Source organism: Myzus persicae, unplaced genomic scaffold, assembly GCF_001856785.1.
Source record: "Myzus persicae strain clone G006 unplaced genomic scaffold, MPER_G0061.0, whole genome shotgun sequence".
In the NCBI taxonomy this organism is placed as follows: Eukaryota; Metazoa; Arthropoda; class Insecta; order Hemiptera; family Aphididae; genus Myzus; species Myzus persicae.
The window spans coordinates 1100972-1238721 of NW_019101568.1; the positions used below are offsets into that span (position 1 = coordinate 1100972).

At 28.5% G+C, this 137750-nt stretch overlaps 12 protein-coding genes and 1 long non-coding RNA gene across 27 annotated transcripts in view; 4 read left to right on the forward strand and 9 right to left on the reverse strand.

Moving 5' to 3' along the window:
• Positions 1–2252: 2252 nt before the first annotated feature.
• Positions 2253–6020, reverse strand: LOC111029598 (RING finger and transmembrane domain-containing protein 2-like). 2 transcript variants are annotated; one of them, XM_022308660.1, is made up of 8 exons: positions 5708–6020; positions 5331–5642; positions 5069–5263; positions 3943–4062; positions 3655–3874; positions 3407–3560; positions 3106–3321; positions 2253–2486 (listed from the first exon to the last, which is right to left on the reverse strand). In XM_022308660.1, the coding sequence occupies exons 1-8, from the start codon at positions 5751–5753 to the stop codon at positions 2253–2255; spliced, it is 1497 nt and encodes a 498-aa protein (XP_022164352.1). In that variant the 5' UTR covers positions 5754–6020. The 2 variants fall into 2 exon arrangements, with proteins under 2 accessions (XP_022164352.1, XP_022164353.1); XM_022308661.1 differs by having other exon boundaries at positions 3655–3832; positions 5708–6019.
• Positions 6021–19402: 13382 nt separating this feature from the next.
• LOC111029615 lies at positions 19403–20723 on the forward strand. Its single transcript, XR_002604031.1, has 3 exons — positions 19403–19763; positions 19948–20079; positions 20485–20723. It is a non-coding gene; the product is annotated as an uncharacterized LOC111029615 (long non-coding RNA).
• Positions 20724–22580: 1857 nt separating this feature from the next.
• On the forward strand, positions 22581–25642 carry LOC111029595 (RNA-binding protein squid-like). The gene is made up of 3 exons (XM_022308656.1): positions 22581–22842; positions 23021–23308; positions 24490–25642. The coding sequence occupies exons 2-3, from the start codon at positions 23027–23029 to the stop codon at positions 25072–25074; spliced, it is 867 nt and encodes a 288-aa protein (XP_022164348.1). The 5' UTR covers positions 22581–22842; positions 23021–23026; the 3' UTR covers positions 25075–25642.
• Positions 25643–32647: 7005 nt separating this feature from the next.
• LOC111029618 (ADP-ribosylation factor-like protein 4A) lies at positions 32648–41755 on the reverse strand. Of its 4 annotated transcripts, XM_022308688.1 has the most exons (7): positions 41605–41748; positions 40708–40801; positions 40481–40575; positions 39266–39476; positions 36934–38904; positions 34158–34461; positions 32648–34078 (listed from the first exon to the last, which is right to left on the reverse strand). In XM_022308688.1, exons 6-7 carry the CDS (start codon positions 34433–34435, stop codon positions 33751–33753), a joined length of 606 nt encoding a protein of 201 aa, XP_022164380.1. In that variant the 5' UTR covers positions 34436–34461; positions 36934–38904; positions 39266–39476; positions 40481–40575; positions 40708–40801; positions 41605–41748; the 3' UTR covers positions 32648–33750. The 4 variants fall into 4 exon arrangements, with proteins under 4 accessions (XP_022164380.1, XP_022164383.1, XP_022164382.1 ...); XM_022308691.1 differs by lacking the exon at positions 39266–39476 and having other exon boundaries at positions 41605–41755; XM_022308690.1 differs by lacking the exons at positions 40481–40575; positions 40708–40801.
• Positions 41756–45071: 3316 nt separating this feature from the next.
• On the forward strand, positions 45072–50174 carry LOC111029617 (N(4)-(Beta-N-acetylglucosaminyl)-L-asparaginase-like). 5 transcript variants are annotated; one of them, XM_022308686.1, is made up of 7 exons: positions 45072–45255; positions 45323–45415; positions 47676–47829; positions 47897–48122; positions 48203–48387; positions 49623–49730; positions 49835–50174. In XM_022308686.1, the coding sequence occupies exons 3-7, from the start codon at positions 47693–47695 to the stop codon at positions 50139–50141; spliced, it is 963 nt and encodes a 320-aa protein (XP_022164378.1). In that variant the 5' UTR covers positions 45072–45255; positions 45323–45415; positions 47676–47692; the 3' UTR covers positions 50142–50174. The 5 variants fall into 5 exon arrangements, with proteins under 5 accessions (XP_022164378.1, XP_022164379.1, XP_022164377.1 ...); XM_022308687.1 differs by having other exon boundaries at positions 45072–45226; XM_022308685.1 differs by lacking the exon at positions 45072–45255 and having other exon boundaries at positions 45262–45415.
• An 8796-nt stretch (positions 50175–58970) lies between these two features.
• On the reverse strand, positions 58971–73548 carry LOC111029569 (zinc transporter 1). Of its 4 annotated transcripts, XM_022308616.1 has the most exons (10): positions 73210–73548; positions 61867–62036; positions 61353–61551; positions 61077–61199; positions 60766–61006; positions 60099–60230; positions 59912–60037; positions 59621–59799; positions 59275–59511; positions 58971–59195 (listed from the first exon to the last, which is right to left on the reverse strand). In XM_022308616.1, exons 3-9 carry the CDS (start codon positions 61539–61541, stop codon positions 59296–59298), a joined length of 1206 nt encoding a protein of 401 aa, XP_022164308.1. In that variant the 5' UTR covers positions 61542–61551; positions 61867–62036; positions 73210–73548; the 3' UTR covers positions 58971–59195; positions 59275–59295. The 4 variants fall into 4 exon arrangements, with proteins under 4 accessions (XP_022164308.1, XP_022164307.1, XP_022164306.1 ...); XM_022308615.1 differs by lacking the exon at positions 61867–62036 and having other exon boundaries at positions 73210–73547; XM_022308614.1 differs by lacking the exons at positions 61867–62036; positions 73210–73548 and adding an exon at positions 65311–65609.
• Positions 73549–81792: 8244 nt separating this feature from the next.
• LOC111029572 (isoleucine--tRNA ligase, cytoplasmic) lies at positions 81793–90374 on the reverse strand. Its single transcript, XM_022308622.1, has 20 exons — positions 90256–90374; positions 89267–89423; positions 88832–88982; positions 88580–88768; positions 88213–88487; positions 87916–88131; positions 87664–87854; positions 87400–87600; positions 86910–87107; positions 86689–86827; positions 85068–85241; positions 84592–84983; positions 84404–84506; positions 84116–84331; positions 83845–84042; positions 83503–83766; positions 83076–83146; positions 82886–83006; positions 82499–82668; positions 81793–81964 (listed from the first exon to the last, which is right to left on the reverse strand). Exons 1-20 carry the CDS (start codon positions 90372–90374, stop codon positions 81793–81795), a joined length of 3717 nt encoding a protein of 1238 aa, XP_022164314.1.
• A 920-nt stretch (positions 90375–91294) lies between these two features.
• Positions 91295–98939, reverse strand: LOC111029546 (UDP-glucuronosyltransferase 2C1-like). 3 transcript variants are annotated; one of them, XM_022308574.1, is made up of 4 exons: positions 98017–98938; positions 91997–92216; positions 91706–91925; positions 91295–91644 (listed from the first exon to the last, which is right to left on the reverse strand). In XM_022308574.1, the coding sequence occupies exons 1-4, from the start codon at positions 98854–98856 to the stop codon at positions 91359–91361; spliced, it is 1566 nt and encodes a 521-aa protein (XP_022164266.1). In that variant the 5' UTR covers positions 98857–98938; the 3' UTR covers positions 91295–91358. The 3 variants fall into 3 exon arrangements, with proteins under 3 accessions (XP_022164266.1, XP_022164267.1, XP_022164265.1); XM_022308575.1 differs by lacking the exon at positions 98017–98938 and adding an exon at positions 94563–95571; XM_022308573.1 differs by lacking the exons at positions 91295–91644; positions 91706–91925; positions 91997–92216 and adding exons at positions 96246–96896; positions 96975–97194; positions 97267–97486 and having other exon boundaries at positions 98017–98939.
• Positions 98940–104819: 5880 nt separating this feature from the next.
• On the reverse strand, positions 104820–108815 carry LOC111029548 (UDP-glucuronosyltransferase 2B17-like). Its single transcript, XM_022308576.1, has 4 exons — positions 107895–108815; positions 105330–105549; positions 105039–105258; positions 104820–104960 (listed from the first exon to the last, which is right to left on the reverse strand). Exons 1-4 carry the CDS (start codon positions 108735–108737, stop codon positions 104930–104932), a joined length of 1314 nt encoding a protein of 437 aa, XP_022164268.1. The 5' UTR covers positions 108738–108815; the 3' UTR covers positions 104820–104929.
• Positions 108816–110507: 1692 nt separating this feature from the next.
• Positions 110508–112950, reverse strand: LOC111029545 (UDP-glucuronosyltransferase 2C1-like). Of its 2 annotated transcripts, XM_022308572.1 has the most exons (5): positions 112499–112950; positions 112038–112435; positions 111288–111507; positions 110997–111216; positions 110508–110918 (listed from the first exon to the last, which is right to left on the reverse strand). In XM_022308572.1, the coding sequence occupies exons 1-5, from the start codon at positions 112875–112877 to the stop codon at positions 110633–110635; spliced, it is 1503 nt and encodes a 500-aa protein (XP_022164264.1). In that variant the 5' UTR covers positions 112878–112950; the 3' UTR covers positions 110508–110632. The 2 variants fall into 2 exon arrangements, with proteins under 2 accessions (XP_022164264.1, XP_022164263.1); XM_022308571.1 differs by having other exon boundaries at positions 112038–112950.
• A 2562-nt stretch (positions 112951–115512) lies between these two features.
• Positions 115513–118638, reverse strand: LOC111029609 (UDP-glucuronosyltransferase 2B2-like). Its single transcript, XM_022308674.1, has 4 exons — positions 117599–118638; positions 116761–116980; positions 116471–116690; positions 115513–116392 (listed from the first exon to the last, which is right to left on the reverse strand). The coding sequence occupies exons 1-4, from the start codon at positions 118436–118438 to the stop codon at positions 116107–116109; spliced, it is 1566 nt and encodes a 521-aa protein (XP_022164366.1). The 5' UTR covers positions 118439–118638; the 3' UTR covers positions 115513–116106.
• Positions 118639–125022: 6384 nt separating this feature from the next.
• LOC111029610 (UDP-glucuronosyltransferase 2B2-like) lies at positions 125023–127621 on the reverse strand. Its single transcript, XM_022308675.1, has 4 exons — positions 126700–127621; positions 125851–126070; positions 125561–125780; positions 125023–125482 (listed from the first exon to the last, which is right to left on the reverse strand). The coding sequence occupies exons 1-4, from the start codon at positions 127537–127539 to the stop codon at positions 125197–125199; spliced, it is 1566 nt and encodes a 521-aa protein (XP_022164367.1). The 5' UTR covers positions 127540–127621; the 3' UTR covers positions 125023–125196.
• A 3881-nt stretch (positions 127622–131502) lies between these two features.
• The window catches only part of LOC111029616, a 7924-nt gene continuing 1676 nt past the window's right edge, over positions 131503–137750 (forward strand). The window contains exons 1-7 of the mRNA XM_022308681.1: positions 131503–131726; positions 132204–132292; positions 133383–133580; positions 133661–133771; positions 134928–135165; positions 136268–136511; positions 137076–137278. Of these exons, the coding sequence (XP_022164373.1) occupies positions 131639–131726; positions 132204–132292; positions 133383–133580; positions 133661–133771; positions 134928–135165; positions 136268–136511; positions 137076–137278 (1171 nt within the window). The 5' untranslated portion in view covers positions 131503–131638. The remainder of the gene's footprint in view (positions 131727–132203; positions 132293–133382; positions 133581–133660; positions 133772–134927; positions 135166–136267; positions 136512–137075; positions 137279–137750) is intronic.

Genomic DNA, 137750 nt, shown 5'->3' on the forward strand with positions numbered 1-137750 from the left:
GGCCTTGTTGGGCCTGTGGTGACTACGTATATTATACATTTATCTACTAAACCTATGATCTACTTAACTACTGCACATTTTTTTCATACAATGGTAAAATCCGGGGCATGGAGTACAGGGGGCGAAATTAAATACATTTGAATTTCAACTCATCTATAATTAAAAATATTTTTGATTTGTAAAATATTTGGATTTTTGTCGGAAGTATATGTATTTAGGAGATGCATTAGTGCATTACTGCATCATAACTACACGTAATGTCAGAACACGATTCTTGTACATCAGATATTTTCTGGTGGACATTATTAACAGAGATAACTGAAAATTACTTTCGTAAATCGTAAGATATCTACTCGTTTCCGATAGGTACTCATGATTTTAATGTTAGTACAGACAATTTTAAAACCGTCTAAATCCCCTCCCTCTTCCAAAGCAAATGAAAAAGGAGAAAAATGTCGGCTTCGCAAAGAGGGGTGAAGGTGTTTATCAATAACTGCCATTAAATCTGTTGGATGTTATTAAAATACCTATAATATCAAAATATGCAGATGAGCATATGACATAATTCAGATACTCACTAAAGTTTGGAGAAACGATATAAAAAAATACCAGCAAACAAATACAAAAATGGACCAGGCCCAATTCACTAATTGACGTAGCCACGTAGGTACTTGGATAAGCCTTCTGCCTCCTTAAACTATACAATCTAAAAAAATTAAACACCATCATAAGCAGCTCGAAATAAAAATAAAAACATGGAACAATATACGGCAACGCCATCTATCGACAAAAGTGAACGTCATGCGTGCATCTTAAAATTCAAAAAGACGACGATAACGACGACAGTTAATAATGAATAAGTAATAAGCAGTGGCGGCTTGAACTTTTTCCTTGACTCTTATTCAATATTTATATACCACCTACCATAAACATTTTTTCACCACCCTTCGACAGATGAATTAATAGATTTTTAGTGATAGAATAATAGTTAAAAAAACCTTCAGAAATTATTTAAACTACCTTTTTCAACCATTGGACAACCACCCATTAATATTTTTGTGAATCACATGATTCAAATATACCTCCTAGGAGCCTGCTAATAAGTGTGTACAAAAGTTCAGCTTTTGGTCGATTACTTCCAAACTTTCCCCAATCTTATTGGACTATTAAGTATTTTAAAATTGTAAATTTGTACAACTTAAAATATTCATAACTCTCTTTAAAATTAAAATATAATAAAACGCCAGTGAGAAGCCCTCCGTAATAATCTTGCTTTTAATTTGAATAAGAAGTCAATTCACTCTAATTTTTAAGCTAACAGAGCTAAGCGTGATCTGCTGAACATAAAATTTAATTTGTAACGCTCTTGTAAGACGCAGACAACACATGCGGGTATAACGCTCTCTTAATGAGTAGATGTCACATGTTATCATCGCCTTACCACAACCACCACCAACAATAACAAAAAATGGTTGAAATTAAGTAGAATATTTTGTGTTGATTACTTATATCATTAAATAATATAACAATAACACAACGACAAAGCAAATCTATGAAAAATTTCTAAAAACTTAATAGTAGGCGGCCCCATAACATAATAGATAATTAATGTACTGTCCACAATCTTTAGTTATATTAATCTCCTGAGTTGTATATTATACAGCATTTATTTACATTAAGAAAATTACCAAAATTAAAACATTTTTATTTATCCGAATTCTTAACAACGAATAACACAATAATATTAAATAAAGGATACATTTTGTTTTTAACAAACATAAACTGTAGTGTTTTGTTGTTATTTGAGACCAATACTATATGTTTAGTTTTTGAAGCATATTATTTTGCAACAAGCTCATACCACAAAAACAAAAAATACACAATATTAAATATATATGAACTGGTAATCATTGCCTAACCACCAAAAATGTTTCACATTTTCAATTTTTTTCAAACATAATTATAGCTATGATAAATTAGTTGATAAAATTAACAAATATTTCTATAATGATATATAAATAGCTTAACAAATACACATTTATATCTTTAAATCATAATGGACATCTATCACAGACAAATATTTTAATGCGTTAAAAATAAAATAAAGTAGAAAAATGTAATGACTAAATTATCTCCTATAAAGTATAAACAATTGGTAGGTATTGAGAAAATTAATTATAAAACAATTAACAAGAGGAAAAATATCAACAAAAAAAGCGGTTTAATTGGTTATAGGGTATCGCATTTAAATGTTAAAATAGTTGTATAAAATTAGTCGTAGAACCGTCTCGCCATGCAGGGTCATCGACGAGTTTTGCCCGACATAGTGGACATGTTTGCTCGCGATCAAACCATTTGGCTACACAAGCTTCACAAAATATATGTTGGCATTGCAACAAAACAGGTGTAGCGTACTCGTCATGACATATTGGACAGTTGTTTCCAGCTATTGTTAGCTGCTCTTTACTCGGTGCTGTACCCAATGCCTAAAATGTTCAATAAAGTTTTGTTAGATAAGTAAACTTAAGAGGATGTTTATTTTCTCTCTCAGACCCATGCACAACATAAGCAAAATATTTTTTTTGTGTCTGAATTATCTTATAGAGAATAATATTTTCGAGGGTATAAGATAATGATTTGTCTAAATATTGTCTTAAGCAATTAAATATCTGTTTAAATTTATTTCAATAAAATATTTTAACTATTATGTATTTTCTTCCTACCACCCTACAAAGTACAACAAATTCTCAAAATTGCTATTTTCCAATAACATTCTAACAGATTACTCAACAAAAATTAATTATTTTTAATAACGATAAGTACTAGATAGTATTAACAGAAAAATAAAAAGTAATTGATACTTTTTATTTCTATAATATTCATAAGATTATGCATTATAAAAATATTAAAAATTTGAGTTGACTTTATATGACTGAATGAGGCATTTATAATTTGAGAATATATTGTCTTTATAATAATTTGTAAGTGCTTGATTTCAGTATAAATAATAATAAATTATCTAGAATGCGATCAGTGAATTTGTTGAAAACTTAATACTATAATAATGATACAACCATATTAAGTTATAAATTATAATGAACTTACAACATTCTGTAGTAATTTGTATGATGCCGTCCACCATAGTTTCACACAACCCATTAAATCAGTACCTTTTGACACCATGTAAGCGGCAGATAAAAAGACTCCAATCACCTTTTTAGGACCCTGATAAGATTCTAACATGTAATACAACCATGGTTGGATAGGCACACAACACCGATATAATTGAGATGTAGCTTCAATGAACAGGTATACTTTTCCCTAAACAAAAATATAAGAATGCATTTATTTATTTTAATTAGTAATAAATTACCTATTATTACTAATAATATAAAAATGAACGTACTCGCTTAATTATTGGTAAAACCTTTATTGGCATCATGATAATTATTATTTTAAAAATGATTGTTATTAATTTTAAAATGTAATCATCCACTGCTATTGACCATAATAGATTGCTAATTGTCAAGGACTGTGTGAAAGGAGGAATAAATATTAACCTGAAATTATAAACATAATGTATACATTTTACTATAAATACTATAATTTGGATATAACTAATTTAAATTTAGTTTTTATATTAATTATAATTACCCAAAGTGTAAATTCATGTCATTGTAGAAGAAGTAGAATAGAAATACAGACATGGCCATATGACAAATAGCAAACAGCAAAAAGCCAATACTGCGCTGTGATTGTTTGGCCACTTCACGCTTTACCACATTGTTGAAGTAACGAAATGAAATAAAGAGCACCAAAAAGAGCAGAATAGCTGTAATCACAAGATACATACAAGCACGTTCGTTAGTCGAACCTTCAGGCCATATATCTTTTTTAGTCATGCTTACACAAACAGTTGAACAGAGTAGCTGTTTAATTTACCTGGAATATGGTCGAATACAGCTTTTGACAAAAGTATCAATAAGAATGGAATGTACTTAAGAGCTACACTCAGCATTTGAGCGATTTCTGGGTTGTGTCGAAGAACATCGTCTTCGCTTTCTGGAAAACAATACAATTCAATGTTAATGAAATATAAGTGGGTACTAAAATTATGTTACAACTATATCTAATTTTTTTTTTTCATTTGGATTAAGGTTTTGACTTCTAAGGTCAATAGCCTGAAATTAAAATTTTTTTAGACAAATTAGCGTTAAAACTAAATAATTTTGAATAGAATGTTATTTAGGGTAACTAATAAGTTCAATAGTATGAAAAGAAAATCTACTGGAAATACTTAAATCGTGTTTACAATTAATTTACACATAACATTTTTAATGAAGCAAGTAATGTATTGCAATAGTTATGATAATATTAATTTTTAATTTTGACTAAAAATAAAATCAAATTATAAGTATAAAATAATAATAACTGAGCATACAACTGTTACAATATAATCTTTACAACATAATGTATAGATACATTGTTACAATACTAATAAATTATTAGTTTCAATAAAGATGCTTACAAATACATTTTATACTCTTATTTCAATAATGACAGTAATATTCACTAAATCTGAATGCATGTATTGTACAATTTCATACTTAAAAATTTTGCATTTCTAAATATCTATTATTTCCCATTTTATTTAAATATTTATCTAAATATTCTATAAACAATTTGGAAATATTTAAATGCTTAAAAATTTAATAAATATTGTTCAAACAAAATAAAAAAAAAAAAAATGTACGATGAGTACAAAAATTAAATATTTTTATAATCATATATTTAGTTTAATTATAAATTAACTAAATGTCAGTGACATATATAAAATAAATATTATTTACAGTAGTAATTAATATACCAACGTTATTGATATTACTACTAGCTATAAAACAAATACAAAATAATCAGGGAGAGTAATTATGAAAAATTATACCTGCGGGTCGATTTGTTATTAAAAATAAACAAAACAAGACACTAATATTAAGTAGATATATCACTTAAAATTTAAATAACTTTATTAAGGTAATATTAGAATAAATGTATAATCCAAATAACTTACGGTTTTCATTGTTATTATTATTAGATCCATTAAGTGAAGATCCTCCAGGACTTTGAGGCAACTGTTCTACGTTTAAATCTGAACTCGATAAATTCATATCTATAGCTACATCATTGTTTGGTTCAGTAAGCGATCTTTGAGTTGTCAAAGGCAGTCTTTGTGATACTGGAGTGGTTGCAACCGGTCTAACCTCTCCTATATTAATTTACGGGTCTACTTTTAGAAGATAATTTTTAACAAGTCAATATTATACTGACGATACCTGTGGTTATGAAGTTTTGGTCTTCTGTTTCTGTTAGACTGGGTGGAGATAGAGGTAAGTGAGCATTGTTAGTGTTCAAATTCAACCAGGTAGGCAAGCTCAGACGTACAGATGAACTGGGTCCAAGCGGTTGTGGTGACCCAGGATCAGGGTGCCGAGCCACTGTAATTATTGGTCGTAGTTCTTCAACTACATTGTGCACGTTGCTTCGAAACATGGCTGAACCTTCAGCTGCTCTACGCTCTATGTGCATCATAAGATCGGCCGCAAGGCTCATACGACGACCAGCAACTGGCACTGCCGCTCTACTATCTGTTTCCGATTTGTGAACGTAAAGACATTTGACAATATATACAGACAAACTTATTGACGATTACCATTATCAGACGCTGCAGTTCCAGATTCATCATTTAAATTGGACATTGTTAAAAGTTAAAACATAAGCAATAATTGTACAATATAGTTAAAATATTATTTAATCTAATTTATGAGCCTCATTATATTATTTGTTACACCACAGAAAAAAAGAATGACGTATCACCCAATTCATACATATTCGGGGTTATGAGATTGTAAACTGAACGTCAGAACGTCTGAATAAAATTAAATAACATAATAGAAAGACTTTAAAATACGTTTACTCGTCAATAGCATTATAGCAATGAGTTTATGACATCATTATTACAATATTTTTCTTATCAATTATATTAGTCATGTTTACTCGTACACATATGTTTTTTCTTAGATTTTAATCAATCAAGGTTATCAAAAAAAAAAAAAACAAAAACACACGAATCCTAATATCAAATGGCTTTCACATACTTTAGTCATAGGTGTAACTAGAACTTAAAGTTAGGGGGGGCTTCAGCCCTAGCATTTTTGTAATTAGTAAAAAAAGTGGGGGGGCTCTGCCCCCACCAATATATTAATTGTTACTAAATGTAAATGTAATTCAATTAATATTTCATTTGATTATTATTATAGTGTGTATGCAGTGTATACGAACCATAAAAAAGTGAAATGAGGTAAACATTAAATTATTAAAATATATTATTTTAGCTACAAATTCAAATTTTTATTTTCTTGTAACATAAGTGAAAGTAAAATAATTGATGTGGGTAACATAATAATAATACACTATTACAGTTTAAGCCTCCATTCAGTATTAGTTTTTTTTTTTTTTAATTATCTTCATTCAGAACATTTGATAAATCTCTTGCAATAGCTATAATAGATAACTTAAAGAATCGATTTAGTAACATTAGTTGACCCTGAATAAGTTTGACGCATTGCTGAAACTGTTTACTGCTCTTTCACTAGACGTGTATCTTGTTGGAACAGAAAGTGATAAATCATTAATGTAGCATTTTATTCAAATTTGGGTAAACAGATTTTTGAATACTCTTTAACTTCTTTGAATTCCCCGGATGATTGTTTCAGTGGTTTCATTTATTTTATATTTAGCCTATTTACACAAGAAAACAAAATTTGATTAATTTATTATTATAATAATATAATGACGTTGGCCAGAATATGAACTATCAGACACAAGCACACAATATGTACTTATGAAGATTAAAACGACAATAAATGATACTATACGGCGAATACCGTAAAAAAATTTACCCAATTTTGAACACGAAACTTTAAGCACTCAAAAAATTTTACCCGGTTTTAAACACGAAACCCGAAATATTTTAACTTGTTTTGACTCCCAGAATATACCTAATAAAATAGTATAAAATCATATTTTGTTTTTACCATATTACCCCTATAAGCAGCCGATTGGAGCAGCGATCGTCTTAGGGTCATTGTTACTCGTTAGTCGTTATTACCGTTTGCACATTAATGTTACAAAATTAAAAAACGTGAGTCTATTCTTCTGAGTGAAGACTATTTTTGTGTTTACTTAAATTTACTTTATTGACAGCTACACAGACTCATCACAAAGAAATTATATTTAATAGTTTAAATGAAAAAAATAAAACTAAATTTAAAATTAAAGTGCATTAATGTAGCTAACTTACGCCTATGACTTAAGTGTTAAGAGACTAGAGAGTTACAGTTAAGTTAGGTACCCACTTCAAATACGAAAAATTACAGTTTAAAAAACCGCGGTAGTCAGTAGTCACTCAACTGTATAGTAGATGTCAATATAGTAGAGTACTTGAGAATACTTCCGACTACTAACTCGTCATTGTGTAGGTCAATGTAATCATAACTAATGGATGTGATACATTTGAATTCAATGATGAATCATAAGTTATCATTACGACATTTTTAATTCATTATTATATACTTACAATGATTCTGACATTCTGAGCGAAGGCGGTCAACCTAAATTATTTTAAGATGTTGTGTTCGGAGTAGTATACAAGTTGGGGGGAGGGGGGGTTATGTGTGGGTCAGATCTTCCCTATGTCCTTTTTTTTCAAGTACAAAAAAAATGGAAAAAACTCTATCAAATTTAAATAGAGTTCCAAGAAATTGCATAGAAAAAAATTTCAATTACAATTGTTGATACTGGGTGAGGAGTGAAACGGGGAAAACATTTCTAGTTTCTACAACCTCTTGATACAAACATAATGTGAAGTCCTGTAAGATCTAGGAATGTCGAACAAATTCTACAAACTTATTAAAAAAATAACAAATAATAAAATATGTAAGTGATCAGAAATTCCAAATGGTGGTGTTTGCAGCTTATACTGAAATAATAAAATAATGTTTTTTTGAAAAACCTTGAAAATATTATACTCTGTGTGTAATTTGTATTCATAAAACAAATAAGTTATATTTATTTATAGGTAATGCATACTTCATATATTATATACAAATATATAATAATATGAACATTGCACACAGCAACAACATAGGTGTGCTCGCCGAGGCAGCAGATACAGCATAAATTGTCCCTAAAATTTTTTTCGGACAGCCCCAGCCACCAAACATTGAATCATTTTACATTTAAATTATTTTTGCGCAAATTATATATTCAACTATTTCAATGTACATTATACATAATAATTCATAAAAACAATTTTTATCTATTAGAAAAATCTGAGCAGTAGTATTTCTACAGCCCCCTCTCCCTCACCCCCAGATTGTAAATAACTTAATTTTGTAATTTTTTTTCTAATTCATAATTAGCATGTAGTATTATATAGTGTATTAAATAGTGAATGACCTTCACCGACAATTTACACCAAAAGCTCTATTTTTTAAATATACTATTGGAAAATGGGCTGGATTTTCCCCCTGAAACCATACTCGTATGCATATTTTTGTGATTTTAAAATTAAATCTTCAAACCTTCATAAAAATTTATCTGGCTACATAATTTTTAGGTACAAAATAATTTACAATTGTACAATTTTGACAAATTTCGTAAATATTTGAACTTTTGAAGATGTCAATAAAAAATTTGTCATTATATATTTTCAATATATTTTTATTTTCAATAAAAACAAAATATAACTATAGGTACCTAGATTCTAAGTCAATAAGACGTAAATTACTATACAAAATACGCATTAGTATCACACCACATAGTCACAAATGGAGTAGGTATTAAGCCATTAGGTATACAAGGGAATAACAAGGAAAATTAGTCGCGATTGCTTATGAGGTCAAAGCCCCATAGATAAGCCAAATTTATGATCGTATATTAAAATGTAACCTACATTAAAAAAAGATATCATAAGGTATTGTAATTATTTCAACCCAATCTCTATCGATGGACTTTCAACTATGTTGAAGTGCAGTAACAAATTTAACTTGACAAACTATAATAATAATTTTTCTCTCTCTCTCTTTTAGAAATTAATATAAAACTGTACATAGCTTAAAACTATACTCTGTGGCTGATAGAATAAAAATATTAATATACACGGATAACTTTAAAAGTAATTAAGTAGTTAGGAAAAAAACTTCAAACGACTAAAAAGAATATTATAATACTGTCGTTTTTTTGTAATTCATTGATATTCTTCCATCTTTTATATTTTCGGCTTCGTTTAACTAAATATAAATAGAATGCATATGTCTTAACTCTTAAGCTAAATAAATATTAAGATTTGGACATTTTGAACAATTGCAAGATCAACAAACCATAACTCGTATTTTATACTTAATATGGGCAACAGTTATTTGCTAATAGCTTAAATAGAGGCACCTATAATAACTACTCAAAAACTACCCATGCAAACAACAACTTATGTAAATTTGCGTTACCTGTATTAGAAAGTTTTATAATAATTAGTACCTAGGTATTGACTATTTACTTATCAATCAATCAATAACTAGCTACCTACATCGATTAACGTATAACCATAAACAGGAATAATGTTATACTATTTATTTTATGATGGACTATTCTAGAATATAATTTTTATGATTTTACGGTTAAACCTTCTGCAGCAGTAAACCATGTTGCATATAATGTTAATGTATTTATTACAATAATGTATGGGTTTAATCACTTCACAATATATCGAGTCATATCCTGATATACATATAATAAGTATAAGTGTATTGTGTATAACTATATAAGTATATAATATAGTATTATAGTCATATAGACACTAAAACAGAAGGAAACACGAAAAACAACAATATTCCGCTTTTAAGGTATTTTTGTATAACTGTATTATTCTATAATATAAATCATAATACATAAGCATTGCATCATATATAAGAGTAACTACATATTATATTTATACACAGGTACCTATAATCAAATAAAATAATAAATATTGAACTATGGTACTGTAAGCCTGCAGTACCTAACAAAATATCGATTAAATATGTAATAATAAGTATAAAAATACAACGGCCGCAATAATAATTAGTAATTACACACATATATCATACTTTAAATGTATATAGTACACAATACCATATGAAATATAAATCTATTTACCTGTATAGTATATAATATTAAATATAAGCATAGAATGTTCGCAGGAAATTTAATAAAACAACATTTTAAATAAACACCTAAGAAGGTATATATACATTACATGTTATGTGCCGGGTGGCGTGTATAAATAGTATATATAATATATACTACATCTTAATATAGTAAATAGTAATTATTGTCAAAACCTTGTACAAACACAAATTTGCTCCAACAACATTAATATATACTTACTATTACATCATGTGTTTTAACTTTTAGTTTATCGACGAGACTCATTGAAGGTTAAACACTTATTGTACCTATAGGCAATATGATAATTGATAGTTCAAACCATTTACGTAGATAGTAGGTACCTATTCAACATTTTCTATCATAATATGTACTTATACGTAGGTAAAGTATTTAGTATGTGGCAGGGCATACAATTACTCAAAATGGCAAAGGGTACCGTGATCTCTATTGCCTCAATACTGTTTATGTAAGCTTAAATAATTCTATTAATAGTTAGACATTTTGCATTTATTACGTACGTTGTCGCAAACTCGCAAATGACGGTGGACAATGTGTTAATTATTAATTAGGTACTTACTTAATACTTCTAATCTTTAAATTAATACCCCATATTATCAATTCAATGTACATTCAAATTTCTCATATTCGTCCTTATTTTTTTAATCCTATAAGAAATCTTATGAAATCTCTTGAACTCTACCGACTATCACCCACGTCTCCAGAATTTAAATGGTGTAATATTAGGTACCTATCTATAAGGTATGATATTAAATCATGATTCATGAGTAATAATTAGTTATGCTTTAAAAATCATACATATTGTTTACGGTGTATATAACAATTAGGTTCTATAGTTTAGTTTGGTCGTTTATGATTAAAAATTATATTTATTTTATAATTGTTGTATGGACTGAAATTCGACAATAAATACCATTACTTTAATCTATATTCTATAATATGGCTATATTAATACACTACTGTTATCTCCTCATAATATCTTAATTCTTAACTATTATAGGACGTAAGTAATGGAGAATTCCACTTTCAAAAAATCTATTCTTATTACATTTAACAATTTTCGTCATTGTATGAAAAACAGAAATTTAGGATCTTTGAGTACACGTTTAAATCTCTGTAGTACCTACATCGGCTACATCACACAAAGCAAAATCATTGTAATTGTAATCAATTAAAAATCAGAATTATCCATTACCATAAACTACCTTATATAGTATATTAATAATTGTAAATCGAGCAAATGCGAACAGTAATATTAAAGACGTTATTTTTCGGGTTTTGTAAATTGTAACAGTTACAGTTACAGTGGTGTTTTTTCGGATAGGGCCATATACTACTATAAGCGTTACCTACTAAAAAAACGCCACTGACGGCGGTACAACTGCTGCTCACTTTTCACCTCGTGTACTATAGTGTAAAAATAAAACTGTAGCAAGACTTAAAAGCCGTGAAAAACCAGAAAAAAAACTATGCATGTTTTTTTTTAAAACAAACAAATATTTAAAAAAAAAAACAAAACATTAAAAAAAAACTGCGTAACACTTGTGAGCAAACATTACAAAAACATAAAAAACTACAGTAACTGGTGGTTAGGTACCTGCAACTAGCCTACATAACAACGGATCGATTGTTTATTATATAGGTATAGAATTTTACCTATAGCGTGATAGTTTTATTTTTTTTTTACGGTAGAGAACGACTCCGCAAATTTGCTTGAAAGATTGACAAGGTGTTAAGGTGTAGATTTAAATCACCATTTGTATATTATACTAACACGAATCTGAAAATACCATAACCAGTAATCACCCGGTTAACCGATTACAAGTGATTTTAAAATTTAAACGCAACGTAGGCATATTCGACATTATACTCGTTCGCTTTCGTAATTATAAACTCATAATTATGATAGTTATGTTTAAATGTCAGAACTAATTAATTGTATGCGTGACTGATCATTTTTTTTTTTGGAAAGAACTTATTGGTATCATTGTTTCACTATATCAGTACCTACGGGCTACGGTCTACGGCCTATGACACTTAGGTAGTAAAAGCAGTTAACCCCTAAAGCTGTAAATGTTAGGACTTGTGAACATTTATTTGGTTAAATAATAATGTTACGGTAGTACAGTAGAACATTGTAAAATCAATTTATAGTTATAAAGGAATATTTGTATGGTGGTAATTAACAATATTATATTATATTTTTATACTTTATCTACAATATTAAATTTATCAACTTTTGACAGTTGATAATGCTAGCTGAAAAAACACGTGATGTTTTGGTATCAAATTAATGCTTATGAAATTTTCTACAAAATCGGTTATTACGATAACTTCAAAATATAAATCTAATCATAAATCATAACTCGCATAAGGATAAAAACCATAACTTACTCAAAGTCGTAATATTAAATACGATAACTCTAACAATATCGATAAGTGTAAACTAAAATCATCTATTTTCTTATGAATTTTTTTATATGAAAGTAGAATATCTTATTACACTAAATAGTCTAAATACTAATCGTTACAGCAATATAGGTATTTGTTTATAGGTAGATAAACAAATATATTTATAGTGCCTACCTATATACTTTCATGTTGTGCGATATGGCGAAGTAGCATATAAAACCATGCTGGATCCGAGTATGTGAACATTATATAAATGGCTATACAAAATACAAATCTACTCGATTCGCCAAATTTGAGTTATAATTTATTGGTTATTGCAGGTATGGATATGAATTTATAATTGTATGAACTAGGGTACCTATTGTAACTTGTGGAATACAGTTTAGAAATATTTTAATGTTATATAATGTATTACCAAAAAATTATAATGTAAATTGTATTATAAATTAAAATCAAATAAGAAAAATTCAATTTTTTATTTAAAATTATATAAACGCTCAATGTACGCTTAGTACTCGCTAATTAATTATTTCATTGTGTCTATTTTAACGTTTATTTCCATTTTGCAATGAACCAGATAAATTGTTCTTATCATTTTTGTTAGCATAATATTTGTAATATCTATGTTGTGGAATGTCAGACCATTTACGTAGATCTATCTATTTGTTTGTTACAGTATGGTTTGAAAATATAGCGATATTTAACCATAATGGCTATTGGCTAATATTTTATTTAATGCGGTTTTAATTTTCATAAAAATTACAGAAGTTTGATAATACTTTTGATGTAGATGTTGCCATTTAATTTATTCTACAGTTAATGAGGTAAAGTAGGTACCTAATTTAAAATTCTTATTCTTATTTGTTTTTATTTTCACAATCTATAGCCTATAGGTGATGAAATGCACCTCTTGCATATGTGCTGCGATTGATAATTTCGATTATGGCCAAGAGTGTAGATAAATAGAAAATAAAACAGGAAAAATAACACTAATATTCAATTATTTGAGTGGTTTGAATTGTTTTAATAAAATCATGGCTCACGTGAGCGCGATATGTCGATGCCAATAATTTGTGTGAGCGTTATTCTATGCTCGACATAGTAATTTAATAACCTAAATTATAGGTAGGTAGTTTTTATATTCAGGTAGATAAGTTGCACAGCCCAAATAAGCCCGATTACTAAATATTTCTAATCAAACTATATTTATATCCTTTAATTTTCAGTATTCCTGGTGTGATCCCAGCAGAAGGCGCCTAAAGCAAATGTGGTGCATACTCTGTCCGGGTGATTGTAAACTCTCTCGATGGTAAACTCTCCCCGGTCCACTCCAATACTATCCAACGGGAACATGTAAACTCTCCCGGGTCTACAGTACTTCATTAAGTACTACTAAGCTAGGCAAACATGGGCAAGCATTATTCGTTTTACGCAGTTGGTAAAGTTGAAAAACTTGGTTGATCCATTATAGTCAATATCGTTTAAAATATTTAAATTAAAAATAGGTTGACGGTAATAAAATATTTAAATATTTAAATCACAAATGCAGGTTAACAGTAATACAATTGATAATAAATATTTAAAATGATAATCACAATCTCTGCAGTGAAACCAATTCATAGTGTAGCAATAACATTTAAAACAACTCTGTAGGAGAGTTCACACTTTTCCTTCAGGTAAACATAATATTGACCTACCATCGGGAGAGTATTGGCACGTATCGTGAGTAGAGCTTGGTAATAGTACGCAACAGGTACGTATACAGATTATGGACAGGATGGGAGAGACAAACAGGTGTTGCCTGACTGAAGAAAATTAGTGTAACTACGTTTCTTAACTTGAACAAAGTTAACACAGGCCCTCGTCTTAAATGTTGTAAATTTTATTTATTTTATTTTTTTCTAATATTTCTTATAGATCCACAACATCACTTTGTCCTTACTATACAAATTATTCCTTTACAGATTAATAGATTATACAATTACTAGAAAAAAAATAAGATATTTTAAATAAGATTTTTTTTCTGTAAACTTTATTAATTATTGTACATTGTACAGGTAGATACGTATAATTCGTTTTGGATAATGTTCAAATTTCTTGCAAGCTTGTTGTATCCAATTAATTTCCGGTGATTCATTTTTTTTTAGTTTAGGGTGAGAATAATAGGAGCAACATCAAAACTTTAAATACAAATAAATACTTACCTACTAATCTTCTTTAATCGAGCCAAAATCGTAGCGATGTTAATGCAAAGCCAACTGCAACATTAAAAACAAATAACAGTGATCAATGTATAATATCTAAAAGTACATACATAGAGAATAGAGTATGCACCAAACATAATAAATAAATAATATAACAATGACGAAAAATTAAAACTAAATGTAAAAACACTAGTATTGCAAGACCCAGATAGAAGATATAGTAGAATAACCCACTAAAATAATTTGCAATATTTGTTACAACTAGATCTGGGATTTTTAAACTCTAAAAAATCAGAAAAAATCCTTTATTAATTAAAGGTAAAAATGTTTTAAAAATCCAAAACAAATGCACTATAAGAATGTATTTAAAAATGTATTTCTTATAGTTAAATAAATATATTTTAAAATCATATTTCAATTTTAATATGTGTCTTCTGCAGGGACTGGAACCTTTATGATTTAATCGGTTTGGCTTTAGGTTTTGGTTCTCAAAAACCCAAAATTTTGGTTTCCGATAATAGCAGTTTATATTTGACTTGCTTTTTATTTTATTTTTATCAATTAAGTACTGTATAACAAAATTAACCTCTATTTAATGACAGGAATTTGTAATTAAGTGTACCTATTTCAGAATCTAGGTAATATATCACTATGATATAATATGAACAGTAAAACTATAAAAAATATACTTTTGTATTCAATAATTTTCTGACTAAGAAAGTTTCACAATACAGTAGTAGCGTAGTACCAATTTCAAGATTTTTATGTGGAGAGGAAACTTGAAAAAATTTTAATATAAAATTCAACATGACCTATATTATGTATTATGAAATAATTTAAGAGGACGTAATACCCGCATGGGTTGTCTCCGTCTTACAAGTGCGTAACATACCAAATTGTACACTCAGCAGAACACGTGTAGCTCCGTTAATTTAAAAATTAAAATGAACTGACCTCTTATAAAATCTAAAGGTAAGATTATTATCTAGGCAACCTCATAGGCTTTTTATTAGATTTTTATTTTAACGCGAGTTATAAGTATTTTAAGATGTATAAAAAATTTACAATTTTAAAATACTCATAACTCGTGTTAAAATTAAAATATAATAAAAAACCTTTGAGGTTGCCTGGATAATAATCTTACCTTTATATTTTATAAGAGATCAACTCACTTTAATTTTTAAATTAATGGAGCTATACGTGTTCTGCTGAGCATAAAATTTGCTTTGTTACGCACTTGTAAGACAGAGACAACACATGCAGGTATCACGTCCTCTTAAGATCCATGCTTGAGTTTGATATTATAACTTATGAATTTTGACAATATTAACAGTAGGTAACAGAGACGGGAGAACAGTTCAGTAGTACAGTCATAGAGAATATAGAGTAAAGAGTTAATGATACCCACATTAGGTATTTAATATTATGACTGCACGCATTTTAGTTAGGACGTTATAGGTAACAATGATTAACTATTTATTTTATACGTCTTTAACTGTCTAATATCACTATATTATATTGTTTCTTTTTTTTTATTTTTCTATATTTGTCATAAGCCTTTCTAGTATATGAATAATTGTGTAATTGAATAACTGCAGTCGATCTATATCATAATTATGAACTAAAAGCTAATTAAAAAAAAAAATTAATTAGTTGACAAATTGGAAACTTACTCTGAAACACTTATAAACGTACAAACATTATTATTTTCAGAAATAATAATTAAATATTATTTGCATCCTCGGATTTACAATCTACATCAGCTATTGCGAATAGCGATTTGCTATTCAATAATAATTAAACGCATAACGCAGGTATCGGGTTTATTATTGACTACATGGAAGTTAGAATTTGGATTTTCGTTTTATGACGATTCTGTTGTAGACATAATAATATTCTTATTTCTTAGTATTGACAAACTTTTATAGATCGACGATTTTATAATAACTTGTTATTACTAATAACTAAATTATTACTTATTACTTATAACCTATTATATATATTATAGATAAAATATCAATTTAATTTTGGAAACCGATAAAACAGTAAAAACCTCTATCAAAATATAGGTTTTGATTTCAGTTTCGGTTCCTAAACAAATTTATTTAAGAGTTTCGGTTCGAAACCGGTTTATTTGGGTACATTCCAGTCCCCGATCTTCTGACTTCTTCTGAAATAATGATTGGAAAAATTCGTTTTAGTTAAATAACTAATTTTATATTTGTTTGCCAATTATTACTAAATGATTAAAAATTGTTGCTGTTCCACTATATCTGTATAATGATAATAATAATATGTTGTTTAATAATATTTTCAAACAAGCATAAACATCGTTGATATAGTAATTGATTTTTGTAAACAGAAAAACTTATTTCGACAATAACAAACTGATGTCACTGTCTTCAAATTTGTATGCGTGATTTAGTGTAACAAGCAATTTTTGAAGTTGGAACTATACGATGTAGGTAATAAATAATGATATTCAATATTTTCTAAAAATTATAACATTTTTGACGGCCAATCAGATAGGCAATTTAGGGGCATTCGTGTGTAGACTGTATTTCGTGTGATTCAATGTTTCATATATTATTTAAAATGGCAAATGGCAGTATAGAAATCTTTAAAATTTAAAATTACCGTACTATAAATGTTAAATGTCTAAAAAACAAGTTTTAAATGTTGAAATGGGTTGATTAAGGTTATTCAATTCACTGTAGTCTATACTAAAGTGATATGATTAATGAACAATGATCAATTATTATAATTTAACGCTAGTAATATATATATTTTTCTTTTTGAGAAAAGAAACCTGACTATATATCATACAAGTAAATACCATTACCTCAGTTCATAATATAAATACTTATAATTATATTTATTATATTTTGGGATAAATTCACTATTACACTTATTAACAATATTAACACAAGGATAACTTTTGGGTAACAAAAAGGTAAATTAGGTATAACCTAACCTCTACCAAAAATGTTTGGAGCCCAGTAGCCCACTCAGATTTTTCGGATAAATGTGAATACACAATCTAATTTTATTTTTTTAATATAAATGTAAAAACACCAAATTATTATATGATTAATTTAAATTAACACACAAAATATTCAATTTTACAGACGACTGTCGCCATGTCTTTTTTGCCTTAAAAAAATGTGGTCAGGACTCCAGCTTCTCTAACCTAAACCTCCATAGTCATTTGCTAAACTATGAAACTGATCTAATACTAACTGGATGACATACTGACTTAATACAATTTAAAATTTAAGTAAAAAACTTATTTTGTAGTTAGTGTACTGCGCACAGCGATCTCAATAGAATGAGTAGTAATTGAATGATAGGCCACCGTAATCCTGTTTCCATCTTTTTAATCCACAAGTTTTATTTTATTTTCACTTTCAGACAATGCAGAAAAGGTTGACAATTAAATAGTAACACGCCAAAAAGTATGATCTTGCATTGATAATAGCCACCTGTTAAAAGAAAGGAAACAATAAATTTAATGCTCTCAACAGATCATAATTGCATATTATCAGTAGGTATTCATGTATTATAATACTATAATAATAATATACAGTTCAATTTTGTTTCATCCAGGTCCAAACTTTTTCACACAAGAGCCATTGCATAACACCAGTTACTAACGATTAACCTTTTATCTTATATTCCGAGGGAACAAACAGGAAATTCTGGTGGATATTGTAAACTTTAATAATATATAAATAAAGACTAGGTACATATTCGTTTCGTCATTTAACTACGAATTACTTAATTCATTTTTCTTTTAGTACACTCTAATAAGTAACATACAGAGTATGGTAATATGAGTTTATTAGTGATCAAATTGGTCTTGGTCTTACGGTCTCGCAAGACTCTTGCTACAAGACCAACACCAAGATGATCCTGGCATAAGCAAAACCGAGACCAAAACAATACCCAAGTTGCGAGACCAAGACCAAAAGTCTAAAACAAGACCAATACTGCAAGACTCTTGCATTTTTTCTTTTTTTTCCCCGAAAACACATTAGTGTATCAAGATTTAATTAACTGACAATTTATAACGAAAATAATAAGAAATTATTTTTATAGTTATTAAATTTGATCAGTATTCGGGGAAATGTCGAATTATTGAAAAAAGGATTAGAAATAATTGGAACTATTATAACAAATTAATATAGTTGTTTCTTATTAATATTTTATTTTTCCAAAATCGATATAGACGTCGAAAGTTGTCTTCTTGCTAACAGGATAATTTATGTCCATAATACACGTCTACTTTGAATCGAATACTAATATTCGATTAAAGACTAATAATTATCGGAAGTCATTACGGACTACGATAGCTGGTATTATTTTGATTGAAAATACGTTTTTATTTTCGTTCGTAGTTTGGGTTTTATTGGCGTATTGGATATTGTGTACCTAAATGTCCTAAACTATATTGTCTGTACAACATGTCAGTACTGTCATAAACTTGTAGTCAGTTGATAATACGCCTTGTTGTTAGTACATACAAGTGTACAACGAGTAAAATAAAAACTAAATTATTTGATTTGTTTTATTTTTACTTTTGAATTATTAATATATTATTCATATACATATTGGACTTAAGTTTCATCTTAGAGGTTGTAGCAAAAAACCTACACACAGCTATTACAGGCGTTTAATTTTTTTTTATACATTTTGTGAAAATAATAAGAGTCTTTTGAGAGTCTTGTGCAAGACCAAGATTGAGTATGAAAGACCAAGACCCAGATCAATACTAACGTGTGTACCTTGCAAGACCAAGATTTTAAAAGTCACTAAGTTCCTATTATCACTAAAAATATAGCAAAAAATAAGCATTTATTCATATATATGGTAGGTACTGAATCATTCCTAATGTGTCCTTATGCACCGTTACAACACATATTTCCAACAATTCTTGTTTTGAAAAACCATGAGTTTTTTAAAAATTTAAGAGGAAAGGTTCATATTATTAGAATTTTTCCTAGTTTTTATCAGATACAAATGTAATTTTGTTCACCAAGCCTCATAATTACAGAATTAAGCAATTCGCTTAGTTACCTCCCATTCAGTGGATTGAAGGGGTAATATGGAATTGGTTCCTGGGTCAAAGTGTTTTCTCGATGAAAATTATTTATCAGTTATGGCTACCATTATATAACTATACAAGGTAAAATTGGTTTACATATTATGTACAAATCGGTAATTTTATGATATTTTATTAGGTTTCACAATGTCTAAGAAAGTTTGTAAATAGAATATTGAATAGGTATATCTAATGCATTGAAAAAAAGTAAAAGTTTATGAGTAAAAATAATAAAAAATCGAATGGCTGCCCAATTTTGAACATACAATTCGTCAAAAATATACGTTCTTCATTTTTACCACATTCATTTTTTTAAAAATATCATTTATTGTAATCAAAAGACCTATTATGATATAAAATTGTTGTCCACCTATTGATATTATTATTTTTTTATTTTATTTATTATTATTTATTACTTTATTAGCATTGACAAATACAGATATAACGTTAGATGTACTGTATGCATATAAACCACAATTATCTTTATAGATACGTAGCTAGCTGTACGTAACTATTAGCGAGGATTCAAAGATCGGATTTTCCTGGCCAGTCGCCGTGTTCCCCCAAGCGTAGTATGCCGGAGATGTCGCCCGTGAGTGCACTGGCCGATTCACATGGCAGATCACACAATCAACGAGTATAAAGTATATTTGATTCATAATAAATAAAAAAATATTTGTCAAGTATTTGTAATAAGTACCTTGGTATCAAATTATAATTATTTTTAAACAATTTTATAGATAGATATTTTTTCTCATGCAATTTATACAATTGAATTAACACATTTTTAACTTTTTAACTTTTTTTATAATGTTATTATTTAAGAAAATTTAACGAATTTACATTATATATAATAATAAATGGCAACATTGCACAGAAATTAGTATGTAATCTTGTACTTTTTGATAAACCATTGTTTGATCAAAATCGTACCGAATCGTATTCCCAAAAAGGTAAAACATTCGGAATCGTGCAGCTTTACCGCTTCGACCATCATAATACTAAATACAGTATGATAAACTAAGTACCTACTCGCTGAATAAAATTCTTGCAAATATATTTTTCCAAACCTTGACTAACCAAGCTCATTTAAATTCATGTATAGGTACTGCATTACATTTTCAATAACTTCTTAGCAATGTATTACTGAATATACTAAAATTACAATTTATCCCTAGATAATTTTAAATGTTCATGGTTTTTGTATAAAAATATTTTCTGCACCATAATCTAAAGTAGAAAATCACAGATTCGAGCCTCGATATGGCAATCGAGCCGCAAAATAAAATAGGTTATAGAAGTACCTATCACATTTATATGTATGTGACTGAGGCAACGAAAACAATTATTGTTATATTATATAATATAATTTTATCAGGAAATTTTAGTCTTTTGTCAGGAAATAGCTCAATAATGGCTACAGTTCGTAATTATCAATTATTACACTTTAAGGAGGCCCCAAAATATTTTCTATAAATGGGACCTATATCAAAATGGGCCAGTTACCCCACTCAACTGAACGGCCCTGCTATAGCTATTTCTGACGGTATTAAATCTGTGTAAAATGGGATGGAAATTGTTATTGGTGGAATATATCACATAATAATTTGAAAAGTTAATTTAACATAGTTTTGTATTATCATTATGAAAGGTCATCCTGTGTAGATCTGGAACCAATTCGATAATTGGGAACCGATGGAAAAAACATTGAAATCAGAAACACTTAATTCTATAATAACTGGACGAAACTGTTGTATATGGGATCATATTTAAATTTAAATAAGGATTATATAATATATAAGGTAGGTACCTGCCTACATAATATTATTGGAAACTCTACGCAATACGTATAAATAATATATAAGATAAAATTATAAAATATAAATAACGCATGACTATTCATAACACGTATTTTACATATATTTATTTTTTAACTATTCATTTAAATTTATAGAAGGCTGGTTAGAATTTGTTTGTTGGCAGGATATCTTTATAATCAAATATTCAAACAAAAAATAACTCAACCGGAATTTCCACTTATTGTAATTTATGATTATTCAGACTAAAAAAAAAGATTTCAACAAATTAACGCAGGTTTATTCAAATCTGCGCGTGTGCGTGTGTCTATGGAATTCAATAACTGCATTATATTTTAATAAATTATGCTTAGCCATGTCATATATTATCTGCGATATGCTGCAGTATACGAACAGTACATAGTATAATAGTTACCTATATATATATATATATATATATATAATGTTCGTATTAATCCATCCGTCATCACACATTCCATCAGTTGAATGTAGAGGAAACAGTCAAGTTGACTACAATCGTCTGTTTTTATAGTATACATGAAATATTGATACAATTGCAATTGTGTAAATTAGATTTCAGTACAGGCAAAAAAAATATCACTTATTCAATTTGTATTCATTTTTTATCTATTTTTTAACGCTGCACCGGTTTGCCGCGAAACGTGACACTGACAGTCCGACCAGTTGGTGGCACTGCACCTATTCCCTCCATTTTGTTTCATTCGCTTTCTCTCTTTTTCTCCCGTTGGCAACCAACAGACAACAAACCCGGTTAGAGTGAGAGATAAATGGCGTTTGCCGTCCGCAACTTTAGCGTCGGCCGTCGATGTGTGCGTTTAGTCTTTAGTGTGTAAATAATAATAAAATCGTTACAATATTTTCCCGTTTCGAGAAAAACTTTGATCACACTTAATACACGCAAACACTCTAGTCACGTTTCCGTACCCGGTAGCAGCTACAACAGCGGCCGCCATCGCCGTTCCTACTTTCACACGCGGACTGCGGCTACAGCCGACATCTTAGCAAACTGGTGAGCGTATTAAATTGTTTTATATCTCGAACAACGTACCCGGAGGTTTCAGACAGACGGCCGGCCGACGCCGGTTAGCCATCGCTACCGTACAGCTAAGGCCGCTTCTTCGTTCACACTCTGTTCCCCGTCGTTAGTGGACCGATCCTTATAGGTATCCGACATTCTTGTGTTACAGGAGGACATGACGCAGCAGCCGAACGCGAACGGCCGGTCTAATGGGCCCGGCCGGGACGACGATAAAAAACTATTTGTCGGTGGCCTAGGTAGGACCATTAGCGAGAAAGAATTGCGCGAGTACTTCACCCAGTATGGCGAAATCGAAAACATCAACATCAAGACCGACCCATTTTCCGGACAGTCTAGAGGCTTTGCGTTTGTGCAGTTTGTTAACGCCAAGACTGTGGACGATTTGTTGGCCGCCGGTGATCACTTTATTGCGAATAAAAAAGTGGATCCCAAGAGGGTGAGTTGTGTTTGTTCAATCTTTATGGTGGCTATTAAGAGGACTTGGCACCCTTGTGTGTTGTCTCCCTCTTCATATGTACGACATCTTAAATATTTTTTCATTAATTGCAATAGTATGCTATTAGTTTTGATACTAGTGCAAATTGATTAATTACGAAACTTTTAGGTAAGAACATTATCTTGGTTGTTTTTTATGATATTTAAATTTTTTAAGTGAGTTATGAGTATGATAAGTATTAATATTTGAAAATCCACATAATTCACTTAAAAATTATAATAGGTATTGTAAATATACGAGAGAACACCTCCTTAAAAGTTTAAGTCAATTTACTCAATATAAAAACTAACAGCACACTATTGAAATTAGTGAACAAAAATTTGGTATGGCTCATGTGTGTAAGGTGCAGACAACACACAGAGGTGCTAAGTTCTCTTGCATATGCCATATGTCATTCACTTAATAAAAAATTAATTTGTTTGACTATTTCCGGGTTGCATGAATAATCAATAAACATTTAACAAATCAATAGTGAGCTAATGGTCCTTTAAACATGATTTAGTGGCCCATGATTGGTCCATTAAATTTTATTGGACCTTGAATTAAATAAATTTTTCATGCAATGCAGCATTTAACTCTTAGTTGATAGTTTCCTGTTTTATCCCATTATATATATTAAAAGTTAAACTTTTGGTACCTTACTCACTCCACTAGAAATAGAACTTGTTTTTTCATCCGTTTCTGCATATCTCTTACCTTGTGCCTGTTCAGTTACAATCATCAAATGTTTGGCAGTCATCAATTATACATTGAGACTTGCCACCGGGTCGTAAATGGGGAAATTTGACCTCTGTGCTATTGCTGTTGTCAGTCGTATGCTCAAATGAGTTCCTTCTTTCATAGAATGGAGTACATTATTTGATAATTCAATTAGATTAATATTTTTTTTTAAATTTAAGTATTGAAATATTTATTTTATAGGTCATAATAAACAATTAAACAATACATTGTACATATCTATTTTTTTGTTACCCATTTTATTGCTTCAAACCGTAAAAAAATCATTATTTTCTATGTATGGCTTTTTATAATTAGAATCTTTAGAATCTTATATAATTTCCTATGAATAATAAATATATTTTCTATTGATTTAACAAGTATCATTTATTTTATTATTATAGGTCACAAAGAAAGTTAATCCACTGCGTTGTAAAATTTTTGTTGGAGGCTTAACTACCGAAATGACTGAACAAGATGTACGGAATTATTTTGTTCAATTTGGTCAAATATCCGAGTATCAACAACCTTTTGATAAAATGAAAAACCAAAAGAAGGGTTTTTGTTTCATTACATTTGAGGATTCTGAAGTCGTTAATCAAGTTTTAAAAAATCCCAAACAAGTTATTAATGGTAAAGAAGTAGATGTTAAAAAAGTTAAGTTCAATCCTGAAACAATGACAGCTCCTGGAACAAGAACTGGGAGTGCAGTAGGTGGTACTAGAGCACCTGCTACTTTTGGCTTGAGACCAGCATACCCTGGTTATATGGCACCTGCAGCTGCTTCGCCCTATGGAACTGCTGCAGATTATGGTTATGCAGCTAATGCTTATGATGCATATGGTGCATATGGTGGATATGACTATTCTGCAATTGGCTATGGAGGAGGAGGTAGTGCCGGCGGTGGAGGTGGTGGTGGTTATCCTGCACAAGCCTATGGAGGTGGCAAATATCGAGAAGCAACATATCCTCGACATGCACCTTATTGAATTTAAGACGCAAGTATAACGTTTGACGAATAATCCTGGCGGACACATTAAGACTGTGTTATTAATATTATTCAATTTTCACCCCCATTTCTGTATGATATAAAATACTACCATAAAAACATAACACAAAATTATATGTTTATATTATACAATAGTTTGTTATAATTTATAACAAAATTATAAGCCTAATTGAACAGGTCAAATATTAAGGTCTAATAATGATGTAAATAAATATTTATAATTTTTTTGTATATCATTTTAGTAACCTACTATGAGGTACTTTGAAGTTAGTGACTATAAAAGTAACTTCAATTTAAACCTTTACCTAAATAACATCCTTGACATCTGTAACTTATGAGTTTCCTTAATATGTTGAATATTTGTATTTTGTTGTTGAATAATTTTGTATAAAGTTACTTTATTTCTGGCTTCTACTTAGTTCATTATGGCTTTGTGAATATTAATCTACTTTAGTAGATCTAAAATTTCATGGTCATAGCTTACCATTTCCATGTTTGTGTTGAGTGTTAATTGCTTAACCAACAAAAATTATATTTAAATAGTCAATTTGTTTGTTGTTTTTTTTTTTATTTGTATATATATGCAAAATAATATTTATATTCCAAAAATTGGAGTTTTTCTTCGTGTGTTACCACATCTTTAGTATTATATTTTCAAGACTTGTTTCCATAAAAATATCAGTTAAAAAAAATTACAAAGGGTTTTATATAATAATTTAATCTGGTCTTCTGAATGTATGTCTGTTCATTAGGTTGTATTAGAATTAAGTTTGATTTCAATTATTTTCTTATATATTCACGTTTAATTAATTTTTGTGTGCTTTTTCATAAATAATAAAATATAAAATATCCTAAATGAAAATTATAACATAATAATGATGTTTTTTTCTTGATCATGTTACAATTATTTGTCAAACTTTTTCCGTTTGTAAATAATGTATTGTAAATTATTTTTTTTATTTTTTTAAACCTATTTTTACTTAAGGTTATTCGTTTTTTCTGATAACTGAAACATTATTGAGTTAATTTCATTGTTTCAATACATCAATAATAAAACTATTATTGATAGACTTATTATATATCTAGCTTATAATTATTAAGTATCAAAATGTGAACACTATAAATGATTATTGCCTACATTGTACGTTATTTTATTTGTACAACAGTATTTCATTTTTCTATTATAAATGAAAAACAATCTGAATTGTCTTGTTTTTAATTTATAATCTTGTGAATTTGGTTAATTAAATACAAAAATGTATTGATAATTTTGTTTGTTAATAGTTTATAGAAATCAAATCAAATAATTTAATAGTACCTAGGTACTAAAAAAAAATGATGTACATATATTTTATATAAATAGGTAATTATTATTGTGATACAATTAAATGTACCTCAGTATTATACATATTATGTTCGTCAATTTAGTTCTTAAAATATGGGTATTCTTTATCAAATTAATTATCGTCGAAAAAAATGGTTAATCTAGGTTATATTTACTTGGGGACCAGGGGAGAAGCAATGTCACCAGTTCTTCCCCTGATTCTCGATAACAAGAAAAAAAAAGGTTATATTTACTTGCCTTATGTTAATACCTATGTAACCTGTTTATGAAACCTTTCAATAATCAATTAGGTAAGAAGAATTAACCTTAAGCTAGGTTTTTTTGTATGTCAACAATTGATTGGATCTTGTTTCCCGGATGTCGTATTCCTGTGTAGAAATGTACACTCTAAAAGTAGGAATATTATCAAGTGTTATATGTAGATATAAGCTGTTTACTGAAGACTATTGATTGATTCTTAAAGTTTGTCTGAACTCTGAGAATGTATGTTCTACTCATTGGTTGGTGACATATAATTAGCAATCACATATTATATTCAGGCATACGTGTAAATACATATAATTGTAATTTGTTTGACAGTTATTGGTTAGTAGTTACTACTGTGGTTAGTTAGCATTTGAAGTAAAAGATTCAGTAGTAATAATTATATAATGTTCAGTGCCATAATATTATAATATAATATACAGAACTTTGAGACTTAGCTGATTTTTCTATTTGGAAGAGATTTTTATTTTTTCTAACTATATTACAACTCATATAATATGAACATTTTATTCATTCACATACTGTGACGGTATACATATAAATTGTTTATATTATTGTCAACTACTTACATATGGCCAACCAAATCAAATTAATAACATTGTATTGAATCTAATTTCTTATGTGGATTGAAAAAAAATGGTAATTTTTACATCATTTTTTGACGTAACTCAAAAACATATTTTAATCATAGTACACTTGAAATTGTCGCCAAATATTAATTATATTTAGCATCTTTTCATGTATGATAACATTTTTGATGTACTTTAACTCAGCTATTTATAGCCTTGAGATATGTTATGAATTTTTCTTAAATTATTCTGGATAGAAACTCACTCTGTAAAAATGCTTGTTGATTTAATGCAAGGTTCCTCATAAGTTTCTCTAAAGAAAGTTCAATAATATTAAAGATACATAGGTACAATTATTTTTTATATCTATTTCAAGTATAAGATATGACAAAATTTACCAAAATCTTGGAAATTTTCAAATTGTTTTTCAGTTAGAAATAAGTAAAAAATTGTCTTTCCCTAGCTAACATTAAAAATATTAATGGAAGATCCATCACAATTTTTTTATGGGCGTTTGAGTTTAAAAAATGTACGATGTTAGATTTTCACCGGTAAATTTTTCATATTTTGTTGTAACTAAAAAATGAATAACCATAGACGCTAGAATTTTTGTCCAAATGTTAAAATTACCATTTAACATAAAAGGCAACATTTTCAACTATTTTGTTCTGACCTATTTGTAGCCATGAGAAGTTTTTCAAATTTTGTAAATTATTTTTCAGTTAGAAATGTATAAAAGTTTTTCTTTTCATAGCTAATATTAAAAGATTTTTAACATCACCCTAGAAGATTCCCAAGAAGTTTTTCTACCTCAATAAAAAAAAAAAGTTTACCGGTATATACCGGTTTATGCTATTTATAACCATTAGATATTTTCTATTTTTATTAATTTTTTCAAACTTTTAAATCTGATTGTATAAGTATTGAAGTATAGTGGGATGACACAATGTTTCCGTTCAGAATACCTACCTAGTTCATATTAATATTCAGTTTTAATGAAAATAAATGTGTAGACTGTACCTATACCTTTTTTTGTAAGTAATAGTCGCTGGCTGAAAATAAATGAACTCGACAACCACAGGTGCTTCTAGGCTGGTCGGTATCGAAGTGGAATAATAAACAATTATTATAAGTGCCTATTTAGTTTAGCAAAAAAAAAAACAATTAATTTTATCTGAATATCTATTATTAGTATTTATGATGAATGGTGTTACATTAGTTTTGGTTATTGGTAAAAAATAACTAATAACTAATTGAATTTTCACAAATTGCTTGCTAAGGTGGTTGAATTGCACTTATAGCCGCTCATTGGTGAATCCACAGCCAAATTAAAAAATATTATTCATATAGAGTATTTACCTAGCGTGGGGTACGATACTATTATAATAATAGTATACAATAATTTAATATAATATCCTACCAATGTTATAATATAACATAATATCCTATCAATGTTTTTCTCACGGTCAACAATACGTCGACCCCGTCACATTTGTGACATTCAAATTTAATTTGTATATTTTTACCCCCGATCCAGAAAAAGTTGATAACGTCATTTACAGAGAAATTTTTTAAGTCTGAATTATAAAAATACTGGCGTAATTCATATCTTTTGTTCCATCCATACCTACAAAATTTACATAAACGAACTCTAATTTTAGGGCTTCGTATACATTAAATCTATTAAATAAAAAAAAGTTGCCATAAGCATCAATTTTTCTATTGACACAAGCGATATAATTTTTTTTTTCAACATTATGAAGAATCCTCGGTGACGACGCTAAATAAGGTATATGGCTACATTACCGCGGAGATGTGACTAAAAGTGGTCTAAAATAAAAATAATTATTTAACATCCAGAAAATAAATTGCAAATTAATATCTGAGAAATCTTGCAATAGCGACCAATTGCCAGGTCAGCTAGTAATAAATAAAAGTATAATTAGAGCACTAATAAGGCAGTTGTACTTCAATAGTTTTTAAAAACCATTATGGGTGTCAATTTCAACACGGATTTCGATTTATATTATGTTAAAGATTAAAAAAAAAAGGGAAATAAACTACTGGCCAACTCCTTTATAGTTCGCATTTTATTTCTATTTACAAAAAAAATGATACATATCTTGGTGAACTCTCACGTCTAAGTTAATATCATTAAGTAAGTTAGTTGCATAGCCAGGAATTTTGAATGAGGGTGTCCCACTAAAGAATTTCCATTAAACTTTCTTTCACATACATTTTGTAAAATAATTTTTTTAATAAACCCTCCTAAAATACACTTGTCACAAAGGACGGAGGTGTGGAAAAAAGCAATGAGGTAGCTTAAAAAAAAAATTCATAAACTTGACGACTTGACGCGTGGTTTTCCCGCATTTACCCTGTATGATATTATAATGTAACGGTTACATTGTAACCAATGGCAACCATTTATAAACAACAATTTTTCAACTCTTACAAACCTCATTCGGACTATCGCCAACATTTTTTGATGAGCTAAATCGGACCTACCATTCTCAAGCGTTAGTTGTTACCACTTACCAATGTACTGTAGTATTTCATTTTTATAATATTATAAACTATAGCTGTCTCGGACGACGTTGCCCAGTGCCAAAGATGTGTTTTTTTTTTTATAAATACCTATATTTGTAAAATAATGTTAATGCCATATTTCTACTAATTATAGTCTCTAATATATAAAAATATCGTGTCACGGAAATGTTGTCACCAATTTTTAAGAAATTTTTCATTTATATTTAGTAGTTCTGAGAATCGAGAATAGGATTGTAAAGTATTTTTTACCTCCCTACCACCCCACGCCACTAATTAACCTAACTTTTTGAGATCTACGAAGACAATTTTTGTTTATAAATGGTTGTTATTGGTTATAGGAGAAATATAAATACAGTGAAAACTCTTTATAACGAAACTCTTTACAACGAAAAACTCTATATAACGTAAACATTACATATTAATGGTTGGTTTGCTATATAACCAATTAGACAATTCATTCTCTATAACGTATCAGTCACTCTCAATAACGAAACAATATTTTATGTTTCATAATACAATTTACGTGTTATCGTATCTATTACATAATATATAAACTATAAAAATAATCGGCAATAATGCCGACATTTCCAAGAACGATTACATTCTTTCATTATTTGTAAAAATAATGATGTGTTTGATATATAATATTACATACATACATACCTTTATACATAAATAATTAAAATTTTGTTTTTTTTAAACCCTCTCTATTACGAAAACTCTCTATAACGAAAGAAATCTCTTGGTCCCTTCAGATTCGTTATAAAGAGTTTTGACTGTATATTTAATAGAAATTGGTATTTTTTTTTGTTTATTGGTTTTCAGGGGTTAATCGGTCGGATCTGGTATAAGCATGCATTAAATTGAATTTTCGCAGATTACCTACCAAATTTTATGAACGATCGGAAACATTTTTTATTCGCATTAATTAAGCGAAAATGTCACATGCCTATAAATAGTTCAACAAGAGTCAAAATATTTTGAAAATGCTAATAGATATAAAAATTCAGTGAAAATGTCATATATCTACTGTCATATTTTTAAGAGTTTCGCCAAAAACCAAAATCGATTTTGTTGAAAACCAATTTTGAATTCCAGTTTTTCCTTTTTTTCCTAGTGCTTTTGGAAACTACTGAGAATTTTAAATGTTGGCCTCTCGAATGCACCAACTATTTGCACTTTCCCACCGGAGAAAAGATACGATGAAAGTAGTTGAAAAGTTGAAAATAGAAGCATTGTTTCCACTATTTACCGTGGTGTACACAGACACAAAATACAACACATAATTATAGTAAAATCAATAGTACATTTGTTTATCCGCCCAGAATCTAAAATGTGTACGAATGGAAAAAATAACTATTTTTTTCTATATTTTCTCTGAGACTTCCAATTTTGTTTCCGCTGAAACCTCATTTGGACAAGTGGCATTAAAAATAAAACGAGCCAAATCAGAACAGCTGTTCTCAAGTGATCCGGTTACCAAAGAACAGAATCTCATTTTCCATATATAGATAGGTATAGTGTAATAGGCTTTAGTAAAATAGTAATAAATCACATCCACACATTTAAGCTTTTAATTAAATCGTATGTAAGTATCTAGTACATATACAATATATTCAAAGGCATAACTACAGACCTTTAGAAAAACATGTTTTGCTTCTATTGTCTAAAATATTTAAATGATTAGATAACTCATTGTTCATTAAAGTAAGTTGTAGACCATAAGTAGGAATAGACTAATTTAAATATGTTTTAAAATGTGTGAAGCGAGCCTTGATGTTGTATATAGATATTTTTAAGAGTTATAAAGTAGAAAAGTTGCATCAGTTCTGGGAACACCAATCTCCAGCTTGAAGAATATAGGAACACTTGTTGGATTTTTATATAATTTGGTGATTTATTATTCTCTAACAGAAACAATAAATTTAGAAAAAACATAAAAACCAAATTTTAATAGACAAATGAAATAATATGTATTACAATACTATTATTAACTTTAAACAAAACTAAAAATATTTTTTTAGGGAGTAAAAAAAATAATAAATTCACATTTAATGATATATAATATGAACGATTCACAATTTTCATTTAATTTATATTTTAGGCCAAGACAATAAGACATTAATTTCTGCTAAACAATTTTCTAAAATCATTATATTATATATAAATAAAAAAAATCTTAAAAATGATTGTTTCTTAATGTTAATGATAAATACTTACAATAATTGCTAATTAATGACAATTATTAGATTTATACACTTGATCATTTAATTGATGTAAACATAAAAAGTTAATCAACATAACAAAACACATAAACAGTCTCGTTGTTAAGTTATATAAACAAATTTACACATAAACAAAAACTCAAAAGGATTGAAAATATAGTCATTACAACAGAATAGGTCAACAAGAAAAATATTAGAGCATAAAAAAATGTGATAATTCTTCTTATTCATATGATAATACAATTATAAATGAAAATAATTTATCTATTTTTAAGTAGTTTGCTAAAAAAAAATGTAAATGTGTGTAAAAAACATAATAACAAAGCATTAAAAAAAAGGTTACATTAAAACTTATGCTAAAACAATAATAAATATAGAATACAATATACAAATACATATTCAGAAAGATTCAAAGTTTGGTGGATTAATGTGTTTGACCCATATTCAGATAAAATTGATGACGTCAGGTTAATTGAAAACTAAAATATTTAATTAACTACCCAATTCACTCTAACTACATAGTAATAAATTATTTACTTTCTAATTAAACACTTTTATAAGTAGTATAAGTTTATTGTTAACATACTGTTAATTTGGGCATAATTAACATTAGAACAGTTTTTCCTGACCTAAGAGCATGTGATAAAAGAAAATATAATGAAGATAATCATATCATATTATGGTAACCTGATAGGGTGTAGAAGACCCATTACAGAAACAAATAATAATTTGGCTAGCATCGAGTATTAGAAAAAAAAAACTGTTCTAGTGTTGATAAATAAAATAAATGTGAGCGCAACTTGAAACTGTACATAAGACCAATTGATCAGAATTATTAAACTAAATAATAATTCATTATGTAAGTTATCAGTTATTGGAACTAAATTGCATATTAATTGTAATTGATACATATAATATATAAATAATAATAAATATTTTACATTTAAATTATAAAAGGGTTTAGTCAAAAACATAAACTGTTGAACCTTCCATTGAATACATTTTTTTAGTGCAGCAGTAATTTTAAACAAGTGAAATATTGCACTAAAGAAAATAATAATACAATATAATTTCAAAAACAATAAAGCACCATAGAGTGACAACAAATACATTTAATAACAAACTAGTTGCTCTTTAAAGTGAATCATATAACGTTTAAGTGAAAATAATAAATGTCAAACATCCAATTTGTTAGCTGCCATATTCAAAAAGCTACCATTTGTATCATATAAAAATCATACTTACAATCGGTGGGAACATTTTTAAAACGTAATACATGATTTTAAATGGTCTTTTAAAATTACATTAACATAGTTAAACACACAAATAAATGTTGTGTATTAAACACTGTTCTATAAATGTAAGTAGTTACTGGGAATCAATGAAATAACACAATATTAGATTATTATTACTACTAGTAAGTTACAATACATTTAAATAAAATATCCATCAAGTATACTATTGTCTATTGTTATGCCATCTAAACAAAACAAATAGTTTAAATAATTAAATAAATGTACCCAGTAATAATAATAGCACTTAATATCGTCGATATCAAAACCAAAATTCAATATGAGTGGTTTATTGTTAAACACGTGTCATGGAAATTTCAAATTATGGCGCAAAGATAAATGTATGTATTCATTATCCCAATAGCGCATTACTTTTATATACAAATATAGTTATACTGGTATTTAGCTAATTTATCGAGTTTTCTTTTTCACTTGTTTAGCTAATTTTCTGCGTTTTAATATCATATCATAAAGTGCATCCAAACCTTCTTGAAGACCATCGCCAGTTATAGCACAAGCAGCTTGAATATGCCACAAATGGTTAAGTTCATTTAGACCTAAAAGTCTTTCTAATTCTGCTGAATCTCGTGCTGCTGGCAAATCTTGTTTATTTGCTAACACTAAAATTGGTACACCTGTATTTTCTGGTGCTCTTGCTGTGCGGGCTAGTTCCATTTTTGCTTCTTCCATCCGTTCTACATCTACACTGTCCACAACGAATAATATACCATCAGTACACCTGAAAATAATTTTATGAAGGTAAATAAAGAAGCTAATCAACTTTGAATCAAAGAAATCAAATTAAAGTTAAAATTTACCTAGTATAACTTTTCCATAACGGTCGAAGTTTTTCTTGTCCACCAACATCCCACACAAGAAATGTTTGACCTCGGGCCCTACCGACAGTTCCTTTTACTTTTTCACAGTTAAATCCAATTGTAGGAACTGTATTCAGGTACTGGTTGAATTTAAGTCTGTAAAGGGCTGTAGTCTTACCAGCACTGTCTAGGCCCAACATGACTACATGCAAATGACTTTGTGGTGTAGGGAGTGCATCCAGCAAAGATGCTGAACTCTTACCCATGTTGGCCCCCATTGTTTTATGCTCAAACGCATAACACCCTGAAAAAATAAATACATTTAGTATACACTTTAAAATAGGAGATTTAATGAAATTTAAATATATTTTAATGCCTGCCTAAACAATACTTAATACATAAGACTATGCAATAAAATTCTAATATTGATACTATCTACTCAAACTAGGATTATTTCAAACATACCAGTATCTAGATAACTAAATAAATAAATTTAGAATAAAGGTAGCTACTAATTTTGAAGATCAGCTCGTAAAACTAGTCAATGTTTCCAAATAATCATTAACTAATATATATTTTTTGAAAAAAAGTAGGTGTTGAATTGGTAAACCAAAATGACACATTCATAGTTAAAGTTCACATAATATACAAGATAAATAAATAAGATCTTAAACACCTTATAAAGAGTGATTCACAAGTCATGATCATCTTCATTTCTTTAATTATGTAGGCGTGTTATTAAAAATTTGATTTTTGGAATTTTTAAATATAAACACTTAAAGACCATATTTTAAATTCTTGAGATCTTTTATATTACTTAAGGAATCAGGATTGTCTTGTGAAGATATAATCTTTTGTTTTTAAAAGGAGAACCCTCATTTTCCACAGTAAATAATTTAGAAAACTTTTTAGGAGATGTTGATGCATCAAAATCAAAATTTAAATGAGTAGTGTTTGACTGTTTGAGTTATTTAATTTTGAGTACATACTAAATATTATAGGTTATAGAAGGTTTGGGAGATATGGGTGGCTATGGTGATTTGACAATTTTAGTGATTAATTAGTGACTTGTTACTAATTAGCTTAAAAATAAGCAAAATAACAAAACTTAATTTCACATACTGCTGATTTGGTTCTTTTAGCGATTTTATTATACTTTTGCTTCTAGTTTCACAAAAAATATGGACTTAGTGTTTAATTTCTTAATTCCAATTACCAATTTTCAATGTTAAATATTTTGCTTTTTCATTGCAAAAAATTGTACAAAATGGCATTATTAACCCATATGTACCAATATCTCGATTTGACTAAAATTTGAATTTCTTATTCCTTGGCTTATTCTCTTAGCATGGCAGAATAAATACTATTTCCAATATCTATTACATCTATTTAAATTTTTTGTAAAACCATATTTAAGGACTATTATCCTCAGTAAAAACATTTAAATAACTGAAAAACTTATCATTCAAATTTTGAATTAGGAAGGTATCAACATTTTTAAAAAAATTATTCACTAAAAATGTACAGTAAAAAAGTGGGCTTCTCAAATGGTTAACAGAAATTTGTGACACTTTTTAAGTTGTACTCAAAAAATTTAAGAATGTAAAAATATGATCTTTGAGCATAGGTATAGCTTTATTACGTACACCAAAGTTGGAAACGTGAGTACAGCTTACATCTGCTTCTACTGGTATTCATATAAGTACCTAACTCTTGCACAAAAAAAATTGAAAAAACTTGAACAATTTGTGTTGAAAATGTTCATTGTTCCTGATAATTTCAGTGAAAAAAGATTTTCATAGAAAACTCCTTTCCAAAAGTCAGAATTTTAATAAATTCATATCCGTTTTTAAAAGAAAAATGATGGCGAGCATGCTTGGTAAATCGCACTATATTTAATCGAAAAGTTTTCTAATTATCTGAGATGATTATTTAAAAATAATAATTAATAAGTAGGTACATCTTTTAACAGTTTTAACAAGTAATCAGGTAGATATGAGGGTATATATTAATAATTCAATTCATAGGTTCCTGTCAGCCTAAAATTAGTACCAATAAGCAATATCATTATAAATTAAAGTGCCTATATGAAATTTGGCTACTAAAATCTACTGATAAAAACTATTTTTGGGCAGGTACAACTTCCACAATATCAATTAAAATAAAGATATAGGTACATTCTATTAGAAATTTGACAGATAAACAATTTTAATACATCAATATGGATTTTACCTACAGGCTACTAGTCTACTTACTCCCACACATCAATTACCCAAATAGTTATATCTTATTTTAAAAAGAATATCATTAGGTACGCCTACACGTTTATTTAAAATTATATGGGTAACATATTTTTAGTAGGGTTAAAGGTAATTTGAAAACTAACCAAATTAAAATAATAGTCATGACATGCCTACTTTTATAATAAAGAAAATTGACAATATTTAAAAGTATTGCAACACTTGTTGCTGTTTAATTTAAATTTTAAATATCGACAATTCTGTTTTATCCCAATTCAAAATTTATCTATACCTTTGTAAATAATTTAATTTCAAACGTTGTACTACACTTGGAACATGTAATAGAATAGGTGAGTGTAGTCAATATTATTTAACATGGAAAACAGGTAGGTAGCGTTGAAACGATCGAGACATACCTACGCTTTGCGAGTTAACTCAGCGGACAACAGCACGAGATAGGATCGGACAAGGACGGGTAAACAACAAATGTTTAAGCAGTGCGGGCGACGTCGGCGGATAAGTAGATTTGTTTGTACCTGAATCAAAATGTTACGTTGCCCGTCACGGGATCGCATAGTTGTCGGCGGCCGCCGAGTTGGACGTCAACTGCATTTGGACGGCGGCTGGCCACCATTCGGACGGTTATGACAGTGGTGTCGTCGTACGACTGCCGTGGTCGTCGTCGTAGTCGTCGAGTGTAGGCGGCAAACGGTCGGACAGCGACGGCAGCAAAACTGGACACGGCGGCGAGTGGAGACTGGCTGGTCCGTTTCTCTCGCTCACGCAAAAACTGGTCCGTTTCCCGTGCTCAGCGATATCCGGTGATCTGAATGCCCACGCGACGGACGGACAAAACAAAAATCGATACAGCAAACCCCTTTTTGAAAATCGGTTATCGGATTGATCGGTATTACTGGGAAACCGTCGTCGTATCTACTGCATACGAATATCGTTTAATCGATATTGTTATTATTATTGTTAATGTTAATGTGTAATTGCGGTTATTAACTCTGCCCTATAACTATAATTCTATTGACCGACGGCGGAGCACGACAACACACGCACAAACGACGCATTCACACGCACACGCCTCACATCATCGTCATCAACATTCACGTCCCGAAGGCATCTCGAAAATATGTTGTAGTAGTTGTACCTATTTTTTTTTTTTACTTTTTTTTTTATGTATATACCTGTTATTTGTTTACCAGCTGATTTCCATAATTTTCTTATCAACGGTTTCTGTAACGGGCGAAAAGAATAATATGTATGCCAATGCCCAAAATGCCACCATGACAATTTTGTATACAAATATTAATGATAGTTTAATACATATAAATAAAAGAAAACATATTCTATTCAATTAATAGGAACTAGGCCTTTTTTAAATTGGTACCAGGTACGTCACAAATTATGATACAGAATAAATTATTCAATATTCATAACATAAAAATTGGGTGATAACACAGATATATAAAAATACTAGATAGCCGACTTCTATAGTACATACGTATAAAATAATGTCTCCAACAAAATGGCCGCCAATCGTTATCTAAGAGGTGACTGTTTACAAATTTAACTGATATGATAAGTGATAAGATACTATTTTGGAGGGGTATAATATTTTAAATTTTGTTGAGACGTAAGCCTTAAGAAAATTTTTTTTCCGAATTATATTTATCTGGAACTATTTGGTTAGAGCTAAAATTCGGAACCTTTTATTATTTATAAAAATAATTTAAATTTAAATATTATGTTTTATTGTATTTGCATGTAATTACATAGAACAATATGGTAATCGCGAGCTATTTATAAATATTTAGCATCTCAAACGCAAAAACAACTTGATGAATCTATAATAATAATAATAATAATAAAATACATGTATTATGTTATTATTTTGTAATTATATACGAGCAAATATTACATATTTAGCATACTGTTTTTTATTTTATAAATATAAATTGTGATACATGTACAAGACTTACAGTAAGTACAGTTGTTATTAATATTTTTTAAGTACATACATATTACTATGGTTTATTATTGCTGTGCTTGGGGCTGTTCAAATAAAAGAGTGCCTAACAGTGGCATTCATTTTTTTGCGTAAGTATATTTAAAAAAAACTGACATCAATGAAACTTACAAACTAATTATTTCCAAAATTTTCAGCTTTCCTTTAAAAAATAAAGAACGTACTGAAAATTGGTTAAAAAATATTAATAGGAAAGGGTTTATTCCAACTGAGTATAGTAGGTTGTGTAGTGAGCATTTTCTCCCTAGTGATTTTAAACCTTATAATAAGGAAAATGGTCGTTTACGTTTGAATGATAATGCAATACCATCAGTATTTAATTCAACAACTGAAGAAGTTCATTGCCAGAGTATAATAGAAAATTATGAAGTTGAAGTAGAAGTTCCTCTTGATTTGAGTATGTCTAAGTTAGATGAAGAACTTCCAGTCACACTTCAGAGATCTGTATTGGTCAGTGATATTATAACTACACCTAGAAAAAAAACAACAGTATTATTTCCAGAACTTCAAATTACACCTAAAAGACCATCATGTAGAACACCAAAAAGAGGTAGACCCCAAAACTCAATTGTCACTCCAAAAACCAAAAAAAACAAAACAAAGCTTAAAACATTACAAAAAAGAGTACTTAGACTTAAAAAAAAAATTAATAACTTAAAAGAACTTTTACAAGACATAAAAGAGAAAGGTTTAATTGAAGAAAATGGTTTTAATGTCATATTAGAAGACTTTGATGGCATATCTAGGGAAATCTTCAATAATCAGTTGAAAAACAAAAATAAAAATGCTAAAGGTCGAAGATACAGCGATGAGCTTAAAAAATTTGCACTTACTTTGAATTATTACTCTCCAAAAGCTTACAAGTACTGTCGGTTAGTATGCATTTCAGAAATTCTCTTTATTAAATAATATATTATTTTGAACACAATTTTTTTTTCTAGCACAATATTTAAACTTCCTCATCCTACAGCAATAAGATCTTGGACTTCATCTGTAAAAGGGGAACCCGGTTTTTTCTCTGAAGTTTTTCTTTTTTTAAAAACTCTAGAAATAGAAAATAAAGAATGTAATCTTGTTTTCGATGCAATGTGCATAAAAAAGCAAGTCATCTGGGACAAACAAGCACATAAATTTACAGGATACTGTGATTATGGTGATAATCTTACAGTTGAAAGTAGTGAAACAGCAGCCACTGAGGCATTAGTTTTTATGCTCGTAAGTTTAAATGGTAAGTGGAAACTACCAATCGGATATTTCTTACAAAATAAAACTAATGCTGTGCGACAAGCAGAATTAATTAAAACAGCACTTACACTGTCTCACCAATCAGGACTAAATGTAAGAGGTATCACCTGTGATGGGGCATTTACAAATTTTTCGACATTGAAAATTTTGGGATGTGAATTTGGTGAAGGATTTGATAATATCAAATCTTGGTTTAGTCATCCTATCGATGGATCACAAATTTTTTTTATACCAGATGCATGCCATATGATTAAGTTGGCACGGAATACGTTAGGAAATTGTTTAGTTATAGAATCTAATACTGGTCATATTAAATGGTGTTATTTTGAATATTTACACGAGATTCAATCAAATTTATCTTTAAAATTTGCAAATAAAATAACTGGTGTACATTTGAATTGGAAAAGTAACAAAATGAAAGTAAAATTGGCAGTCCAACTTCTAAGCTCATCAACAGCTAAAGCAATTCAATACTTAAAAGATAACAATTATAAACAGTTTAAGGATAGTGATGAAACTATTGTTTTTTGTCAAACATTAGATCAGTTATTTGATTTTTTAAATTCCAGGAATCCATTTTCAAAAGGTTATAAAAGCCCTATTTTTAAATCAAATCTAAAATTTTTAAAATCTAAAATGATTCCTTTTATTAACTATTTATACAGTCTTAAGTATAAAAACAAACTGCTTTTCACTACAAACAAAAAAACATTTATTTTAGGGTTTGCAATGGGTGTAAAATCAATGTTTGAAATAGCTGCAAAACTGTTTACAGATAATTTAAACTTTAAGTACATCCTTACATATTATTTTTCACAAGATCATATTGAATTGTTATTTGGACGTATACGTCAAAGATATGGAGCAAATAATAATCCCAATGTGATCCAATTTAAAACTGCAATAAAACAGATATTATTAAAAAATGCTATTACATGTTCTACTAACAACAACTGCAATACTTTTGATGAAGATATAATATCCACAATTTTCCCATTTAAATGGAATAAAAATAAAAATAATGTACTACCTTTAGCAGTAGCTGATGATGATAACGAAGATGATAAAATGGAGATTTTAAATACATGTGATTTATTGAATAATACAAATTCTAGTTATGAGGACTGCAAAAAAAATATTATATATTATATTACTGGCTATGCAATTAAAAAAATTATTTTCATGTTAGATTGTAACAGTTGTAAACAATCACTTATAAAACCTACAAGTGACCATAACTATAATCATTCAGCAGATTATTCTAAATTTATAGATTTTAAAAATAATGGTGGTCTAATATCTCCCTCAGAAAGTTCATTTAAAGTTGTGTATCAAACTGAAATATTTCTTTTAAGTTTAACTAATAATTTACAAACACTAAATATACCAAACCTTGACTTAAAAATAACTTCCCTTGTTAATAAAAAATTTGCATTGGACAAAAATATATTTAAATATTTAGAATGTAATAATGTTTTTACATTAGATAGACCCCATAAATTGGTTTTAATTGCATTACTTATACAAAAATATCTAAGCATAAGATTACATTCATTTGGTAAAATGTATTCTACAGATATTTTAAACCCAATAAGTAACCGTCATAAATTGACGAAACAAATTTTATTTATGAATCAATAATATTATTGTACCTATACCTACGAGATGTAGTTTAAAATACCTATTATTTCTTTAGTTATGCATTATAATTTCATTTTAATAAACCCAAGGAATGTACTTATGTTGAAAAATCTAAATTTAAAATGTATTTTAATTTTATTAAGATTAAATAATTTACTTTATATTATTAATTTACTGATTAAATAAAGCACTTGGTAATTTTTTTTTTTAATTGTTATACTTTATTAGAAATAATATCCCCCGGTATACTGGTATTTTTATTACAATAAATTATTTTTTGACTCACACATGTATCTTTAAAGATGTACCAATCTTCAAGAACACAAGCAAGATAATTGATGACAATTTTTCTTGCATAAACCATATATAAAAACTTAACTCCACCCAAAATCTGTATAAAATAATAATTGTTTTTAAAGTTTATTAAGTTTAAACAANGCAATACCATCAGTATTTAATTCAACAACTGAAGAAGTTCATTGCCAGAGTATAATAGAAAATTATGAAGTTGAAGTAGAAGTTCCTCTTGATTTGAGTATGTCTAAGTTAGATGAAGAACTTCCAGTCACACTTCAGAGATCTGTATTGGTCAGTGATATTATAACTACACCTAGAAAAAAAACAACAGTATTATTTCCAGAACTTCAAATTACACCTAAAAGACCATCATGTAGAACACCAAAAAGAGGTAGACCCCAAAACTCAATTGTCACTCCAAAAACCAAAAAAAACAAAACAAAGCTTAAAACATTACAAAAAAGAGTACTTAGACTTAAAAAAAAAATTAATAACTTAAAAGAACTTTTACAAGACATAAAAGAGAAAGGTTTAATTGAAGAAAATGGTTTTAATGTCATATTAGAAGACTTTGATGGCATATCTAGGGAAATCTTCAATAATCAGTTGAAAAACAAAAATAAAAATGCTAAAGGTCGAAGATACAGCGATGAGCTTAAAAAATTTGCACTTACTTTGAATTATTACTCTCCAAAAGCTTACAAGTACTGTCGGTTAGTATGCATTTCAGAAATTCTCTTTATTAAATAATATATTATTTTGAACACAATTTTTTTTTCTAGCACAATATTTAAACTTCCTCATCCTACAGCAATAAGATCTTGGACTTCATCTGTAAAAGGGGAACCCGGTTTTTTCTCTGAAGTTTTTCTTTTTTTAAAAACTCTAGAAATAGAAAATAAAGAATGTAATCTTGTTTTCGATGCAATGTGCATAAAAAAGCAAGTCATCTGGGACAAACAAGCACATAAATTTACAGGATACTGTGATTATGGTGATAATCTTACAGTTGAAAGTAGTGAAACAGCAGCCACTGAGGCATTAGTTTTTATGCTCGTAAGTTTAAATGGTAAGTGGAAACTACCAATCGGATATTTCTTACAAAATAAAACTAATGCTGTGCGACAAGCAGAATTAATTAAAACAGCACTTACACTGTCTCACCAATCAGGACTAAATGTAAGAGGTATCACCTGTGATGGGGCATTTACAAATTTTTCGACATTGAAAATTTTGGGATGTGAATTTGGTGAAGGATTTGATAATATCAAATCTTGGTTTAGTCATCCTATCGATGGATCACAAATTTTTTTTATACCAGATGCATGCCATATGATTAAGTTGGCACGGAATACGTTAGGAAATTGTTTAGTTATAGAATCTAATACTGGTCATATTAAATGGTGTTATTTTGAATATTTACACGAGATTCAATCAAATTTATCTTTAAAATTTGCAAATAAAATAACTGGTGTACATTTGAATTGGAAAAGTAACAAAATGAAAGTAAAATTGGCAGTCCAACTTCTAAGCTCATCAACAGCTAAAGCAATTCAATACTTAAAAGATAACAATTATAAACAGTTTAAGGATAGTGATGAAACTATTGTTTTTTGTCAAACATTAGATCAGTTATTTGATTTTTTAAATTCCAGGAATCCATTTTCAAAAGGTTATAAAAGCCCTATTTTTAAATCAAATCTAAAATTTTTAAAATCTAAAATGATTCCTTTTATTAACTATTTATACAGTCTTAAGTATAAAAACAAACTGCTTTTCACTACAAACAAAAAAACATTTATTTTAGGGTTTGCAATGGGTGTAAAATCAATGTTTGAAATAGCTGCAAAACTGTTTACAGATAATTTAAACTTTAAGTACATCCTTACATATTATTTTTCACAAGATCATATTGAATTGTTATTTGGACGTATACGTCAAAGATATGGAGCAAATAATAATCCCAATGTGATCCAATTTAAAACTGCAATAAAACAGATATTATTAAAAAATGCTATTACATGTTCTACTAACAACAACTGCAATACTTTTGATGAAGATATAATATCCACAATTTTCCCATTTAAATGGAATAAAAATAAAAATAATGTACTACCTTTAGCAGTAGCTGATGATGATAACGAAGATGATAAAATGGAGATTTTAAATACATGTGATTTATTGAATAATACAAATTCTAGTTATGAGGACTGCAAAAAAAATATTATATATTATATTACTGGCTATGCAATTAAAAAAATTATTTTCATGTTAGATTGTAACAGTTGTAAACAATCACTTATAAAACCTACAAGTGACCATAACTATAATCATTCAGCAGATTATTCTAAATTTATAGATTTTAAAAATAATGGTGGTCTAATATCTCCCTCAGAAAGTTCATTTAAAGTTGTGTATCAAACTGAAATATTTCTTTTAAGTTTAACTAATAATTTACAAACACTAAATATACCAAACCTTGACTTAAAAATAACTTCCCTTGTTAATAAAAAATTTGCATTGGACAAAAATATATTTAAATATTTAGAATGTAATAATGTTTTTACATTAGATAGACCCCATAAATTGGTTTTAATTGCATTACTTATACAAAAATATCTAAGCATAAGATTACATTCATTTGGTAAAATGTATTCTACAGATATTTTAAACCCAATAAGTAACCGTCATAAATTGACGAAACAAATTTTATTTATGAATCAATAATATTATTGTACCTATACCTACGAGATGTAGTTTAAAATACCTATTATTTCTTTAGTTATGCATTATAATTTCATTTTAATAAACCCAAGGAATGTACTTATGTTGAAAAATCTAAATTTAAAATGTATTTTAATTTTATTAAGATTAAATAATTTACTTTATATTATTAATTTACTGATTAAATAAAGCACTTGGTAATTTTTTTTTTTAATTGTTATACTTTATTAGAAATAATATCCCCCGGTATACTGGTATTTTTATTACAATAAATTATTTTTTGACTCACACATGTATCTTTAAAGATGTACCAATCTTCAAGAACACAAGCAAGATAATTGATGACAATTTTTCTTGCATAAACCATATATAAAAACTTAACTCCACCCAAAATCTGTATAAAATAATAATTGTTTTTAAAGTTTATTAAGTTTAAACAATATGATATTATAATTATAAGTACAACAGTATATTGTATGTTTAACACTGTTCTTCAATTGCTTATCATCAATAATATAAAACATAAACATTCACCTCTTAGATAAGGATGGCGGCCATTTTACTGGCGACAATAATAATATCGAAGTCGGCTATCTAGTATTTTTATATATCTGTGGGTGATAAGTAACTCAATAGTGGATGATTTTATCACTTAATAAATCTGTGATTTTTTTTCTCTGATAAACAAAAAACATATGTTTAAATATTTCGATATTACAACTGATGTGCACGATTTAAAGCAGTATCACGGATTATTGTTGGTGCTGCCTTTTGTTACTTTTGAAATGTTTTTAATTTTTTTCTTATAATCTATGGTTATAGTAACTAGTATGTGTATGTTAACCTCAGTTAAAGCCTGTAGGCGGGAATCACCGACTAAGATATAGGTACCCATCCGTCTTGGCGTCTTACAAATGTAACTACATACCTAGCACATTTTACGTCAACAATAATCCATTTTACTCTGTTATTTTTAAAACTAGAGTGGACTGACCCATAACAAATTTTAAGGCGGTATTATTATCTAGCAATCTAGAACATCCATAGGAGGATTTTATTAATATTATTATTTTTAAGTAAGTTATGATTATTTTAAAATGTACAGTTTCAAAAAGGTTATAACTTGCTTCTTAATAAAAATATTAATAAAAAAATCGAGATGCCCAGAGAATTTACTGTATAAAATGTATTATTGTGAACGCAGAACTCGCCATTTTGGTTGTTGTAAGACGGAGACAACAATGCCGGTAAATAATAAATATAAATTATTATACGAAGATTTATGCGATAGGTATACAAAAATCGTGGTCTTATTTTTATACTTGTAATAGGTAGTAGATACAATATTTTTTTTGTATTTTTATTCTATCTTTAATGACTGATGAAAATTATAATTAATAATTTTTAAACGCATTCAAGAGGTCAGAACTTTTGGTGAATTTTGGTTCCATGTAGATCCTCGGTTAAGATTTTTTTAAATAATATTTTAGAATATGTTATACTATGAAACAATGTATTTACCTACCAAAAAAAGAATATTCATTTTTTATTGTTAATAATCGTTTTTTAGTTAAATTATTTGTATTAACATGAATCCTAATACAGCGTAATAGCATGATTGTAATTATATGCATCTGTGATACCTAATAAGTAATAAAATGTGGTAATATATAGTATTATAGTAAACATATTCACAAATTTAATATCTCAGTTCATGATTTTAAGCAATAAATACGGACTTTTTGATAAGACTACGGTCCTTACAATTTTAAAATCTGGCATCACTGGTGATGACCGTTTCGGTGTTTCAGTATTTTATATCAGCAATTCTGTGATTCAGCTATTTCGAATTTCGACTGTTGATCATTTACAAAAAAATAAATATTTCACTCCTCAATGTAACACTGTCCGCAGCTGTCAACTGGAAATTCATAAAGATTATTGGCATAATTGTATAAACCAGACGGGCGAGTGGGCGACGGATCCCAGGGGCCAAGGCAGGCGCGCAGGCTCGGAGGCTGCAGACGTGCAGTCACCACTCATCACTAATCTATCCCCATCATATAACTGTTGAACTGCTACTGCTATTATTTCTATTTTATGGTTTCGAAATTCTAGTATTCTACTGCGAATAAATTCAGATAAATATTAAATAGGTGTATCTTAGTTCCTGAGTTTAACATGCGTGATACGTTTAGGCGCGGCTAAATCCACTAGTTCGGTACTTCGGTCTAGTTTAGTTTTTTTTTTCTGATTCGGTGATTCTATTATTAAATATTTTTTAAAGATTACCATGTTTAAGCCTCATAATTAATCTTTATTCATTGCATTAGTAACTTTATATAGTTATTAGTTTCTACTACTCTGTCTATACTCACTTATCAGTCATTTGTTTGTTTTGACGGCACAGGCAACAGGCCACATTCAGTATTTAATTTTGTTTCTAAAATTCATAAAAACGTGTATAGAGGTTTGTTTTATTGAATGTCATACATAATGTTGTAGGTATCGAAGTTTTCTATTTTAAATTACATATATAAATCAATACCAAAATGTCAATTAACAGTTGTTGTTATCGTTTAAAACTAATAATATTTAGTTTAAGTTTTTCTGTCTCATTGATCGTAATAATGATCAAATTGTATTGTCATACTATAAAAGATGGCTGTTCAACTTATAATACTCCAATGGTTATTAGTACGTGGGCGTTTACTCATGCAACAACAAAAAGTAATGATTTTTTAAATACTATTTACAAAAATAAAACACTTGTTGCTTACAGTTTTATATGAGATGTTTATTGTGTACAATGCCTGTTGTTACAAAGCATTGAGTTTTAAAAAGCCAGTTTAAAACCTTTAAATTATTTATTTTGTATTTTTGTAGTTTTATATTAGAATCCAATGACCTAATATATCTTACTGACAAAATGACCATTGTTAATTGCATTCATTAACATCTATCATTATCAAAAAGTAAATTAAAACTTCTTGATTGATCTATTTTATTTGAATACAGAAGAAATTGATTTTAATTTTTCTAACTTATTGAATTCATTTTTTAATTTGGGGATAATTAGTTTATTATATACATTTAATTAAGTTTATTCCAAATTTAAATTTGTTTTAAAATTAGTATCCAATACTTGGTCATAAGTTCCACCCACTTATTAGAAGAAATACAATAAATTATTGATTCTTTCAAATTGTTACATTTCAATTAACATTTATATATATATATTTTTAAAGAGCTGGTTCATCAGGTTAACATTTCTTTAATCTAGTAAAATTAATACAGCACCTATTGTAAACTGTTTCTATTTAAAAATGTATTTAGGTTGGTCGGTGTTAAATATGACAGGCACTGCAATTGATGCAGTTGTAGCTGGATGTACAATTTGCGAACAAGAGCAATGTGATGGTACTGTTGGTTATGGTGGAAGTCCTGATGAAAACGGAGAAACTTCTTTAGATGCTCTTATTATTGATGGGTTTGTTAATTATTTATTACTATTTACTTAAAATTTTAATAATTTGATTGAAACAATAAATCCATAGAGCTACAATGAATATGGGAGCTGTTGGGCATATGAAACGTATCAAGTCAGCATCTAAAGTAGCACGGCTTGTGATGGAAAACACAAAACATACTCTTCTTGTAGGTGATGAAGCAACTCAATTTGCTATACAGATGGGCTTTAAAGAGACTAATCTCAGCACAATCGATTCGTTGAACTTGTGGAAACAATGGAAATCTAATAATTGTCAGCCAAACTTTTGGACTGTATGTTGTTTATTGTTTGATACAGTCTTACAATTAAAATATTGACTCATTAAATGGACTGAAAAATATGTTAAATGTAGAATGTCAACCCAGATCCAACAAAGTATTGTGGGCCTTACAAACCAAATTTTCCAAAACATTCAAAGCCTGAGTCAAATCTTGTGGATTCAAAAAATCACGATACTATTGGAATTATTGCAATTGACCATGAAGGTAATATTGCTGCTGGTACATCTACAAATGGTGCAAAATTCAAAATATCTGGGTAAGCAATAAACAAAAATATATTATATCATAATAATAGGTATTTCTATTATGAAAACCTATAATTTTAAAATTAAAACTAACAAACTACCTGGAAACTCCAGGTATTATCTGTAAAAAAACTTGTGCCGTGACTTGTTAGAAAATTAAAAAATATGCATATAAATATATACGAGTTTATAGATAACTAAACAACTCTCAGCCAAGTGTCATTAACACAGATAACATATGGTCACTAATTGGTGGCTTCTTATTCAACATTTTCATTTTAATTGTACTCTGTTGACTGTCATCACCAGGGCTTAGAACTTATAGCACATATAACCATCAAAATAAGAGCTGAAAACAGCTCTTAAATACTTCATTATAAGCACTTAAAAATATTAAAATAAGCAAATTATATCATTGCAAAAACTATCAACATAATTTTTTTCTATATTATCATTCAATTTTTATAACTGTAAACAATATTTTTTTGAATAGTGCTATACTCTATTTCAAATAAGTCTGGAAAAATGTACAACGAAAACACGTCCGGTTTCGCGCAAGTGTGTTACGTGATCTGCCAGCGGCCTAATCACGACGAGTAACCGAAACTATAGCCAATCACAATTCACAGCGGACCTGCACGCGCCATTTTTTCCAGACTTATTTGGAATAGAGTATAGGTACTCGTTTGCAATTATGAAGATTTTTCATTTAAATTAATATTAATATTTTACACTATCAATACTTTTGAAATAGAAAAATAATTTTCTCATCATAATATGCTCTTCAAATTATTGTCATCAAGTTTATTTTTCATTAAAAACCATTAATTTTATAGAATAATTTTACTTTCTTAAATATTCACCTTTAGCGAGAGGCCTCAAAAAGCGCCCGACACTGAATATATCCAAGATAATACATTTTTTAGATAGGTAGTTCTTAAAACATGAGCACCTGTTGCATTTTTTAAACCCTGGCGCCCATAAGTGGTATTATAAACTACTATTGGTATCTATTTGCATCGTCTTGTAAACAAGGTGAACAAGATTATGGGCAGTGGTGTGCTCATGGGGTTGATGAGAATGTCATATTCCTCCTTTTGACTTATTTTTGTCATATATTTCATATTATAATTAAGTTTGATTTTGATTATTTTTAGTAATTACTTATAAGTGACAAAGCTTCTCTTTTAAAACAACATTTACATATCATTATCTATAATTATAATTTATATTAATAATACTGTAGAAGAGTTGGTGATTCTCCCATTCCTGGATCTGGTGCTTACGCTATGAACACTTTTGGTGCCGCTGCAGCAACAGGTGATGGAGACATACTAATGCGTTTTTTACCAAGGTATGTAATACTAATATTTTCAAATAACTCAAAATACCAACCAAATAATGAATAAAATCTTCTTTAGTTAATTAATTTGTAAATTTTTCTCTTTTTACTACTAGTTTCCATGCAGTTCAAGCAATGAAGCTTGGCTATATGCCAGCAAAAGCAGCTCGATTAGCCATAGATACAATTGTCAATTATTATCCAGACTTTAGTGGAGCAGTTATAGCTGTTGATAAGTATGGGAATGATGGTGCTGCTTGTCATGGATTTGACAGATTCCCATACTCTATCGCTAGTCCTAAACACAATAAAGTGTCCGTAATTTATACCATATGTTCCAAACCGAAATCATGGAACTTAGCCTATTATACACAGGCTACTTTTATAAATTTATCTTATGTATTTTCAATTTTTAAATTTTGAAATATAGTACATTTCATTTAGTGTAACATATTATTTTTGTATTTGTCATTTACAATAATATTTTATGATTTTTCAATTTTTAAACCTACTATAAAAATAATAAAATTATAGTAATGACCAGTGTCGCTCTGGCACATGATTGAGCCCCCTGGCCGACTAATTTTAAGTGGACTCCAACACCCCATATAAACTTAAAAACAAAAAATGTATTGCTTTTAATACCATTTTTAATTTAAAAAATATAAATTCTTTATATGCAGGTATATTGTTTTAAATTTAAATATAAATTGTTCCACTAATTCATGGACCCCTGATATTGAAAAATATCCAAGCTTCTTTAATGATTGCTTTAGTGAGCCTGACCTACACTGGTAAAAACTAATACTTATTTGTACTTGTTCAACAATAATTGATAACAATTCAGTATAAATAAATAAACACAATTATGACATATGAGTAAATATTTCGCTGCATTTTCCATTAAAAACAAATAAATAACAATAATCTTAAGATAACACGATTACATAATATGGTATAAACTATAAAGTTATTGAATTTTACATTTATTTTTTATACTTGTTGAATAAATTATTTGAATATTAATCAAATAATAATTATTGTAGGTAAGCATAGCAATTGTTCCATCTTTAAAAGTATTATGTATATTTAGTGCCCATTGCTTGTGGATGTAAACTATTTGTCCTATGATATTATGTTTGAAGCTGAATAATATTAAATAGATCTAACTCAATGACACCTGGTTCACAGAAATTTCTATCAAAATACACAATATTATTGCACTGTCCCTGCACCAGGACCCGCTGGAAGGCACACGCGATTGTACAAAGCAGCAAATTTTTTTGGAATTTTAGGGGCGGGCATTGTTTATAAATAATTTTTTTTTTTCAAATTGGCATCATTTTTATATTCTGATCATCTGGTTGGATAATCACAAATACAATTTCCATTTTAGTAAAAACATTTTATGATTGCTTTAATTTACTTTTATAAAAAAAATCTTAAAAAATAAAAAAAAAGTAGCCGAAAAGTCTTTAAATTTATGTTGGAACAAAACTACATATTTTATTTGCTACTATTATTTACTCAAGTAAGTTATGGATTGGTTTTTGGAGAATATTTTTAAAGGAAAAACATTTGAAGAGTTAAAATCAGCCAGGATTTTTTTTTGAAGAGGAAGGGGCTACAATATTTTATTGCTTAGGCTAGGGTACTACCGGGCTTAGAAAGTTTGATATTTCTTAGGACTCGAGCCCTAAAGCCTTCCCCTAGCTACGGCACTGGTTAAAATCATCATTTTTTGGGTTTCAAATAAAACTGTTGTCTTTACTTTTTGCGATGACCAGGTGTACGACACTACGACAGATGAGTCCTTTCAAAATACAGCATCTCAGCTATACTCTCATACTTGTTTAATTAATTATTTATTGATCAGAGATCAGACTAAATAACCAGACCCTATAGAAGTAAAACTCCTTTTTCTTCATTTTAAAAATGTTGCTTCAAGTTTACCAAACAGTTTTAATAATAATATTAACATTTTAACAAGTGTACTAATTTTTTTTTTTTGTTATCTCGATTATTTTAAAAAGTACTGAGCATTTGTAATGTTAACTCCTCAAAAAGTTTTACGATAGACCTAATTTGCTACCAGAAACCTACCTCGAAGACCGAAGTTAATTGGAGAATTTTTTTTTTTTAAAGTGATTAAAGGTAAAAAATTAATACATAAAAATCACAACTGATTTTAAAATAAATATGTACATTCTTCGCTCCTCTCAGAATCTAAAAGAATTAAAAAAATATCATGAATTAATAGGTCTACGTCGTATCAGCATTTTATGTAAACTTTGTCTTACTAAGGCAATACGCACAATAAACCAAAATGGATGTTCAGCAACATTCCACTTTTTGTACTGTTAGCTTAAATATTAAAGTGAATTGACCTATTATCAAACTTAAATGTAAGAATATCTGTGTTCTCTTGTTAGTTTTTAAAAATGTTTTAATTTTTAGGTGAATTATGAGCATTTTTAAATATTATTTTTTTATATACGCCTACCTAACTCATGTAAAAACTAAAATATAGTGAAAAACTAAAGAGAGAACACAGACAATGCTGATAATGTTCTTACATTTGAGTTTGATATTATGCCAACTTACACAATTCACTCTTAATTATTTTATTTAATCTGACAAGACAAGATTTGAACTGCTAGATGTACATTATGATGAATATGTGGATAGATTAATATCATCGCTTTCTATTATCGCACAAAATGCATAACCTAATACCGCACAAATACAAATAGTATGATACCACACAGATTTATAAAAATATAAACTTCCATTTCTCACACAAAAATATAACCTCTACAATTTATTAAAACTAACGAAAATTAAAGTACATACTAATACAAATATTACCAACATAGAATTAAATTAAAACTAAATAAAATCAAAAATGTGTGTTACATCAAAATAATTAAATATAGCTTCTACATAGTAGATGTATATGTATGTATTATAGAATATAGGGTGACCATATATCCCGTTTTCGTACCTTTGGCCCATTGTCTCTAGGGAAATAAATGTCCCGTTTTTAGAAGGTAGCCCAACAATTAACGAAAATCCAAAAAATAAAATGTGGGACAGCTGAGACTGAATCCTAGGTACCAAAAATTACTAGGCTTCAGTAAAATCAGATCGCCTGCACTGCTAAGAATTGCGAAATGAAAATCCTTGGGGAGAAAACCTTCGACCAAGAATTTCGGAAGAAAAATCCCAAGACTACAATTATTTTTCTCACAAACGCATTCAAACTATTGAACAAATATTTTTTTAAACGTTAATTAGTGTAACTACCAAAATTATTAATATTTAATTACAAATATATAAGTACTCATAGAGTAGTAGTAACTAAAAAAAGTTTATAGGTATACTTAAAAAATAAAATGTAGTGATTGTTCAATTTGTATAACGAATGATTGAAAATTGAAAATATTACGTTTCCTATAATATTTCGAGGATAGTGTAAATATAATATTATTAGGAGGTGTTTTTTCAAGTTTTACTCTATATAGATTCTAGATATCTAGGTTGGTACTTAAAAGATTGTAAAATAAAAATAAAAACAATTATTAAACAACACAAACAACAGTTAATGAATGTAGCCATGTAGGTACTCACAGTTAAAAATATAGGATATAAAAATACTTCGAATACATTAAATAATACAAACAAAATAATAATAAAATAATATTAGATTATATACAATATTGAATATACATTTAGTTAGGTACTCATAGTTAAAAACATAGTACACTAATGTACAAATATTTCCAACGATCTATATACGTCAAATAATACAAATAATTACCTTACATTATAGATTATCAGAGGCACACACTGCGGTACTACACCGTATACGACAATAGATAACATTTGAAGTTCTTAATTCTTAGATATGTCCCTTATATTGTAAGCAGTTCCCAACCTTTTTACCTGTGCGGACCACCAATTTTGTAAAAAAATCATTGAGGCCCACAAACAACTCACCTATATACAAATGCATAAATAAATATATATATATATATAATATACAAACGTCAGATGTTAGAATTATAAAAATAATTAAAAAATCAATTGTTTATCATGAAAAACACTTTATCAAACTTAATCACAAGTTAAACAATTTAATGTGATTTTTGACATTACTTGTCCTTCACGAGAGAGTCAATATTGGGGTGAAAATTGGATGGTTTTAAAATTAAATCACTTTCAATATTCGGTTAATTCCTATTTTTAGCGTTAATTAATAATTTGACACTACAGAGTGTAGATAATATTGATAAATATTATTATAACCAGAAATATTATTAGGTATATACTAAAAATATGTAATAATATTATTTAAAATGTATATATAATAGTAAATATTATATATTTATATGGTTCACGGCCCAGTATCACGCTGCTCGAGGCCCACAAGTTGGCCGCGGCCCATGGGTTGGGAATCGCTGCCCTTATAATATTATAGGAAAAGTAAAAAAAAATATTCTAGAGATTTAATTTTACAGAAATATACATAATATCGCAGTATAAAACAAAATATTATAGGTATATGTATATATAAATTATATTTTAAATATTAATAATTATGGTAATTAAACTAATAATTAACGTTTAAAAAAATGTTTGTTCAACAATTTGTATGTATTTGTGAGAAAAATTGTAGTCTGGGGATTTTTTTTTCCAATTACCGCCTGCTAGGTATCGAAAGAGTTTTGCAGTTGTGTTATGTGCCACCGATAAAGATTATTTCTTAAGCATAAAAAAGTGTCAAACAGCTTTGAAAAATTTCTTCGAGTACCCAAATTCAGTGTTATGGCTTTTTTGAAATAAAAGAAAAAAATTAGAATACACCATACACGATTAAATTTTTGTGTAGTTATGGGATACCCTGTGCTTTAAAATTTATATGTGGTTTTGTCCTATGATGCGTATTTTGCACGTTTGCGCCGTGTATCTAATGGGGGATGCCCATTAATACTATATGAGTTAGTAAGACAGTGACAACAAATATGGATACGACGTCCTCTTAACGACAGTAGGTACCTCTATAGGTACATTGAATACCATATCACCATGTATGTTTGAATATTGTGATTTACGATGAATCGTCTGCAAACCTAAAAGATGTGTACATTTTTTACCTACTGGTGTTAAACTCCTGTTAACTCGGTGGTAGATAATGGATAAAGTACGTTTGTACCTACTGAAGTGTCAATCTACTTCTATATTTTTTCAGTTAATGACTCCCAGATACATTTTACTGGTATATTTTTTAATTAGACACCTCCTATACGTCTTACCTGCTGCAGTGATATTATGCTAATGTACTATAATATTTACGAAATATAAATGTCACTGTGTTACAGCCGAAAGTAAGTACCAAAGCGGCTAAGCTATCGAAAATAAGAGAAATACAAATTACAATGTTGGCCTCGAGAATGTGTTGTGTCGCGACGTGGTGAGTGGTGATCGCGGCTTTTCGGGCTTCCTACGCATTTGGAAGTACGCCGCGTCCGATCGTGTATAATTAGGCGTGCTGCGTGCATAGACGAGCGCGTGGCTTGGCACGGTGTGTTTGGACATTAGGCAAACCAACATCAGATTTTGTTATTTTCTGTAGCTCCGGGAAAAACTTAATATTGCTGTTGGTTCATCTAAAGATTATGCCAAATTCAATATAGTATTAATTAGTTATTTAACACAATAAAAAGTGTTAATTTATAATAGTTGATACCTATAATACTTATACGGATTTGTATTGTTTTACATAGGTAAAAAATTAACAAAATACTTTAGACAGTATGCCAGTATAATTATATAATATGAATAGGGTGTTACAGGAAGTCCTAACAAATTAAATTCACTTTCATTCTAATAAATATTAAATTTTTTTTTTCAAACATAATTATTATTGACTCGCGATTGAGCCTGTCCACTAGACGTATAACATTTATTATTTCTATTTTTTAATACTGAAAATAAAAATATTAAAATCTAATCAAAATATTGTCCTCAAACTTCAAAATAGCGAATTTATAAATTTGGGTTTTATCTATCTAAGTTTATTCTTTAAAATGTTAATTTTTTTTTGAAGTAAGTGTGGCAGTAAGACTTATTAATTTAAAAAGTAATAGCTTTTAAAAAAATATCAGTTTTTAACGAGTATCAAAATATTTAAAAATTCTCTGAAGTTTTCTGAAAACTAGATTCATAAATTTGCTGTGTTGAATTTTTCAAAAAAAAAATTGTATCACTGTATCTGATAAACAGTTTTTTAATTTCAGTATTAAAAAAAATGTTTTATACTATTGGTATGTTTAGCGCAGGTGACTGTAAATGATATACAAATTAAGAAATTCAAAATATTGATTAGGGTGAATTATTTTATTTGTTAGGTCTTCTTGTTTCATCCTGTACACCTATTAAAATAAAAGACATCTAATAGCAATTAACTAATACGATCAAAAATATTTTATAAGTACACGCCCCTAAAATGGCCCCACACGGCCACGCCACCACTTGATGACTGTTTACATAAGTAATTTGTACGCTTTTTATTTTACATTTTACACTGTACACATCCAACAGACTTCTGCCAGTATCATCACTCACCATGTATTATGTATAGGTAAAAGGTAGGTACTTAAAAGTACCTAAAACAGAGAATAATATCAACAGTCGACACTGTCTAAAAAATATTCAACATTTAAAAACCAGCACTGCCAGCGATAGAATATTATTTAAAACTAATAAATCCTACCTGTAGTAAATTGTAAAGTAGGTAGTTTAAATTAAAATGTTCATCGTCTTAAAGGTAAAGTCGTCCAGTTATATTATTTGGCTGTTCTGTATTAATTTCAATGAAACGTTTTTGAACTATTTATATTCAACTCATAATTCATCACTATGTAGGTAGTTGTAATGTTGACTCTGTTGAATAACAAATAATAATACGACAATTCGAATTATACAATCTATTTCTCAATCACAATAGTCGAAGATAGCGGCGGGAAGTGGTGTAGTCAGGATTTATCGTCTTCAGTGAATAGGTACTATCATTGGTTTGTTTATGGTGGGTGAAGGGGACGATCGAAAGCTTCTTTTGACTTTTTATTTTAACACAGATTTAATTAATAAATATTTTTCATAGTTTGTTTAAAACCACGGTGCCTTTACAAGGTGTAACTTGTTTAAAACTTTATAATAGTTTAAGTTATTTAGGCATGTTTGACCGACCACCGGTATTCATTAAGTAATAATTATTAACATCTCTAGGAATACCATTTCTCCGTTATAGAACGGTAACTAATCTTTAAAATATATTATTAAATTATAAATTATTCAATGTTAAAAAATATAAAATCATCTATGAGTAATCACTAATTTGTTAGGAGTTAATATTCTGTGATAACCTCGGTGGCGTGTTTTAGCATGGACCAATTAATATATTAATAGGTCTATCTGTCGGGTATGTGACACGTGTCTTGGCCGTAAGGGAATTGAAAGTGGCGTTGTTCTGCTTTTCACATACATCACACATTTAACATGGGAACTTAGATGTGTTCTATTTTCAATACTTACCGATTGATCTGAGAGATGACACATGGCATATAGATTTGAATTTTTCATAAAGTCTGCATGATTTATTATGACTTTATCCTACTGAACCGTAAATAAATTTTATTAAAAATATAGAAATGAAAAAATGTGGGAAAGTTGATTTATCTTAATTAGTACACTTAACCACACATTTGTGCATTTTCTATCAAATTGCTATTACTTTTGTTCAGTGGAGGGAGTGATAAAGTGGCGTAGGACTAAAAATCTTTTCGGCAAGACGACACTTCCTCTCAGTAAAATTAAGTTTAAATATTGTATTTTACACTAAAAAAACTACAATTTAAAAAATTATAAATCCATTGTAAAGTGTTTGGTTACCTATACATAAAAACAATAAACTTTAAACATTTTTCTGTTTTGACCTGTATTTTTATCATAATGTGTGTGGTTTTTGAATTAAACGATTTGTCATTCATTCACATAATATGTCACTCATGTATAAATATTACTATACTTCTCCTTAAATAAGCTTCAGATGCACCTCTGGTGTACATATTACTGCATCAGAGAATCAATGTTATTGAGCTGTTATAAATTATAATGGGCCAAAATGTAATAGTTGTGGGAGTTTCAGGGTTGAAATGGGGATTAAACTTATAGTATTCATATTTATAATATTCAATTATGAATTATTGGTGTTGTATAATTACGTTAATTACATTAATTCACGCCCTTCATATCATAAAGAACAAACTAATATTTAGTACTTGATCAAATATCTAGCTATATAGCGTATTATCAAGTATCACATTTAGCTCCGGTAACACCTATAAATTAACAAACACAAGAGGTTAACGAATGTGTTTTATTTATAAGTTCCGTGTTACTAGGTATGTTGAGCATGGGTACTGGGTCGGAATAAGAAAATAAATAGTGTGAAATCCTCTTAATAACACTGCAGAAGAGTTGGTAACTTACCATTCCTGGATCTGGTGCTTGAGCTATACAGAAAATTCAAACCACTGCCATTACAGGCCCAGCAATAGATGGAGACCAATGCATTTTTTTAGTATTGTAATTCTAATATTTATAAATAAAACCAAAAAAAACGAATTAAATAAATAATGCAATCTTTATCAAATGAATTAATTATGACATTTTCTTTTTGCTACTAGTTTTCACGGAGATAAGCCAATGTAATTTGACATTCAAGTATGGCCATATTCTAATACAAGATCCATTAGACATTAGCCATTATATTTACGAATATGATTCACAAATATTATCCTGACTTTAGTGGAGTAATTGTTGTTGTTGATAAGTGTGGACATCATTGTGCTGCTTCTCATAGATTTTACAGATTCCCACATTTTATTAAAATTACTGAACTCCATAAAGTGTTCATAATTGTACACTACATATTATGCCAAATCCAAATAATATAATTATTACCATAGGTTATTTTTTCGGGGAAATGTATTCTTAAATAAAGCTTAAAAAATGTGCAATGTATTATAATAATATAATTAAAATAATAATATTTATATAATAATAATATTATGTTACAATCAGTGAAACATATAATTTGTATTTGTCATTTTCAATAACATTTTATATTACAAAAATAAAATTAAAATAAAAACAAATACGTTTTTGTACTAGTTAAACAATAATTAATAACGATTCAGTATAAATACATTCACAGTCACACAATTATGAGTACACATAGGAACGTATTTTCCATTTGAAAAAAAAATATAATAATAATAAGGTCAATATAACCCATTTGCGTATGGTATAGGTACCTATAAGGTAATCAAATTTGAAATATTTACTTTTGAATATTGGTAAAGGTTAATCAAATAATGATTAATGTTGGTGAGCAAGACAATTGTTTCAACTCTAGAAGAAACAGAATAAATATTATTCTATTAATGTATCGCTGTATATCGGAATGTGAACCATTCGTGATTCGTTTTACCTATGAAGTTGTTTTTGAAGCTTAACAGTGTTGAATTGATTCAATATCATCTGGTTCACAGCAATTTCTATCAAAGCATTCGATGTTATTGCACTGAACCAAACACTGTCCCATACCATACTCTGGTACCATTTGTATATTCTGGTCGTCTTTAAAAAACTCTGGTTGAATAGTTACTTCTAAAATGCCATTTTCGTGGAAGAAGTTAACAACCGCTTTATTTATTCTCAAATAATCCTGGAAACAAAAAACATTTGCAATTATTAGGTAATTAATTCAATCCAAAAGAAATAATCTACACATGTGGACATAGGTACTAAAAAAGTACCATTCAATTTCATCTTACTTGAGGGTTAAGAAACATAATATGTGCAGTGGATATTATTTTATCTTCAGTCAGTTGCCATATATGCAGTTCATGTACATTTACTATGTCTGGAAATGTTTTCATCAGGTTTTTGCAGATGGCGTCAATATTCATATGGTCGGGCATTGTCTGGAGAAGAATCAGGCATGATTCTTTCACTAAAATATTAAAACGTAAGAATTTAACATTACGTTTTATTTATATTTTAGAACAAATGATGTGAATAATTGGGACCGGAAAATCATTTATTAAACTGTCAAAATTACTCACTATTTGGATATTTGAGGTAGAGCAATATTGCTGCAGATATGATTGAAATTCCGGGATCAACAAACTTTGCTATGCAAGGGTCTGTGAATATTACGATGATTGAACATATCATCACCATTGTACAACCTATAAAAATATTTTATTGTAAATTTACAGTTTTTCTTTATTTTTTACAAAAATATTCTACCAACTAAATCTCGACATATTTCTCTTGGAGAGCAGTTTTTCGTTTGTATTTTTTTCTTCAGCAATTGACCAGGATTCAAAAGAGCATTGGCGCTTTCTTCGTCAGGAACTCTTGTATTTTGTACAACCGGGCCTGCATTAATAATGTTAATCAATTAGTACAACATAAATATCATAAATATACACTATACAGGGTGATTATTTTATTAAACAGGCATTAAATCACCGAAAAATATAAGATATTTTTAATTTCTAGAAACTAATACTTATATTATAAATAATAATAGACAAATTTAAAATAAGCTGTAAGTAGTAAGTAAATTTTTAAAAGTTATAAAAAGATTAAAAATTCATTATATTTCTCGAGATAAGTATTTAATAAGTTTCACCCTGCGGCCTGCAGTATCATTTTTAGGTTTTAAGTAGAAACCATTGCCGCAACTAGGTATAAAATATTGGTGTGGGGGGGGGGCTGTAACTTAACAAGTCAACAAATACATTTAGCTTGCAATTTTAAAGAAAATTTGGGGGCTAAAATATATTTTAAGGAAGCTAAGCAGCTATAACTAAAAATAGTTGCGTCAATAGTATAGATAATACATAATATATTAATACCAAGTACCTACGTGTGGCTTAGATTCTATAATTATTAATAACTTATTATTAACCTCCTAGTAATAAACAGCACAGTCCGTGAATGAGTATACCAACAAGACCGATAATGAATACTGATATCGGATGATGCATTGGATCTTGATGGTCGATGTGTATGAGAGTTTGAATGGCTTCAACCACCAGGGAGAAACTAAGGGACGCCAAAAACACGCAACCACCGAGCATTAAAACCACTTCGATCCTCGCCCATCCGAATGTGTTCTTTAACTTCTTCTCGGGATGATGATGTACGCACTGTAGAGTTTGAAAAAATAATGGAGATAAAAATATTACGAATCCCCGATGAATAATGGGCAATATTCACACTGGAAGACGATATTTGACCGGACTTGGATACTGTCATGTTGGACTCAGGAGAATCTTCCTCCGCGTTGAGGATTTTTTCCACACAACCTTCGTTTAAACACACTTCTTCATAATCGTCGTGCTGTAATACAACACACAATTTAATCTGTTAATTGCTATATATTATACCTATAAATCCATTTTATATTATAAAATATAAGTCATGAACAGTGAAAACCGCTCGTATTTTATATAATAAATTCGTAAGTATAATTTATATACATTAAATAATCACCTTAATACACAGTACAGATCCAAAAAAGTATATTAGCTTGCAAAGCACGTGGTACGAGTCGACGAGCAAAGTGAGTGAATGGGACACATGACTCAAAACTAGTTGCACTAAGAAGTAACATAATGTTAGTAGAATGACCGTGTGGACTGCATGAGGATTAAAAATGCGGAGCACTTTTTTGACTGACATTTTAAAGCCGCTGAAACAATATTACTTTATTATAATAATTATGTACTATTATGTTTATTGTTTAGGTAGAAGAATATCAAAATTAAAGGAAAAATAGAAAAAAAAGTACCGAGTTGTGTGGATACTGTAGGTTACTGGTGAAGAAATAATATTATTTAAAACAAATTGTATAATTGATAGTTGTATTTTAAAGGCCGATTCTTTTTAAAGATTTTGTTAAAAATCAGTACATGCTTCAACATTTTCCCTTTATATTTATTACTATTTATAGCAAATTGTCTACCGTTATCTAGTAAGCTAGGTACTGGAAAGTTTTTAAAATTACCTTTCCAAAGTATACCTAATTCAATTTCCAATCTAATATTCAATATAGAGACGGTACTGCATAATGAAACGTTGAGCCTTATTACTGCTACAAAATATGGTTCCGAGAAACCCTATAAAAAAAGTCCAAATCATCGTAGAACCAACAAACACGATCGCTCTGCTCGGAATCTAAAAATTATTATTTAAACTCAAGATGTAGTTATTCGTGAAAATAATACATTCGTATCATATCTAAGAGTTATTAACAATAACGTATTCTTAAATCTGTCAAAAATAATTAGACTCGGACATTCTAAGTAGGCGAATTTGCATAGTTGATACACATTATATTAAATATATAATTTTACAGTCGTAATGCTAGCTGAACAGCAATACTAATAATAGCTATAAGGGCACTAAATATAATACACTAGTACACTTCATACAACGACAAGATGACTGTGGGCTATTAGAAAATCGTCCATGGAAAATGCTTTTTATTAGAAAAGATTGATGTGTGGTACCATATTTTCTGAATTTTTTCGCAGTTTTCTGCAAAACTAGTGGTAAATTTAAAAAAATTAAGTGTTAAATATACAGTAAACTTTATATTAATGAATAAAACACGACAACTTGTATTAATTGGTTAGGTACATAGAGACGATTCTTAAGAGTTGAGGGGTTCAATATTATCAATGGGTGAATTTGAGTGTAGGTAGTCAATTGTTAATTGTTATTTATTTAGTGCGTGAGTGACAATTACTAAATGACAATGTTTGCATGACTCCTGTACACGCCAGTCATAATACGCGGACGAGTGGATGTAATATTTTATCATCAAAATTGTGTGCGTATAAATATAAAACTTATTTAAGCTATAAATTACATAGATCGACGAATGAACACATTGATTTGAATTAACCACCGTATTAGATATTATGTATACACAACACTGACTTCTCCAATATTTTTCGATATTGTACAGAATTCCCCACAAAAAACTTTAATTGTATAAGTGGGTATCAATCCATCTATTAACCGATTTAACTCTGAGAAGAATTCAAATTTGTTTCAAGAAGTCTAATCGTACCACTTGACAATTAATCATGAACGGACAAGGTTTTTGTTTAGTAAAAAAAAAAAGTCAAACAGACAATATAATAGATATCCGACCTGAAATGCCTGAATGGCTTTAGCACGTTTAAATATCTTAGTAGGAATTATTAGTATAACACATTTATTTTGCTATCAGGGCGTATTTGTTTTAAATAATTTCAATAAATACCTATATGGTACATTGTGGTATAAGTTCACAGCCAGATGTTGAGATACACACATCGCGCGTATATATTTGATAAAAAGCTAACTTCATAACCACTCACTACTACACCAGTATATACAATAATATACAAATACATCAATATTAAATAATTAATAATATATTTTATAGCTGAAACATTTGTTAATTAAAGAATTTATCAATCTCTAACGACGATAGCGCTTTGACATTTGACCTATACAGACGAATACAATTATTAAGTACAGATTTCATATACTGTAATAATCCTCTTATTATATTTTAGTCTTGACTTGTTTAAGATACGCATAACATACTCCAAAATCATTCATGAACTAATACTAATTAATTTAAAAAATGAACATACTTTTTTTAGTTTAATTTTAAAATGTTTTCAGTTGATATTACAGTTTTAATTTTTCAAGTGTTTTATTCAACGTTGATAGTTGATACTTTAACTTAAACAAAAATAGGCACTGACGGATAAGACACGGAGACTTGGTGCAACCCATATATTATTATTTTGAATTTGCATGAAAGTATGATAAATCGTATTCATAAAAAGATTTCGAGTGGAGTCCGGCTTGCTTACCTATAACAGGTCAAGGTTTTGTTATCACACTTTTCAGGCATATTGAAATGCGTTTTTCAAACCAATGGGAAAAATGTAGGTACCATTTATAATATTACAATACCTATTGGTATAGTAATATTTTTAAACCAACTAGTATAATGGATAATAAATATCTCGAGTATAAACTGCTGTATTAAATTTGATGATGTACGATGGGTACCTTATAGTATATCAACGGCCAATATTCAATGTTTATAATACTACCACAAAAATGGTTTTCCGAAACCAAACAGCACGCATGCCATAATAGCTCTCTAGCTCTGATCGTACAACAACAGGTTCAAGTAACTGCTTACAAATAATTTAAAATGTAAGTAAAATTCGAAAATCCACAAATTTAAGACGTGTAAATAGAGAATAAATATTGATTTGTGTGTTTAAGTATGATAGTAAAATGAAGTAAAATGTATTATAAACGATACTAATGTATTTTTGGTTTTATTTAATTTTGACTTTAGAAAAAGTTATGTTTGTACATACGTTTTTATAGCATACTTATATTATACCTTACTATTTATTTTCTCAGAAGCATCTAAAATATCAACTGTAGTATCATTGACTATTGTTATTGTTTCGTTGAATTATTTTGTACATTTTCAATGATATTAAGTATATACAATCTCAGCTTGATAAATGACGTTGTATTTTAAACGAGATAAAATAAATGAACAAAAAATTACACTTTGCCTATATGATATATGCATGTTGAATTCAGATCTATTATACCATTATTAATATTAGTATAATTGTTTCGTTCAAAATAGTAACAAATAAAACAAAATGATTAGGTAAGTATAACGAAATAGGTACCTAGTGAAATACTCAACAGTATTCTGAGCAAACGTTGACCTTCATAAGTTCAAATATACTGAATTAGTTTATGACAAGAATACTATGATAATATAACATATTATTACAATCGGCATTTTAACACATTGATTTTAAAGAGTAGGTACTCGTGTGCATTAATATATGTAATATAGACAAATAATGGATAATTTATAAGCACATATCAGTTGCTTATCTAAAGAAATTATCTTTTAGTTGGTATATTATATTATATATCTAATATATGCATAATATGAAACTATTAAAATTTGAAGTAAAGTAATCATTAGTATTTACTATTTAGTATAGTAGAATAATATAATTGCGTACAACCAAAACCATTTTGTTTTGCTTATTTGCATCAGTTTTCATACAACCCCTACATGTGACATCATTGGTAGATACCTCCACTTACTTACATTGAACTTTAATACATTTATACATGTTATATATGTTTTAATGTTTGTAGTATTATATATTTTACTGCATATAATAATGACTAATCGACAACGGTTTTAACTGTTTTGAGCAAAATGCATATTGACTTGCGTTATAATAAAATATAAATTAGAAATACATACACTATATTATATTATTATTGTAACTTAGGTACCTACCTACTTATATAAATTTGAATTCTCAAAGTTTGAGAGACCACGAGATCTGGTGAAATTTAGTTTTAGTTTAATAATTTTAGTTCTTACTTCATATATTGTACCGAAAATTATGTTTATCAAATGTGCACAGGATGTTGAATGCGTCCGACCGACTAATTCATAACTCAACACCGCAATGATATTGATTGGCTACAATTAACATTTCATTTAATAACTGCATAGGAATTAAAAAATTGACTAAAAACCGATTTGTTGATTTAGGTGACAAAATACGTTATTTCGCTTTCAGCATTTATTTTTTTATCGTCGATTTTTTTTCTTTCTTAAAAGAAATAATTATTATACCTAATCATTTTTTATCGACACACATGAACGATTAGTTACTAAATACTAACAGTATATATGTTTGTGCTATAAACTGTAGTCTATATTCCCCTTCCTAATCGTGATTATATATATTTATGTTTTATAACTAATAATGTTCATTTTTTTTATTATTATTATTTGAACAAATTAATTTTTATGAGTAGGTATATCATTTTAACCAATGCCTACTTGACAACTTGTTCATATATTATGTATACCTATTTATAAGTTAGTTTTTTGTATACACATCGAATATTTTCGAACAAAGTATATAAGAATACCCAACAATGTAGTGAGTCCCATGTTCTATCTTATAAGTAAATCTATAATTGCACCTGCCGTTTAAATAAAATTGAAGTAACATGGGTTATGAGCAATGGGACAATCAAAAATCATTTGACTGAAAACATTTATGTATTGTGTTAAATTCCTTACAACGAGGAGTACAAAGAAATATAACTACATTTATAAACGTATACTAAATTTAATACTTACAGTACATGTTATAACCCTAAAATATTAAGTATGAGAGGGTGGTCTGACTATAAACTTTATAGTTTGTATGGAAGGGTCGTAACTCGTAAGAACAACGTAAGGAATTTTTAAAATGTATTTTTCATAATACATAATAACCAATAACCAGCTAAGCCCAACTGTGCAGATTTTGGAAGTCATCTTAATTATTTTGGTCCTTACCTAATACAATACTCTATACCTTTAGATACTAAGATTCTATTTTTCCAATACAGTGTAAAGACTTTATAAAATACTCATAAAAAAAATTCTCTAAGAAGATACAAAAAATATTTAAAGCGTTCTATGTCTAATTAATTTTATTTTAAACAATATGGCTTAACCCTAATGAATAATAATACACGATACATATTATATATTTTATATTTTTATATAATCATGATATTTTTTTAAGATCTGTATAAATATAAATATTATCTTGGCTAAACGGTCAGTTATACTAGTTTTTTAAACAATAAGATTGCATTCGTTCAACTACGATTAAATTAATGCAAAACTAAGTTATTTCTTAGTTATCGTTATTGTTATGTATAGATAATAAAATATGCATAATATATTAATATTTAATAATTATCATTTTAAAATAATATATTTGATACAACTATTAAATCTCGAAATCTATCAAAATGTATTTTGATACTTAATTTAGTGTCATTGTCGTTTAAATGTTTTTAAAATAACTATACTTTAATTTATGAATACCACTATATTTATTATGCTGATGTTAATATAAATGTATCATTATTATTTGATCTATATAGTATACCTAGTATGATGGGTACACACAGGCGTACACACGTAACACAACAAAACACATTATACAGTATATCATTTTACAGTAGATCTATTTCCGCAACGACTATAATATTGCCTATTTTTAATTTGTTGTCAAGTGTCAAGATTTTAGATTTAGTTGTCTAGTACAACACAAATAATATTAAAGAGATATTTATTGATATACCATTTATTGAACGTTTTTCTTGAACAAACAAATCATTTATTGAGTTGAGACTTGTAGGTAGGACAGGTAAGGAGTATAAGGACCTAAGGTAGTACGTAAATCACCGTTCGAGTGCAGGTATCTATATTATACAGCATATAAATATATAATTCAAATATGGTTGCCAATATATATATATAATATAATATATATAATTATTATATGTGGAACGCTATATTTTTATATTGTAAACAAAAATAAAATGATAAAAGTTGGACGAACAAACGCGCGCTATACCTACTTGAGTAAAAACATCAAATTTTGTTCAATATAACATCATATTGAAACTTAACCGCATACGAATATAACTACGGTTTGAAATGCAATGAAATGAATAGTGACTAAAAAATAAAATATACTTCTACTAGGACTTGTTGAGAGAAATTTATCGAGAATACATTACATTTTAATGAGACATTAATACCACCATTATTTTTTTTTGCACAATTCATGGGATAGTACCGCAATAATGAGCATATATAGGCTAAATGTGTAGCAATTTTTTGAAATGTTTAAATTTGAATAAATAAGAACTGTTAATAATTAATTAAATATTTTCATTGTTATTATACTGCTGCCCCCGCCTTAATTTTGAAGGCCGGTTTTTAATTTATTTTCCTTTATTAAACCTTCCCAAACTATATTAATAAATTATAATATCTAGACAATCTCTACAAAATAAACTCAGTATAACAGTTTGTTTATAACATTGCAGTCCAAACAACGTGGTCTTCAAAAATGAATATTATACGAAATATATCCGGTGTGTACAAAAACAAAACAAAAATACACGATAAGTTAAATCTATTCATACATATGACAAGTAAATCATATATATATGAAGAATTTGAAAGACAAGCTATATCCATCTCATTATGATATATTCTTTAATATTTATATTATGAACTGATATATATATATATTGATGAACTGATGACTGGTGAAGCTTCAACTTGATCATATCGCACGTGCAAGCGTATAGGCCATAGGGCATATTAGGTAGGTAGCTTGCGTATTAAATATTATATACAAATAAATTTCAAACAATATAATATTTTAATATCATAAAATATAAGCAGTATATTATCTGTATAGGTAATTATGGATATGTTACACGTGGCCCTGTGAAATGGCACGGAGGATGGCACATGTTTGTTAATTAGAGCATATAGCTTAATTAATATGCCTTATAAATTATAAAATAATATAGCCTATAAGTATAGCCCGGTACAGGTACCCTCAAAGGCTCGAACAGTTATTTTGTTTAATATAACAATAATATGAAGGAAGCCCCCAAGAAATACTAGGTAAAGGATTTCAGAATCGACTAAAACTAAAAAGGACGGTTACTTTACATAGTTGATATACAATACAAGTACCTACATGTGCATAATGTATATTAAGTATTATTTATTATTATATAATAACACATGTACGTCACCAGAGTAGTTTTATACATATGTAATGTTATAGGTCCTATAATATAGGACATGGATATATAATATGAAAAGGACGAGCCAAGTGAAAGTTTCTGCTAGAATACTTATTAGTTATTAGTTATTAATATAATATATTAGAATACTGATACTATGTAACTACCTACAATTTACAAACTACTTTTATATTACTCTGAATAATTCTGAAATACTGAGATTGAATATATATTTATGAGTTTATGACACCCTATATAATATCGTAGTCTCTTGCAGTTAATTAATTTTAAGTAGATAAAAATGACTATATCCTGTACTCCTGTGACATACCATTATACTGACGTTTGTATGTATTTAATTAATACCATTTGTATACATTATAGGTTCTCATTTTTTAATAAAATAATGAAAATCAAGGATATAGTTCTTTAAACACTAATTAGTGATTTCATACCAACCTTAATTAGTAGGCTGCAGGTATTAAGCAGGTACATATTGATTACAGTAGTAATATAAACATAGGTAACATAAATATAATAATTATTAATTATATATATGTGTAGACCCTGTCATATTTTGAATAATAATTTGATATCAGTATATATGTATTGTAGAACATACCTAATGATTCCCTTAATTTATTAAACTACCTAATACCATTAATCGTTATAATATTTATGTATATTTTACTGTAATTGTTAATGATAACATATTTTGTTTATTAATAATAATTAGAATATGAACTTGATCCTTCGATAAATCTATATACATTAATACGAAATAATACATAATATTAATAATGAATCAATATTATCAGACATTAAAATATTATGTTATTGCATCTAACATAAATAACGACGTTTTAACTGAAATATTTATAAAATGTTTTTAAATTTAAAAAATATTTTCAATTACTTCATTTATCTTTCATATTAAAAAAAACTAACTTTAAACGTTAAATACATTTGAAACATTTTTCAAGTTATCTTTGTTAATTGATAAATAATTATTTTATGTTTTACATTTTAATTAAAATGCTTAATATTTAAAAAAATTATCTAATTGAATTACTAAAATGTCGAATATATAATTCAAAATTAATTTAAACGCAATTACAATATTATCTATTATAATACGTAAAACTATAATATATAGGTAACTTTAATACAAAAAAAAATTTAGAATATTTTATTATCGTTTTATTAACTACTGTAATTACATTTAACAAAATGTTTACGAATAGTTCTATTTTATATTTTAAATTAAAAATATTATGTCCATGATTAGTAGTTACTAATCTCATTTAAGTAGCAGATAAAAATATAATCCATAAAACAACATTTTTCACGAATTTTAAAGTGCTTATTATAGCTGATAATATAAATATTTTAGGTACCTACAAGTATCACGTTCATTTTTCGTTGTTGAATAACAAAATTAAAATCAAAGTCCTTTATGTTCAAGATACAATAATTTCTCTGGAATTATTAAGACATATTATAATATTATGAGTTTTGGATAACCTAAATAAAGTTTACAACTGTAAGTCTTTACACAACATTTGCATTATCCATATAGATTAAATATTTATACATATATAATATTATACATATATTATATATATAAAATATAATATATTATGTGGCTGTAATTGAATTCACACCTCAGAATATTTTTTTAACAGTTGGTTGCATACCTAATATGTTTATTATTAAATAGGATATTATTAAAAATTGCTTTTTAATAATAGGTAATGTAAAACACGATTTACTATACAAATTCAAATATTGTTGTGGTACTATATACCGATGATCCTCTATATTTACTTTTTTTCCAAGAATTTCGTCCATAAATTATTTTTTTGAGTACATCATCTATTACGTAACAAAATAATAATACAAAGTATTTGCGCTATTTACATTAATTATTCAGAATTGTTTGGCGAAGTCGGTCGTCCATCTATTAGAGGAATTCAGAAATTAATTATTTTAATTAAAATTAGAATCTTTCGAAAATAGCATGTACGAAAGTATGACGAACATACTTTTTTGTACTTTACTTAAACATAATTTTTAGTTTCTGATATTATTACCCATTATTATAACTTATAAGTGATAAAATGTTTATCGCGAATCATTCAAATGTGACTAATCATCTAAAATGTAATATTTGCATTATGATTATAGATTAATGTATAATATTATATATTGTTAAATACAATCTATTTTTTTAAACTTTAACTTTATATTGTTTTGTATCCTTGTACCTACAAGTCACGAGGTATGAAAGCTAATAATATTTTTAAATTATATTTAAACACATTATTTTTATATGTACACGTAAATACAATAACATACAATCACGCAATAAATTATAGAATCAATATTGTATCAATCATAAATCCAAGAAACTACCTATCATAGATGTATCAATACAATTTATTATAAGAATCATGCCAAAATAAAAATAATATTTGTAATTCGTATAACACGATAATATAAGACTAAAAATTACCAATATTAGTTATATTTTATATTTTATTATTGGGTTCTTGTTTATTTTAAAATAATACGTAGGTACATAATACAATATATGTATAATATATGTACCTATTTATAAATTATAGTGTTTACAGACCTTAGTGTACAAACTATGCAAAACCATATTATTATAATAATATTTTCAGATGATCGTGGACAGAAATAGATCAGAGTATATTATAATCCTCCAAAAGCTAGGAACTGTGGCCTGTGGGAGTTGTAGACTGCAGCGTTCGACCAATTAAGTTTCGTTTAATTCTACGAATCTGTTAACCCATCATACTATATGCATAGTGCATACAAAACTTTAACACGCGTTAGGTATATAATTTTATTAATATGTCCTTCAGTATCTATAAGTCGTCAAAAAATAATAATGTAATAATGTCTATAGTCGAAGAAGAGTTAAACAAAACAATAACGAAGATTAAACAATCTTTAAATCAAATGTATTATAATTAATAAATATTTTGAAGTTTCATAAAAAATAATTTGATAAAGAAACAACAAAAATGTTTTTAATTACAAATAAATAAGGGTTAGCATTAGGCATAAAAATCATGTATAGATATTAGATACAATGTAGCAATCTACATAATTTTACCTACATAATACACATAATAGACAATATAAAGCCATATAAAACATTTTACCTAGTAAAATACATGCTAATAATCTTATATTTTAAACTGTCTTCACTTTAAAATTTTAAAATGCATTAGTAAATTAAAAATATTTAGGAAACGGTGAATTAGTGGATATCTATCCATTTATGATGGTGGTTAACATGTGTAATTATATACATAATTACATAAAATATATACACTTATAAATTCACATTTGATTCATATAGTTGTTTTTCTAATAATACAATATATACATAAATAATTTACATTTAATAATTAGTAGGTACATTTAACAACAGAAAAAGAAATTCATTATTTAATATGTACCTACCTATCTAATTATATAAGCTAATATTAGTTACCTACTAGCTAGGCAGACTAAACAAATACAAAACGAAAGAATAGGTAGGCAAGCATTTAATTGCTGGTATATATTAATTAATAATTCCACACTGGTAATATAGGTGTTAGGTACTAAACAGTACCCAGCTCATAAATATATTAACTATTTCAATTTTCAAACATAAAAAAAAAAAGAAAGAGTAAGTACCCTAGTTATCACATTTTTTTTTGTAATATCTAATAAAAATAAGTAGGTAATCATGTGTGGTACGGGTAGCTGCTTCATAACAATAAGCAATTAATCTTGTCGTAACTTCAAATTTACAACTTAATGTCTTAATCATTAATCGATATGGTACAGACGTACTGTGTGTAACGTATTACTGTTAATAAAATGGGAAAAGAATTCCCACGTAAAACAAAACAAAAAACCGGTCGCTCTCAGTTAGGTTATTCTCAAACGATTCAAACGAATTTTAATTTATGAAATTCTATTATCTTTAGAAAATAGAGAAAAAACACTTAGACAAAATAAAAAAATAATGTGTAACACCATAGCCAAAACTATAATCAAATATTTGATAAGTTATGTATTCGAACAATATTAAAATGGGGGTCCGCGCTGCCTGCACGTTATATGAATACGATACAGGTACCTACATGGCTATATTATTATTCCAACACAATCGTCAGTGGAATATATTATTATAGTTAGATATATAGTTCATACTTGTACACAGACAGACAAGTGACATATTATCAGATATATTATCTTATATATTTACACAGTGTTCGAGTAGTAGTTATTATATAAAATAATATCAATTGTAAATCATATTACAGGTAGGTAGGTAGGTACGTGGGTGAACATTTACACCAACATTCGAAATCGGACATAACTCACATAGATAGGTATATCTAACCATTTAGTTGTAATAATATTATGCTCAACAATGAATACGGACAAATCGCAGTGAATATAGCATAGGTATCAATAGTGAATATTGGGTAGGTATAGGTAACATCGTTATAGGTACTAAATATAACTAAATAGAATTATTATTCATTATTGTATGTTACATTATATAATAATAACTCATAACAGTAATATATAATATAATATTATAAATATGATCAAAACTTACTTCTCGTATAAGGTATAACGATATTACTGCAGCATTAGACGTTGGATTTCACTCGTACGACGGACGTCGAACACTACACAGACACATGTTAACGAGACGATGGCAGTCCGAGTGTACGCACGTGTGCGACTGTAAGTGTTTATTAAAGTTGTGAACACTGAATAGTGATTTCGTGTCACACTTGAATTACTCGCATGCATCTGCCACTCCTCTTTTCTGCTGCGTACCACAACCTGTTCTTCCCACCCCACGAACGAGAAATAAAAACATCCATAGAAAAATAACAATAATTTACACCGATCTAAAATGCAACGGCGGCGGCGGCGGCGCCGGTGGTATTTTTTTTATTATAAATTCGAAAACGGAACCGGATTGTTGTTTTTATAATAACGTGGAAATTGTAAAACATTTTTGGATGTACAACTATTATAATACCTAGGTATTTGTTATTTACGCTCCGATAATAATGTAACACCGTTCGGCGTCCACCCACGACGACGAGAGTAAAAACTATACAGAAAGTGGTAATAAAAACAGATTAATGAACAAGTGATCACAAAAACAAATTTAATATTTATTTATACACCGCCTTTGTTTTATCTCTGGGAGATAATATTGTGTGCATGTACCGCGGTTTTGCTACTGCGTAAATCTGCATCTGTTCAAAAATACGATTGGTGTTCCAAGGGACTTTTCTCGTGTCGACCGGGCGGCGGCCTTCGGACCAGCGGTTTAAGAATACTGGCAACGCGCAGAGCAATCGCATTTTAAAATAGACAAAAATAATACAACTCAACAACACTGTGATACGGCGGTGTGGACACTATGGTCTATGAAATAGCCGTAAGTCGTAACCTCGGCTCAAGTTCATTTACATAAAAATAATCAAGTCATAACACTATAATAAAGCTAATAGGTACCTGCATAATATTATAATATATTAATATACTATCTTCTGATATAATACTAAACACACGCCTAAAGTGTTCTGTTATTGTTTTCGATTCGATATTCATATTTTGTTTGTTTCATTTTTTAATCTTAAATTTCTCAGAACATCGAGATTCGGCTACGATTGACATTAAGAAAGGACCGACCACCGAATGGGAGGTTGAAAGTCAAATATATTGTTATGATTTATAAGTAGGTGCTTATAAGATATTATTTTTTAATTTTTTTTAATAAACAAACTATCCGTGGAGTGGCCTTTGGACGTAACAGAGCATTATTAATATTTTTACACATTACATACATTTTTAAATGATAATATACGGAATAACTTGTTTAAGAATAAAAGAAAAAAAATAATAATTAAAAGAGAGATATAAAAACAAAGAGGTTATTAATTAAGTATTATATACAATCTACAATTAATTTATGAGATGTATTTCTGAAAGGAATTGTATGATTCTGAATATGTTTTTGGGGTCCGGGTTGAGTAATTCAGCTAGGTGGTTGGAGATTTGGAGTAGCCTTCTTTCCATGTCGTATATTCTGCAATGAATTAAAATATGTTTAACATGAGCAATGAGCATATTAAGGTTTTCGTGTTTTCTTGTGGTGTTTACTGGGAAGGGAGACGGTTGGACAGATAACTTGATTTCGTTAAGTTTGGTTGACATTTCATTCCATTCATTTTGACACCAGAGTACTCTGTCATTTTGGACAACCCTCCTTATGTCATCATAAGGAGAAAAAAGGTAAGGTAAGAGCATTTGGGAATGAGTGAGCGAGTTTGGAGGCTGTACCTGCTTGTTCATTAATCATTGCTATCTATAATATTGCAGTGGCCAGGGATCCAGGAGTATGTAATATTTTCCCTACATTATTTTGCTATTAAATGGGTATTTTGAATTTTCCCGAGTTCCCATGGAAGGTACAGAGAAGTTTCAAATGATACTATGTTTTTAAGATCGTATTTCATATATGCGTAAAATTCATATTAACATAGGAAACCAACCCGTTAAAAAAATGATCATTTTTGACCATAAAGCTTCATAGATCTCTCACATCCTAAATTGAAAGAACGCTACAGGCGCTACAGCTTTAAGACTGAACATTATAAAAACTGAAGCTCACACCTTATGGGGAGCCCAATTTCAAACCATATTTAAGATACACAAAGCCTTTATACTATCAAAACTATATTACGGCTCTCCAATCCTTTAATCAGCCAAATCTACTCAATTAAAAATATTGGATGAGCCTATTCACAATTTGGCAATCCGGGAATCCTTTTCATTGGCGCGTTCGGTTACAGCCCATCAAAAGTATCCTATATGTTGCAGGAATTCCCTCTCTTGAAGTACGGAGGAGAGAACAAACTAACAAATTAACAGCAAGAATCTCAAGATTCCCTCAAGACTAAATGCATCACCACATCACCCAAAACATACTTTCAATGACGCATATAAAAGATATAATATTATTACACTACATATTACTACCTATATCGTTATGATAAGAATATATAGTATGATATCGTATAGTCGTTATGATAAGAATATGTTTAGCAGCCCTACGGTTTTAAATGCAATATGCAAATTTATTGTGCCCGAAATATTTTAATGGAACCAAAATGTGTTATTCATATATTCCAAATCCATATAAACGCATTAAGTCAACCACTAGGTATAAACATTGTTTTACTGCAATAATTTACATATATCGGTACTTATAAGTATAGGTATACCTATATATCTAGGTGTAGTTTATGAAGTTTTAACATAACGTTACTGATTGTTAGATAAGAAGGTTTAAATGAGTAAATGACATATCAGTTGTATAGAGTCATTAAAATAAATCGATAAAAATATTTTTGGCTGCCTTAAGATTTAAAATGTATTATGTAAATTGATTGTGTCCGAAATATTTTAATAAAACCTAAATATATTATTTATGCATTCCACATAAATACTTTAAGTTAATCAGTACAAGCATTTGTTTGATTACAGTTATTTGTATAAATAGGCACTTACCTATATAACTAGCCCCTCCATCTATGAAATTTGAATTTATTTCTGTCTATATAGGTACCCAATTCAATGAATCTTAAAGGTGGTCCCATATCAATATCAAACTACCAACAATGGTTGTTACGTAACAGTGAGATTATATAGAAATACGGTCTCGCTCGAGATAAATTTACCAAGTTACAAGTAGTTACATTATTTACAGTAGATTTACTACATTTTATACATATAATAGAAGAGAACTTATTTGTGCCGTAGAGTTTTAGTTTTTTTGATATCAATACTCAATAGCTTATAATAAATAAAAAAAACAGGTGGCAAGTGGCTGTACTTCTTTGCTGTACAGCTGTAGGTAGGTGTCGAGTGGGTCACTATAAATTGCAATACAGACATTATTTAAATATGAATTCAATAATACATCATTACCTATATACAAAGAACGATTCTGAGCGGTCTCCGTCTCGGTTTTCCAACGGTCAGCCTATATCAAGTATATTTCATGATACGTTTTTTGATGTTGCTACTAAAGCAATTGTTATTAAGAAAATTAATTTTACTGTTGGTATTACGGAAGGTAGAATGATTTAATTTTTGCCGAAAACATTGAATTTATTATAATTTATATCATTAATATTTAATAATTATCATATTTTACTACATTCGTATTTACTATTTAGTACTTACCTAGGAACTAGATCCTAGACCCTAGTGGCTAATAGTCAGTGTATATTAATTTTTTTTTTCAGGCCATTGACTGCAAGTAGTAGTTAGTAGTTATAAATGAGTCTTATAATTATAAATTTCATTATTATTTATGTTGTCTGGAGCCCTTGGATGTCCGGTACTCCTGTTTCCCGTTTATTTTGTATATCATATTATATGATATTTGTTATTAACTTTTGAGTCCATTAAAAATTAAATTAAATATTTAGAATAATTTTTAACTATTACTGTTCTACACTTCTACGCAAGATGGTATTGACTTAAAAGTTAATAGCAAAGTCCTCAAGAATAATGTTTTTGAATTACAACAACATAATTTACCTACTAGTTAAGTCAATTACTAGTTATACTTCTTTTAAATATGTGATTTCATCTAAATTTGAAGTTCAAATGTACACAGGTACAGATAAATTGTGCTTAAGTGATTTATAGAATTTTGGTTTATCGGGTGGTACCTACTGCCGAGTGTCTGCCCAAACACGCACATTTTTGCTATGTATAATTTCAGTCAACAAACTTACTTATTGTCCATAAACTGTACAAATTGTAAAAAAATATTTTTTAAATAAACAAAAAACAAAGAATTTTGGTTTCAGTATGAATTAATGGGGGAACTTATCAAGAACCTTGAATTAAATTTTCAATTCTTATAGCTGTGAGCCTGTGAACTATTTAATATTTTACACGATTTTAAGAAAAAAATAATTTACAAACTATCGAGATTTTGATGTATTTTGTTGAAATTTGAACTTCAAACGCTCATACAAAAATGAGACATCTATGTAAACTTTTTTTTTATTATAAGCTGGTAAAAGCTAGCTTACGAGGAATCTTTTATTATATTTTCAATTTTTACGTATAAAAATACATTTTTTTTATGAATTTCTAACTACAAAATAATTTGCAAAATGTTCACGTTTTGATGAATTTCCTTTCATGCACTTAAAAAAAAATTACTGTGGATTTATGCTCAACTTTTTTTTTTCAACAACGAATTGTCAAAAACTGGTTATTCGTAAAACTTCTCGTTTTTCCTTAATATTTTTTTTCCCGACACTTGAAAACTGCCGTGAATCTTTTACTTTAACCCCTCCAAAGTACCTACTAATGAGATTCACTTTCTTATCAGAAAAGATACTGAAGTCAAAAATCAAAACAATTTTACTTTTCCAAAAGGATGAACAAAAAAAAAAGGTACCGGTTTGTTATAGCCCCGCCATCCATATAACAATAAATACATCGTATACATATACAATTGTGAATTTATTTATGGATTGGATAATAATAATAATTCGATGATATGTATATTGATATAATATTAAAAAACGATGATAAAAAATATATATCGGATGATTATACTTAAATATAAAACAATGATGAGGGGATGAGGTGACCGAGTGGTCTGACGCGTCCGCTGCGACGCAGCCGGTCGCGGTTCGATCCTCGGCTACCGGGCGGCATTTTTCTCCGGACAAGTCGCGGTGACCGAAGAACAAGTGCTGCCATCCCCCACCCCCGGGGCATGGCAAAAACCTACGGGTGCCCCATTCGAAATTCTGCCGAAAACAAACACACACGTGTTCCCCCCTACCGTCCCAAAAATATACAATACAAATCCTACTACAGCTAATGGCCTCAGTCGCCGAAGCTTAAGATCAATAAAAAAAAAAAAAAAAACAATGATGAATTAAAAAATGTATAAAAATGTTTATGGATTCGGTGATTCCCAAAATTCTGCTATATCTTTTAAGATGGTGTCAAACGGATCAATAATATTGTTAAGCTTTGATCGCCCCATAGATTCTGCCATATAAAAGTCTAAAAAATGTTTATCAGTTCTTCTATACGTTTTTTGTAGCCCCATTTGGCCGGACACCACATTCTCTCAACATTTTGTGTGTGGGCTCCTGAGTTAGGGTCCACGAAATTGTATCTATGATTAACTTGATTAATGATTATGTTGAAATCCATGTTGTTGCAAACTAGCATAAACTTTCTAGCTGTCAGAAAACGTATTTAATAAGTACGTAATAACTAATAACGTATTTTCTGTCGGATTATTTTATGATATTGGTAGGTACATCGGTTTATTATATTTTTGTTTTTTATTTATATTGTTGATTATTAGGTACCCCTTAATAATGATACGTATTTTTTTTATATTTATAAGATGTATTTATTGTTATATAGATGGCGAGTTTATAACAAACCATTACCAAAAACAAACTTACATCATTGTAAAATCAATAAATGTATTGCTCCTCTCTGAATCTTAAACTAATACATTTTGATTAGTTTTAGGTTATCAATAAAAAACAAACGCTACGCCATACATAGATTTCTTTTTCTATGGAAATTATTAGGTAACTGCAAATAATGTATTCGTAAGGTATTGTCCGAGTTGCGGTCGCAATAGACGAATTGCGGTCTTAATAATATTGAAGCTAAAATTAAAGTCTTAATTGCGGTCAGTATCCGGTTATCGATTATCCGATGCTCTTATCCAATTTTCACGTCAATAATTTCAAGATCTACCGGTGAAGCAGTAGTATTTAGTACCTATATCAGTATCCTTTTTTAGCAAAATTTTGTAATTTATTATTTTCACATATTATTACACCTATTATTATGATACGAGGCGCCAGCTTTATCCATAATGTTATCGTACGTCAACGTAAGTCAATATTATATCGTTTAGACGTTTAGTCTATTGCAAGACGTTTTTGTATCAACACGTTAAAATGCCACAACTATTTGTAATGTATAGTGAAAAAGGGAAAATTTTGCTTGTATTAAATAATTTTAAATTTAGAGAGTACCGTCTTCTTAAGACAGGAGAAATGTCTTGGAGTTGCACTAATAAAAATTGTAAAATGTGTATCATACAAATATGAGTAACTAAACACAAATAACTAACTATAAATTTGTATTTTGACGTAACGTATTTTGATCGTTTAATTTTTGTATTTAGCATAATAATATATTAATATGTAACTTTGTAAATATTTAAAACATAATAATTATTAATCATATTTTTTTACCGCAACTAGGATTTTTACTTATTTTGATATTTTACATGTTATAAAATCTCGACCGCAACTCGGTATCAACCATTCGTAAACTTAATGTTTGTCCTGCGGTATACCACTTGTAAGGATAAATGTGGTGGTCGCCTTCTTTTTAAACACCCATGTTATTAAGTTATTCTTACAGGAAAGTCAAAACAATATAATGTTAAGAAAATGATTTTTGAATGTTTTAGTTACAGTCGATTAGGTAGTAATAGGTTCCTAATCAGTAATCACTACTTTTATTATGTGTATCTCAGCATTATGATAATTGGCGATCAAAGACCAGGGTCCATGATAATCGAGTTAATTATATTTTTCTCTTGTAGACTTATTGTACATTTGTACTTATCAATATGTAGTATAAAATGTATTTTATGTAAACATGTAGACATACAGTTACATAGAAATTCATTGTGCACTGTTATTTTTATAAAAGTAAAATAATAGATCTAACTCGCCCAACCTATTTACGTCGAAACGCCTTCTTGCTGACAGAGAACTACACGCAGCATATTAAATTAAAGAAAGGAAAAGTGTGGGAAGATTTCTAAAAAAAGTTGAGTAATATTAAATGGCATTTTTCCAATATTTTGGTGTTAAAAAAGAACCGTTACGATTTATGCAGAGTAATAAAAAATTCACTTAACTAACTAGAATATAAATATTTGTTGTTTGTAGTTATTTAATTGTTAATTAAAATAGAATTTAAAATTTTTATTGAGCTCAATAGGTTTATTGAATGTACAATGTGATTAATATTTTATGTAGATAATATAAATAATAATTATTATAAAAACTATAAATTGTAAAATTGCAAAAAAAGAAATTGTAACGAAATATCTAAATATACCTATATCATATTACAAAATCAAATCTAAATTTAATAGGTATCTATCAGTAAACATATTAAAAATGTATACATAGTATACGGTTATTCAAATTTTCAAAAAATGATAATATTGTCCAACTCTTCTTAGTTATTAAGTACGGTATTTCACACATTTCCATGTAACATTTTCCAGTCATAATAGATGCAATAGGAAAGAATGGAGTCCAGTCCACCAGTCAGCCTATATAATGATAATATTTTTAAACAACAACAAAATAACTGAGATTGTTATTCTTTGTTTCAATGTCTAATTTTGTCTAAATTATAATTTAAAATAGCAATAAAGAAAACTGTTCAACATTTTTTTAGATTTTTCACAGACAATATGAACGACTTATGAGACACCTTGTTTTAAATTTTAAATTCTTAGTTATAAAAACTAAATTTTTTTATAAATTTATAAGTATAAAATAATTTTCAAATCTTAAGAGTCTTTTGACAATATGTAGGTATGAACAATTTAATTAAATTATTAAAATCATATAAATGTTATGACTCATTTTCTTATTATAGATATAACAATGTTTTCTAAATGTCTAACCTATAGTCACAGAACTCTTTTAAAGACCATGTAGGTCCATAGGAGTAGTGTGATGAATTTATATGAGGAGGGGTAAAAGTCGATTTTTTTCCTTGTGGTATCAATAATGCTGCTGGAACTTCTTTTGAATTATAAGGGAGTTTAACAGAATTCTGGTGGGGGGGGGGGGGGGGCTATGGTCTCCTTAGCTACCTCCATTCTACACCTATGCGAAGGTCCACTATAAAGATTTTAACCTACACAAATGAATTGTATTATTTTCATTTTATCTAAATAAAAATCAATACACCCATTTATATAGGAATAAGGTGAATACATAAAATAAATAGTTTTAAATCCAAGTTATATTAATATTAAAAAAGTATGATCACATTCAAAAATATTTAGTTATTTCAGTTGTGCAATGATGAAATCATTCTCTTGTAATAGTTTGATTTGTGTTATTTTCAGGTTGAAAATACGAGCAATTTTAGGTTTTAACTTGATTAAATCATTTTTATCGTCACCTTCATGAAGCAACACTGTTCCAGATTCTGAGCCAAACTTGACGTTTATAAACCTAAATAAATAATATAAATGTTAAAAAATTGGTTATACTAGTTAGTTTAATTAAATTAAAGTCTAAACAATTACAAATAATTTGAATAAAATAAAATTTAAATATTTTTTGATTCATAATTTATTACAAAAAATTAAATACAAATTTCTCTCTTTTGAGAAAAACAAATATGTATGCCATATGGCACCCAGCAAGCTATAAACTAGAAAAAATGTTTGTTTATGAATTAGGCATAGCAAACCAAAACTTCTCAGCAACAAATAAATAATTGTACTCAATTTAACCAATATATTATTCATTTATGTCAAGACTTAGCAAATCTAGAGAAACAAGAGATTACATTTATTGGAAGTGACCGAAGGAGGGTAAATATTAACTTCTAAATTAATACTTTATATAAAACCATTATAAAGAAGTTTTAGTTTAAATTTAAAGTTTCTAGTACTACGGGAAATGCACCAAAACACGTTGCATTTATTTCGTTACACACCGTTTTTTTGATTCCCAGACATATTAATGTCAAAGACTACTCACTGTGTAATTGGTGATTTTGTTTGATGAACCTCAACAGTTTCAAAAGAATTATTCTTTTGAACTATTATTGTTTCATCCTTGAAATTTTTAAGTAGATTGTTATCTAATATTTTTCCATTGGCAGATTTAATTATAATATCAATCCCAAATAAGCCAAAAACATTTTGTACCTATAACATTTGTTTAAACAAAGATATCATTACTTTATTAATTTTTATATTTCACAAAATAAGTAATAAATAATAATAAACTATTAAGTACAAATAATAAATATTATCAAGAAAGTTGAATTGATAGATTTACTTAAATGCATTTCATTAAATTATTTAGGACTATTAAACAAAATAATTATTAGATACTTTTAAGTTGAATTAACATGAAACTTACCTCTTTGGTAAAATTATTAACATCTAGTAAATTTTTACCAACAGGATTTTCAAGAAGAACTGTAGCTGAATTTGAAGCACCATACCTAGGAGTTACTCCATGGAGTTCTACATTAACAAACCTTAAAGGGAATAAATAATTTAAATATTTTTAATGTAGAAATGCTAATGAATTAATATAAAATATTTACTTGCAAACTGGCAATAGACTTTGATCGCTGTTCTCTTTTGTTAAAACAATTTTTAAATTAGATCCTTTAAGCTAAAAAAATAATATATATCTATAATGTACAGTATAATCATTGTTTACATCAAGAGGTACAACTAAATATTTCAGTTTGATGATGTTATGTTGATATGGGGTTGGAAAAAGAGTTCATAAATTGAAATGTTCCAAAATATATATATATATTTTGATGCTCCCTTTCATTTCCTCAAAAATTCCATTATGTTATAAGAACATCAAGTTGAAATATTTTGTGATACCTTTTAGCCTGAACATATAAAATTAATGAGTTTATTTTGTAGCTTATAATTTTTTCAAATTTAAAATATGGTTTGATTATTATGATTTGTTAATATTTAATTGTTTGTATATATTATAAATTATTTTATTACTGTCTGAGTTTCTTCAATTATCACGTTTCCTACTGCTGGCCCATCAATAAAAGGCACTTTTAAAACGTTTATTATAAAATCATTAAATTCCTTAGCTACTCTGGATAAATCTCCTTCTGGACTTATAATATAATAAACTGTTATTAAATCAGTAGGCACTAGATGAGCTTTTTTTCGCAATTTTTGAATTCTATTGATAATCTCACGAGCAGTTCCTTCATCCAACATATTTTGGTCTGGAGTTACATTTAATAAAACCAAAATCTGTAATCCATAAAGGTCATATAGGCAAAATGTTTTTTTGAATATTTGAATATTATAATTATAAAATTATGTATTTACATCATTATCTAGTTGTGCTTCATATTTTTTAGCCATTTCTTCAGCTTCTGGCCCAGTAAAGTCATATAATATTCTAAATTCTGTAGCATCTAATTCATGTTCTAGAACTTTGAGGAATGGTTTCTTATCATCATCATTACCTCCAACTACAGCAGAAACTTCATTTTGCCATGCTTGAAGTTGTTCATTTGTCAATTCCTAAATAAATATCATATTTATAAAATATATAGAGTACATAAGTTTAAGGTTAAATTAGATTATACTATCATACTCGAATAGCTGCTGTAACTCTTTTGAAATCGGACTTCAATCTGGAACCTAATGTTTTATGATCTGGTTCTGCTCGAAGTTTAACATATCTACTTTTGTTTTTTGTGAAAGTAATAGTTTTCACATTTAATTCCTTTTCAATGTAATTACGAAACTCTTCAATGTTCTCAATAATTTTAGGATCATCAGCAATAATTTTTAAGTCCGGAAGAGGATACTAATATAAATTAGATTGTAATTGTATAATTTTAAATAAAACATAATAATAATAATCTAAATTAATAATTACTTTAACTGGTATTGTCTTTCGATCTCTCATTATTCTGCCCATTTCAATAATATTTTGCATATTAGAAACACTTTGTTCAATATTTTTATCAATCAAATGTTCTCTACATAAAATTAAATAATAAATATACAATATATTTTCTTATCAATAAATAAAATGTTTGGTTTTAATAAAATGAAATAACTTACTGAACTATAGGTACCATATGGAAATGTACACTAAGTTCCTTAAGGTTTTCGATTTTCTTTAAATTTTGATACATTAATTCACATATAAATGGTGTGTATGGGGCCATTAAGCAGACCATTGTCATTAAGACATGATACAAAGTATCTAAAGATTGCTGCCATTCTGCATGGCCACATTCGCCCTTGAGTCTTTGACGATTTAATCGGACATACCAGTTAGTCAACAGATCAATAAATTTCACAAGTCTTGGAGCAACTGTATAAAGACGATATGCTGCCATTTCTCGGCGTATGAATGCAATCATTGATTGAGTCCAAGATGTTATCCATCGATCCATTTTATTTTCACTAGGTGCTGAATAATAGTTTTTATTTGGCTTGTACATATTTCCCTATTGGTTAAAAACAGTTAATTGAATCAGAATAAAAATAATTTATTATTTGATATATAGAAGAATTAATTATTAATTATTTACAGAAGAATCTCGAATGTTTTGTATGAAAAATCGATAAGCATTGTACCAAGGTAGAAATAAGTCCTTCAATATTTCTTTAACTCCATCTTCTTTGAATCTCAAATTTTCTGCTCTTACCACAGGTGAATTAATAAGATATAAACGCAATGCATCAGCTCCGAATTTGTTGACAACCTAAAAAGTTAATAAAAATAACTGATTTTTTGAACTATGTAATTATTTGTTTAGCAATTTACATGCCTAACTATTTCTTAATAAATTAATCTACAGATCAATTTTTAGTAAAGTGTCACATTTTCAACATTAATATACTAGAATAGAAGTTGATATTAATAAAACAATTATGAATACTGAATAATGTAAGTTAATTATAAATTATATTATTGATTTATATTGTTAATTGTACAGTTAATTAACTATACAATTTTTTTTAGAGATTTTAGTGCTTTTGTATAATTAACTGGGTGTTAGTGTGGGTCACAACAGTCGAAGGCGGTCAAAAATATTGTTGATTGGGGAGGGGGGAGAAATATTTTTAATTTTTAATTCTTGTTTCACTATCTCATTAGTGATGAAAGTATGTTTGTGACATGTTTCTTTTCATACAGGTGAGGAATGTAAAAATTACTCATGAATAACAATATGTAAATAGTTAAAACTTAAAGCATTAATTTTAATTAATTAAATGCAAGTTTAAATTAAAAAATGTCACCATTAATTTGATAATTTTAGGTTATTAATACAATTTAATGTTTCAAGATTCTATAGAAAAAATATGATTGTGCATGTTAACGCAAAACCAACCAAATCATTTTAATATATTGAGAACTTAAGTCTAAAAACATTAATTATAGTTATCAATTGGTAGTGTGTTGCCAAATATCATTTTCAAAACAAACTACTAAACTAATCACCAGTTATAAATAAACTTTAAAATAATGAATAGTTAGTTTATTATTGTGAACAACTTATTACGATACCAATATCTATTCTACATTAATACTTATTAATAGGTTAATACCAGTTGGTTAGTTATTGATTATTATTTCTGTGGCATCTAGCAGCAGCTTTATTATTAAATGAAAACTTTTAAAATAAAAAAAAAGTAATATTTTATAATGCTTAATGATCATGATAATTGATAAAAAAAAAAGCCAATGAGGCGCAACTGCCCCTACTTAAACTTCCCCTTTCCCCTGCGACCCTTGACAACATAGAGCTAAACTTGGATTCTATTCATTATATAAAGTTCTTATTAATTTTAATGAATTTGTTTTTATTTTAGGGGGGCTTAAGAAAAAATTAAAATAAGTGCTACAGTTAATTTCAGGTAAACTTCAAATCTGTTCTAGAATTCTAATCCTATCATTAGATACAGGTATGTTAGAAAGATTTATAAAAAAAATACTAATCATTCTCTTAAATTATATCATTAAAAATAATCTTATTTCAACTACAATTTTTGGTCTATAAATATGTACACATTGTATTGTTTGGACTAAGTTTACTACCATACAAAATATCACAGCATATATCACAATATAAAGACCAATAGCTTAGTGCGAGTTAAATTTTTCGATTCTCATTGCCCATAACTTAAAATACTTATTAAATAATTTACCTCCATTGGATCCGGGTAATTCTTTTTACTTTTGGACATTTTCTGTCCATCAGAAGCGAGTACTAAACCATTTGCTATGAGATTCTTGAATGGTGGTTTATTAAATAATGCTGTCGATATTACTAATAATGTATAAAACCTAAAAATTAAGGTTTTTTAAAGTGCTTTGTTTGCATTCACTCAATTTTAAATAAAAATTGATGACAGTCTTAGGGTCTTACCATCCTCTGGTCTGATCTATTCCTTCAGCAATAAAATCGGCTGGGAAATTTTCAGAAAATTCTTTTCTGTTTTCAAATGGATAATGTTGTTGTGCATAGGGCATAGAACCTGATTCGAACCAACAATCAAATACTTCAGTAATTCGACGCAATGGCGGAAAACCGGGTCTAGCTGACGGAATTGTCAATTTATCAACTCTAAAATAATGATAGGTAATATTAGTCTATACAAAAAAAAAAAATACATTTTATTGATTAAGAATATTTAGATACTTATGACAAGTTGCATACAAAATTGATTAGTTTTTTAATAGTTTACTTAAATATGTTTAAGGGATCATTAGTTAATATATTGATTCATTTAATCTTAATGTTAAGGGAATGCTTATGAGACCCAGCATAATAAATACTAATATAAAACAGTTCTATATAATACATTAAAAAAACTGTAGCATTTAAAAATAAAATTGAAAACCATAGCAAATATTACGTTTCTCGGTGAAGATCGTTTACAAGAACTCCTGTCATCTTATGTAACTGTTCAATACTACTTATGCAAACAACTTCTTTCCCATCCTCAGATACCCAAAGTGGTATAGGAGTACCCCAGTAACGATTACGACTGATTGCCCAATCTCGGGCATCTTTTATCCAGTTTCCAAAGCGTTTTTCTTTAACAAAATTTGGTACCCTAAAATGAAAAAAATTAAATTATACAATCACATTAATCATGAACTAATAAACTATTTATTACCAATATGTAGAACTATTGCAAGCTAAGAGATCTTGACTCATATGTTGCACACGTACAAACCAGGATGGTACAGCTTTATAAATAAGTGGAGTTTCAGATCGCCAACAAAATGGATAACTATGTTTAACTGAAGAAGAACTCACAAGCCTTCCAGCTTCTTTTAGATATTTTATAATGTTTTTATCAGCATCCTACAAAAAAATCATTTTAGTCATACACTCATACTTAAAATAGTTATTTTTTAATATTTACCTTAACATATTGGCCTTGAAAATCAGTGACAGGAAGAACAAATTTACCACTTTCGTCAACAGGACAAATGATATCCTGATCTCTAGTAATTACTCCAGCAGCTAAGCATACTCTATAATCATCTTCTCCGAAATATGGGGCTTGATGAACTATACCAGTACCAGATTCAGCAGATACATACCCATCAGTTAATACAATAAAAGCAGTATTCTGACACTGTGGATAATATTATATTAATTACTAATATTATGATTAATAAATAATAAGTAATAACCACTAGCGTTAACTAAAATTTACTTGTTCAAAATACGGAAAAAGCGGTTTGTATTTTAATCCTTTTAATTTTTCTCCTGGAAATTTGTCTAGGATGGTATAATTTTCTTTCTTCTTAAATAGAGTTTCTAATCGAGCTTCCATTAGAATATATATATTTTCATCTAAATCTTTTACTTTCACATACATCAATGTAGGATTTACACACAATGCTAGATTACTCGGTAAAGTCCAAGGTGTAGTTGTCCATGCAACCAAAGAAACCGAAGGATCATTTTCAAGAGTAAAACTTACTATAACTAAAATTAAAAAATAGACATAAAATATTATTGTATTTAAATACATAAGTAGTTATTATATTTGTTATTTAAATATATAGTTTATTATTAACCTGCAGGATCTACAACTTCCTTGTAATTTTGACCAGATTCAAAGTTGGATAATGGAGTACTACAAGCAGTTGAAAATGGCATAACTTTAACACCACGGTATACCATACCTTTATTCCAAAGCTCACTGAATACCCACCATACACTTTCCATAAACCATGGATACAATGTCTTATAATCATTTTTAAAATCTAAAAATTAAGAAATTTAATTAAATCTATTTTAAAGCATATTTTATACTACAATTATAATACCAATCCATCGTCCGATTCTAGTGACAATAGTCTCCCAATCATTAGCATAACGCATAACAATTTTTCTACATTCTGCATTATATTTATCAATGCCCATTTTAGCAACATCTTGTGGTCCTTTTATTTCTAAAAGCTTATCAATTTCAAATTCCTGAAAACAATAAAAAAAAAATACGGATTTACTAGAGTAGGTACTTGTTTAATTTGACAATTTTTTTAAAAATTATTAGTTAATTATAATACAACATAAAAAATTAGAAATTAATTTAAAAATAAGACCTTAATCATAATCTTACACTATACATGAAAATATTTTTAGTATCCAAATAAACAAGCATGTTATTAGGTAATAATTATACAAATTTGAAATTGTTTAGCCCAGGTTAGGTTAATTGATGCAATTATTATCTAAAAGTATATTATATTATACATTACCACTGGCAAACCATGTGTATCCCATCCAAATCGGCGTTCAACATGATGACCAGTTTGATGAGCATACCGAGTCACCACATCTTTGATTGCACCAGCTAATATGTGACCATAATGAGGAAGTCCAGTGGCAAATGGTGGTCCATCGTAAAAGGTAAACCTATTCAAAATGTAAAAAATTTTACTTTGCATGTTAATATTATTTGTATTCATTAGTTTAAATAGGTAACCCCAATAGAATTTTTTAAACGGTTAATACTTGACATAAAAAAATAAAGTTAATAATTTGGTTGAAAGGAGAATAAATTAAACAATATACTTCTCTTAAATAATGAAGTAATCGTGTAACATACAATTATAAGCTATACATGAAATATTCCTAAAGTAAAATAAACAAAATATGTATCAATTGGTAAATTGTTTGCCTATTGAATGTTTCTAGTACCTAGGTGAAGTATAATAAAAAGGAATAAGTAGATACAATGTATGTGTATAGGTACTGCGTATATAAGTGTACATTATGAAAGAGAATAAAACAAATAATTCGATCATTTTGACTTGGATTGTAGTCCAGTGCCAAGCAATTTCAGTGAGTTAGGTAACAACAAATTAAGCAACAATAACAAAAAAAATTTATCGGAACAAGTTTTTCCAACAATATTTAGAACATATTGAATAATCCGTCAAATACCTATTTTATTCAACGATTTATGATTACATCTCCAATAAATCCAAACCTTTTCTATCTATTGTAAAAATATTTCATGATAATTATTTATATATATTCTTCTATCTACTTTTTATTTTCACTAATTATTATTAACAATCAGTATAAATAGATGTTAGCTTGTATTTTTATATCAGACTGCTAGATACGTTAATTTAATATATTCCAAATATTGTTACTCAATGTTCTTAAATAATATTGATCAATAGTAATACTATGGTGATAGTTATGTTTACGAGTACAAAAAAACTTCTTCAATTATTACCTAGGTTTTCCTTTGGATTGTCTAAGACATTCATGAAACACATCAGTTTCTTTCCAAAACTGTAGTATTTTTTCTTCTTCCTTTGGGAAATTTAAGTACTCCACGGCCGGTTCTACCATTATTTCAAGAATCCGGCAATTACTGATTCGTAAAATAAATTAAATTATTAACTATTCAAAGTGTTTTCTTGCACACGGCGTCACGGTGGACAGGAACAGCGAACACGGCAAAAAGGAGACCACGGTTTTCTATGATAAAGACCACGATTAACAATTGTGATAACTGATAAATACTATCATTTATCAGCATGGACTAAGATAAGTAAGTGCTTATCAGAACCATTACCAGATATTGATAATAGTGATTCACAGAATAGGTGAAAAAGGGAGCCTAGAATCGAGATATATATGTATATAGAGACTGTCTGCCCACTAATTCTAATTAAAAACAAATAAAAATATGTAAAATTTCATAGATTTAACAATTTAAATATTTGATAATAATAATAGTAATACAAATAATTAAGTACTTAATCATATACTTGCTGGTTTGAAATTGATAATAATAATACATTTAATTGATATACCTACCTTGATATCTGTTTCCAAGTTGGCCTAAATAAAATATAGTAGAGATTCCGCATTTTTACGATTTGAATATTGGCCGAAAGCGTTTTTTCGATAACATTCTCAACAAACTAAAAGGCTCGTTTCACCGCTCCTTGCTCCTTTAAGTTTGGTATCCTAACAATTAGTGTAATAATAAGTGAAAATAATAAATAAATTACAAAATGTTGAAAACGTTTAGGTTGATATTTTTACAATATTGAATATGATATTATACTCAATTCCTTATGGAAAGATAACCGTAGATACTTGAAATTTACACAAAAAGAATTTTATCATTTTCTATACTTGATGCAATTTCAAAATATTTTGACTAATTTTGAGCTTGTCGACGAACAGTTTAAATTAAAAATTATTTAGTTTTTTTTCTGTATATGTCAAAACAATTTTCTTTGTAAATTGAATAAAAGAACTCTGATATATATTTTTATAATAGCAGTTGAGAAACATTAAAAATAGATACATTTTTTTTAAAAATTATTCTGGTTTCGATTTAGTTATTCTAGAATAATTTGAAAAGTATTTAGAAATAGATTTATAAATTCTGTAGGAAACAAAAAAGACAACAATAATAAAAACTAATACTAAAGCAATGAGATCCAAGAGATAGTATTGATACCACGATAGGTTAATTTCGTGAGATGTTAGATGGGGGGCTCCTTTATGACGTAGAACATATTCTGTCCAGTACACAACTAAGCTTGCTGGTGACATCGGCCTATCTCTAAATATTTTTTTAGCAGTTTTAGCATTTTCTTTGTACCTGGAAAAATGTATACAGAAATATTTTCAGTAGGTATTTACAGAATATGAGATGCCTTTACTTTTCATTGTGTAATAGTTCTAAAACATTTTTGAAGAACTCATCCTTTGTTACGGACAAAATATCCATAGAAATCGCCATTCCTGCATTGACCAAACTGTCAATATTTTTTGGCTGATCACCAAATAAAGGAAATCCAAGAACGGGGACACCGCCATCTACAGCTTCATATAACCCAGATATACCTCCGTGACTGATAAAGAGTTTCACATTCGGGTGCACTGTAATAAAAAAAAAGTTAAGAATTATAACACGATTTGTATTCTAGAAATTTAAAACACTAAAATATTACAAAGAATTTCACGTTGAGGTAGCCACTTTTTAATCATAACATTTTTTGGTAAATTTTCAATTTCATCTTCATATTTCCATAACACTCTTTGAGGGATTTGTGCGAGTGCATCCATAAATGCTTTTTTGGTGTTTTCTGGTAATGAAGTCATTTTAACAGTTGAACCAAACGTGAAATAAACAACACCATGAGGTGATTGTTCAATGAATTCCAATATATCCTGTGAATAGAAAAATAGAAAATATAATTTATAAAATGACTTTTTCGGATACAATTAGATTTAAATATTACTAATACCTATAATGGCATTAGGTACTAAAAGAGATAGTCTAAATCAGCGGTTCTCAAACTTTTTCGCGTACAATTTAAAATATTCATGTATTTACTCTCCGTTCTATAATTTTGTGGCCTTTCGGCTTACCGACATGTAGTCTTCCGCATACCACTAGTGGTACGCGTACCATAGTTTGAAAACCTCTGGTATAAATTAATTATGGTCGAACATAATTTCTAAAAATATATTATTACAAGCCCTGAAGATTTTATACATTTGTATTAATTCTTCTTTAGTTATAATTGTATAAATAAACAAATTGTATTTGAAATCGGTTTTGTATAGTATACATACAATTATTGTTTGAGAATTATTTGTTTCAATTAACTAATTGTATTTTAAAACTTTTGATAACTAATTTTTTTGAATGTATAAATTGTCAACATAGGCAAGTTTAACATAGAAGTTTACGGGTAACATTTTCTGGTGTTATCAGATAATTAAATTAAATAATATTAGATTCTGAGCGGAGCAATGAATGTATTGATTTTAGAATGATATTTCTTTTTTATTTCATCATCACGGTTTGGGTCAGTAAAAGTACTTCAATTTTCTCCAACAGCAACTTTTCTGATTTGAAAATGAATCTAGTTGATGCATTCAGGAGGTAAAAATTCCCAAAAGTTTTCAAAAACTACAGGAAAAACAAACAATAAATTAATGAAAAACTGGAATTTTCACTCAAAACAAATTTTTGAAAAAACTGATTTTGGTCCCTAGAGAAAAATTAAAAAAATGACCCTACATACATGCAATTTTTACTGAATATTTGTGTTAGAATTTTCTATACATCATGAAATTTCCAAAATATTTACCCTTGTTGAACTATTTATCTTCATTTGGCATTTTTGGTTGTGTATAATTTGTTTTTTTTAAACTTATGTCGATAAATGTTTTCTAAGTTCCTCATAAGTTGTTTTAAGTTGAAATTTAAAAAAAAGCTGAATTTCAATTCACAATAATTTTTTATTTTTTATTTCGAATTTTGACAAAATTTGTAAAATCCAGGAAAATCAGGAAAATATTTTGAATTAGAAATTCATAAAATTTTTTCTTTTTTCATCTAAGATCTAAGATTTAAAAATTGAATACAAGATTCCTTAGAAGTTTGCCTACCTTTATCAAAAAAAAAATTCTTTCGGAAAGTCAAATTACATTTTTATATGAGCGTTTGAAGTTGAAATTTTTGCAACATTGGATATTCACTCGATTTATCATATAGCGATTTTCTTATTTTGTTGTAATTCAAAAACGAAGACTGTAGACACTTGAAAGTTAAGCCATGTGTTTGTTTCATCAATTAATATACTTGATAAGAAATATTTTGACTCATTTTGAGCTGTTGACAGTTTTTTTTCTATTAATCTCAATAGAATTTTGTTCGTTGAATCAAAGCGCTTAACAACTGAATATAAGACAAATGATATATTATTGTTACAATAGCAGTCAAAAAATATTAAAAATACATAAAACACTAATTTTTTTTTACGAGCATTTAAAGTTTAAATTTTGACAAAATCTATATCATTCAAAATTTACAAATAATTTTAGAGTTGAAAATTTTTATAGTTAGCTGCAAAGAGTTGAAAATTTAAGGCAAGGTTTCAGTAACCAAGTTGGTTATTCTGCAATAAAATAATCTAAAAATATACAATCACTGTTTTCTTTTTAGTTGTTTAATGATGAAATTACTTATTAAATAACCAAGAATAAAGATTTAAGTTATTTTGTTGTGATTAAAATATATTATTTTTGAGTACTTAAAACTTTTAGAGTATATCATTATATTATAATATACACATAATGAAATTTTAAATATATTTGTTTCGCAAAAATGAATTGAATCTACTGTAATACTATAATGCTTAATAGTAAAATAAATTAACTTACAATAATATCATCAAATATAATAAATTACAAAGTTATATTATTGGCTGACAGACTGACTTCGCTCAAAATCATTTTTCGTATAAAATGGTTTTATATCGTTGAATTCAAATTTAAAACCATCCATTACACTTATAAACTACTGTACAACAGAGCGACATCCAATTTTTGTGATTCATTTTCAAATGTTGTAAATATAAGATAAAAGTGGATATTTAAAAAACGTTTTGACCTCTTTTTTTGCTCTCTTTTGAAGTTTATGTGAATTTAGATAGTATAGGTACTTTACCAAAAATCATTCATAAGTTGCATTCTTAAAAGTTAACTACATTCTACAACACTTACTTTTGGTAATTTCTTGGCTGCTTTCAAATGTATTCCACCAATTTCAACAACATTTGACGGGATAGGACTTGCAGGTTCCATCACGAAATGTCTATTCACAAATACCAAAGAAGGTGGGATGGGTGCATACAAATCGTACTCTCTGGGTTCTTTGTACTTCAGAATAAGTTCATTTATTTTTCTTACGGCTGTGGTGTAAAGCAAAAGAGCAACATTCGCAGTTCTCTGGAAAAATGTTTTTGGAACAACAAAATTTGCCATGCTATTAGCAACTACAGCGGGGTTGGACATGTGTCCCGTAAATAGACGTTCCATTATACCCATTGTTGGTAATGGTAGAACGTAAATGAGTGGCAAGTTCAACTTGACGGCGACATACGACACGCATTCCGAAAATAATGGTTCAATTAGAACTATGTCGAAATCGGTATGTTTATTAGCTAACAACTCAATCATTTTACTATTTTCATAAACTACGTCGCACATACTTCTACTCATCTCTGAAATCAGACCAATAATTTTAATAGGGTCCCCAAATTTACCCATCAAATCTTCGATTCCCTCGTCTAGAACTGTCATAGCTTTTGTAGATGTAGACACTTCTGTATAGTTTTCACGGTTTCCCTCAGGAAATGGCGTCAACACGGTCACATTGTGGCCCTTGTCCACCAATGCCCGAAGAATTCCGCTCATAAAGTTCCAGTGACTTTTACCTCCTACCGGCTCCACAGCTAATATTCTAGCCCCCTCGACGGGTGCAGGTATCCACGAACCAGCAAACGAGTAAATTAGTATTGAAAAAAAATGTAAGTACATTTTATTTGATTTTAAAACTATCATATTTTGATGTTTGAATAACGTAGGTTACGCGCGTTTGAACTCGAACTGTTACCTGTATTGGACGATTGGGTTTAAATGTTGTTCAATTTGTTGTGCTAATTGTGTGACGTCACCATTTTAATCTTGCTATATTATTTCTATTGCCTCTAATGTTACATGCGAATACTATATTGACCAATTTTGGAGTAGGTGTGTTCACTCCAAGGCTTACACACACACTTGTACGTAACTATGATAAATAGCCAGAAAAAGAGAGATGGAGCAGTAGTGTAGCAAAATAAAGCAATAGTGCCTCAAGGTCACCGGTGCTAAAACTTCTACATTAATATGAACTATAATTATAGATTTAAAGAACAGTACTTTTTCTATTTTAATGAGTAGGTATTTACTTTATAGTTTTATACGCTATACAGGATATCTTAAAAATGTTTTTTTTTTCAGTTAGGTTGGTTATTAGGCATGGTTTTAACTGGTTTTATTAGTTTATTTATTTAATACACAAAAGAAGGCGCTCTATTAGTTAAAACAAAATAATTCACAACAACCGTAAACAATAACATAACGGTTCAATAGTTAACTATTCAGCACTTAATGTTAAAATATGAATTATAATTAATTTCCATTTAATAGTTAACAAAATTTCAACAATATACAAATATACAAGACTATACACACTCTTATCTCGTTATTTTAGATTCATTGCAGGAAAAAATTGTTAAAAATTGAAACTCCATTGTTTTATTATGAACAAAAATTAATATTCCTTTTGCATCATGTTTAAATTGTATACCTACTTATACCTTTTAGTAAGAAATAGTGGCTGGCTGAATATAAATAACGATCAAAATCTCTCGCGTTGCCCGGCAACGATTTTTATTGTTATTTACTAATTGTTTATTGTTATAGCATAGTTCGTGCTTAGTTTGATAACATTTTTTTGATTCTTCTTATGAAGGTTTATTGGCATGCTAATAGAGTTAAATTTCGGGTAAGTGGCCAATTCATCATCATGCCGAAAGCACCAAGAGCACGGATTGAAAATAAAATAAAATGAAGTCACTTTATTTTGTTCGGGATAAACTCCAAACCTACTTATTTAATTGTCGTGCAGTATTTTTTAAATTAAAAAGGACATCACAAATAAGGTTTTAGGCATAAATTTAGTCCCATAAAGTATACAAATACCTATATAATATTAGTACTATAAACTATTCAGATTTCGATTTAATATTTCTAGAAAAAATTGAAAAGAATTTAGTAACAGATTTAAAAATTCTGTAGGAAACAAAAAATACAACAACAATAAAAACTAATACTAAAGCAATGAGATCCAAGAGATAATATTGATACCAAGGTAGGTTAATTGCGTGAGATGTCAGATGGGGAGCACCCTTATGACGTAGAACATACTCTGTCCAGTACACGACTAAGCTTGCTGGTGACATCGGCCGATCTCTGAATATTTTTTGAGCAGTTTTAGCATTCTTCATGTACCTGGAAAAATATATACAAAAATATTTTCAGTAATTCAACATTTTCAATACCTATTTACAAAATATTAGATGCCTTTACTTTTTATTGTTTAATAGTTCTAAAACATTTTTTAAGAACTCATCCTTTGTTACGGACAAAATATTCATAGAAATCGCCATTCCTGCATTGACCAAACTATCAACATTTTTTGGCTGATCAGTAAATAAAGGAAATCCAAGAATGGGGACACCGCCATCTATTGTTTCATATAACCCTGATATACCTCCGTGACTGATGAAGAGTTTCACATTCGGGTGCACTATAATAAAAAAAAAAGTTAAGAATTATAACACGATTTGTATTCTAGAAATTTAAAACACTAAAATATTACAAAGAATTTCACGTTGAGGTAGCCACTTTTTAATCATAACATTTTTTGGTAAATTTTCAATTTCATCTTCATATTTCCATAACACTCTTTGAGGGATTTGTGCGAGTGCATCCATAAATGCTTTTTTGGTGTTTTCTGGCAATGAAGCCATTTTAACAGTTGAACCAAAAGTGAAATAAACAACACCATGAGGCGATTGTTCAATGAATTCTAATATATCCTGTAGGTAAAAATAGAATTTATTAAATGATTTTTTTCGGAATCAATGTGATGGATTTATTTAATTCAATAACATTAAAAATATTATTAAAATCGATAATGTCATAAGATACTTAAAGAAATAGATTAAATAGATTATTGTCCAATATAATATTTAAAAAAATATAATATTATTATGCGAAAGAGGAGTCTATATACTTATATTAATTCTTCTTCAGTTATAAATAAACAAATTATATTGTTTTGATTTATTTTGTAAAATTAAAAATTGGTTTTGAATTTTTTTTTTATGTATAAATTGTCAACATAGGTTTAGCTTCATAAAAGAAGGTACCGATAAACGGCTTACATTTTCCTGGAATCATTTATTTAATATTTTTGATTGATTTTCAAATTTTGAAAATATTATATAAAAGTGGATACTTCTCCCTTCCTCTTTTGCTCTCTTTTGAAACTTGGGTAAATCACTAATAGGTTTCATTCCTAACAGTTAACTACATTTTACACTTAAATGTTAACTACAACACTTACTTTTGGTAATTTCTTGGCTGCTTTCAAATGTATTCCACCAATTTCAACAACATTTGACGGGATAGGACTTGCAGGTTCCATTGTGAAATGTCTATTGACAAATATCAAAGAAGGTGGGATGGATGCATACAAATCGTAGTCTCTCGGTTCTTTGTACTTCAGAATCAGATCATTTATTTTACTTACGGCTGTCGTGTAAATCAAAAGAGCAACATTCGCAGTTCTCTGGAAAAATGTTTTTGGAACACCAAAACTTGCCAGGTTAAAGGAAACCACAGCGGGGTTGGACAGGTGTCCCGTAAATGAACGTTCTTGTATACCCATTGTTGGTACTGGGTAGACGTATATGAGCGGCAATTTCAACTTGACAGCGACGTATGTCACGCAATCCGAGAATGTTGGTTCAATTATAACTATGTCGAAATCGGTACGTTTATTAGCTAAAATCTCTATCATTTTACTATTTTCATAAACTACGTCGCACATATCTCTACTCATCGCTGACGCAAAACCAATAACTTTAAGAGGATCACTAAATGTATCCATCATATCATTGAGGTCTTGTGCTAAAAATTGCATAGCTTCTGTAGATGTGGACACTTCTGTATAGTTTTCACGGTTTCCCTCAGGGAATGGCGTGAACACGGTGACATTGTGGCCTTTGTCCACCAATGCCCGAAGTACTCCATTCATATAGTTCCATTGACTTTTACCTCCTACCGGCTCCACAGCTAATATTCTAGCCCCCTCGACGGGTGCAGTTATCCACGAACAAGCAAACGTGTAAATTAGTATTGAAAAGAGAGGTAAGAACATTTTATTTGATTTTAAAACTATCATATTTTGATGTTCAAATAACGTGGGTTTCTTGCGTTTAAACTTGAACTATTACCAGTATTGGACTGTTGCTATTTAATAACTGTTGTTCAATTTATCATGTTCATCGCGTGACGTAACCATTTTAATTTTGCTATATTATAACTATTGACTCTATAATTAGACTTGAATACCATATTGATTAATTTTGAAGTAGATGAGTTCACTGCAGTGTTTATACACACACTTGTACGCAACTATGATAAATAGATACAACAAGGGGGACGAAGCAGTTGTTTAGCGAAATAAATCAAAAAGTTGTATACAACATTTAGTTTCTATGATAGAAGAAACTATATTTTGGAATGGCAGTCGGGCTTGCAAACGTTATAATAACGTTATGATTATAACGTTATATTTGATAAAAAACGATTGAAATTTGTAAACGTTATTATAACGGAAAACGATTAACGTAAATAAATAAATAACATAAAACAAAACCTAACGTTTAACAAAATATATGATGTATCATTTAACAAAACATAACGCAAAACGGTATATATTGTATTCCATTAAACAAAATAATTAATTCAAAATTATTTAATAATACTTAGTAGTATTCAATTATTTATTCAATCCAAGAATTAATTTTATTCCGTATCCGGCCTATCCGGGAGATCCCGTATTAGATATTATTTTAAAACTTAATAAGAAGTTATTAATAGAATAATTTAATTACCAATAGCTAATAATAGTGATGCTCTGATAATATTGTACTGTACTATCTGTACTACGGTCGAAATTTATACCACTCAAGTTATTCAACTATTGTGTTCGGTGTTCAGTTTGCTCAGATTTATTCACTCGTCAGTGTTTGTCTAATTGTTGTCAAATGTTTAATATTTATATTTTATACTAATATACTTATAGTTTTAACGTGCATACGTTTTCTTTATATTAGTTTAACCCATTTAATTAAATAAATAAAATTAAACAATACCTACTTAAAACTCAGAATAGGGAAATTATGTCCCCAAAAAAAGGTTGTAGTCGTATACTTTTAAAACAGGTATCTAAATACTTTAACATTTTAAATAACGATAAACCCAAAAATTGTATAACGTTTTAATTATGAATAACGATAAACGCAAAAATTGTATAACGTTTTAATTCTGAATAACGATAAACACAAAAGTTGAATAACGTTTAAATTTTGAATAACGATAAACTCAAAATTTGTATAACGTTTTGATTGTAAATAACGTAAAACAAAATTTATTTTTCAAATGCAAGCCCTGAATTAGCAGAGTATTTGTAATGATAGAGTGTGAGAACCTTTTAATTTTTTCCAGTTCACTACAGGATAATGGTGATTTATTATTTATTTTCATTAGGTTCCTACTGTAAAATTGAGAGATCAGAAGCTCGAAACGTACCTACTAAATTTACGATAAATTTAAGAAAGAAACAGGATACAAATACATCGAGTGTCTTTCAGTATATTATAAATTTTCAAGTGATAAGTTATTAAAAAAGTGGATACTTAAATTATGATAGTTATTTACAAAATATTTCATGTTATTAAATTATAAAATGAATCAATTGCTTTAGCATTATAACTAATAACTTTACTTACTATTCTGTTAACCTATTATTTCATCTGAAAACATCCTTTTCAATGTTTATTTATGTATGTAATAAAAGCCGAGGAAATAAATATGCTGTGTAGTAGGTTTCGAATGTAGTTACTTAGTCATCGAGTAATAGATATTTGTGATGGATATGTTGAAAATTGAATTTGAATCCAATGATAAATCAGTCTTAACGAAAATTTATTCTTAGCAGAGATAGTGTTTTTACTTTATAATTTATATTATACATATTTATGTTCATTTGGCAGGTTAAACTCATTTTTATCAAACACATTACTTATATATTGTATAATAGTTACTATGATCTTTTATCATATATTATTGTTATTAATTTATTATTAGATGGCTTTCTAAGTTTCAATTATGTATTTATGTTATAATAATAAACAACGTAAATGACAAAAAATGATTGAAATTTTTAAATGTAATCAAACAGAAAACAATAAAAGAAAAAGATAAAATGTTGCAAAATAACCCTTAAGGTTTACAATATTTTATAGTATATCATTAAATAAAAAATAACCCGACGAAGACTTAGACAAAATTATTAATGCCATTTTATACTACTCTATAATAAATACATTTTTTTCAATTTATATTTATTTTGTGGAACTGTTTTGGAATTATTATTATCTTAGCGAAAAATCTAAGCAATATATATTTATATTCAGTATTCATTAGGTGCGTCATCACCAATTCAATATTATTGATAATTTTTTTTAAGCTGTCTGTACTTTAGATTCGGGACGGAGCTATGAATGTTTTGATTTTACAAAGAATTGTGTTTTTTAAACCTTTTTTTTCGTCTGTTATCACGGTTTTTGGCAGTAAAAGTGCTTCGATTTTCTTCAACAGAAACTTTTCTGGTAGAAAGTGAAACTAGTTGTTGAATTTAGGAGGTCAAAACCCCAATAGTTTTCAATAACGACATTCGAGAAACACGACACATTTTTTTACCCAAAACTAGTTTTCAAAAAAATCTATTTTGGTTTTTAGTGTAAGTTTAAAATAAATGACCTTTATGAACTTAGCAGTGCAATGACAACAGACAAATTTTAAGACGGTCTAACAAATTTTTTAGTGAGTTGTTAGAGATATACAATTTTTAAAATTTGTTAGACTTTATTTTCGAAGTTGGATCACATTCTTTTTTTGCACTGCTATCTTCACCGTAGCACTGCAAAAGTTTGTTAGGACTTTTTTCTCGCTCAAACAATGTATCTCGGTTTGTTAGAGATTGTTAGAAAACTTTCAAAGTTTGTTAGACATTATTTTCGGAGCTAGAAATTGTTTACTTTTGCCCTACTATCTCTAATTATTATATTACATAGCCGTATGTCGTATACCGTGTGTAAATGTGTATAAAATAATAACTTCCTATTTCCTACAATAAATATGTATTTTGTTTTGATTTTTGATCTTTTATTGAGCCATACGCATTATAATATAGATTTATCTAAATCTAAATGTCTAAAAAATAAATGCAACTTTAAAGACACAATTGTGTAACTAAATACTCATTACCATCTTGTTGTAATTAAAAGTATATGAACCTGAGGAGTTAATATTAGTATTATTTGGTGAAGCAATATTTGTATTTTTATTACATTTTTTTTTATTCATAAAACCATTTTTTATTCATATGAGCTTTATTTTTTCAATCATTATTTTTTTTATTCATATTCGATTTTTATTAATTATTATTTTTTAATCATGTTAGATTTTATTTTTATGAATCCATTCTAACCAATAAAACTTAAAATTATCCTCTTTTTACATTCTTTAATAATGAAAATAATAATAGGGAGCGATGTAATTAAAAATTTTTAACTTCGAAAATAAAGTCTGACAACCTTTAGAAATTGTCTAACAATCTTTAACAAACCGAGATGCGTTGTTAGAGCAAAAAAAATTTGTTGTAACAAACTTTTTCTAGTTTTCTACCTCTAGCAGTGAAAAAGTTAAAAATTCCCAGCTTTGAAAATAAAGTCGAACAAACTTTAAAAGTTGTCTAACAAACTCTAACAAACTGAGATAGTAAATTTGTTATGTACAATTTTTTTTTGTTTTTGTATCTAAGATTTAAAAATTTAATACAAAATTCCTAATAAGTTTGTTTGCCTTTATCAAAAAAAAAAAAAATGTCCACCGAAAAGTCAAATTAAATTTTTATGAGCGTTTGAAGTTGACACTTGATATTATTATAACATTGGATATTATCACTGGATTTCTCATGTAGCTATTTTCTGAGTTTGTTGTAATTACAAAACAAGACACTTGAAACAGGCACGTACACAGAATAAAATTTCGGGGGGGGTTNGGGGGGTTTACAAAATATAGCAATATAAATTGTACAGCAACATAATAAAACAATTTCTTCCTACTTACTCACTATTTTTAATGTGACAATTATTATGCTAAATATTCAAACGTTAAGTATGTCATTTATTCAGTGTTCTGAAGTAAGTATATTTAAGAAATATGAATATTAGGAATAATAATAGAAATAATAATAAATAAAACTTTAAATAATATGTATTATGAACGTCGAACAGAACAGAAATTTATTTGATTATTATATGCACATACAATTACATAGGTATATTAAGCTTTTAAGTAGATAGAAGAAAAAAAATCAAAAAAAATGTATATATTTTATAGAATTTCTTGGAAAATTAAGTCAAATTTATTATACTCCTATATTATTATAAAAGATTTTTAGAATAAATTAGCTGTTGACTGTTTTTAAAATATTGCAACCGAAGTTGATGTACCCAACGCTTCGCAGACGCAACTTGATACAAATATAGACAATGAATCGTTAAAAAATTATTCTCTGGATATTGGATTATTTTTATCAGGTTCTAATAATATAAATTATGCAAAAAAATACGAGTTATTAAAAAATCCATGGACACCAGGCAAAAATTACCAATTTCCCATCGAACAACAAAGGCGGCTGAAATTTCAATTAGATTGGTTAAACCGTTTTCCTTGGCTTGTTTACTCCGAAAAAGTGCAAGGTGCCCTGTGTAAATGCTGTGTACTATTTTCCAATAACAGTGTTGGAAAAGGGCTCCATCAAAAATTAGGTGCTCTGATTATAAAACCTTTTACAAAATGGAAGGATGCCATTGAACGTTTTAATCATCATTCAAAATCTGAGTATCATAAGCTTTCAACCATTCGCTCTCAAGAATTTATTAAAGTAATGGAAAACAAAAAGAATAATCTTGCAAATGAGATAGATACTTCACGAAAAAAACAAGTCATTGAAAATCGATCTATTCTTCGTCCAATAATTGAAACCTTAATTGAAAACCAAGAGTAACGATTTTAGTTGTTTTATTGTAACTTAAAAATATCACTCATGGGCACTCGAAACTGTTAGAGTATATTAATATATTTTATACAAACAAATGGCTTATCGATTTACGTGTATATGATCTAAGATTACCAGATAATAGTAATTCACAGAATAGGTGAAAAAGGGAGCCTAGATATATATATGTATATAGAGACTGCGGCCCACAAATAAAAATATGTAAAATTTCATAGATTTACCAATTTACCTATTTGATAATAATAATAATAATAATAATGATAATATAAATAATTAAGTACTTAATCATATACTTGCTGGTTTGAAATTGATAATAATAATACATTTAATTGATATACCTACCTTGATATCTGTTTCCAAGTTGGCTTAAATAAAATATATTAGAGATTCCGCATTTTTACGATTTGAATATTGACCGAAAGCTTTTGTATAAAAATCTATTTTTTTCAATAACATTCTCAATAAACTAATAGGTTCGTTTCACCGCTCGTTGCTCATTTAAGTTTGGTATCCTACCAATTAGTGTGATAATACGTGAAAATGATAAATAAATTACAAAACGTTTGAGTTGAAATTTTTACAACATTGATTATTGAATATGATATTATACCTACTCAATTTCTCATGGAACGATAACCGTACATAATTGAAATTTGCACAAAACGTGTTTTCTCATTTTCTATACTTGATACAATTTCAAAATATGTTGACTTGTTTTTTAAATTTTTTAGTTTTTTTTCTTTTATATATGTCAAAACAATTTTGTTTGTAAATTAAATACAAGAATACTGATGAATATTTTTATAATAGCAGTTGAAAAACATTAAAAACACATTTTTTTAATAAATTATTCTGGTTTCGATTTAGTATTTCTAAAATGATTTGAAAAGTATTTAGAAATAGATTTAAAAATTCTGTAGGAAAAAAAAAAGACAACAATAATAAAAACTAATACTAAAGCGATAATATCCAAGAGATAGTATTGATACCACGATAGATTAATTGCGTGAGATGTTAGATGGGGAGCACCTTTATGACGTAGAACATATTCTGTCCAGTACACAACTAAGCTTGCTGGTGACATCGGCCGATCTCTGAATATTTATTGAGCAGTTTTAGCATTCTTCATGTACCTGGAAAAATATATAAAAAAATATTTTCAGTAATTCAACATTTTCAATACATATTTACAATATATTAGATGCCTTTACTTTTTATTGTTTAATAGTTCCAAAACATTTTTTAAGAACTCATCCTTTGTTACGGACAAAATATCCATAGAAATCGCCATTCCTGCATTGACCAAACTATCAACATTTTTCGGCTGATCACCAAATAAAGGAAATCCAAGAATGGGAACACCACCATCTATTGTTTCATATAACCCTGATATACCTCCGTGACTGATGAAGAGTTTCACATTTGGGTGCACTATAATAAAAAAAAAGTTAAGAATTATAACACGATTTGTATTCTAGAAATTTAAAACACTAAAATATTACAAAGAATTTCACGTTGAGGTAGCCACTTTTTAATCATAACATTTTTTGGTAAATTTTCAATTTCATCTTCATATTTCCATAACACTCTTTGAGGGATTTGTGCGAGTGCATCCATAAATGCTTTTTTGGTGTTTTCTGGTAATGAAGTCATTTTAACAGTTGAACCAAACGTGAAATAAACAACACCATGAGGTGATTGTTCAATGAATTCCAATATATCCTGTGAATAGAAAAATAGAAAATATAATTTATAAAATGACTTTTTCGGATACAATTAGATTTAAATATTACTAATACCTATAATGGCATTAGGTACTAAAAGAGATAGTCTAAATCAGCGGTTCTCAAACTTTTTCGCGTACAATTTAAAATATTCATGTATTTACTCTCCGTTCTATAATTTTGTGGCCTTTCGGCTTACCGACATGTAGTCTTCCGCATACCACTAGTGGTACGCGTACCATAGTTTGAAAACCTCTGGTATAAATTAATTATGGTCGAACATAATTTCTAAAAATATATTATTACAAGCCCTGAAGATTTTATACATTTGTATTAATTCTTCTTTAGTTATAATTGTATAAATAAACAAATTGTATTTGAAATCGGTTTTGTATAGTATACATACAATTATTGTTTGAGAATTATTTGTTTCAATTAACTAATTGTATTTTATAACTTTTGATAACTAATTTTTTTGAATGTATAAATTGTCAACATAGGCAAGTTTAACATAGAAGTTTACGGGTAACATTTTCTGGTGTTATCAGATAATTAAATTAAATAATATTAGATTCTGAGCGGAGCAATGAATGTATTGATTTTAGAATGATATTTATTTTTTATTTCATCATCACGGTTTGGGTCAGTAAAAGTACTTCAATTTTCTCCAACAGCAACTTTTCTGATTTGAAAATGAATCTAGTTGATGCATTCAGGAGGTCAAAATTCCCAAAAGTTTTCAAAAACTACAGGAAAAACAAACAATAAATTAATGAAAAACTGGAATTTTCACTCAAAACAAATTTTTGAAAAAACTGATTTTGGTCCCTAGAGAAAAATTAAAAAAATGACCCTACATACATGCAATTTTTACTGAATATTTGTGTTAGAATTTTCTATACATCATGAAATTTCCAAAATATTTACCCTTGTTGAACTATTTATCTTCATTTGGCATTTTTGGTTGTGTATAATTTGTTTTTTTTAAACTTATGTCGATAAATGTTTTCTAAGTTCCTCATAAGTTGTTTTAAGTTGAAATTTAAAAAAAAGCTGAATTTCAATTCACAATAATTTTTTATTTTTTATTTCGAATTTTGACAAAATTTGTAAAATCCAGGAAAATCAGGAAAATATTTTGAATTAGAAATTCATAAAATTTTTTCTTTTTTCATCTAAGATCTAAGATTTAAAAATTGAATACAAGATTCCTTAGAAGTTTGCCTACCTTTATCAAAAAAAAAATTCTTTCGGAAAGTCAAATTACATTTTTATATGAGCGTTTGAAGTTGAAATTTTTGCAACATTGGATATTCACTCGATTTATCATATAGCGATTTTCTTATTTTGTTGTAATTCAAAAACGAAGACTGTAGACACTTGAAAGTTAAGCCATGTGTTTGTTTCATCAATTAATATACTTGATAAGAAATATTTTGACTCATTTTGAGCTGTTGACAGTTTTTTTTCTATTAATCTCAATAGAATTTTGTTCGTTGAATCAAAAATCTAACAACTGAATATAAGGCCAATGATATATTATTGTTACAATAGCAGTCAAAAAATATTAAAAATACATAAAACACTAATTTTTTTTTACGAGCATTTAAAGTTTAAATTTTGACAAAATCTATATCATTCAAAATTTACAAATAATTTTAGAGTTGAAAATTTTTATAGTTAGCTGCAAAGAGTTGAAAATTTAAGGCAAGGTTTCAGTAACCAAGTTGGTTATTCTGCAATAAAATAATCTAAAAATATACAATCACTGTTTTCTTTTTAGTTGTTTAATGATGAAATTACTTATTAAATAACCAAGAATAAAGATTTAAGTTATTTTGTTGTGATTAAAATATATTATTTTTGGGTACTTAAAACTTTTAGAGTATATCATTATATTATAATATACACATAATGAAATTTTAAATATATTTGTTTCGCAAAAATGAATTGAATCTACTGTAATACTATAATGCTTAATAGTAAAATAAATTACCTTACAATAATATCATCAAATATAATAAATTACAAAGTTATATTATTGGCTGACAGACTGTCTTCGCTCAAAATCATTTTTCGTATAAAATGGTTTTATATCGTTGAATTCAAATTTAAAACCATCCATTACACTTATAAACTACTGTACAACAGAGCGACATCCAATTTTTGTGATTCATTTTCAAATGTTGTAAATATAAGATAAAAGTGGATATTTAAAAAACGTTTTGGCCTCTTTTTTTGCTCTCTTTTGAAGTTTATGTGAATTTAGATAGTATAGGTACTTTACCAAAAATCATTCATAAGTTGCATTCTTAAAAGTTAACTACATTCTACAACACTTACTTTTGGTAATTTCTTGGCTGCTTTCAAATGTATTCCACCAATTTCAACAACATTTGACGGGATAGGACTTGCAGGTTCCATCACGAAATGTCTATTCACAAATACCAAAGAAGGTGGGATGGGTGCATACAAATCGTACTCTCTGGGTTCTTTGTACTTCAGAATAAGTTCATTTATTTGTCTAACGGTTATGGCGTAAGTCCAAAGAGCAATATTGACTGTTCTCTGGACAAAGGTTTTTGGAACACCAAAACTTGCCAGGTTGAAGGAAACTACAGCGGGGTTGGACACGTGTCCCGTAAATATACGTTCCATTACACCCAATGTTGGTATTGGTATAGTGTATATGAGCGGCAAGTTCAACTTGGCAGCAAGGTACGACACGCATTCCGAGAATGCTGGTTCAATTATAACTATGTCGAAATCGGAACCTTTATTAGCCAACACCTCTTTCATTTTACTATTTTCATAAATTACGTCACACATACTTATACTCATCTCTGACATAAGACTAATAATTTTAATAGGGTCCCCAAATTTACCCATCAAATCTTCGATTCCCGCGTCTAGTAGAACTGTCATAGCTTTTGTAGATGTAGACACTTCTGTATAGTTTTCACGGTTTCCCTCAGGAAATGGCGTGAACACGGTGACATTGTGGCCCTTGTCCACTAATGCCCGAAGAATTCCGCTCATAAAGTTCCAGTGACTTTTACCTCCTACCGGCTCCACAGCTAATATTCTAGCCCCCTCGACGGGTGCAGGTATCCACGAACCAGCAAACGAGTAAATTAGTATTGAAAAAAAATGTAAGTACATTTTATTTGATTTTAAAACTATCATATTTTGATGTTTGAATAACGTAGGTTACGCGCGTTTGAACTCGAACTGTTACCTGTATTGGACGATTGGGTTTAAATGTTGTTCAATTTGTTGTGCTAATTGTGTGACGTAACCATTTTAATCTTGCTATATTATTTCTATTGCCTCTAATGTTACATGCGAATACTATATTGACCAATTTTGGAGTAGGTGTATAGTGTGTTCATTCCAAGGCTTACACACACACTTGTACGTAACTATGATAAATAGCCAGAAAAAGAGAGATGGAGCAGTAGTGTAGCAAAATAAAGCAATAGTGCCTCAAGGTCACCGGTGCTAAAACTTCTACATTAATATGAACTATAATTATAGATTTAAAGAACAGTACTTTTTCTATTTTAATGAGTAGGTATTTACTTTATAGTTTTATACGCTATACAGGATATCTTAAAAATGTTTTTTTTTCAGTTAGGTTGGTTATTAGGCATGGTTTTAACTGGTTTTATTAGTTTATTTATTTAATACACAAAAGAAGGCGCTCTATTAGTTAAAACAAAATAATTCACAACAACCGTAAAAAATAACATAACGGTTCAATAGTTAACTATTCAGCACATAATGTTAAAATATGAATTATAATTAATTTCCATTTAATAGATAACAAAATTTCAACAATATACAAATATACAAGACTATACACACTCTTATCTCGTTATTTTAGATTCATTGCAGGAAAAAATTGTTAAAAATTGAAACTCCATTGTTTTATTATGAACAAAAATTAATATTCCTTTTGCATCATGTTTAAATTGTAAACCTACTTATACCTTTTAGTAAGATATAGTGGCTGGCTGAATATAAATAACGATAAAAATCTCTCGCGTTGCCCGGCAACGATTTTTATTGTTATTTACTAATTGTTTATTGTTAGAGCATAGTTCGTGCTTAGTTTGATAAAATTTTTTTGATTCTTCTTATGAAGGTTTATTGGGCATGCTAATAGAGTTAAATTTCGGGTAAGTGGCCAATTCATCATCATGCCGAGAGCACCAAGAGCACGGATTGAAAATAAAATAAAATAAAATGAAGTCGCTTTCTTTTGTTCGGGATAAACTCCAAAACTACTTATTTAATTGTCGTGCAGTATTTTTTAAATTAAAAAGGACATCACAAATAAGGTTGTAGGCATACATTTAGTCCCATAAAGTTTACAAATATTTAGTTATTATTAATTAAAATAAACGCGTAAATCGTGTACCTATACCTTTTTTAGTAAAAAATACTTGCTGGCTGAAAATAAATAACAATCAAACTCGACAACAGATGCTTCTAGGCAGCGGTATCGACGTGGAATAATAAACAGTTATTAGTTATTATTATTATTTAGTTTAACAAAAAAAAAAAAACAATTAATTTTATCTGAGTACGTATTATTATTACTATTTATAATCAATCAATGGAGTTTCTGGCAGCAGATTATATTTAGTTGGACTCTTGAAAGGTGAAAATTATAAATTAAAAGTTTTATTTTGTATCTTCTCAAACAATCTCGGAGAGATGTACCTATGAACATTTTAAAATTATAGTATTATCAATACAATAATTGTTTGGTAAAAAAAACCGGACGATATTTTTTTTTTCAACATTATGAAGAATTCGCGGTGGTGACGCTAAATTAAATATTAATATAATATTTGCGAAATATGGCAATATCGAAGCATTGCCGGGTCATCTAGTAATACAATAATAGTAGGTAATATAGGTATAACTACACAGTGTTTATCAAAAAGCTTCTGTAACACAAAATATATTTATATTTGAACTATAAATTGCTTCTTGAAATGGAAAAACCCACTGTTCAGTAACTTTGGATCTGCCGATAAAGTATACAAATACCTATATAATATTAGTATGAACTATTCAGATTTCGATTTAATATTTCTAGAAAAAATTGAAAAGTATTTAGAAACTAATTTAAAAATTCTGTAGGAAATAAAAAATACAACAACAATAAAAACTAATACTAAAGCAATGAGATCCAAGAGATAATATTGATACCAAGGTAGGTTAATTGCGTGAGATGTCAGATGGAGAGCACCCTTATGATGTAGAACATACTCTGTCCAGTACACAACTAAGCTTGCTGGTGACATCGGCCGATCTCTGAATATTTTTTGAGCAGTTTTAGCATTTTTCATGTACCTGGAAAAATATATACAAAAATATTTTCAGTAATACAACATTTTCAACATCTATTTACAAAATATGAGTTGGCTATACTTTTTATTGTTTAATAGTTCTAAAACATTTTTTAAGAACTCATCCTTTGTTACGGACAAAATATCCATAGAAATCGCCATTCCTGCATTGACCAAACTGTCAACATTTTTCGGCTGATCACCAAATAAAGGAAATCCAAGAATGGGGACACCACCATCTATTGTTTCATATAACCCTGATATACCCCCGTGACTGATGAAGAGTTTCACATTCGGGTGTACTATAATAAAAAAAAAGTTAAGAATTATAACACGATTTGTATTCTAGAAATTTAAAACACTAAAATATTACAAAGAATTTCACGTTGAGGTAGCCACTTTTTAATCATAACATTTTTTGGTAAATTTTCAATATCATCTTCATATTTCCATAAAACTCTTTGAGGGATTTGTGCGAGTGCATCCATAAATGCTTTTTTGGTGTTTTCTGGAAATGAAGACATTTTAACAGTTGAACCAAAAGTGAAATAAACAACACCATGAGGAGATTGTTCAATGAATTCTAATATATCCTGTAGGTAAAAATAGAATTTATTAAATGATTTTTTTCGGAATCAATGTGATGGATTTATTTAATTCAATAACATTAAAAATATTATTAAAATCGATAATGTCATAAGATACTTAAAGAAATAGATTAAATAGATTATTGTCCAATATAATATTTAAAAAAATATAATATTATTATGCGAAAGAGGAGTCTATATACTTATATTAATTCTTCTTCAGTTATAAATAAACAAATTATATTGTTTTGATTTATTTTGTAAAATTAAAAATTGGTTTTGAATTTTTTTTTTATGTATAAATTGTCAACATAGGTTTAGCTTCATAAAAGAAGGTACCGATAAACGGCTTACATTTTCCTGGAATCATTTATTTAATATTTTTGATTGATTTTCAAATTTTGAAAATATTATATAAAAGTGGATACTTCTCCCTTCCTCTTTTGCTCTCTTTTGAAACTTGGGTAAATCACTAATAGGTTTCATTCCTAACAGTTAACTACATTTTACACTTAAATGTTAACTACAACACTTACTTTTGGTAATTTCTTGGCTGCTTTCAAATGTATTCCACCAATTTCAACAACATTTGACGGGATAGGACTTGCAGGTTCCATTGTGAAATGTCTATTGACAAATATCAAAGAAGGTGGGATGGATGCATACAAATCGTAGTCTCTCGGTTCTTTGTACTTCAGAATCAGATCATTTATTTTACTTACGGCTGTCGTGTAAATCAAAAGAGCAACATTCGCAGTTCTCTGGAAAAATGTTTTTGGAACACCAAAACTTGCCAGGTTAAAGGAAACCACAGCGGGGTTGGACAGGTGTCCCGTAAATGAACGTTCCCTTATATCCATTGTTGGTACTGGGTAGACGTATATGAGCGGCAAATTCAACTTGACAGCGACGTATGTCACGCAATCCGAGAATACTGGTTCAATTAGAACTATATCAAAATCGGTTCGTTTATTAGCTAAAATCTCTATCATTTTACTATTTTCATAAACTACGTCGCACATATCTCTACTCATCTCTGACACAAGACCAATAATTTTAAGAGGGTCACCAAATTTAACCATCATATCATTGAGGTCTTGTGCTAAAAATTGCATAGCTTCTGTAGATGTGGACACTTCTGTATAGTTTTCACGGTTTCCCTCAGGGAATGGCGTGAACACGGTGACATTGTGGCCTTTGTCCACCAATGCCCGAAGTACTCCACTCATAAAGTTCCAGTGACTTTTACCTCCTACCGTCTCCACAGCTAATATTCTAGCCCCCTCAATGGGTGCAGTTATCCACGAACAAGCAAACGTGTAAATTAGTATTGAAAAGAAAGGTAAGAACATTTTATTTGATTTTAAAACTATCATATTTTGATGTTCAAATAACGTGGGTTTCTCGCGTTTAAAATCGAACTATTACCAGTATTGGACTGTTGCGATGTAATAGCCGTTGTTCAATTTATCATGTTAATCGCGTGACGTAACCATTTTAATCTTGCTATATTATGACTATTTACTCTATAATTAGACTTGAATACCATATTGATCAATTTTGAAGTAGATGAGTTCACTGCAGTGTTTATACACACACTTGTACGCAACTATGATAAATAGATAGAACAAGGGGGACGAAGCAGTTGTTTAGCGAAATAAATCAACCAGTTGTATACAACATTTAGTTTCCATGATAGAAGAAACTATATTTTGGAATGGCAGAGTATTTGTAATGATAGAGTGTGAGAACCTTTTAATGTTTTCCAGTTCACTACAGGATATTGGTGATTTATTATTTATTATCATTAGGTTCCTACTGTAAAATTGAGAGATTGAAACGTACCTACTAAATTTACGATAAATTTAAGAAAGAAATAGGATATAAATACACCGAGTGTCTTTCAGTATATTATAAATTTTCAAGTGATAATTTATTAAAAAAGTAGATACTTAAATTATGTTAAAATTTTTGATTTTTGATCTTTTTTTGAGCCATACGCATTATAATATAGATTTATCTAATTCTAAATGTCTAAAAAATAAATGCAACTTTAAAGACACAATTGTGTAACTAAATACTCATTACCATCTTGTTGTAATTAAATGTATATGAACCTGAGGAGTTAATATTAGTATTATAATTAGAATTGTTAAAAATTCCCAGCTTTGAAAATAAAGTCGAACAAACTTTAAAAGTTGTCTAACAAACTCTAACAAACTGAGATAGTAAATTTGTTATGTGAAATTTTTTTTCTGTGTAAAAAATTTGAAAATGTAATATAAGGTTTCTTTTAAGTTTTTTTTAGTGGAAACTGGAAATAATAAAAAAAGTTCAAAAAGCTTAAATCCACAATAATTTGTCATGAGAGTTGACATTTTGAATTTTGACAAAATTCGTAAAAATGACGGAAATTAACAAATTATTTTGAGTTTGGTATATTTAACAATTTTCTTTTTGTATCTAAGATTTAAAAATGTAATACAAAATTCCTTATAAGTTTGTTTGCCAAAAAAAAAAAAAAAATGTCCACTGAAAAGTCAAATTAAATTTTTATTAGCGTTTGAAGTTGACACTTGACATTATTATAACATTGGATATTATCACTGGATTTCTCTTGTAGCTATTTTCTGAGTTTGTTGTAATTACAAAACAAGACACTTGAAATGTACACCATATTGTGTTTATTTAATCAATTCATATTTTACTCGATAAAATATTCTAAATATTTTAACTCCTTTTGAGCTGTTTACATTTTCAGTTTTGTATTGTTTAGTTTTATTTTCTTCTATAAATGTGTATAAAATGTTGTTCATTGTGTCAAAAAACTTAACAATTAATATAACTCAACTGATATATTGTTACAATAGCAGTTAAAAAATATTGAAAGTACATGTGTGCACGACTATTTTTTATAAGCATTTAAAACTCAAATTTTGATAACATTTATTAAATTCAAAATTTACAAATGATTCTATAGTTAAACATTAAAAAAAAATATCAACATTTAAAGCTAAGGATTGAAAATTTACAACAAAATTGCATGTAAGTAATTTATTCTGTAACCAAAAAATCCAAAAGTATTCCACAATTTGTACGTATAGTTTTAGTATTAGTTTTTTTTTTTAGTTAGTTTTATTAAGTTCAAATACGGCGAAATTACATATTAAAACCAAGAGTAACGATTTTAGTTGTTTTATTGTAACTTAAAATATCACTCATGGGCACTCGAAACTGTTAGAGTATATTAATATATTTTATACAAATAAATGGCTTATCGATGTATTTCTTTTGGCTAAAATAAATTTAATCTACTGCAGTACTGAATACTTAAGCTTAATGGTAAAATAAATTACTTAAATCACAACAATATCATCTAACGTATTAAATTACTAAGTAATATAATACGTTCAGAAACGTTTTTCGTGTACAATGATTTTATATCATTGAATTAAACTTTAACACATACATTACAGTGACTGTCTAAACACCTAATGTACTACTGAGTGTTACGCACTTACCTTTTCTTTTATATGTAAAAATATGTCTATAGTATGTTGTATTTATTTGATGAAATATTTAAAAAAAAATATATTAAACAGTCCGCTGTTAATAATGAAGTATTTATTCACTTGGTAAAACATTATACCTAAATCCTATACAAAAACGTAATAATTATAGTCAATTATTAAGAAATTACTTACAATATTTAGAATAGGACAAACAAGTACACAAAAGAAAACTCTTTATTTGTTGAAAAAAATAATTCATAACAATCATAATCAATACATAACGGTTCAATAGTCAACACTTAATGTTAAAACATAAATAATAATTAATGGAAATTTAATAGTTTACAAAACTCCAACAATATACAAATATACAAAACTCTTATCTTGGTATTTTATATTCATTTCTTGGTTAAATTACAGTTTTAAAGATTTTTCTGATACTGTATCATACATTTATTGTCTTAATCTAAAGAAATGTTTTTATTAATTATTCACTCTGTATGAAATTTTGGATAAACTTCCATTCAGTAGTGCTACGGCCTGCGGATATGGCTGAAATAAGTTCTAGTCGGGTTAAATTAATTGAGATTTTTTTTTGCCGTACAGTAACTGAAGACAATTTATACAAATATTTCGATACTTAGTAGGTATATGGAAAAATGTACAGCTCAAAAAATTAATTTTGAGACATTGAAACTTCTCCTCAGATGAAAAAAAAATTAGAAAACTGTTATGATAAATAGCAGGTAGTAGTTATAACTTACCAAGTGTTTATTAAATAGCTTTTATAAACTAAAATACATAATATATTTATTTTAACTATAAATTTAATATTTAGGAATACACAAACTAAATGTTCATGTCTTCAACCTGATTTTCAATGATAATTATGAATAAATGTAAGAAATGTTCTGTATATATCTATAGATTATACGAATCATCAGCATATTGTGTTTTTTTGTTACAGGATACCGAGTTCTGATCCAGTTTTGCCCTAATAAGCGCGGGCTCTTGAAATGGAGAAATCCACAGTTCCCTAACTTTGGATCCGCCGATAAACTATTAATTACCTATCTATTACTGGTATTAAAAACTATTCAGATTTCGATTTAATATTTCTAGAATAATTTGAAAAATATTTAGTAACAGATTTTAAAAATCTGTAGGAAACGAAAAACACAACAACAATAAGAACTAATATTAAACTAATAAGATCCAAGAGATAGTATTGATACCACGGTAGGTTAATTGCATGAGATGTCAGATGGGGAGCACCCTTATGACGTATAACATACTCAGTCCAGAACACAACTGAACTTGCTGGTGACATCGGCCGATCTCTGAATATTTTTTGAGCAGTTTTAGCATTCTTCATGTACCTGGAAAAATGCATACAAAAATATTTTCAGTAATTCAACATTTTCAATACCTATTTACAAAATATTAGATGCCTTTACTTTTTATTGTTTAATAGTTCCAAAACATTTTTTAAGAACTCATCCTTTGTAACGGACAAAATATCCATAGAAATCGCCATTCCTGCATTGACCAAACTGTCAACATTTTTCGGCTGATCAGAAAATAAAGGAAATCCAAGAACTGGGACACCAGCATCTATAGCTTCATATAATCCAGATATACCTCCGTGACTGATGAAGAGTTTCACATTTGGGTGTACTTTAATAAAAAAAGGTTAGTTAATACAATATAATTTATATTCTAGAAATTTAAAACACTAAAATATTACAAAGAATTTCACGTTGAGGTAGCCACTTTTTAATCATAACATTTTTTGGTAAATTTTCAATATCATCTTCATATTTCCATAAAACTCTTTGAGGGATTTGTGCGAGTGCATCCATAAATGCTTTTTTGGTGTTTTCTGGCAATGAAGCCATTTTAACAGTTGAACCAAAAGTGAAATAAACAACACCATGAGGCGATTGTTCAATGAATTCTAATAAATCCTGTAATTAAAAATTTAATAAATTAATTTTATTTAATTCAAAAACATTAGCAAATATAATTATTATCGATTATGTCAATACTCAATAGGTACTAAAAGAAATAGTTTAAATTTATTATTGTTTAACATAATATTTAAAAAATATAATATTTTATGTGAAGAAAGATTTTATATATTTATATTAGTTCTTCTTTAGTTATAAATAAACGAATTATATTGTTTATAATTTATTTTGGAAAATTGAAAATTATTTTTCAATAATTTATTAAAATTGTTGTTTAAGAATAATCTGTTTCAATTAACTCATTGTATTTGATACCTATTTTTTTAAATTTATAAATTGTCAACATAGATTTAGCTTCATAAGGGTACCTAGATAATTGATAGGTACCTACCAACGGATAACATTTTCCTGGTGTAATCAGATAATTTAATTAATATTTTTCATTGATTTTCAAATTTTGTAAATATAAGATAAAAGTGAATATTTTTTCCCTCCTAGCTGTTTTGCTTTCTTTTGAAATGTATGTGAATTTAGGGAATATGTATATTTTTAAAAATCACTTATAGGTTGCACCCTAATTCTATTCTATACTTAAATGTTAGCAACAACACTTACTTTTGGTAATTTCTTGGCTGCTTTCAAATGTATTCCACCGACTTCCACAACATTCGACTGGATAGGACTTGCTGGTTCCATTGTGAAATGTCTATTGACAAATACCAAAGAAGGTGGGATGGGTGCATACAAATCGTAGTCTCTTGGTTCTTTGTACATCAGAATCAGTTCATATATTTTTCTTACGATTGTGGCATAAATCAAAAGAGCAACATTGACTGTTCTTTGGACAAATGTTTTTGGAATACCAAAACTTGCCAGGTTAAAGGAAACTACAGCGGGGTTGGAGCCGTGTCCCGTAAATATTCGTTCCATTACACCTGTTGTTGGTATTGGAAAGACGTATATGAGTGGCAAGTTCAACTTGACAGCGACGTACGTTACGCATTCCGAGAATACTGGTTCAATTATAACTATGTCGAAATCGGAACGTTTATTAGCCAATACCTCTATCATTTTACTATTTTCATACACTGCATCGCACATATCTCTACTGATTAATGACACCTGATTAATAGTTTTAAGGGGATCACCAAATTTATCCATCAAATCATCGAGGTCGTCTCCTAGAATTGTTATAGCGTCTGTAGATGTGGATACTTCTGTATAGTTTTCACGGTTTCCCTCAGGAAATGGCGTGAACACGGTGACATTGTGACCGTTGTCCACCAATGCTCGAAGAATTCCACTCATAATGTTCCAGTGACTTTTACCTCCAACGGTCTCCACAGCTAATATTCTAGCCCCCTCAATGGGTGCAGGTATCCACGAACAAGCAAACATATAAATTAGTATTGAAAAGAAAGGTAAGAACATTTTATTTGATTTTAAAACTATCATTTTTGATGTTTGAATAACGTGGGTTTCTGGCGTTTGAACTTGAACTGTTACTAGTATTGGACTGTTGGTTAGTATTAATTGTTGTTCAATTTATTGTGTTAATTCCGTGACATCACCATGTTAACCTTGGTATATTATGACTATTGACTAATGTTAGACTGGATTATTAAATTGATCATTATTGAAGTAGTTGAGTTCACTACACTGTTTACAAGCACACTTGTGAGTAACTATGATAAGTAAATACAACTAGAGGACGAAGCAGTGGTTTATCGAAATAAATCAACCAGTTGTATTAAAAAAATTTAGTTTCTATGATAGAAGAAACTACATTTTAGAATGTCACTCTATTTGTAGTGTTAGAGTGTTTGGACCTTTTCATTTTTTCTAGTTCACTACATGATAATGGTGCCTTATTTTGTATCGTCATTATTTTCCTACTATAAGTTGTATCTAATATAAAATGTGTGATTGGAAGCTCGAAAAGTACCCACCAAATTTATGATGAAAGAAACAGGATATAAGGACATCGTATGTCTTCCAGTATATTATAAATATTCTAGTGATAATTTATGAAAAATGTGGATACATAAATTATGATAATTATGTACACAACATTTCATGACAGATAATTGTTTAATGACTCAATTGTCTTAGCATTATAACTATTAACTAATAACTTAACCTACTATGCATATTTTTCAATGTTTAATTATTTATGTCAGTCGCCGTTATCGCACTGCGCACGATGCGAGACACACACATTCCCTGCATAATTGTAGGTAATTTTCGTTCTTTTTCGCAACCGTGTACGACAAATTTCGTTAAAAAGTTAGTAAAATAACTAAACTCAATTTAAATTTAATGCAAATTAATTTTGAATCTTAAGTGCGTCGTTTGTCCGTCGTGCTCTTAAAATGTAGTTATTGTTCATATTTGACTTTAACAAGTGCGATTACCTAATAGTTGTCGAAGGTACCACGTTTTCGAGGGCTCGCTCATTCGATAGTGATCTTGCTCACTCAAGATGTCATTAACCTTAAGTATAAATAACAAGAATACGGCTCGTAAATCAAGCGACACTATACAAGCTGCTCGCCTAAATAATTCTAGTAAAAATTCTAAAAACAATACTAGCATCAGTCCTCTGCATACTAATATGATTAATTTTTCAAACAACGACTAGACAACCCAGTCTAGCAAAAGAAATCACTCAAACTCCTCGGACTCCACGTCCTCCAAAATTATGCCTCTAAAAACTGACCAACCAATATCCAAAAAATTATTTTCAATACGAAACCGTTTTGAATCACTAGCGCAAACCGAACCTGCTGATATTGTGATGGATGCATCCGCTGTTCCTGAAGAAGCTATTTTCACTGATTACATAAAATCACCACTTCTGATTTTCATGAAAGGAAATTGGATTTTCCAGGCTTTTGTTCATCTTTAATCGAGCTTATTGGAGTTGACAATTTCTATTGAAAATCTGTCACCGAGGTTAGCTGACTAAAGATACAGACTGCAAGTCCAGAATCGTATAGATTACTCATTCAATATATAAAAGGGAAATTCCCGGAATATCATAGCTACCAACTCAGAGAGTATAAACCGACTAGAGTAGTTATACGAAACCTCTATAATTCCACTCTTACCGAACTGATGAAATCAGAATTAGAAATGCGTCTCTATAAGGTCTATGAGGGTTACAAACGTGCTGCACAAAACAACAAATACCCGATCCCACTGTTCTTTGTTGATCTGGAGCCCATCTATCCTTCAAATTAAATTTATCATTTATCTTCCTTCCTTCATACAAAATAAAAGTTAAGGAGCCTTAGAAACCTAAAATAGTGAGCCAATGCTTAAGCTGCCAGTATTATAGTCACACAGCTTACTGTAGATACTCAGCCAGTTACGTCTGTTGCAGAGCTTTTCACTCATCTTCTGAATGCACCAAATCACGTGATTTACAGCCAAATGCGCGTTATGCTCTGAAGCCATCCGACAAACTACAGAGTCTGCAATGTTTACAAAGAATTTCAACGCCTCAAGAAACCGGCTCCAAGTAATGTTTTAACATCAGACAATGTTAGTCCTAAGTCATATAATGTACAAGTTAGCCACCCAGATAATTTAATCCTCCAAACCCTTCGTCATCCTATGCTCAGACAACTGCAGGCCAATTCCATAATCAACCGACGTCCTCAGCTGCACCTGACATTAACATAACCTTAACAAATTTTTTAAAACAATTCAAAAATCTTCTAAATCCTCTAATTGCCTTACTCACCAAGGTAATTACCAGTCTTATAGTTAAAAAAAAATTATCAATAATACCCTTACTAGTAAATCCCTCCCCATCTTATTATTCAATGCAAATGGCCTAAAAAATCATGTCAATGAATTACAAACTGTTTTATACGATTAGAGAATCGACAAATAGCTTTCCAACCCTTTCCTAATTTTTGCCAAGATTTTTTACAATCCTGTGCTGTCTTAATCAACCTGAACAATATTCCACTATCGGTTGCAGCAATATAATCTCCCCCTAGGCACAATCTTAATCATGATCGTTATTCAAACTATTTCTAAACAATAAATAATAATTTTACGATCGACCGTGATAATAACGCGAAGCATCAAAATCGGCGATGTCGTACAAATAACCCAAGTGGATTTGTTCTCCATGACTTCATGAATGCAAATAGTTAAAAATACTTGCTCCGTCAGAACCTACTTACTGGCCATACTCTCTTCAAAAAAGTCCAGACATTCTGGACATTTTCGTCGTGAAAATTCCCACTAGTTTATACTGCACTGCCGATAATATTCTTGATCTAAACTTTGATCACGCATCTGTTCTCCTTTCTTTTAATGATACCCCTCAACACATGAAACTCCACCTACGCTTTTTAACATTGCCAATGATCGATATAAATTTCATGACCTAGTTAACCAGGAAATCAAACTAAATATTCAACGACGATATTGGTTCACACAAAGGTAATTCAATCTGAGGCCTGGTCTTCCACCCCAACCTCAAATATTCTCTCCAAAAACCAATTTTCACTATTAACCTACTTAAGTATGCTCATTGTAGAAAACGGAGATCTAGAGTCCTTTATCAACGAACCCGCCTCCCTTCCAACCACCAAAATTATATCAAATTGGCAAACTCACTCAAAAAATTTCTATTTCTATTGTAAATCACCTATCCTTCCTCTCTACAAACAATATAAGTCTTTGGAATTCAATAAAGCAATTACTACATCACAAGCCCTTAATTCCTCCAATAAGAAAAACCGATGGCAGTTTTGCCTCTTCTGGCCTTGAGAAAGATGAATTATTTAAAAATCACATCTACGATACCTTTGAATCCCACTCAGAAATTATTGTATCGGAAAACATAAATACTGTCCAAATGTACCTTACCCCTCCAATGAAACACTTTATACCAAACGATCTAAAATCCACGATTCAATAATACTAACTCGAAAAATGTTCTGATTTTAATTTAATCACAGCCTAAGTGGCCAGATGTTAACTAAAACATGCAATTATTCTACTTATCCACATATCCACATATTTAATGTGATTTTGAGGCTCTCCTATTTCCCATTACTTTGGAAGTTATCAACAATTATACTAAACCTAAAGCCAAACAAACCCTTTGACTCTTTAATTTCCTACAGACTGATAAGCTTATTACCTTTTTTAACCAAAGTATTAGAGAGACTTCTAATCAAACGTATTCTACCCATTATTAATGCGAGTAATATTCTACCTAATAATCAGTTTGGTTTCCGTGCCAATCATTCAACCGTTCATCAAACACACAGCGTTGTTGATGCGGTTTCCTTTGAGTTAGATAAAAAACTTTTCTGCACATGTGAGTTTCTTGACATTTCGCAAGCTTTTTATAGAGTATGGCACGAAAGGTTGTTATATAAGTTAAATAAATTTCTACCCCTACTTACTGTATTCTCTTAAAATTTTATCTTGACTATCGTTACATTCAAAACCGTCATGGATCTGCACATTTAAATATGCAAACATTAGAGCTGACGTTCCACAAGGAGGAATTCTCTGCCCAGTTTTGTTTAATATTTATACCTCAGGCCAACCTATTAAGCCTAACACCTTAGTGGTGGTCGGTGGACTATGCAGATGACAAGGCAATAATTTCAAGTAGAGCTCACCCTGTTCTCGCCACCACCAATCTTTAAATAATTTTTTCCATATGGAGAACTGGAACAGAAAATGGTGGTTTAAAATGAACCAAGTTAAATAAATTCATACAACCTTCATCCTTAAACAATCACATGACGTAAATCACATGTTCGCCTGTAATTCTCTATAACATTCAAATTCCTTTAACTCTTGTTAAATATCTTGGACTAACACCACACAACCATCTCATCTGGGTACACCATATTAAAACTAAAATACAACAACTGAATTCGCGGCTACGCACTATTAAAACAACCCCTCAATAATAATAAACACACCAACTTAAACATTAAACTACTCATGCACAAATCTCTACTAAAACCTATGTGGATCTATTATAGTCTCCAACAATGGGGTAATGCCAAAATTTCAAATCATAAAAAAATTCAGACGTTCCAAAACATTACTTTAAGGATGATAACTAACTGTCCTCTATACATATCGAACTTCGCCCTTTACACTGATCTAAATCAAAAAACCGTTCAAGAAGAAGTTAAGTGTTTCTATAAACGTTTTCATGATCGTCTTCTAATTCACAAGAATCCTTAAATTCATGAACTATTATCCTACGTAATCCCTGGTAGTCCTTCACGACGTTTAAAAAGGAAATGGTGTAGAGATCTCCTAAACAACTAAATGAAGTAGTTAATGGAGAAAAAAAAGTGTCTTAAATTTTTTGACTCGTTTTGAGCTGTTTAAATTTTCAGTTTTCCGTTTTATTGTTTTTTTTTTCTATAAATGTGAATAAAATGTTGTTCGTTGTTACAAAAAACTTAATAATTAAATATAATTCTCCTGGTTTATTGTTACATTAGCAGTTAAAAAATATTGAAAATACATTGACACAACTATTTTTTATAAGAATTTAAAATTCACATTTTGATAACATTTATTACATTCAAAATATACAATTAATTTCATAGCTAACGATAGGAAATTGTAATTTAAGAATATTACTCGTGCGCACTTGAAACTGTTAAGAGTATATTATTATATTTTCAACAAACAAATGACTTACGTTGTATTTCTTTTGGCTAAAATGAATTTAATCTACTGCTGGACTAAATACTAATGCTTAAAATAAATTACTTTAATCACAATAATATCATCAAATATACTAAATTACTAAGTAATATTATATGATCAGAATCGTTTTTCATGTACATTGATTTTTATATCATTGAATTCAACTTTAACACATCCATTACACAGACTGCGTAAACACCTAACGTACTGCACAGCGTTACGCACTTACCATTTTTTTATAATTGTATTTATTTAATGAAATATTTAAAAAAATAATGTGTTAAACGTTCCATTGTTACCTATGAAGTATTCACTTCATAAAATATTATACTTAAATCCTATACAAAAACGTAATAATTATAGTCAATTATTAAGAAATTACTTAAAATATTTAGAATATGATGAATAGGCGCACAAAAAAAACTCTATTTATTAAAAAAAATAATTCACTACAATCATAAGCAATACATAACGGTTCAATTGTTAACTATTCAACACTAAATGTTAAAACATGAAAAAAAATTAATTGTCATTTAAATGTTTATAAATCATAAAAAAATTGTTACAAATTGAAACTCTTTGATTTTATTTTGACCGAAAATAATATTCTTATTGCACCAGCCGTACAATATGACAGAAACTAACAGCTGTATTACAGGGTTAAGAAGGTCAGCTGGCCCACAGTTAATATTTGCTGACAAAATTGGCCCTTGGCGATTTTGCCCCTTTTCAGACCATAGATAGCTCGACACTCCGACCCCCCAAATTACTTAAAACATTAATGCCGTGTCACACCAAATTCACTCTTTTTGAATTTATAATTATTTGTATATTGTTTTAGTAGAAAGTTAAGTACTTAAATCATTTTATAATATGTACAATACGTACCTGTAGGAAAGTTTGCTGAGCTGATACAATTTGATAGCACCACATTTTGTTGACGAAACAGGTGTAGATGACAATTTTAATTTGAAATAAACAGCTGATCAGTTTTAAAATGAATGCATAATTTGTTATTTAAGATTCATTTCTTGATTAATTCTCAGGTTTCAAGATTTTTCTGATACTATATCATAAATGTAAGGTCTTAACTCTGAATTCAAAAAAATGTTTTTATTTATTATTTACTCCACCAACAGATATGGCTGAAATAAGTTCTTGTTGGGTTAAATTAATTGAGACTTTTCTTTGCCGTAAAATGACTGAAGATCAATTACCAAACACTTTGATACTTAGTAGATCTATTGAATAATGTACAGTTCAAAAAAGTAATTATGATACGTTGGAACTTTTGCATAGACGAAAAAAAAAATGTTACAATAAAATAATAGTAGGTAGTAGGTAAGACATACACAGTGTTTATTAAATAGCTTTTATAATACAAAATTTATTTATATCTTAACTATAAATTACATCTTGAAATGAGAAAATCCGCAGTTCAATAACTTCGGATCCACCAATAAACTATTCAAATACCTATACAATATTAGTACTATAAACTATTCAGATTTCGATTTAATATTTCTAGAAAAAATTGAAAAGTATTTAGAAACAGATTTAAAAATTCTGTAGGAAACAAAAAACACAACAAAAATAAAAACTAATATTAAAGTAATGAGATCCAAGAGATAGTATTGATACCACGGTAGGTTAATTGCATGAGATGTCAGATGGGGAGCACCTTTATGACGTAGAACATATTCTGTCCAGTACACGACTAAGCTTGCTGGTGACATCGGTCGATCTCTGAATATTTTTTGAGCAGTTTTAGCATTCTTCATGTACCTGGAAAAATGCATACAAAAATATTTTCAGTAATCCAACATTTTCAATACCTATTTACAAAATATTAGATGCCTTTACTTTTTATTGTTTAATAGTTCTAAAACATTTTTTAAGAACTCATCTTTTTTCACGGACAAAATATTCATAGAAATCGCCATTCCTGCATTGACCAAACTGTCAACATTTTTCGGCTGATCACCAAATAAAGGAAATCCAAGAACTGGGACACCGGCATCTATAGCTTCATATAATCCAGATATACCTCCATGACTGATGAAGAGTTTCACATTCGGGTGTACTTTAATAAAAAAAGGTTAGTTAATACAATATAATTTATATCCTAGAAATTTAAAACACTAAAATATTACAAAGAATTTCACGTTGAGGTAGCCACTTTTTAATCATAACATTTTTTGGTAAATTTTCAATATCATCTTCATATTTCCATAAAACTCTTTGAGGGATTTGTGCGAGTGCATCCATAAATGCTTTTTTGGTGATATCTGGAAATGAAACCATTATAACAGTTGAACCAAAAGTGAAATAAACAACACCATTAGGCGATTGTTCAATGAATTCCAATAAATCCTGTAAATAAAAATGTAGTACTGATTTATTCGGATAAAATTTGATGGATTTATTTATTATAATAATATTAAAAATATATTAATATTGACAATGTCAATAGGTACTAAAAGATATAGTTTAAATTGATTATTATTAAATGTAATATTTAAAAAATATAATATTATAATTCGAAGGAAGATTTTATGTTTTTATACTAATCCTTTTTTGGCTATAAATAAACAAATTATACTACTTGTAATATATTTTGTAAAATTAAAAATTAGTTTTAAATAGTATATACAAATTATTGTTTAAGAATAATCTGTTTCAATTAACTAATTGGATTTGATATCTTTTTTATTTGTATTATTTGTCAACATATTTATAGTTTAACATTGAAGTAGGTACTTAGATTATTGATAGGTACCTTTAAACTGTTAACAATTTCCCGGTGTAATCAGATAATTTAATTAATACTTTTAATTGATTTTCAAGTTTTGTATATATAAGGTAATAGTGGATATTTCTGACCTCCTCTTTTGCTCTCTTTTGAAATTTATGAAAACTTAGGTAATACCAAAAATCACTAATAGGTTGCATTTACATCTATTAACTAAATTTTACAATTAAATGTTAACTACACCACTTACTTTTGGTAATTTCTTGGCCGCTTTCAAATGTATTCCACCGATTTCTACAACATTTGACTGGACTGGACTTGCAGGTTCCATTGTGAAATGTCTATTGACAAATACCAACGAAGGTGGGATGGGTGCATACAAATCGTACTCTTTCGGTTCTTTGTACTTCAGAGTCAGTTCATATATTTGTCTAACGATTGTGGCGTAAGTCCAAAGAGCAACATTGACTGTTCTCTGGACAAATGTTTTTGGAAAACCAAAACTTGCCAGGTTGAAGGAAACTACAGTGGGGTTGGACACGTGTCCCGTAAATATACGTTCCATTACACCCAATGTTGGTATTGGTATAGTGTATATGAGCGGCAAGTTCAACTTGACAGCAAGGTACGACACGCATTCCGAGAATGCTGGTTCAATTATAACTATGTCAAAATCGGAACCTTTATTAGCCAACACCTCTTTCATTTTACTATTTTCATAAATTACGTCGCACAGAGTTCTACTCAATACTGACACCATACCAATCATTTTAAAAGGGTCACCGTATTGATCAATCATATCATCGAGGTCCTGTCCTATAATTTGCATAGCGTCTGTAGATGTGGACACCTCTGTATAGTTTTCACGGTTTCCGTCGGTGAGTGGCGTGAACACGGTGACATTGTGACCGTTGTCCACCAATGCCCGAAGAATTCCACTCATAATGTTCCAGTGACTTCTACCTCCAATTGTCTCCACAGCTAGTATTCTCGCTCCCTCGATGGGGGCAGGTATCCACGAGCAAGCAAACGTGTAAATTAGTATTGAAAAGAAAGGTAAGTACATTTTATTTGATTTTAAAACAATCATATTTTTATGTTTGAATAACGTCCGTTATACGCGTTTGAACTCTAACTGCTACCAGTGTTTTATAGTTGCGTCGTAAATTGTTGTTCAATTTATTGTACTAATTGCGTGACGTCACCATTTTAATCTTGCTATATTATGACTATTGAGTCTAATGTTGGACTTGAATACCATATTGATCAATTTTGAAGTAGATGAGTTCACTGCAGCATTCCACACGCACTTGTACGTAATTATGACGAATAGATATAACTATTGTAACGATGCAGTGGTTTACCGAAATAAGGTTTTAAATAAAAATTAGATTATATGATAGAAGAAACTACAGTTTAGAATATTGGAGTAGTTGTAGTGATGGAGTTTGGGAACATTTCCATTTTTTTTTCAGTTTACCACAGGATCATGGTGCATAATTATTTACTATCGTTAAGTCTTTACTATAAATAATATGTAGTATTAAATGAGAGATTGGAAGCTTTAAGCGTACATTTTAAATTTATAATGAAAGAAACAGGATATAAGGGCGTTGAGTATCTTTCATTATATTATAAATTTACAAATGTTAATTTATAAAAAAAGTGGTTACGTAAATTATGATACTCGTATGTACAAAATATTTCATATTAGTAAGTTGTTATAACTAATAACTATACCTAGTATACCCTCATACCTATTATTTCATCTCAAAATATCTTTTTCATTGTTTAGTTATGTTATTGCTTATTTTAATCATTTTCGATTATTAATTGTTTTTTTTAAACTAATGTCGATAAAAAGTTTGTTGCTAGGTCAAAAAACTTGAAAATATAATTCGAATTTCTCATAAGTCGTTGTTAGTGGAAATCAAAGATACTAGAAAATTAGAAAAATCCAAGATAATTTTTAATGAGTGTTCGAATATTCTCTTGATTTCTCATGTAGCGGTTTTCTTATTTTGTTGTAATTAAAAAATGAATAACTGTAGACACTTGAAATTTACACCATATCTTTATTGTAACATCTCATATAATTGATAAAGTGTTTTAAATATTTTGACTCGTTTTTACCTGTTTTTTTTCAGTTTTCCATTTTTTAGTTTTTTTTTTTTCTATAAATGCTAATAAATAATTTTGTTTGTCGTTTCAAAACGCTTAACAATTGAATATAATTCTCCTGATATATTGTTACAATAGCAGTTAAAATATATTTAAAATACCTTGGCACGACTATTTTTTATGAGCATTTAAAATTCACATTTTGATAACATTTATTACATTCAAAATTTACAAATAATTTTATAGCTAACGATAAGAAATTGTAATTTAAAAATATCACTCGTGGGCTCTCGAAACTGTTGGATTATATTATTATATTTTCAACAAACAAATGACTTATCGATGTATTTCTTTTTTTTTAAATGAATTTAATCTACTGCAGGACTCAATACTAATGCTTAATAGTTAAATAAATTACTTTAAACACAATAATATCATCAAATATACTAAATTACTAAGTAATATTATAATATTATACTCTCAGAATCGTTTTTCGTGTAAAATGATTTTTATATCATTGAATTCCTCTTTTTACACATCCATTACGAGTACACAGACTAAAAAAAAATAATTCACAACAATCAAAAACAATACATAACGGTTCAATAGTCAACACTTAATGTTAAATTAATATTTTTTAAATGTTCAACTTTTAAAGCTAAGGATTGAAAATTCAAAACAAGATTACGCGTAAGTAGTTGATCTGTAACAAAAAAATCTAATAATCTTCTACAGTTTTTATGTATGGTTATATTGAGTTCAAAATTACATATTAAGTTTAATAATTAGGCTTTGATTCTAAGAAATTCGGTTATTGGATTAATGTTGAAGTATTTTATTATAAATGATAAACTAAATTTATCTGTTATTATTACTTAAGATCTACTTAAAACGTATTATTAAATCGATAAAAAAACTGCATTAAAAAAATGATTTATTCTTATGTACTTATCTCAACGTCTTATTTAAATAATTAAAATTATCGACTAGATCAACATGCTCATTTTTGTAAATATGAGAATATAAATAGTTCCTTAAAAAATGAACATGAACGACGAACGTGAATGATTTCAATCACTAATGGTTATTATTTTAATATTAGAAATGACAACAGTACTTTAGATAATCACGCAACATTAATCAGTATAGGTATTGATTAAACTTTTACAATATTAGTTATAAGTGTAGATAATGGATCGTTCAAGTACTTAATTCATTATTACAGTGCCACTCCACTATTACGGTATAACAGATGTATTATGTAATATTATTATTTATTTTTCATCATTGTTTGGTAGTAACTAGTACTTAGTAGTGATAGATTCGATAATGCAAGACGTAATAAAATACATCAATTATTTTTAAAAATATTTCTTTCTGTTAGATTTTGAGGGGAGTGATGATTGTATAGATAGGAAAAAGATGTATTATTTGTCTTGTGTGGATCTTTCGTCACTCATTATTTATCATATCGTTTTTTAATAAGCATTTTAAGTTCAAATGTTGACAAAATATTTTGAGGCTTAAGCTTGAAACTTTAATCATGGTATTTTACATGGTGCCTCTAAAGTATTTTATATAATTATATACCAATAAAAAAATATAAAAAACACACAGACACAATATTTTTTTTATAATCATATACATTTTTAAAATTTTTTTTTCTAAAATGTCTATAAGCATATACAATTTTTTGTTGAACCTAAAAACTTGAAAATGTAATAATTAACATTTACACTATATAATATTATAATAAATAATAGTCTGGATAATAGTTTACTTTTATTTGTTGAGAACTGAGAAGTTTTAGAACGTTTTAATACATCGGTGCTCAATATAAGAATTTCAGTTTTTGAATACCATCCATTATTTTATGGTTTTCTACTTTGCTTAAACTTAACTAATTTTGGAATAATTATAAATATTAACTATATAGTCCCAAAATTGGTTAATTAATTAATATTAAAATTTAGTAGTTAAAATTACAAATTTAAAAATATGATAACTATTATGTCATTGAGTGATATGTAAGCAATTATTACTTTTTTTAGTGTTTATAAAAATCAAAAATAATTTCTACGCATGGTCTCGTTAAATATAATTTGTATTGGGTGGGAGCATACAAATCAAAAAGGCTTTATTTTTATTCGAAACATATTTTATGAGCGTGGAACATAAAAAATACCTTGGGACTGATACTGACGAAAATCCGTCACGTTTGATACGATTAATATTTAAACAACTGCATTGTTATGACATATAATACATAAAATAGGTTCTATCCAATACTATACAACATTGATGTACAGATAATTCGAATGATTTGTGTTAGTATCACAAATTTAATGTTAAAATTAATTATTTTTGTTTTTATCTTTTCGGACAGTAGAAATACTTTGATGTTTTACATCAGCATTTTTCTGGTATAGGAAATTTAATCTAGTTGTTACTATGCTAGAGGTCGAAAGTAAAAAATTCCTTAAAGTTTTCAAAAACGTATTGAAAAACCGAAAAAAAAATTAATTAATTAAGGAAAAAAAGGAATTTTTATAAACTAAACCAAGAATAGGTACGATGTTTTGTTTTTGTTGTGTTTCTAATTGAGAGCACTTTTACTTTGGTAATTTGGTATAATATTCAGTGTAAATCTTCTAATTTTTATTTTAAATAATTCCTATTTCGTTTTCAATATTGAATTCTTTCTATATAAATCGTGAGTGTCTATTACTCAGAGGAAAATATTTGGTTATGTTTTGATGTATGTGTGATTTATCACACCTATTCCACACCTCGTCGTACGTATGTAATTATATCAAATGTATGACATAGCAATTTTGTTTTAAATGTCACCCATATTTAGTAAATACATGTAGATAATATTAGGTACCAGTTATTAGGTACACAGTTCATAAATGTATAGGTTAGCCGTTATGAATTCGTTTACAGTTTACTCTTTTGTATTTTGTGTAACTTTGTTTACGCATCATTGACATATGAAAAAATTTTTTACGAGTGTAAGAATATTATTTACAGTTTAGAATCAAGTTTGAATTAATGATGACATTATCATGACGTTTTTCAATAATATTATCGTGATTCCATTACTTTTTAATTTAATTCATAACGTCCGTTCTATAGACCAGGACTACAATACAGGTTTTTATATAATTTCTATTTCTCAAAAATGATATACGATCCTCAGATACGATTATTATTTGTTCATACAAGCATAAAATTAAATAAAACAATAATGATTTCAATTTTCCTAAGAAAGAAGTAACTGAACAATTTCTATTAACATATTAAGATGTTATGTATTATTTTGTATTTAAATTAATAACACATGTTTGATTAATTTGAAGGGCATATAGTTTTGTGTTTTTACTTTTTAGTTTATGATACCCTATATCTAATGCACTTTGTAAGGGTCATTTTTAGTCGACAAAAACCTAGCACAATGTCATAGAGTTTTTCGTTTCGTGGTGGAGACACCATACTGTTTTATAGTATACAAACAACACATAAAGAGGACTGACAAAGAATAAAAAAAGTTTTACGTTCTTTATGTGCATTTTTTGTACCTACTGTGTATTATGTACGTTGTATAATGTATATTATAATTTATATTTCTAGACAGAATCCCGAAATCTGTATACAGAAGACAGGACTGCGTCCCGATAGTGTACGTAACCGGTTCTCACTATGAAGTTGGATACATGGTCGTAAGTAAATTGCACAATGTTGTACTCTTCGAATTGGTTTTTTTCATACTATTTGTATCATACCCATAGAAAGATGACCTTCGCGTCTCGTTTATAATGAGATTGTCTCGTTTTTTTACATTATGTTCCCCCGTTTTATTAAACTTTTGAGCTTTTTGCTTGTTCGTCTTGTTTTAATCTTGGTTATTATTACATGTATACAGAAGAAAATCTGCATGTACATGATAATAAATACAAAAGAATATTTTTATATTTTTATACTTACTACAATTTTTGGCTTATGATGTGCGTCGAGTGCCAATGAATAATTGTCAGCAATAACCGCGAGAGCATGAGTGAGATGTATACGCACCAAACCATCACCCTTTTCAACAACCCACCTTATCTAACATGTGAACAAAGTGAACTTTATCTAGAAAATATGTTGAGAAGTATAAAAATTATTAAATTATTTTTGGAGGTTAATTTTTTTTAGAGTTAATCCAAAATTGTATGTCTCGTCATATTTTTTAAAAATATATGGTCACCTTGACCTATAGGGCTCTACGACATGGTTACATCAGATATCGTTCACTAATGATGATGATTAGGGCATGGATTTCAATGCAAAGTGCATCTTTTTTGGTTGATCTTAGACAATGCTTTCCAAGTACGTAATTTGTTTCATGTAACGAGTGCTTCAAAGCTGAAACTTTTATCTTTCTTTTTTTAGCATTATTGGATCATTTTATTGGTTTTGTTGCATATTTGTTCAATATACTATACAAATATTTAGCCTATTCATAATATTATCTAAAAATAAATTGTTTCCTTGATATTTAAGTTGTTTTCGTTTAATAGGTTTATCGCGTTTATCCATACACATTGACAATCATTCGATTCATTTCGTTTCAATTTTTATCTTATCTTTATTATTGGCTGTGAAGCGTCACCCATACTCAGGCAAATAACAAAAAAAATTACCAAATGGTATAAAAAAAAAAATTATATGGAATTTTTTAAGGTCATTTTGCTGTAAAATGAATTTTTTTAGGCCCTAATGATGACGGTATTATGTGTCGTATGAGATCTTATTTTTGTGTACATGTAGGGACAGACATTCGGGAAAATTATACGAGATTTCGTGGACGCATATGAACCGCTTAAAGAGTATTTGGAAATTTACGAAACGTCTGAAGATGGGAAACGAGTGTACAATGAATGTCTAGAAAAGACTGAGAAGTATTTTCCACAATATTTAGTTGAGCTCAAAGGAATGGCCACCGGTGCTGATGTTCCGTTCCACAAGGTGAGGCCAAAATCGGTTTATTTTTCAAAAAAAAAAACTTGAATATTATAATTTTGAGTTTTATAGTAATATATTTTTAGCTTTTCCTCATCCATTTGGACGACATACTAGTGACAAACGTCCGAGATACTAGTGCTGATACGGATGCCGGTTGTTCTACATTAATGGCAAACATACCATGGACGGGACAGGTAAGGATAGAAAATTATTGCAGTGCACACAGCTCCATTTATTTGTGCAACGCATACCTTATCAATATACAAGGTTATTGAACTACCTATCGTGCTAATTTTAGCTGTCAATTTCTTTTTTTTTTAAATATTTCATTTCAACAATGTAGCTATTAGCTTGGAGAGAAGCAGTTTACAGTATATGTTTTACATAATAATAATTATTAGTATATTAATCTCAATAAATATAGGTACATTATAATGTGCTTAGCTAATAAGGATAATAATAGTTATAACTTATACTAACTAGTACATATGAGAAATATTTAGATTCGGTTGAATAGAAAAGTTTTTTTTAAGAAATACATTAATAAATTAAAGTTTTTTATAAATAAAATATTTTCAAGATCTGTTGGTTGTGGAAATATTTCTTCTTCTTCAGCTTAGTGTGGGGATTCAAGAAGGATGTTGATGATGGGTTGCAAAATCCACACAAAGGTCTTGGTTATTTTTTAATTAAATAAGAGTGGGTAATGTTTGTGACGTTTGAGTTTCCGATTTTTATTTATTCCATATTGTTTGTTCTCGTATTGTACAGAAGGGGAAACGAGTTTGGAGCTAAAAAAGGTCTTGATTTGGCGGAGTTTATTGATGGATTCTTGGTCCCATAATGTTTGATGTGCTTTTTTGCTCTTTTCCAAAGTACATCTGATAGCGTCTTTCAAAGATGATAGTTCTATTTTTTTGTATTATTATTAGTAGACACTTCTTTAGCTGCTTCATCGGAATTTTTCGTTTCCAGGTATGCTCTTGTAAGCGTGTATCCAGAACTTCATAACCTTCTTTTGTCAATTTTTGTGATTAATAAAATTAATATTTAAATGTTAAAAAAAATAATTTAATATTAGTTTTTATGTTGTTTGCAGTAGGTATACTTATTATTTTTTACACTAATGCACTTATAGCTATGTGCAAAAAAACAAAATGTTGACTAGTTTTTATCATATTTTTTTTTATTTTGTTGATTTTTTTCTTTCCAAATGTTTTAATTTTAATTTTATATTTTGAAGTAGAATACATTTGCAAACAATTATGGACATGTATACAAAATTGAACATTTTACATTCTATGTTTTTGTACACTGAAAAAATGTTTATGCTATATTTGTTCGTCATAGTTTATCGGGCACAACGAAGATGCCCTGAATACGACGATAAATCATTTTTACATCGTTAGTGCTCACATCAAGCCGAGAGGTGAAGAAGGCGGTGGAATATTTCCGACGAGAGAAGAGAAATGGGAAGCGATGACTTACGCCGGTTCGCTATCTGGATACGCGAGCGGTCACAACTACCACGGCTTGGTGTTTTCAGTCAATACGATATTCGCGAAAAAACTCAGCAGAAATAAAATACGTGAGTTGAATTACTTTAACGTTGATCGCAAGTTGATGCACAATGTACCGATAGCCTATGAGTTATGACGCAAAATTATGCCAAAAAACAAAAAATTTTGCATTTTTTTTTGTAACACTAAAAAACTTGTGTACAATTTATTTTTTTATATATCTCATTAGAGTATCAGACATACATACTGAAATATGTGTATTATATGGGGCTAGTATTAGTAAAATGAAAACAATGTGATACAATAATAATAACGCATTTTAACATAAATATATTACGTAATATTATTAGATTGTAAAAAATGTTATCACTTGTCACTTGTCACTTGTCAGTGATTAAACATAACTGCCATGTCCAAAACTTCTGTGAGCTAATATGTTTGCGTCCAGATGAATATTTTCAAATAATATGATGTACAAACTATTTTTTATGACTTATAGTATTTGTGTATTTAAACAGATGACTTTAATTGAATAGAAAAAAATTTGAATTAAAATAATATAGGAAAATATAATGGTATTTAAGACTCATAATAATAAATTTTAAAATGTATATATTATTATCTGTGGCACGGCGTAACACATAGGTGATATAGGTGCATTGCTGTGTTCAAGAATAAAAATATTACGTTTAGAAGTGTTTAACATGGGAATTATTCGTACGTAATATTATTATGATTTTGGTTTAGACGTGCGTTAATATTTTAGTTTAGAGTTTTGATTTAAAGGAAAATGATTTTAACACTTAAGTCATAAACTATCATAATTTGTGTAATGACAGCTCATCGGTACCTATCAAAATAGTCAAGTTGAAAAATTAAATGAATTGATCCATATTATCTATAACTTATATCACACACAACAATTTAGAAAAATTAACACATTTAGGTACCAGACCTAACCTAAGTTACCTTAACTATTTTTATATGTTGCATAATATACTTTTGTTATTTTCTTAATAAGTGCATATTCGATAGGTGTTAATAAGTGGTTGCAAGTATGACGTATCTATTAATATTTAATTCACTTTAAATATTCATTAATCATTTTTAATAACTTTCTTACATTCATGTGTCTACCAAAATGTTGTCACACTCAAATGTACGTTTCAGCTCGGGTGTTTTTGACACGAGCACTGTTGGCTTCCAAGGCCAACATTAATGAAATTAAAGACATACTAACCAATCACGGAGCCGGTACGGCAGACGCGTTTCACGTAAACGCCGGTTTCCTCGAAGGAAGCAGATGTAACCGGGTATTCTATTCAATCGAGGTGACCCCGTCGGAAACCGATCAGATGTCAAAAGTGATCGTAACATCGGTAGACACCGAATCCATAGCCTTTTACACGAACAAGTAACCGTCCACACAATAAAATATTACAATCTTATAGTCATATATTCATAATACATGATATAAATATTTTTTAACTATAAAATATCTCGACACAATAGTTTTTAAAGTCCGCGCCCAATCAGATGTTTTATACTGACTGTTTAGGTCTTAGATTTCCCGCGATAGGACTTACAATAATCAAATGTGTTGTTTCTGTTGTGTGTCTAACGTCCCTTTTAGGAGCAATACAAATCTCAATATTCAACTTTGCGGGTGGTTTTTGGTTGTGAATTGAATTTATTTGAACTTTGTGGTACATTTCCCAGTTTTTATAAAATAGAAAAACTAGAATATAATATACGCAACACCGGTTTTTGACAAATTCGTCCATAAATAAATCCATAATAGGACAAATCATGTAATTAAAGTACTTACCTATTTTAAATTAATTATATTTTCATAATCTCAACAATTTAATAATTTAATATATAAGCTTTAATAACTGTCTTATTATCACAAAAAATATATCATCTCGTTCCCATACAGTATGTATTAAGAGAAGAAAATTTGGTATTTTGTTGATAGATTACAATTTTCGGATTGCGAGGAACTAAAAGAATCTGGATGGAAAAGCAGCGTGGCCAGAGAAAAAGTGTTTGAGGAATTACTGTTACAGGAACCAATATCAAGCTTGCAAGACATTCTGAGAATATTGGGATCCACTCGCGGTGGAAAATGGCAAATTTTTAGGGACAGGGATAGTGATTTTGTCAACACGATCAATCTCGGTAAGATAAAACTAAAGAGATACGAAACATTGACTAAAATACAGTGGTTGTTGTTGCTGTACAGTTATAACTATATCGAAGAACTGGAATTTTTTTCCAGTAAAACTATTTTTAATATGACGAAAAAGAGAAACCCATTTAAAAGAAAAACACGTGACTGGAATTTTTTGGTTTCTAAAAAAAGCAAGACTTAAATTGATTTACAAGATTTATATCAATTACTTATACTAACACTTTTAGCGGTTGACGTTGAAGTGTATGTTTCTTTTTAGTTTGAATAATAATCTTGAATATTGATAGTGCTTTCAGTCACAAATAATTGCAAATTATTTTTTAGTCTAAACATAAAAATGTCCCTATAATATTTTCAATTTTAACTACTAAGGTTTAACAATTTAAAACAAGGTTTCTCATAAGTTTTTTTTATAGAAACATAAACATCTCAAAAAAACATATCCAACTTTCAAAATGT

Coding starts and splice junctions, on each gene's coding strand:
- LOC111029618 (XM_022308691.1), bottom strand. CDS start 34,435: ATGGGGGCCAACATGGGTAAGAGTTCAGCATCTTTGCTGGATGCACTC. Junction 34,079..34,157: donor TTATGGAAAAGTTATACTAG/GTAAATTTTAAC, acceptor AATTATTTTCAG/GTGTACTGATGGTATATTAT.
- LOC111029610 (XM_022308675.1), bottom strand. CDS start 127,539: ATGATTGTTTTAAAATCAAATAAAATGTACTTACCTTTCTTTTCAATA. Junction 126,071..126,699: donor CGGCCAAGAAATTACCAAAA/GTAAGTGGTGTA, acceptor TTTTATTTACAG/GATTTATTGGAATTCATTGA. Junction 125,781..125,850: donor ACCTCAACGTGAAATTCTTT/GTAATATTTTAG, acceptor TTTTTATTAAAG/TACACCCGAATGTGAAACTC.
- LOC111029595 (XM_022308656.1), top strand. CDS start 23,027: ATGACGCAGCAGCCGAACGCGAACGGCCGGTCTAATGGGCCCGGCCGG. Junction 23,309..24,489: donor AAAAAGTGGATCCCAAGAGG/GTGAGTTGTGTT, acceptor TTATTATTATAG/GTCACAAAGAAAGTTAATCC.
- LOC111029546 (XM_022308574.1), bottom strand. CDS start 98,856: ATGATAGTTTTAAAATCAAATAAAATGTTCTTACCTCTCTTTTCAATA. Junction 92,217..98,016: donor CAGCCAAGAAATTACCAAAA/GTAAGTGTTGTA, acceptor TTCTATTCACAG/GATATATTGGAATTCATTGA. Junction 91,926..91,996: donor ACCTCAACGTGAAATTCTTT/GTAATATTTTAG, acceptor TTTTTATTACAG/TGCACCCGAATGTGAAACTC.
- LOC111029569 (XM_022308613.1), bottom strand. CDS start 63,185: ATGTGTGTATCTCAACATCTGGCTGTGAACTTATACCACAATGTACCA. Junction 61,200..61,352: donor GATCTGTACTGTGTATTAAG/GTGATTATTTAA, acceptor GTTGTATTACAG/CACGACGATTATGAAGAAGT. Junction 59,512..59,620: donor TTATGTTTCTTAACCCTCAA/GTAAGATGAAAT, acceptor TTTTGTTTCCAG/GATTATTTGAGAATAAATAA.
- LOC111029598 (XM_022308660.1), bottom strand. CDS start 5,753: ATGTCCAATTTAAATGATGAATCTGGAACTGCAGCGTCTGATAATG. Junction 4,063..5,068: donor TAATAATAACAATGAAAACC/GTAAGTTATTTG, acceptor ATTGTTTTCCAG/AAAGCGAAGACGATGTTCTT. Junction 3,322..3,406: donor TTTTACCAATAATTAAGCGA/GTACGTTCATTT, acceptor ATTTTTGTTTAG/GGAAAAGTATACCTGTTCAT.
- LOC111029548 (XM_022308576.1), bottom strand. CDS start 108,737: ATGATAGTTTTAAAATCAAATAAAATGTACTTACATTTTTTTTCAATA. Junction 105,259..105,329: donor ACCTCAACGTGAAATTCTTT/GTAATATTTTAG, acceptor TTTTTATTATAG/TGCACCCAAATGTGAAACTC. Junction 104,961..105,038: donor GAACTATTAAACAATAAAAA/GTAAAGGCATCT, acceptor ATATTTTTCCAG/GTACATGAAGAATGCTAAAA.
- LOC111029572 (XM_022308622.1), bottom strand. CDS start 90,374: ATGGTAGAACCGGCCGTGGAGTACTTAAATTTCCCAAAGGAAGAAGAA. Junction 88,132..88,212: donor TTTTTCCGTATTTTGAACAA/GTAAATTTTAGT, acceptor TATTATCCACAG/TGTCAGAATACTGCTTTTAT. Junction 84,507..84,591: donor CATATGGTACCTATAGTTCA/GTAAGTTATTTC, acceptor AATTTTATGTAG/AGAACATTTGATTGATAAAA.
- LOC111029609 (XM_022308674.1), bottom strand. CDS start 118,438: ATGATAGTTTTAAAATCAAATAAAATGTTCTTACCTTTCTTTTCAATA. Junction 116,981..117,598: donor CAGCCAAGAAATTACCAAAA/GTAAGTGTTGTT, acceptor TTTTAATTACAG/GATTTATTAGAATTCATTGA. Junction 116,691..116,760: donor ACCTCAACGTGAAATTCTTT/GTAATATTTTAG, acceptor TTTTTATTAAAG/TACACCCAAATGTGAAACTC.
- LOC111029545 (XM_022308571.1), bottom strand. CDS start 112,877: ATGATAGTTTTAAAATCAAATAAAATGTTCTTACCTTTCTTTTCAATA. Junction 111,217..111,287: donor ACCTCAACGTGAAATTCTTT/GTAATATTTTAG, acceptor TTTTTATTATAG/TACACCCGAATGTGAAACTC. Junction 110,919..110,996: donor GAACTATTAAACAATAAAAA/GTATAGCCAACT, acceptor ATATTTTTCCAG/GTACATGAAAAATGCTAAAA.
- LOC111029617 (XM_022308682.1), top strand. CDS start 46,892: ATGTCAATTAACAGTTGTTGTTATCGTTTAAAACTAATAATATTTAGT. Junction 47,830..47,896: donor GATGCTCTTATTATTGATGG/GTTTGTTAATTA, acceptor ATAAATCCATAG/AGCTACAATGAATATGGGAG. Junction 48,388..49,622: donor GCAAAATTCAAAATATCTGG/GTAAGCAATAAA, acceptor ATAATACTGTAG/AAGAGTTGGTGATTCTCCCA.